Consider the following 130,321-nt stretch of genomic DNA (forward strand, 5'->3'; position numbering starts at 1 on the left):
CTGGGTTCTGTTCCTGGTTCTGCCACAGCTTTCCTGTGCCTCAGTTTCCCTATCACTATAAAGGGGATAATACTTCCCTACCTCATCGTCTGTGCAATCTGTTTGATATAGCACACTCAGATACTGCAGCAATGAGTGCCATAGAAAGTATAAATGAGTCCCTCCCCCTGCAAGCCCTGACCTGCCTGGATTTTCCCCTTTATGTAGCAGATTTAACAAGCTTAAACCCGGCTCAGTGGGAGATTTTTGCTTGAATGTATTGAAGTCTAAGCCCTGGGGAAAGATACCCTAGAGAGCAGGGAGCTCACTATGGACACCTGTTGGTGAACAGGGAGAAGTGCAGCCCAGAACCCCAGCTTGACAGAAGCTCCCTGAGGGATGGAGCTCTTTGCTGCCATCTGCTGCTGAGCAGGAGGAAAAGACTGAACGGGCTGGGCCTCATTTGCATTTCAGATGTGTGACAGTTTGGGGCATTTTGGTCAATATGCAGTTAAGTTTAGAGTTCAGGAATGATCAAACATCATTACCCTGTCAGGTAACAAAAGGGCAAGAGAACTGCACCAAATATGCCTGGGGTGTGGGGTCACCCTAACCATACCACACTCTGGTATAGTTGGGCAGCAGAGTGTGGAATTAAAAACAAATGAAAGAAAAAGAGTGTTTGTTTTTTTCTCAGGAGAGTGTATCCTTGGTGGTAGGGGTTCTGCTCTATATGCTACTGATTTCTCTGAAGATTTTGCAAAGTGATGCCTTTATGTAAGCCCCAGAAGCCAGCAGATTAGGGGAGGGTCTCCTGCCCAGTACTACAACTTGTAATCAGCTGGGTCAGATGGAAGAGCTCCCCACACCAGCCCAGGCAGCACTTCCCTTAGGGGCTGGAGATTGACTTGCCCAAACTCAAGACTTTGCTAACCCTGGATGATAAACAGTGAGTGGGGGTGCAGCAGAGGAGGGAGGTGGCTATTTCAGAAACAAATTGGTTTACTGGACACTCACTGATAGGATGAGGACTGAGTTTGACTAGTGTCAAGATAACTTCGTGGGGGGATCTGACTTATTTGTATGTACAGATATTATTTATTTATTATAGCTGGCTTACTCAAGTCTATTCTGTGTCCCCTTTTCTCTCAGTAACGTTCTTTGTTTTGTGGCCTTGGTGCGTGAGAGGGGCTGGCATTGCCTATCTAGGGTGCCCAGAGGGGTATTTAATTTTCCCAGGCTTCTGGGTAGGGGCTCAAGCCAGTGTCAATTATTCAGAAGGAACCCCATGATATCCAGCCTTGGCCCTGTTTCTTGATGCCAACACCTGGCTGATGGGATACATAAGAAAACTCCATTCTGCACCTAAAGGGAAATGCTTCGGGTGGATAAGCTGGCTCAGAAGCTGTGTCCCACAAAGGGATTAGTTTTGGTCCACTCCTATCTTGCCTCTGTTTGACTAAGGATGCGCTGGCTAACCAGGCCGTGGTTTGGGGCACTGGAAGTGCATTTGCTGTTAGGCCTCTTGCGGCTTGTGTTCACTAGGAAATAGATGCATTTTAAAAACTTGAGGCCAACTCATGTAAAAAATCCTAGTATAGATGAGGCAAGATGTAGTTTTAATGTGTGTAAGTGGGAGAATGGTCCCACTATTATGGGGAATCTTCCTGGCTTCTGTACATCGGTGGAATCAGATAATGAAAAGATCTGAGTCCTCACTCCAGCTACCTTTACCCACAGGCTTGCCTGACCTCAAGGACTCCCCTTCTGCTTTCCCATGCAGCAGAGTCCTCATAACCCTGACAAGGCTGGGCCCAAGATTCCTTAACACAGTCTTGTCATGGTCAATTAGGACAGGGACTAGAGCGGCCCCACTCCAGGGTACTCTCTCTGCACCGGCTGCTTCCCTGACCCACTGATCTCTACATTAAGTTCAAGCCAAATACAATTTATTAGACAGCAACTGTAAGAAAAATAAGGGAAAAAAGGAAGAGGGTTAAAGGAAACAAGTAGTCCTGCCCTGCGGGCTCGGGGGCACCACAACTGGCTGTCACTGGGGCATAAGGAAAGTTCACAGTCTGTTCCTCACACATCCCAGCCTCCCTTCCAGGCCCTGGTTGGACTGCGGTGACGCTGCATGTCAGACGCTGCTCTGGCGGGCACATGCCCTCAGGCTCTAGGTGTCAGGACCCTTCTCCCCAGCATCCGCCCTCCGAGTCCGGCCTGCAAGTTCTCTTGTCTGGTGACATCTCCTTGCGTCAGGCCCTCTGCTCAGGGCCCCCCTTGGTCTCCTCAGCTGCTCGCCGCACTCGGCTCCAGTGTTACTTGGGGGACGGCTGGCGCCCGCCATCCCAGCTCTAGCCCCACAGCTCCCTCCTTTAGCTCACCCCTGGCTCTAGGGTTGCCAACTTTCTAATAGCAGAAAACTGAACACCCCTGCCACGTCCCTTCTCCGAGGCCCTGCCCCTTCTCTGAAGCCCGGCCTCTGACCCCTTCCACCATTGCTCGCTCTCCCCCACCCTCACTCACTTTCACCAGGCTGGGGCAGGGGGTTGGGGTGCGGGAGGAGGATGAGGACTCCGGCTGGGGGTGCGGGCTCTGGGGTGGGGCCAGGGATGAGGGGTTTGGGGTGCAGGAGGGGGCTCAGGGCTGAGGCAGAGGGTTGAGGTGCGGGAGGAGGAGGAGGACTCCGGCTGGGGGTGCGGGCTCTGGGGTGGGGCCAGGGATGAGGGGTTTGGGGTGCAGGACGGGGCTCAGAGCTGGGGCAAGGAGTTGGGGTGCGGGAGGAGGATGAGGACTCCAGCTGGGGGTGTGGGCTGTGGGGTGGGGCCAGGGATGAGGGGTTTGGGGTGCAGGAGGGGGCTCAGGGCTCGGGCAGAGGGTTGGGGTGCGGGAAGAGGAGGACTCTGGCTGGGGGTGCGGGCTCTGGGGTGGGGCCAGCGATGAGGGGTTTGGGGTGCAGGACGGGACTCTGGGCTGGGGCAAGGGTGCGGGTGCGGGGTCCCGGTGGCACTTCCTGCAGCTCCCGGTAAGTGGCTGCCAGGTTCTTGCAGCCCCGAGGCCCATGGGTGGCCAGGGAGGCTCCGTGCGCTGCCTTCGTGCCCGCCGGCGCTGCCCCCACAGCCTGGCACTTTTCAGACACCTCAAGGCTCACGCCTGAACCATCAGATGCCCTCATTTGAAGACAGGCTGCCCGGCTCCCCCCCATCCCTTCCTGCCCCACATGTGCCCCAGAAACGCTCCCCCCCCCGCGCTCTCCCTTCTGCTGGGCTGGTGGCAGCCAGGGCTGGGCAGCAGGAACACGCAGGAAGCAGCCGGAGCCGGCAGATGGACAGTCGGCCCAGCAGCGGGGCCGGGGGGGTGCTTGTGGCCCGGCTGAGGGGAGAGAGGGGCCGGCTGGGAGAGTGAGGGAGGCAGAGGGAGCTGAGCAGGGGGCTGGGCGGGGCTGGGATTGGGGAGAATAGAGAACAAGAAGCTGGAGGGGAGAGCAGGGGGCTTTAGGGGTGGGGAGGTGCAGAGAGGAGGTGGGGAAGCAGGGGGTTTGGGGCTGGGGAGAGCGAGGAGGTTGCGGGGATCAGGGGGCTTTGAAGGGGAGGGTGGAGGTGCCTGAGGGCAGGAGTTGCTCAGGGCCAGTGGGTGCCTGGGGTGGACGGCTAATCCCGTTAGGATCCCTTGATGAGGGGGCAGGGCTATCTCATTGTGAACAGGGGGTTAAAAAGTCCGCTTGTGAAGTGACCAGGGGGGGCCAGCAAACAGGGGAGTTTTGCAAGGGAATTTCGAGCGGGAGCGGGAGACAGCTATTCCTAATAAACGTTGTCTAAATTTATGCCAATAACTGCTCCCCCCCCCCCGCCCCCCCGTAAAACACACACACACAAAGACCAAACAAACAAAAAACCAGCAAGAATAATACGAATTCTGGCAGAAGTCCAGCAGCAAAGTTGGGGTGTGTGTGTGTGGGGGGGGAATCCAGTTCATTGCACCCAATGCAGCGTGTATGATTACCTGCCCTATGAGGTTCAGTGCAAGCCGCTCCTGGCCCTCAGAAACCAGCTACAGGCTCTGGAGAGCAGAGGGGCTGAACTGGAGGAGGGAAGGGAGCCAGAGAGCAGGGGTGGAGGGTGGAGCTTCCCCTTGGGGTGGCTGGCCCCCTGCCGTGCCTCTTTCCGGCTGAGGACATGCCTCCGCTTGCCGTTCTCAGTGGAGGCCTGAGAGCTTGGCTCCTCTCTCCCATGGCCCTGGCTGGGGTGGGGGGTCGGGGCTGAGAGCTTGGTTGGGGCAGGAGGGGGGGCTGAGAGCTCGGCCCCAGCCAGAGTCAGGCTCTCAGCCTCGACCGGGACTGCGGCAGAGCTCTTGGCCCTGGCTGGAGCTCCGAGTCTGGAGCCCCTCCCCAGTTCTACCCCTTCCACCTGTGGCCCCAGCCATTGCCCCACCCCATTCCTTCCCTTCCCCTGCAGTGCCACCCCCATTCCACCCATGGCCCTGTCCCCGTTCTGCTCCTTCCCCTATGGCCCTGCCCCCATTCCGCCCCCACTCTGCCTCTTCTCCCCCAAGACCCCGTCCCCTGCTAGCTCCTTCACTTCCCCCAGCCCCCCGCTGCGGCCCCGAGACCGGACAAGCTGGAGCCTTGGCAGGGAGTGAGAGCTCCTCCACCCCCAGGGCTGTGGCAGGAGGAGATTTTTCTGGGGGCCCCAAATCTGCTGCTGCCTCCCCACCCCTGGCCACGCGAGGTTTACCAGCCTACATTACATGCTGCCAATGATTGTACATAGAGGAGACTTTCCAGGGTATACCACAGTGGTCCGACCCCCGGTCTGACAGCCTCTGTGCTGTTGAGGAGGATGAACGTTTTGGGGAAGGAGAACGTCACGCTGGAGCAGAGGGAAATGATCCCATAGTTTGGACCCTCCTTGCAGGTGATGACATGGTAGCCTCACACTGAGGATACTCTCTGTGAGAGGGGGCCCATGTTATTAGGAAGAGACAAGTAATAGTAATGGGGGCTTCAGTGATTAAAAATATGGATAGTTTGGTTTGTGATGACCAGGAGAACTACATCTGAACATATATAAAATAAGCTTTCAAATGATACATGATGTGGGTGTGTGTATGGTGGGTACATTAAACTCCAAAATGATTGCCCTTTTTGGAGAGTTGTTGCACACCTATTTTAGGAGGTGGGGCATTTCTCTCCTGTAGTCCTTTAAATTACATGTAGTGACTTGGGACATTACACACCCAGGACTACTATTACCAGTAAGGTTGTGAAAATAACTGGATGCATTTTCCAGTGATATGTCACCTGACATGGTGAGTCATGCACAGGGCCGTCGGCGCAGCTGAGCACCCAGAGCCCCCTCGGAAATACGGCCACATGTGCCAAATACTGCCAGGGTGCATTAGAGTCTTTACACTTCACAAGGGCCAAACTCCTAGTAACCGCAGCCTCCCAGCCATTGATTTCAATGCGCGCTGCAGGTGCGCCTCATCTCTCAGAATTTGGCCATTCCATGCAAGCCGGCTGCCTTTGCTTGGTGTTCAGATAGATTTGATGGGAATCGGTACAATGGGTGATTGAGTTAGGGGCTGTCTTGGGATCTAGCAACTGAGATCCGATGGGTCATGAGTGTGAGCCTCCTACTATCTAGCGGTCAGTAGCTCCGAAGAGCAGTTTGGATATTTTATTTGTAATTAAATGGAAAAGTGAGTTTGAGGCCTAGGATTTTGGTAAGGTCCGTTTGATAGAAACCTGTTTTATTTCAAGGATGTAATTTTTATGGAGAATGAAGAAAACGTATGAGACAGAAATGTAGTGATAGTCTTTCTAGCTAAACACAGCTTTTCATATTTCCGGTTCTTTCTGTCTATCTTGTAAGCATGTGGTTGAGAAATTGTATAGAATGACTACGTAGCCCTAATAAATGATGACACGGTATCATTTTTTCACATTGATAATGTTTAATTGAGCATCATGCGTATGTTTTAACAATTAACACAGGTTCTTTCCCAAAATGAGCTACACAGAAGTTTCTCCCAGAAGCTCCTCTCTTTCATTAAGGGATTGATGTGATCTGCAGTAGAGCTGCCTAGGTTCAATTATAACCTTACAAAGACACCAAATAATTGTACTACACAAAATTACTAGTCAGCACAAGCCTGTTGAAATAAGCAACCCATGTACCCCAAGCTGCAGGGCTAATGAACACATTTCATAAGTACAATCTAAAAGCTAGGATTACAGGGATGAAGAATCAGTTAGCGGAGCACCTCAGAAGGCCACAGATCCAGCTGATACAAGTTCAAGAGTCCAAGAGAACCCAAAACAGGGCAATAAACAGGATCTTTTATATTCCACCTTTTGTGACTTATTGGATATATAACTATATTGACCACCTTCCGTGACCATAATAAGATAAGATTGATACCTGCCTATTATCCATACGTGGCCTTTTGGGTTTTCATAACTACAACTTAATCATTAATATTAGTAAGCTACCTCATTCATTTCTTAATAATCTCGTAATAATTCCAATACATAAATGCAGTCCAACTTCCTAGTTACTGCACAGCAACCAGGTTGCTAACGCTCCCCAAAACTCCCTGCCGTGTACTGGCCCTTTCATGATCATTTGTTTAACTTCCCAGAATGAGAGGGCAGAATTTGTGTTCTGCGGTTCTCATTTAATCTAAAATTCCACCTTTAACATAACTACTGCCACAAGGCCTCACACCAATACATCAGGCCTGTAAGCATAGCAAGCTTAATAAACCGGTCAGTTATGTTCACCTACTTGCCCCAATGCACATTCCAAGCCAATAAGCAATATACACCCATCAATTTTATACGGCTATAACGTCATTCTGCCTATAGCAAAGCATAAAGTCACTCACAAGATGTGGCAGGGTCATAGGTCAACAAATAGACACACACACTTTCTGCTAACTGCAGCTATTACAAGTTTAGATAAACAAGACTCCCATACTTCAATGATGAAAAACTGGAATTTAATGTTAAAGTAAATGGTTCTTGCATACAAAATACTTCTCTATCCAGATATACAGAACAAGGAGCAATGGTCTCAAGTTGCAGTGGGGGAGGTCTAGGTTGGATATTAGGAAACACTATTTCACTAGGAGGGTGGTGAAGCGCTGGAATGGGTTCCCTAGGGAGGTGGTGGAATCTCCATCCGTAGAGGTTTTAAGGCCTGGCTTGCCAAAGCCCTGGCTGGGATGATTTAGTTGGGCTTTGAGCAGGGGATTGGACTAGATGACCTCCTGAGGTCTCTTCCAACCCTAATCTTCTATGATTCTATGATACCAGAATATTATAAAATTAAAAAAAACTGTTGACCATAATGTAACCGTACCCAGATTGTGCATTTAAAATCGAACATGGCAGTGTACATTAAATACGTCTGCACTTTAGTTAGCTCTCATGCTGTCTGGGCATGATGGAGCCCACCAAATGTGTTATGTGCCTCTACGATGTTCTGTCGTGAACCAAATCTGGCACGTTCTGAAGTAGGCTGCCAGTAAGGGACAGGTGTCTGATGCCATCCCACCATTGTGTTTTAGGTCTTCCAGGGTTTTTTTTTAATATCCTGCTTTTGTTGGGTTAAAGTCAAAGATAATTCTCACAGGGAAATTGGCATCAGATCATAACCTTTTATAAAAATGGTATTTACTAATGCCTTTCTTTGCTCTTCATCTGGCTATTTCTTGCTGAGCGAGTTAATCTTTCATAATATGCTCACAGCAGGGAATTTTTTTCTTTATACGCTAACACACAGGCAGGTGAATTGTATCACTGTAGTTGGGAAAGCTACAGGGCTCTGACGTTATAATGAGGCAACTTCACTACTGTACACTGATATGAATAGTCTTATATTTCTCTGAGTTCTATGAGAGATTAAATATAGTTTACCTTGGATGATTATCTTCCTAAATCAAAATACAAGAATAATATTTGAAAACACAGTTGTTTCATACACTTTCAAACTAGAACAATGAATTTGCTATCAGGTTTAGAATCTTTCATTCTGACTAACTTAGAACTCCTTTTCCAGCTCAGAGAGGACATCCTTTTTCGTAATTTGTTTCCACTGAGAAGGGATCTCCCCTCTGCCTTCAAATTTCCCACAGTGCCGTATCTCTAGCTCTGCCCTGAAATGACACACAAACCATTTCCAGTAAGACTGCACAGAGGTGTCAGGTGTGATGCTCCATTTGGAATAACGAGGTCCTGCATCCCGATAATTCTTGTATGGAATTTTACGGTCTTCACCCAGCACTAATGAGCAATTACTTGCGACAAGACTTGAACAAATGTCAGTAACTAGATGATTTGTTTTATGCCAGTGGATGCCAGCTGTAGCTTGAGGACGATGGAAAGAAAGACTGTGATCTCCATCATGGTTCAATATGGTATTTGTGCAAAGAGCTTTGCAAAAGGGACACGGCTCCCAGCACCCACAGAGCTGTTCAGCTAATATTTTGTGTGGTTTTTTTTTAAATGGCTCCCTGTCAATGACAGCAAAGTCTTTTTTCAGATTTTCTAGCACAGGATCCAATGCTTTACTCATTGCTTCCTTAAGAAATTCTATATCTGTCGTCTCCTGATGTTCAATGCTTTTCAGATCACTTCTGGGAAGGTCTAAGACATCTCCCAGTCTTCTGCAAAATTCATCTAACCATAAGGATACATTGCCACTTCTGTCTTTGACAACTTTAGTTGAGTCACGAATAGCTGCATGAACAAGAATCTGGAAACAATCAAGGGAAAAATTCAATAAATTCTTCAATCTTTGATCTTTCTTGTCTAAACAATAATCATCAACACACTTCTTGATAAAGTTCTCAAAAAAGTCCTTTGGGAAATGAATGTACTGCCTGTATTTCTCAAAGTTTTCTTCCTCTGCCAGGGATTTCAGAATATAGATTTCTAGTTTGAATCTACTGGCATTGAGGGCAGGATGGTTAGACTGCATCTCATTGGCTACATCAATGGCAGTCTTGTCATAGACTGCCTGGCGGAGAGCTTTAGAAAGCTTGGTGCATAAGAAATCAGCAAATGTTGTGATGGATGTGGCTCCTTGACAGGAAATCTGAAAACATTTAAAGAAATCTTCTCTCTTAGTTTCCAGATAGATGGTTGGATCATTTGCTTTTTTAAATGCTGTGTGCATGTTTTTAAATCTTTCTGCTGCCATTTTACACAGATACAAGGATAAATCTATCTTGTAGTCATCATTAAATATGTATTTTGAGTCATTGGGTGCAGATGATTCTGTACCTCGCCTTACTTCCCGCAATATTTCATAAATGTAACTTTGATTGTAATCCATTTTCTGCTGCTCTTTCTCGTCAATGTTTGCTTTGACAGCCTGAATGATGCCATCAGTAACTTGCTGAATGTTGCTTTTGTCGCATTCATCTAAACTGTGCCTGAAAAGGAACATTTTTTTCTTCATGCTGATATGTTTAGAAAAATCAACAGAAAACGTATTCTTTTTTGGGAAATCCTTAATTTTTACTAATAAATTAGTCTCTTTAAAATGCTCTAGAAGGATATTTTCTACATCAACATTAATATCAGACTCTTCAGCCTGTGGAGCATTTGAAGCCACTTCAGTCACCCACTCGATCCACAACGAGTTAAAGTTCGCTCTCAGTTCTGCTTCACCTAGTTCCTGGCCTTTTAAAGACAGAGCCAACTCTTTGCTTCTTTTCAGAAGCTCATTTTCATATTCTGACTTCTTTTCATCCAGTTTGCTTTGGTTCTTCTTTAGTTCAATAAGTTCTTCAGACTTCCTCTTAGTTTCAACAATGAGTGACTCTTTCAGATCTCTCAGTTTCAGTTCAGTACTTCCTTTCCACTGAATCAACATTTCAGAGTCTTTGTCTTCACTGAAATACTTTTCTAGGTCCTCCATTATGACACCATAATTTCCTTGAATTTGCTCTTCAAGGTTTCCTTTGGTGACCGAGTGCACTTCTCCATTCCTAATTCGATTCGTAAGTTTCATTTGCAAATCTAGTACGTGACTTCTCAACTGCCAGGTCCATTGGCTAAACTTTATTTCTAGCTTCTTGTACGTTGCAATCTCCAGTGTATTCTTGAAGCTGAAAATAAAATTTTCATTTAACAAAGCATTCCACAGATCACTAATGCGGACTTTTAAACCTGACAGCCTTAAAACACTGCCCTGAGATTCTTTTTTGGCACCCAAGAGAACCTTGCTTTTTAGTTCCTGCACATTTTGGCTGTAGCTGGGGTTTGGAGGTGCCATTGGTGGGTTCCCTTCCCAGAGGTGAGCAAAGTAATGAATGTGGGTGTTCACATCAAATCGGATAACATCACTAAAGCAAGTTACATCACAGAACTCTTGCTGAGCTGCTGTAACAGTCATTTCATCTAGTTTTTCCTGGAAGCGTCTTTGTCCTTCCATATTCTGTTCTTTTGCAGTTATTTCTCCAACATTCTGGTGCACAAACAAACAGCTTGGGGAGAGCTTTACTTGCTTCATTCTCAGAAATGCCTGGATAGCGATCTGCAGGATATCTTGCATTTCTGAAGGGTTTTCACCAAAAATATTTATCACAGTCATATTACCAATACCAATAACGAAGGTGGCTAGCTCATTATCATGATTAAATGACCGTTTATTAGCCATCTCCATAGCCCGGAGCCCTTCTGTATCAACGACTAGTATATAACTAAAGTTCAAATCCTGTTTGAGGTTCTCCTCAAGTTCCATCAGTTGCATGAATGCTCCTCTGGTGCATCTCCCTGAACTGACACTAAACTGAAGACCAAACATGGCATTTAGCAATGTTGACTTTCCAGTGCTCTGGGTGCCAAGCACTGAAAGAACAAACACTTTTTCATCTCCTAACTTCTCAATTAATTTGTCCAAAACTGCTCCAACCCATTTTAATGGCACGTATGACGCATCACCATCCATCAGCTCAATGGGATAACCTGAAACCATCAGGTCAGCTGCAATTTGAGGTAGTGCAAGAAAACATTCATCCTGTTGTTTCATTGAATCCAGAGCCTCATAAATCTGAGCTACCTCTCTCAAAATGTGTTCAAGGCCAATTGTAGAATCAATTATCGTATTTGAGAGTGTTTCTAATTTATTTAGCAAAGCATTTTTCGAGCCATCATATTCTCCTTTTTTCTTTATTTCCAGGATTTGAGACCACAATCTGTGGTATTTTTGGTGAAGTTCTGCAAGGCAATCAGAGGACAAGTCATCCATAAATACTTTCATCCACTGCAGGAAATATTTTTTGGTGGCTTCTGGATGTGACTGGAGAAATTCAAGCACTGACTTCATTAGATCATTGAGAGGGAATGCTCTTTTTAACTGATTGCTTCGTATTGCATGCTTTTCTGACTCAACTTGGCTCCGGTGCTGCTCAATGCTTCTGTTTCTTTTCTCCTGCAAGCGGGTAAGTTCCTTGTCCTTTTGACACCACTTGTGCCACAATTCTCCTTGCAGAGGCAACAGTTTTGACTTTATCTCATATAAATTAGTCTTGTTCAAGAGTGTCATCAGAAACTGTGCCATTGTCTTGGCTTTCGTGCACTCTTCTTCATCTTCATCAATGACGAAACCTTGCTGGCGAGCAATATTTGCACTGTTCTCAAGACTGCAAGTTATGTTTGAACCTGCTAGTAAATCCCTGATTGTTGTCATCAGTTCATCTATTAATTCTGCTTCATTTCTGTTTTTGATGGCTATTTTTATGTTCTGTCTGGATTTGCCAGCAACAATGTTCTCTTTTTCAGCAAAAAGACAGATCAAAGGTTTTTGAGATTTCCAGAGGTCATGTATAATTTTCACGTCTCTCTTATCATTTTGATCAACATCTGATATGAGAACCACATTAACAGAAGAAATTTCCTGTAAAAATTTGACCTGTTGTTCATGCTGCCTTGCATCTCCATGCAGATTAGTGAATGCGATGCAGTTGTCAAATCTGTCACCGTCTCTCCCACCTGGACAATACCAGAAGATTTCCACAACCCCTTTCATCAGGAGACAATCTTTGCTGCTGCCTTTACAATGACGGTGGAAAAAGATGTCATGTTTGTGATTACTCAGCAGAGCATTCAGGATCTGGGATTTTGAAGAAGAAGAAGAATGACCAATCCGTATGAAGGACACCATGGGCATAGCTGCCTGATAAATCAATTTTTTATAATTTTTAAACCTAGTCTCCCTTCCTGATTTCTCAGCACCCTTCCAGCTCTTTGTCACTTGGCTAAGGGACCAAAGAGGGAATTCTATTTGTGAAGTACAAGGATTTGGCACCAGAAGTGGGAGTGCAAACTGGCAGAAAGCGAGCTTTGTTGAAAGATATTGTCTCATGAAATCATCTGCACAATGAAAAATTGCCATCTGGATGTCCATTGGGTGTATGTGTGCCTGATCTGTAACAGATTCATTGGTTCCATGACTGATATCATTAAAAAAGTCATCAAATGTATCTGAGGATCCACTCTCATTTTCTAGGGTGGTCAGTGTATTTGTTGTTCCTTGTTTAGATTTTATGTCATCTTTGTAAATGAGGTATCTTACCCGATAGTCCACCATCAACAGCTTTTGCAAAAAGTAAAATGGCAGCTCACATTCTGTGCTGGGCTGGCTGTCATGTAAAGAGGTCTTGTAAATGACATGGAAGTCTGCTGTCCCCATTTTCCTTGGATAGCAACTTTCAAGTCCAAGTCTCTTCAGTAAATTGAGAAACTCTTGGTTTTCAATAGCTTCATACATTTTAACATTGCTGGATTTCACTTCAGGTTTTGATTTTGGTTGATTTGAAGGTTTTGTTCCTCGGCAGATGCCTTCTAATTCTTTTATTATACCCTGTTTCTTCAACTCATCATTTGTGGCTTCAAAGTCCCCATTTTTGAGGCAATTCAGGTCTGTTTCCAGTATGTCCCAATCACTGCATGCCCTGTGCTTTTTAAGGACATTTGACATTTCATTGGACAATGAGTTGCCCATTTGATGTTTCATAAAAGCTAAACGTCTGTTCTTTTCCTCTGGAGACATGTCTTTACATTCAAATGTTACAGTCAGACCCACCAACAGCAGGAAAGCCTGAGCTCTGGAAACATCCTGAGCCCTAAGCGTCAAATATTCCTCCTGTGCTGTTTGCATTTCCTGCAATATGAAGTTAATTTCTGGGCACCCGAGGAGATACTGAAAAGTGTGACTGTCCACCCGGTATCCTGCGCTGGCTGCAATGGAGTGGAATAACAGCTCGATATCTGTCTGCTCTCTCTCCCGTAGAGCCTGCAGAAAGGAAGACAAAGCTAAGCTCACATTTAAGGTGGCCTTTACCTTTGCTTCTTGCACTGCTGCTGCAGAGGACATATGGTCATAAGTAACTTCCTGTATGTAATTCTTCATTTCCTGTAGGACTTGAGTAAAATCAGCAAATTCAGAGAGAGAGGTATTTTTTTGCTGCTTTTTTTCTTCATGAAAGATCCACTGCATAATGGAAGAAGATTTGGGGAAATTCTTAACTGAATAGACATGAGGGTCCAGAAGGCAGCGCAGTAGAGATTTGGTGTATTCAGTATTTTGTGCAGGCAAATCTTTGCACAGCGAAACTGTATTTTCCAGGAAATCTTGAAGCACCTTATCCGACAGGCAAATGTTAATCCATGTACTGTAGTTCTTAGTTTTTGCAGTCAGCTTTTGTTTGAAATTGTTCAGTGTCACTAGCTGCTCTTCATCCCCAGTGACTTCCCAGGTCTTCATTTCCTCTAAGAATGATCTGGCCTCATCCACTGCACTGACTAATCCCTCTCCAAACAAAGTACCGACGCTTTGGTTAGTTAGGACTTCGTAGGCATCTCTGAGGCTGCTGCTGACTTGATGAACATCACTAAAATCTTGTCTGTGATTGGACAGGACTATCTCCCACACAGGAATTAGCTGAAAGCCTCGGTCAATGACACTCCAGGTTTTGTTACTAGTCATAAGCCCAGATTGCCATTGGGTGAGAGAACGTATCTCAGATGGGCCTCCTGTCTGGGTCACAAACAGCTGAATTTCTGTTTGGATTTGTTTTCTATCTGTGCCCTGAAATGAGGCTTCAGAACCTGATTTTGATGCAGTAACACCAGCGGCAACACTCCAACCAATGCCACTATAGCTGCCCCCAACAAAAGAGCTGAGAGCATCAGATGTTTGTTTCTTCACCTCGTCCAGCTGCTCTGCCCGGAATCCCTCAGAAGACGCTTTCCACCAGAATATCCCACCCAAGTGAAGCGGGCCCTGGTTTACATGAGACCCAAATCGGTTGAAGAAACTCCCGCCCCTGCTCTTCAGCATGTTGAGCTTGTCCGGCTCTGGGGTGTGACTCAAAAGCTGCTCGATCTCTTTTAACTCTTGCAGCGCTGCACTGGAAAGTCGAAGCTGAGCCTTGGGGAAGTAGCATGAGGCCAGTGGGATGTAGTTGTACTTGGTGGTGCAAATGTAGGTGTGTTCTGAGCGGGATCTGTGGGTTTGTTCGGACCCTGAAGAGCTGCTGTAATCTGTGCTGGTTTCAGCACTAAACCCCCAATATCCACCCTTGGCTGTGACGCTAATGCTGAAACCCAGCTTTTCCATGGTCCTGGTGAATGAGGACTCTGCTTCGGCAGATGAAAACTCCTTCTTCTCAAACAACGGCCCTTGCTGTGGACCAAAGAGCTCAAACCCTTCTGGGATGTCTATGAGCTGCTCTCGCTTCTCCACCATCTCTGCAAGCTTGTTGGTTTTGTAAATGCCCTGCAGGGCCAGCCCTCCTGATGCCCATCTCAAAAGGTCCTTGTCAGGGAGATTCTCACTCTGGGACACCGACTCCTCTGGGAGGTCTAATTGTTTGTGCACATCCTCTATCACTTCCTTCAAACGCTTCTCAGGTGGTGCCCAATACTCTGGGGCTATGTCCATAACTCCCTGCAGCTCCTCCTCTTTCTTTCTTACAGCTTCCTCATGGCGGCTTCTGCCTTTCTCCTGCATTTCTTTTAGCTCCTTCAGCACCGACTTAGCCTGCTCCTGCCTCTTCTTTAGCATCTCCAAGCGCTGCTCCTGCAGCTGTGTCATTGTTGCCTTGCTGTCTGTCTTAAGTAGTTCTTGGAGGGCCTGCTTTTCCCATGTGTGCTGTATGTCTAACTTTAGGAAGTCTTCATATCGCAGGTGTTTCAAGGCTTGGACAGAGGTAACTCCAAGTTGTTTGTGCAGTTTAGGCAGCCAGTACTCTGCACGCAGACCCACTGCTTCCAGTCTCTTGGCTAGTTCATCCTTGGCAGCATCTCCCTGCGCTGAATTCTTGGGTTTTTCCTTTCCCATAGACATGGCTGTGAAATGGAGTAGAAAAATAATATCACACTCCGATGAAGATAGCCCTGCCTCCCTCCCTCCCTCCCTCCGCCAGCTTCACTCCCGGCCTTATATAATATACGATGGGCTACACCAGTGGTATTCACAGTTATGTGATTCGGGAGCCACATTTGCAACCACCATTAACCAAAAGAGCCACATGACTTCTCTATGCCCTGCGGACCACCCCACCAAACACACACATACAATAATATTAAATATATAACCATAAATATAGCCAAACACACTAAAATTTTCAAATAGTTTTCGTTTTATTGAAAATGTAAGTTCAGCTAACTTATTTATTCCATGAGTGGTTCAGAATGCAGGAGGGGGCTCTAGGCTGGGGCAGAGGGTTGGGGTGTGGGAGGAGTGAGGGCTCCAACTGGGGGGGGCTCTTGGGGATGAGGGTTTTGGAGTGCGGGAGGGGGCTCCAGGCTGAGGCCAAGGGGTTTGGAGTGCGGGAGGGGGCTCAGGGCTGGGGCAGGAGGTTGGGGTGCAGGGTCTGGGCAGGAATTACAGTGCAGGATGGGGCTCAGGGCTGGGGCAGGGGCTTGGGATGCAGCGTGTTTACCTTGGGCAGCTCTCGTTTGGTGACGCAGCAGGGCTGAGACAGGCTCCCTGCCTGCTCTGGCCCCCCGCCACTCCTGGAAGCAGTTGGCGCATGGGGGGGGGGCAGGTGGCTCCACGCACTGCCCTTGCCTTCAAGCACCGCCCCCGCAGTTCCCATTGGCCGCAATTCCCAGCCGATGGGCTCTGCGGGGGCAGTGCCAACAAGCGAGGACAGTGCGCAGATGGAGCATCAGAGCTTCCCCTGATTGCCGTGCAGCTCCAGGCCAGCGGGAGGGTCGGGTGGGGAACTAGGGTGACCACATGTCCCAATTTTATAGGGACAGTCCCAATTTTTGGGTCTTTTTCTAATATAGGCTCCTATTACCCCCCACCCTCTGTCCCGATTTTTCACACTTGCTATCTAGTCACCCTAGGGGGAACAGCAACACGCCGATCCACCTCCCGCTCCCTGCCAGCTGGATTAATGCAGGGACTTTAGTGGCTGTAGTCCTGGGTTAAGGGGACCCTACGCAAAAAGATCTGGACTTTTGGCAGCCCGGAGAGCTTTTTGCTGGCCCCCCTTAGCCCAGGGCCCTGGCCTGCAGCCCTTAAAGCCCCTGCATTAATCCGGCCCTGCTCTCTCCAGGAGTGCCACGAATCAGCTGTTCGCGGTGCTCTCAGAGGGAGCCTTGAAGAGCCGCAGGCTATGCTTCAAATAGCCACATGTGGCTCGCAAGCCGCGGACTGAGTATCACTGAGCTACTCTGTGACACTTTGCCACAGCCAGGGTGGATAAAAAATTATGACTTAAAAATAAAATAAAATTAAGGATTTTTTTGTGTTTAATTTAAATATATTTTTCTTTTTAAAAATAAACCTACTTGAAATTATATTTGAAAGTATTACAATATATGTTAAGGCCTAAACTTACTGCAAGATATTAAACAGAGTTTTAAATTAAACTATGTTAAACAGTACGTTCTCTGCCTACGTTTTTAAAAAAGTCAGAGCACTCAATGGCTGCAAATCATTATCTAAGCACCTGGAACCAGAGTTTGTTGAAGGGCTAAAGCAACTTTTGACAGCGGTAACTTCTTCTGCAGGTGCAGAAAATCATAGAACCAGGTTCTGTTTCTGTCAAGGCTCAAAAGCAGGACCAAATCCTGCCTCTCGCCTCCTTGTCTCCTACCCCACTGCTGCCTTACTTCAGCAGGACACAGCCCTCAGGACCTCCCAGCAGGCACTGAATATCTTATAGGGTTGGGTCCGCAATTGTTAAGGATTACTTAAATCAGACTGGCACAAGCAAGCTCACCAGGTACACAAGTACAAACTGCTCCTAGGAGAAAATGGTTGCTTTAAAAGGACATGGGTATCTAGCTGCCCCAAGTATGGATGGTGCGAGGAGCCTTCCCTCCCCCCGTGCTCCTGCAGGAAGGAGCCAGTCACAACTGCAGTCCTTGCACTCACTTGAAAATAATGACTGCACAGGGAGCTAGCAATGCTCACAGCAGTAGGGGGTGGGGAGGGTAAGGGCCGTGGGCCCACCCCTGCCAGCAAGACTCCTGAGCCATGAAGGAGAGCCCACACTGAACTCTCTAACAGAGCAGAGGAGCTGGGTTCCCACTGCCCGGGGAGGCGCTCTGGGAGGTGTTTCACAATGCCTCCCAGGGTTCCTACCGAGGTGACTTTGCTGTGCTTCACCCTGCAGCTCCGGCCAGCGCAATCACCAGACACTCCTTGGAAGCTTGAAATCTGCTTTGTTAACCAGATTTTATTTCCAGTGCACAGGCGTTGTTCTCTGTTATAGGGCTGCTCATCAGCGCTGATCTACTGCCATCCAGGGCCAGATTCTACTACCTTTACAGACATTCATAGATTCCAAGGCCAGAAGGGACCAGTGTTTCCAACTCCCATGATTTTGTCATGAGTCTCATGATAATCATTGTTTTCCTTAAAGCCCCAGCTCTTGGAGTCAAGAGATATGTGATGATTTCAGCCGTCATTCTTAAAGAAAATAAAGTTTCTAGCCCTTGTGGCTGTGGAGAAAGCTCCAAAATGTGAACCCCATACGCCCTAAAGTCTCAAAAAGCAGAGAACAAGTAAAAACAACATCATATCTAGCTCATGATTTTAAACCCAATCTCATGATTTTTGGTGAGCCTGACTCATGATTTTTGAACATTTGGGGTTGGCAATACTGTTCTTTTAACATAATTTGTGTATGTGCCTGCATGTAATTTCCTAAATTTTTAAAAAAGGAAACTGAAAAACCAGAAGTTCCATCATGTGGCATCATATTGACAGCCACAAGGTGATCAGCAGGGTTGAAACTTTAGATCCACCGCACAGAATTCTGCCACTTGAGGTAACTGATAGCAGTAGCAGGTTGTTACCCAGTCTCCTTGCCCACCAAGTCCTAGTCTCACCCCTCCAGATTCCTGAACTTGGGCCTGTCGCCAACACCGGCCCCTTACATTGATCCGTCCCACTCTGGTCCTGCAGCTCCCGCCCCCCTTTCCCTCCTGATCTGACCTTAAACCCAGCCCCCACCCAACATTTATCCCCAACCTGCTTCTGAACCCAGCTCTCCCCATATGCCCCCCCCACAACGTCCTCTTGAACCTGGAGCCTCCCCCTATTTATCCCCTGACCTGATCCTAAACCCAGCCCCACCCCAAAAACATTTCATTCCCCAACCTGCTCCTGAACTTAGGGCCCCCATAGCTCTGCCAACCTTCCTCTGTACCTGCCCCCACAATTTGTCCCCCAGTCTGCTCCTGAACTAGGTGCCCCCCCATATTTGTCTCCCCTGAGCTTCTCCTTAACCTGGATCCCCCTCAGCCCTGCTGACCCACCCCGACCCGACCCCAGGCCTCCATCCTCAGCCTTGACAGCTGGCTTGTGGACACAAGACACTCCCCCCCACCCCCAAACCGTAGCTCTTTCAGCTGCTGCTTGTTCCCCGCATTTAGCCCTGCCAGTCCCGCACCAAGATCTCCGGCACCTCACCCTTAGCCCTTGCAGCCTGTCCCTGGTACCCCTTCCTGACAGTTTAATCTCCCCAGACTGCTCCTGAACCCACCCCCCGTCTGTTCCCGAACCCTGCCTGCCCCACACCCTACCCGCCTGCCCAGCATCTGCCCCCTTAACACCACCACTCCTGCTCCTGGGCCCAGGCCTGGCTTTGCTCCGCTGAGCTCATGTGAACACTGATTTCTACACTGAATTTGAACAGCTATTTTCTCACACCTGAACTGCAGAGGAAAGGCCCTGGGCTCCCTGCTTCGCCTCCCTGAACCCAGCAGAGAGCTCTGTGATGGATCAGCAAAGCAGAGGACTATAGCTCCCACCAGTGCCCTCCCCATGGCACATCCCCTTATTCCCGGCCAGGGAGGGGAAAGGTCCTAGACTGGGAATTGTCCAGGCTCTCTTTGGAAGCGACGGCTGAATGGTGAGCCAGAGACTGCAGAGAAGCCGAAGCAGTAGCCACATGGCAAGCAGGGAGCTGGAGAGAAGCTGAATTCAGAGTGGAAGCCCTAGGACTCATATACCGAGCCACGTGTGGGATGGGCTGTGTGTGCCGGACATCACAGCTGGGTGCAGGGCTCTGTGGGACTTATGGGACAACAGTAAAGTTGCCAATTTTCTAATTCCAAAAAACTGAACACCCTTGACCCACCCTCTCCCCGGCCCCTTCCCAGAGGCCCTGCCCCCTGTCCCGTCCCTTCCGGAGGCCCTGACCTTGTTCACTCCATCCCTTCTCCCTCCTTCGCTCACCCTCGCTCACTCGCTCATTTTCACTGCAAGGCCCAAACAGGCAACAGGAGAAGGCCAGGAGCTGCAACAGTCTGACTGTGGGAGATGCACACACCTGCCTACACAGAGACTCTTTTTCCATGTGTAACCCACACACCTCCTGGGTGTGGGGTTCTGTCCTGTTGGGGACACTGGGGCATGGCCACTAGGTAACTCGAGGAGATGGAAGACCACGAGTGTCGATGAAGCCCCCTCGCACTAGGCCCAGGTGTCCTTGGCCCCCCCCCTCCCGCCTGGAGGCACTCGCAGCAGCTCTGCGTACTAGGCCCAAGTGTCCTTGGCCCCCCCGCCTGGAGGCACACACAGCAGTTCTGCTGAGAATCTGCAACAATATGCTGCAGAGTCAGACTGCCTGAAACTAAGCAAGGCCACACAGGGCAGATATGGAAGAACAATGCTGAATAAAGCAGCTTTATGTATAGTTTAACAAATGATACAGAGAACCAGGGAACTAGCTGGGAACTGGATTGGCTGGCTATATGGATACTTGGGGCAGCTTGCTATTGGATAAGTATGCTGGGAAAAAGGATGTATAAAAGCCTGTGTAACTTCCTGCTCTGGGTACAGGATTTGAGATTCAAATCTCCCTGTACCTATTTGAAGCTTCAAATAAACTTTTCAGTTTCTCCACCCCGTTGTGATTATTGGGTGTAGCACACCGGGTAACGAACCAACTCAAGCTGTTGTTCAGCCTCTCGGCACTAGGTGCCGGCAACAGCTTTTGGTGTCCCTGGGTGGGCCAGAGGCTGCAATTTAGCCTTGCCCGGACCCCTCCCGGAGGTCGAGGATTGCGGCGAGAACCGACGCCCAGTGCGCACCGGTGAGTTCACCGGGGCCTCGGAGGAGACGCGATTTGATCGACCCCGGAGGGCACAACGGTGCAACGCACTCATATAGCGGAGAAGCAGTTGTGGACGGCGGTGAAGAACCGGTCCCTTACACATGGGGGAGGAGCAGCTGCAGGCCACGGTGAAGAACCGGTCCCTTGGATAAGGTAGGAACCGTTTGAAATCCGGATTGTATGCTCTGTTGGAACCTGGGGACGCCCAGAGTTACCCTCTAGGTATGGGACAGGGACAGAGCTCGGGGGTTAGGGCACGGTGTACGCCCCTAGAGTGCATTCTAGCAAACTGGAAGGTATTTGGTGCAGATCCGATGACTAAGAGCCAATTAAAGCGATTCTGTACAGTTGACTCGCCTCAATATCAACTCGAGGACCAGGAGTGGTGGCCACCAGGAGGGTCAATTAATTACAACACGATCCTCCAATTAGTTTTGTTTTGTCAGTGAATGGGTAAATGGAATGAATATATGTATGTGCATTTGTTTCTGACTTTATGTACTCGACCAGATATTTTACAGCACTGTAATCTGACTCCGACTGGTTCGGTAGCAGCTAATGTTAGTCCCCAGACCCCCACCCCCACTGTAATGGCAGAGCCGGTGTCCCCTTCGGCCCCTACACCCACACCTTGTAAGTCCCCCGAGCAGACCACAGGTGGGATCCAAATGATGAAAGGGATATGACCCGCCTTACCTCCTATAAGGAGTTGCTTTTGCATGGACTCCGTCACTCGGCTGTCCGACATAATAACTGGGCAAAGCCATATGAAGTAATGCAGGATTTAAAAGAAAGCCCAGGGGCCTTTCTACAGCATATTCGGGACACCATTCTACAGAACACTAATGCAGACCTCGATGATCAGGCAACTGAGTCAATTATTAAGGGAATTTTTACGAGCAGAGCAGCCCCTGATATTAAGAGAAAGTTACAAAAAAAGGAGGATTTAATGGGCATGACCATGGCACAAATCTTAGAGACTGCAAACCGAGCTTATAGTCTGAGAGACAGAGAAGGAGAGAAAGCAAGTGAGATTGATGGTAACAGCGGTATAGGCCAGCACTAAGAGAAGTGGCCGGGGAGGAAGGGGCCGTGGACGCGACCGTCCGGGCCCGCAGGAGAGACGACTGGGTCGCAACCAGTGTGCCCTGTGTTGACAGGAGGGACACTGAAAAAATGAGTGCCCAAAGAGGAAAGAAAAGGGGGGTTCCCCTATGATGGCAATGGCGGAGCAGGAATAGGGGTGTCAGGGGAGATGGACCACCCTATCCCCGGAACCCCGAGTAAAGATGCGGGTGGGAAGCTCAGAAATAGATTTTTTAGTGGACTCTGGAGCGGCCCGAACTGCCGTAAATCAGCCTCTTCAGTTGCCAATAGCAGATTCCCTTACTGTGGTGGAAGCCACAGGCAGGGACACCAAGTGCCCAGTGTATGCCCCAGCGGAATGCGCTTTGGGAAACAGGACTATATCCCACAAGCTGGTATACCTCCCTGAGTGTCCAACACCTCTGCTGGGACGGGATCTACTTTGTCGCCTCGGTGCCACCCTGCATTTTACTGAGGATGAAATAACCCTTACCTTACCCCCTGAGAATGCATGGATCATGACCCTTGCAGTTGAGCCCTCAGCCATGCAAGCCCCAGAATGGAGCCCGTGGGAAGACGAGGTGTACCCCCTCGTGTGGGCATCAGGGATTCCAGGAAAGGACACCCACCAGACTCCCATTACTATTCAGCTCATACCAGGGAAATGCCCAGTGCAAGTAAAACAGTATCCAATCAAGAGGGAAGCCAGAAAAGGTTTACAGGAAACTATAGATCGATTCCTAATATATGGTATTCTCTGGGAATGTCAGTCAGCCTGGAACACTCCCATTCTATCCGTACAGAAGCCTGATGGCACGTATCGGCTGGTACAGGACCTAAGGGCAGTCAATGAACGGGTTAAGACTCTGCACCCTCTTGTCCCTAACCCGTATACCTTATTGGTTTCTATAGGGGGACAGTATACCCATTTTTCAGTCCTTGATCTGAAAGATGCTTTCTTTACCATCCCAGTTGCCACCCCGTCACAGGAGATCTTCTCCTTCGAGTGGGAGGACGGAAAAAGGGTTAAAAGGCAACTTTGCTGGACAGTGTTGGCCCAGGGATTTAAAAACTCCCCCACCCTCTTTGGCCAGGCTCCGACCAGGGACCTAGAGGAGTGGGATAATGAGGAGGCTCTCCTTCTGCAGTATGTAGATGATTTGTTAATTGCCACTGTGGGCCAAACCCCCTGCCTTAAAGCCACCATGAGCCTCCTGAATTTTATTGGACTCCGGGGATATCGGGTAGCATGGAGGAAGGCTCAAATTGCCCTCCCAGAGGTACGGTACCTCGGGTTTCACATACGGCAAGGGGAGCGTCAGCTTTCAAGCAAAAGAAAGGAAGCTATCTGTCAAGTTCCTCCCCAAGTAACTGTAAGCGGCTCAGGGCATTTCTGGGTATGGCAGGCTTTTGCAGGATATGGATCCCAGAGTTTGAACTGTGGGCTAAACCCCTGTACGACTGTGTAAAAGAAGCAGATCATGACCCCTTCTGTTGGACCCCAGAGGCTGACAGGGCATTTAAAATCCTGAAAAGAAAATTGATGGAAGCCCCGGCTCTGGGCCTGCCGGATCTCTCTAAGCCGTTTCAGTTGTATGTACATGAATGAAGGGGGGTGGCCCTAGGAGTGCTCACACAGCTGTTAGGAGCATGGAGACGTCCCGTGGCTTATTTTTCTAAGCAACTGGATCAGGTTGCAAAGGGTTGGCCGGCATGTTTACGGGCGGTTGCAGCTACTGCCCTAGTGCTTGAGGAAGCCGAGAAGCTAACATTGGGAGGGGTTATGCAAATCTATACTCCCCATATGGTCCGAGCCGTATTGGATGCAAAGGGAGGGCTTTGGCTCACCCAGGCTCAGATTGCTGGGTACCAGGCTAAGCTGTTAGAGAACTCTGAAGTCACCTTACAGCCTTGCCCCTCCCTTAACCCAGCCACTCTCTTGCCAGAAACAGAGGAACAGAAACATGACTGTTTAGAGATCATAGATGCCCAGTACTCCAGCCGTCCGGATTTAAAGGATGTGCCCCTCCCAAATGCAAATTATGAGTGGTACACTGATGGTAGCAGTACTGTAATAGATGGACAAAGGAGGGCGGGCTATGCTGTTGTGACCCTTCATGACACCGTGGAAGCTGAAGGTTTGCCTGCTGGGACCTCTGCCCAGCTTGCCGAGCTAATAGCCCTGACCCGTGCACTTGAACTGTCAAAAGGAAAGCGGGTCAACATTTTTACTGATTCAAAGTATGCTTTTGGTGTGCTGCATGCTCATGCTGTCCTATGGAAGCAAAGGGGAATGCTGACAGCCCAAGGCTCCCCAGTCAAGTATGGGCCCCAAATCCTCCGGCTCCTAGAAGCCGTACAACTTCCCTCGAAAGTGGCGGTGGTACACTGTAAAGCCCATCAAAGGGAGGATCAAGATGTGGCCAGAGGTAATGCCCGGGCAGATAGAGAGGCTAAGCATGCTGCCACCCTGCCATCCCCTCAGACTGAGAACGCCCATATGCTGCCCTTATCCCATCAGTAGGGGAGCTTCCAACCCCTCAGTACTCTGGGGAGGAGAGACAGCTAACTGACAAACTTGGTCTCCGGGAAAAGGAGGGATGGCTCCCCAGAGGGGAAGGTCCTCTTACCAAAGGGCCTAATCCGGCCAGTGCTGCAGAAACTACGTCAAACCACTCATGCTGGCAGGGAAGCACTTATCCAGCTAATGGGAAAATACTTTATCACTTCCGGACTCCGACCCCTGGCTGCCCAGGTACAAGCGGACTGCTTAGTCTGCCAAAAGAATAACCCCCGACCGGGACATCCTGTGCCACCAGCTGCCCTAGAACCCACTCCGGGCCCTGGACAAGTGTGGCAAATAGACTTTACTGAGTTTCCCTGGGCCCAAGGGTTCAAATATCTCCTTGTCATAGTGGATCGGTTCAGCGGATGGCCAGAAGCCTTCCCATGCCATAACTGCACTGCCAGAACAGTGGCCCTCAAGTTTGTTAAGGAGATCATTCCTCGCTTTGGACTCCCCCTGTGGATGGAATCTGACAACGGGACACACTTCACGTCAAAAATCATTCAAAGCATCTCACATGCCTTACAGATCCCCTGAAAACTCCATACGCCCTGGAGACCGCAAGCCAGTGGGGTAGTGGAGCGTACCAATCAGACCCTTAAACGGCATCTCTCAAAAGTGTGTCAAGAAGCCTCACTGCGATGGCCTGATGCTTTGCCCCTCGTCCTACTCCGTATCCGCATTCTCCCAAAGGGTAGATTAGGGCTCAGTCCCTTTGAAATTATGTTTGGAAGGGCATGGCCTATGAATGGCACCCCGGTTCTGTCAGGGGAATGGGAGTTGGGTAATGGTTTTTTTGTCACAGCATATGTGTTCCCTGTCTGCTGTTCTCTTGTCTCTTCACAGGTATACCAAGGATTCCCAGCCTCTCCCCTTGGACTCTCCCGCCCACTCCTTACAGCCCGGTGACTCTGTGCTTGTTCGCACCTGGAAAGACGAGCCTCTCCAGAAAAAGTGGAAAGGACCCTATACTGTCCTGCTGATCTCCCATACAGCGGCAAAGATCGAGGGACACAAGAACTGGATCCATCACTCTCGTCTGAAGGCAGTACCCGCCCCCTCGTCAGCAGAACAGTGGACCGTCCAACCTGCTGACTCCTCATCTAGTGACAATCTCGGGCTAAAGCTACTGTTTAAAAGACACAAATAGCGGGCACCTTAATGCTAAAATGGGCCCACCCAGGTACTGGAAGCCCTGGGTTGGGAAGACTCTGGTGATAATTAATTGGGTAACATTGTTATTCTCTGTATTGGTATTTCCAAACTGTGCATATCAGGAGCATAACTCCTTTGTTTCGCTTGCGCACCTTGTTGCTACTTTAACAAATCAGACTGATTGCTGGGTATGTGCTCCAACTCCACTGTCCCCCCAAATGGGAATGCCCCTTGACATGCTGCCCCTGACCCTAGCAGAATTAGCCACCACCAAAGAGCAGGAAAGAACGGACTCGCCGTTCTGGAATAAGACCTCTTTACAGCAAGCCACCTATCAGGACCAGGAGTATTCAGTTGCAGTACTCACTGAGGGAGTGTTATGTTTTACCCGAAACCAATCTGATCACTATGGGCATCCTGTGGGAAAAAGCTCCTGTGTTATTACACAGTGGGCTGATGGGTACTGGATAAAGACCAACAGGGGAGGTCAACAGTGTGGGTGTTAATGGTTCCTCCCCTTTTAGGGAAACTCTTACAAATACTCTTACCACAAAAGAAAGGTTTGAAAATATAACTTGCCGTCCAGTTAATATCTCCAATGTAGCAAGCCAATGGTGGGTTTGTAGTGGTCCCTATGGCAAGTGTAATTTGAACGGCACAATTAGAAACGCCCCCACTTGTACCCAATCAGGAGGATGGGATGCCCCCCTAGGGGCATATAAACTGTTTGAAAAAGCAGCCTTAAGTATCCCAGGAATCCCCTTAAGAAACAGTCCTTACTGGGCCCTACAGGGTCACTATTTTGTATGTGGCCAAAAGGCTTACAAGGTGCTGCCAGCCAACTGGACAGGTAGCTGTTATATAGCTCATGGAGTTCCTCATCTGTCAATAACTGCCACACTGCCCAAAGGAAAGATTAAAAATGCCCAAGACACCTCTGTTGAGTCACGAAAAAAGACCCTGCGGCGACTGACTACGGCATTGGAGGGCAATATAAAAAATCCCCTCACAACCAAGAAGCTTGTAGGGTGCTCTGTACTGGGAATAGCGCCACTGGTTTCCGGACCAGCCATGGCATGCATAGGCTGCTATACTGTAAGGCTGCAAATGGTACTTGAGAAAGTTGCCTTAAAGTTAAAGGACTCGGTTAGTGATTTAGGGTCAGCAGTAAAAACATTAAATAAAGAGGTACAGCAGCTCAGAACGTTTTCCCTCCTAAACAGGCTGGCTTTGGACTATCTCTTGGCATCCCAAGGAGGGGTTTGTGCCCTCGTCGGGCCCCGATGTTGTGTATAGGTAAATGATAGCAGTTATGAGATCTATGAAAAGGTGGTACAGGCTGAGGCCCATGCCCAAGCTGGAGGACAGGTTGCCTATACTGCCCCAGAGAACAATTGGTTGCAAACCTTGTTTTCAGGCTGGGGTTTGTCATCTTGGCTTGGTGGTTTATTTAGCCTGCTATTGAAAGTTCTCTTTCCTGTATTGCTTGTATTACTGGTATTATGCTGTGCAGTATCATGTGTTAGGGCCCTTTTGCAAAAGTTAATAAGTCATTCTCTTCAGGGCTATCGCAAAGTGCTTATGCAAAGTCCTATTGTAAAGAAATAAGTAGCCCAAGTGAGAAAACTCAGAGCCAAGGTTGTTGAGTGTTCTCAAAGGGGGGAGTTGTTGGGGACACTGGGGCATGGCCACTAGGTAACTCGAGGAGATGGAAGACCACGAGTGTCGATGAAGCCCCCTCGCACTAGGCCCAGGTGTCCTTGGCCCCCCCCCTCCCGCCTGGAGGCACTCGCAGCAGCTCTGCGTACTAGGCCCAAGTGTCCTTGGCCCCCGCGCCTGGAGGCACACACAGCAGTTCTGCTGAGAATCTGCAACAATATGCTGCAGAGTCAGACTGCCTGAAACTAAGCAAGGCCAAACAGGGCAGATATGGAAGAACAATGCTGAATAAAGCAGCTTTATGTATAGTTTAACAAATGATACAGAGAACCAGGGAACTAGCTGGGAACTGGATTGGCTGGCTATATGGATACTTGGGGCAGCTTGCTATTGGATAGGTATGCTGGGAAAAAGGATGTATAAAAGCCTGTGTAACTTCCTGCTCTGGGTACAGGATTTGAGATTCAAATCTCCCTGTACCTATTTGAAGCTTCAAATAAACTTTTCTGCTTCTCCACCCCGTTGTGATTCTTGGGTGTAGCACACCGGGTAACGAACCAACTCAAGCTGTTGTTCAGCCTCTCGGCCCTGGGTGCCGGCAACAGTCCCATCTAGTGGCACTGAGACCACTTAGAGAGAGAGAGAAGGAGAGCAAAGGAGTCTGCTCTACAGCCTCAGATAACAGCCTTTGAACTCGTGCAGTAGAGGCTCATGCACTAAGCTCCAGAGGTCCCAGGTTTGATGCCACCCCCCGCGGTCTGTTGGTGTCACACATACACTTTCTCGGGGCCCTAGGAGGCAGGTGGCGCAGGAGTCACCTGAGGGCCCTGAGATGGGCAGTCTTGTGTCAGGGCTGGCCTTAGGGAAAATGGCACCCTGGGCGAGCTTGCATTTTGGTGCCCCTGGCCCCCATGGGCGTGGCGTGCCCTCACCCCAATTGCCTCCCCACCCTCCCTTCACCCCTAACCCCTGCACTGTGCCCCCTTTGTCCCTAACCCCTGGCCCCTCCTGCACGCTAACTCCTACATTGTTCCCTCTTCACCCCAAATCCCTACACTCCCCTCCTGTGCCCCTAATCCCTGCACCCCCTTCACTCCCACCCCTGCACCTCCCTCCTGCACCCTTAACCCCTGCGCTGTGCCCTCTTCACCCCAACCCCTACCCCCCTCCTGTGCCCCTAACCTCTGCATCCCCTTCACTCCCACCCCTGCACCCTTAACTCCTGCGCTGTGCCCTCTTCACCCCAACCCCTACCCCCCTCCTGTGCCCCTAACCTCGGCATCCCCTTCCTGAACCCGCATGGGGAAACTGACCTGGGTGCAGTGATGGAGCGGTTGGCACTGCTGCTCCCCTGACCCCCTAAGGGGCTGTGAGGCGGGGGGAGGGGGCAAGGAGTGAGGTCATGGCTCCCTACATCCAGGTCATTTTCCCTGCTTGGGCTGCATCAGGAGAGCAGCAGCTCCGGACACTGACTTCTCAACTCTGTCTCTTTAAGGAAGCGCTCAGGGTTGGTCAGGGGCCTGAGGGCTCGTTCAGACACAAGCAGCTGCAGTGCCAGCAGCTCCTTGCCCAGCACAGATTCCTCCTGTCCTGTCACCCCAGCTCAGGGGAAATCAGGCACACGGGCAGGGGGAAGGGGACAACCTGACATCAGCCTCCCCCGACCCCCTGCACAGCAGACAGGAGGATGCTCCCAGTCTGAATGGCGGGGGACGGGACAGGAGCAGTGGTGGCCGCACACAGCAGTGGAGTGGGGCGGGGAGGGGCACCCCTGCTCCTGAGAAGTCACCGGGCTCAGCTGCTTGTCCAGCTGCCCCCTGAATCGGGTCCCTCTCCCACCCACAGGGCCGGCCCGGGTCTTATTCTCCTCCCCTCCCCTCCAGCAGCCCCATTCCCAGCACTCAGAGACGAGGATACATACCTCAAACTCCTGGGTGCTGGCGATGGGGCAACAGACCCTGGGGTTGCTGCAGGGGCATGTAGCCAATGATTTTAGTTATTATTCACTTATTGTGTGATGTTATGATTATGTGATATCCTATATATTCATTGTATGGTAATTAGAATTAATTTGTAGGATTATAAAAGTATAAGATAGGTCCTTTAAATACTGAACTATGTACTAGAGATGAGTAAGACAAGCTGACACGCAAGAACCTGCAGGTTCAAGCCTGCAAGACTTTAGGGTAGCTGTTTTAGGCCTTGGAGACAAGAAATGATGACATGAGTGACCGGAAAATAACCCGATACCCTAAGATTATGGTGAAAAAAGGTACCAAGTGATAATACTGCGCAAAATTACCCAAAAGATTAATATTAGATGATAAAAATACCATAAAGGCACATCTGTCTCAGGCATGTGTCTTAATCGTGGGATACAGGTTGTGCGTTAATGCTAATGAGAATAAAGGGAACTTACCCAGCCTATAGAAAACTGGGGTCCCTTACGTTTCTCGGGGACACATTCCAATAAGAGAAAAAAGGGTGGACACTTTTAGGGACACGTGCAGAATGTAGGTGTAGACAGAATTATAGTATAAAAAGGGGATGCCCAGAATGGGAAACCTGAGCTCCCTCTGGGAGACTCCAGCAGGAACCATCCCTCTACTGATGATCAAACTATGAGAGACCCATCAGACCCTAACACTATTGTCAAGGACAGGAGTATAACTATATTTGTAACTTGTGCATAGAATTTCTATATGCTTGGGTAATCATAACTTTACTTGTAACTTTAATAAAACATAAAATAGATTAGGCCTTGTATTGGTGAATGTCGATGTGGTCACTACCTTTGGTCCTTATGTGTTCCTAGAGACTCTAAATTTGAAGCAAGTAATGGAAGTGACTTTCACTCTGCTTGAAACTGTAGCCACCAGAGCTGAACCCAGAGTGACGTAACACCACATTACAAAATTTAATTTAAATAAAATAAAAGGATACAAGCATGTGCCGCAGCTTGAGCCCAGCCACAGGAGGAGAAGAGGGCCAGGCAGCAGTGGGAGAAGCGCGTGCCACGACCCCTCAAAAGCCACCTTCTCAGCGCTCACAAGTGGTGCTAGTTCGTCCCCTGCCCTAACCCGGTGGGCAAATGGGAGCTGCGCCTCTGGGCGTGGGGTGGGGGCAGCACGCGGAGTCCCCTGGCCAACCCTAAGCCTAGAAGCCGGGCATAGAATCATAGGACTCGAAGGGACCTCGAGAGGCCATCAAGTCCAGTCCCCTGCACTCATGGCAGGACCAAGCACCATTTAGAACATCCCTGACAGGTGTCTGTCTAACCTGCTCTTTAAAATCTCCAATGATGGTGATTCTACAACCTCCCTAGGCAATTTATTCCAGTGTTTAACCACCCTGACAGTTAGGAAGTTTTTCCTAATGTCCAACCTAAACCGCCCTTGCTGCAGTTTAAGCCCATTGCTTCTTGTCCTCTCCTCAGAGGTTAAGGAGAACAATTTTTCTCCCTCCTCTTTGTAACAACCTTGAAAATAGTTATCATGTCCCCTCTCAGCGTTCTCTTTTTCAGACTAAACAAATCCAGTTCTTTCAATCTTCCCTCATAGGTCCTGTTTTCTAGCCCTTTCATCATTTTTGTTGCTCCTCTCTGGACTTTCTCCAATTTGTCCACATCTTTCCTGAAATGTGGCACCCAGAACTGGACACAATATGCTGGTTGAGGCCTAATCAGCGCAGAGTAGAGCGGGAAGAATTACTTCTCGTGTCTTGCTTTCAGCACTCCTATTTATCCTATTTACCTCTGACTGATTCTCCAGTTTATCCAGATCATTTTGAATTTTCTTCCTCTCCTCCAAAGCACTTGCAACCCCTCCCAGGTTGGTATCATCCGCAAACTTTATAACTGTACTCTCTCTGCAATGATCTAAATAATTGATGAAGATATTGAACAGAACTGGACCCAGAACTGATCCCTGCAGAACCCCACTCATTATGCCCTTCCAGCATGACTGTGAACCATTGATAACTACTCTCTGGTAATGGTTATCCAACCAGTTATGCACCCACCTATCAAAAAAGAACTACATAAATTCATGGAGCCTAGGTCCATCAATGGCTATTAGCCAGGATGGGCAGTGATGGTGTCCCTAGCCTTTGGCATACATGTTTGCCAGAGGCTGGGAATGAGCGATAGGGGATGGATCACTTGATGATTTGTTCTGTTCATTCCCTCTGGGGCACCTGGCACTGGCCACTGTCAGAAGACAGGATACTGGGCTAGATGGACGTTTGGTCTGACCAGTATGGCCGTTCTTATGTTCTTATGTTCACCTTACAGTAGCTCCATCTAGGTTGTATTTCCCTAGTTTGTTTATGAGAAGGTCATGCGAGACTGTATCAAAAGCCTTACTAAAGTCAAGATATACCACATCTACCGCTTCCCCCCTATCTACAAGGCTTGTTACTCTGGCAAAGAAAACTATCAGGTTGGTTTGACATGATTTGTTCTTGACAAGTCCATGCTGACTGTTACTTATCACCTTATTATCTTCTAGATGTTTGCAAACATCTAGAAGATACATGCCAGCTGCTTCTTGGGAGCTGCATGGCGTGGAGGCTAGCAGGGAGCCTGCCAGTCCTGCTGCGTGGCACCACCAACTGGACAGTCAATGGTCCAATCAGTGGTGCTGACCGGAGCCTCCAGGATCCCATTTCAACTGGGTGTTCCAGTCCAAAACCAGACACCTGGTCACCCTAGGTAGCAGCAACGGGTGGGCAGGGATCCTGTGGAGAGGGGCCCCAGTAAGACACACTGACTGAGCCTGGCCTGGAAGCCAGCTGGAAGAGATTTTACAGAGATGCCAGCCTCAGGCATGGCTCTCCCTATCTCAGAACTGTGGGGCTGTTCCTTCGGCCCTGGGTTACCCGGCGGCATTTCCAGAGCTGTGGGGAGACGCTGAGGCAGCCCAAGAGGGTGAACACCGGAGGTGGAGGGTAAGTGGTGCTGAGGGCCTGAGCCTGCCCCGCTGGCAGGGGAGAATCTCACTGGGTGGGACCCATCCCCCCTGTAGCTGCAGCCTTTTTCCAAGCAGGGAACTACCTGCAAACGGACTTTGAGTTTTACAACTTCACTGGCAGCTGCAGATTATCAGGGACACGTTGTCCTATGAAACCAGTTGAGGACACAGGCACTGTTCCATTTGCTAAAGGCTCCTAATTTTGTTTCCTATGTTGCTGTTGGGCCAAATGCAACTTGGGGTAAATGGACGTGTCTGCGGCAGGCTCAGTGAAGGTATAAATGGTGGTCAAGGTTACAGGTTGGGTGGCTACTGGTCAAAAACCAGGTGTAAATGGTATGGTAGTAGTGCAACTTGCATTGATCTGGCATCCAGTGTATGGGACAATGCATCCAAATTCACTGCTGCTGTAACAGCACTGACACCAAAGGACTACTAGGATCTTAGTGATGCCTTTGGCCCTCAAAATCCAAGACAAAGGCCAGCAATAGATGTGAGACCCATTCAAAGAACCCTCCTGCATGCCTGTGGGGAGCCTCACTCCAACCAGTGAGAGGATAGTAATAAAAAGGTTTTACATTGTACTAGGAAAAATCCTGGTTCCATGGAAACCAATGGCAAAGACCCCACCTCAGGTGTAGCTTTATGAAATGCCAATAAAGAAACCTCAATAACAAGTCCACATTTGAACAGAGGGTTTGGATCCCAGAGAGCTGGAAGAAGTGTCTCCCTGAACTGGACCAGGCGTTCTGGGTAAGCTGAGTGGAAAAGATCTCAGAGAGAATCCCAACTCTAACTAAATCCCACCCAAAGAATTAAAAAAATAAAAAAAATAATATGGCACTAAGGGCATTTTGCAAATCTTCACTGCGCTTGTAGTTTCTGCCCCGTTCCCACAGGGCTGGTCTATTTAAATGGTTAGTTCTTCAGGGCAGGGACTGTCTTGTACTCTCTTTTGTTCAGTGGCTGGCACACTAGGTACCTGTTCTCAGCTGGCCCTCAGGCACGGCCATGTCATCAAAATAAATAGATTGAGAGGTGTGAGACCATCTAGACACTTTGACAAGGCTCTTGTTTTTTTTGTGAGGGGAGCTGCTGTGTCAAGAGATGTTCATCTGCAGCACTGCCCAACTGCTTTCGTGGGGGAAAGGGATTTGGGAACGTGCTCGGTCCTGTACTGCCAGGCCCAAGAGTGAAAAAGTCATGAGTGAGCAGCCAAAAACTCATGTGATGGGTCCAATAATCACGACTGTTTAAAAAGATCAGCTAGTGGGGTTTTCCTTGGTTTGATTTTGTTTGTCTGTCTTCTGACTTCTGAACTTCTCCTGTCCACTCCCCAAGTATGTGAGACAATTTGTCCTGAGAACTGCTGTAAATTTAAAGCAATTTGTCCCCTGCCGAAGAAGGTGCTGCTAGCAGACCCGCCTGAGATCGGGGCCCCGTTGTGGTAGGAGCTGTACAAACGTAGTAAGAGAGCATCCCTACCCTACCCTGAAGAGCTACAGTCAGTGCAAAGAATAGCGATGGGTTTGTGACGTGGGAGCTGGAACTGGGACCGACCAAACTCATTATGTAGAGGGGCTATCAAACATCCATTAAGTGGAAGCCCTTTATAATTCCTGCTGAGCTGCACTCGATTCAAACTGGTCACCTACGGTCAAAAGGCTCTATAGTAATACCGTAAGGTATCCACTCCTCCGTAAGCATCAATGTGACACCTGTGAGAATGGGGCTTGCTTTCTGGAAGAGTTTAGTAAATGAAGTTCGGACCATGTTGACACCCACAAGCAGGGTTTTCTCCCACTCTCTGAACAAGGCAGCAAAATCTTCCACATGTTGAAAAGTATCAGAGGGGTAGCCATGTTAGTCTGTATCCACAAAAACAACGAGGAGTCTGGTGGCACCTTAAAGACTAACAGATTTATTTGGGCATAAGCTTTCGTGGGCAAAAAACCCACTTCGTCAGATGCATGGAGTAGAAATTACAGATACAGGCATAAATATACTGGCACATTACAGGAGGAGAACCAGTGATGACAAGGTCAATTCAGTCAGGGTGGACGTGGTCAACTCCCAATAATTGAGGAGGAGGTGTCAATACCAAGAGAGGGAAAATTGCTTTTGTAATGAGCCAGCCACTCCCAGTCCCTATTCAAGCCCAAATTAATGGTGTTAAATTTGCAAATGAATTGTAGCTCTGCAGTTTCTCTTTGAAGTCAGTTTTTGAAGTTTTTTCATTGAAGGATAGTGTGGTAAATGGGGGGGGGAGCACCTTTTTATGAACACCCAACCAGTCAGTTAGCTATAAAAATCCTTCTTCGTAATTAATTTTCCGTGGGAATACACATTTCTTCCATATTGCAAACTTTGCCCCTTTTTTGCCATACAATCATGTTAGCCAGATCAGTTTTCACGTGAAGCGGCACTGTTTGCTTGTGCTGACAGAGTTTCTATAAACCCCCTATTAAGGGGGCTTATATGGCTCCAGAGGTGCATTGTCTTTTTGATTTTGCATTCTTCCCCTGCAGCTCTGTTAGCCGCTGCTTCATTACTGAAAAAGGACCCAGGGGTCTTTTCTGACTATATTGGTTCTGGCCGCCGGTACCACAGCCCACCGTCACATTCTCTAGTCCTTATTTAAAAAGATGTTGAAATTTATAGAAACATTCAGATACCCAAAGCGTGAAATACTAAATAACCCTTAGATACCTGACGCTAACAGCGTGTGAGCCGGTGTCATATTCTAGCAGCTAGCCCACATACAGAAGTTTATGACTTTGCTACTACTTCCAGGTTGTGACGGCATAGTTCCCCCCTGCTGGTTACCACTATCACTGAAGTAGAAGTGGTTTTTAATGTGAATCTGAAGACTGTCAGTTCAAACTCTCCTAATCATAGAAATGTCAGGCTGGAAGGGACCTCAATTGCTCAGCCAATTGGTTTCTCCCCTTCCAACCCCCCATTCTTCAGTTGTTCCCCCCTTCCATCATTCCCTCCCCGACACTGGCTTCCAGTCACAGTCTCCTCATCCGGTCTCATTCTGCCCCCTTTCCTGTGGATCCTTGTTCCAGTCTCCTACCACCCCAGCTCACATCCCAACCTCATTGCCCAGCTATTACTAGTTCACTGTCCACATCCTGGCTCCTCTTCAGATCTGTCTCCATTCCTCCTCTGGTTCCCTATCCCGCTCCTCTTGCCCAGCTGGTCCCAGTCCCTCCTACTCCCCCAGCTCTCAGTCCCCGTCTCCCAGCCCATTTAGTCCTAGTCTATTCCACAACCGGAGTTTCATTCTCCTTGGCTATCCAGTCCCAGTCTCCCCATTCCACCCAACTCCCAGTCCCCGGTTCTCTGCAGCCTTCAGTCCCAGTCCCCATCACTCAAGCTCATTTTCTCAACCTACTCCCCCCACATCCCTGTTCCAGTTTTTGTCTTGTCTACATTTGATTCAGGCCACTTTCTCCTCCAACCTGCCTTTGCACCAGCTGGGGAGCCTTGAGACCCCAGGAGAAAGAGGCCCCTTGCACTCAGTTTCTGTGCCCAGCCCTGGCCCAACCTGGAGGATCCAGGAGCAGCAATTTCAGGAAAACTCCTGCTTGGTCCCTGCAGCCCCAGGCTGGGTCATGCTTAGTGCAGATGGTATCTGGGGATAATTTAACTGCAAAGCTCCAGCCAGTCTCTACTGAGAACTAAGATTTTTCAAAGGCTTCTGACTTGACCAAATTTGGGAGAAATTTCACAGGGGTGGCAAGAAGTTCATCACTGACGCCAGGCTGGACCCCCTGACACATTTCAAGTTCTTGCTCCCAAGCCTGGGGCCACTAGAGCTTTTCAAGGAAAAGGCTGGACAGTGTTTTAACAAGGGCAATACAAAGTATTTTCCCCAAACCTGTTCTTGGCAATGGTGAAATGCTTTAGCTGAAACTTTCCAAACCTGAACCCAGCACTGACACCTGCGTGGAAAGTTTCAGCCCAAACTGTGAAAGTTTAGCAAAGTGAAAAGCAACTGACAACAGGGCTCTTTCAATGGAACTGTTAGGCACTTTAGCTATAGGCATCCCACCTGTGCTATCTGTAAGACTAGATTGTATTGTCTAATCTCCTTAGTCCTACCAGCAGGCTCTTGAGTATGGTCTCCCCTTCCCCTTGGAATCTGCCTGCCTCTTCTAACACCAGAGTCTTCCCTCCATTAGCATCCTGACTTACAACCTGCTGCTGGACCCAAACGTCCCCTCTTTGCCCTGCCTGATCCCATTGAGGGTCTGGGCCTTGCCATCTAAAGAAGACATTTTTTATAATGTTTTGTAACAGGGAAACCCAATTGATTGGCAATGGAAATATTCTATTGCTTGTTGCTTCTTTTCATGCTGCTCCCTAGGCACTGAGCAACCTCCCAATCCTGGTCAGAGAATATAAATGTAAACTTTCTACAACAATTCATCTAACAGGAGAAGGATAATAAACTGTCAATTCAACCCTCAAAGTGCTGTAACTTCCCTGACAAAGAAGACTGAAGGAAATGTCAGACACGAGACAAAATGTAGCCATGTGGAGTTTTTAAAAATGGCCCTAGCAAAGCTCAAATGATATTCCCTCCCAAGCTGTTAATAAAATTAACAATTGCATTTAAAAATGATGTTTTAACCCAAAAGACACATAATGTCAGGCCTAATAATGAGCCGTGATCATTATTTATTATTGTTCTAGTACCTAGGAGCCCAGGGCCAGAACCCATGGTGCTGGGTGCTGTACAAATAACTCTGTACAGCACCCAGGGCGGGTTAAGGATTAATGGTCATTTTTTGCTACCATTCTTCACAGTAAAGTTTTCCCCTTCAGCCCTGGTTGAAGAATGATGATGTACTGCAGATAGTTCCATGGCAAACTGACCCCTTTCAAAATGGCCGCCATCTCTTATTCTCAGTGGGAGGGAAGCCAAGCAGTTCTCAGGGAACATAGTCGTGCTGACAGCATATGTGGCCAGGTCACCATCTTCCTGAGAACAGTTTGGCATTCAGACTCATTCACTCTCAGACTCTTTGGTTTCATGTTTAATTTTCACATCGGAAATTTTAATCTGGGAATTTCCTTGTTTTTTAAAAATCATGTAACAATTCAACAGAAAGAACATTACAGCGATGTTTTAATGATCCCCAAAGAAGCATTACAGATCCAGAAAATTCAGAGGTAAGGTTAAACTTAAAAGAAATCCAAACAGGTGACGGTATGGAAATGCTCAGTTACCACACGCACAGGCTCCCTCTCGAGCGAAGGTACAGAGTACCGAGCAAGTAATTTAGGTTTAAATATTTTACAGACTTATTGTAATTATCCCCAAACCTAATATACTAAACATGCATAATTAAAGTACAACTAAAAAGAAACCCAAACTTATTGCGGTAAGGACATGCACAGTGAGGGCACCCAAATAATGTCCCTTCTGTCCTTTAGTGACACCATGAAATAAATGTGTGGCTGCAGTTCAGGTATTTCCATGTGTGTGGGCCCAGACGAGATAAAAGTAAAGACTTTTTTTTTCATTATTTTTCTCTCCATGTGTCCCTACAAGGCAAACATAAGGTGATTTGGGCATTTCCATAACCCAATTTGTTTGGATTTCTTTTGGATTTTCCTGGGTTTATAATGGGGATAATTATAACATCCCTGTACTGTACACTCAACCTTAAATCCCCTTTAATGGAGTCCTGTGGCACTTTAGAGACTAACAAATTTATTTGGGCATAAGCTTTCGTGGGCTGGAACCAACTTCGTCAGATGTGGATTCCAGGATTCATGGTAATGTTGGCCATTTTTCATAACTGAAAATTTATCTGTTGGCAGAGGCTGAAGCATAAAAGAGTCTTGGAGAAAGTCATGAAGAACTGACCGCTTTCTATCAAAGCCCTGAGACGAAGTATAGCAACAAGCACTAAAAGCTTAGCCCAAGCTACTTCATGATAAACCTGGTCCCAGGGCTTTCCCAGCCATACATCCTGTTCCCCTCCACTCCCTGCTCACTGGGTCTCAGAGCCCAGACTGCAGCTCAAGTGGGAATGTCTACTCTGCTATTTTTAGTCCCATGTGCAAGCCAGGGCAAAATGGCTGCCATCTCTCGTTGTCCTCAGTGGAACTGAGGTTACTGGCTGCACAGATTTAAGATGCCCTCTTTCAAAATGATCAACACCATCCATTGTTTCCAAGGGTCGTGAAGCCAAGTTGCCCTCAGGAAAGATGGTAGCTTCCTGTGCTGTGAAGAGGAATGAGGCTCAGGTGAATGGCAGCAGTGGCTTTCCTTGTTTAGGAAAGCCTGCGGCCTCAGTCTAATTAAGAACTGGTGGCCGACGTTTTGAAAGAGGGCAGTTCTTTGTGGAATGAAGATTATTCCCCAGCCCCTGCTGAAGGAGAAAATGTCACTTATGAAATATAATAGCAAAAAATGACCATGAATCTAAAATAAAATCTTCAGCGATAACATACATAATATTTCAGTAAGTTTTAACTACATGGGAAGTTTAAAGAATCAGTATTATTTGGTTACTGAGAACATTAGGGACAAATGTGTCTGCCACACGGTGGTAACGTCTTTAAAGGACTTTAAAATTTACTTTAATTGAAATTAATTGTTTTACTTGCATATGCTCATAAAAGTCATTCTATGCTCAGAGTCAACGCTATGAGTTTGGGGCATATATGATGTATTTTTTCATACATTAAAAAAGGATGAATCCCTGCTTTAAGTGCAAAACTCACTTCAATTCTGGAGTTGCAACTGATGCCCCCAGAAGAAACAGGAGTTCTCAACTCCCCGTGTGCCTAACTATTGTCAGTTAAAATTCAGGATCATTTGGAATCGCAAAGAAGGGGGAAAACTCTTTATGCATTTAATTTTAATAGAGCAAAAGTGGCTGTCAAGGTTCCTTCCCCACCCTGAACTCTAGGGGACAGATGTGGGGACCTGCATGAAAACCTCCTAAGCTTACTTTTACCAGCTTAGGTTAAAACTTCCCCCAAGGTACAAACTATTTTACCTTTTGCCTTTGGACCTTCGCTGCCACCACCAAACGTCTAATTGGGTTTATTTTTGAGAAAGCGTTGTTTGGAAACATCTTTCCCCCCAAAATCCTCACCAAAACCTTGCACCCCCCTTCCTGGGAAGGTTTGATAAAAATCCTCACCAATTTGCATAGGTGACCACAGACCCAAACCCTTGGATCTTAGAACAATGAAAAAGCATTCAGTTTCCTTACAAGAAGGCTTTTAATAGAAGGAAAAAAGAATCACCTCTGTAAAATCAGGATGGTAAATACCTTACAGGGTAATTAGATTCAAAACATAGAGAATCCCTCTCAGCAAAACCTTAAGTTACAAAAAAGACACAAAGACAGGAATATCCATTCTATTCAGCACAGCTTATTTTCTCAGCCATTTAAAGAAATCATAATCTAACGCATATCTAGCTAGATTACTTACTAAATTCTAAAACTCCATTCCTATTCTGTCCCTGGCAAAAGCATCATACAGACAGACACAGACAGACCCTTTGTTTTTTCCCTCCCCCCAGCTTTTGAAACTATCTTGTCTCCTCATTGGTCATTTTGGTCAGGTGCCAGCGAGGTTATCCTAGCTTCTTAACCCTTTACAGGTGAAAGGGTTTTTCCTCTGGCCAGGAGGGATTTTAAAGGTGTTTACCCTTCCCTTTATATTTATGACAGTGGCCTATTTCTGAGATGTTATCAAAGTGTGTGCGACATTTGGAGGGGACTGTGGGGACTGTGACTGTTTTGTTACAGGATCCCATCGAATGGGAATCCTGTAGGAAAATAGTAAAATTTTAAGAAGGAGAATTTTAAAATGTTTCCTCTGCACCCATTTGTCAATGTTTTTCTAAAAGTATTACATGGAAAATTAATTTGGTCTATGAAGAGTCACAGGGCCAAGTTTGGAGACAGAATTCAATCATTTAAGTGTGAACCAGACAGATTTTCATGCAAATCTCAACACAGCCCTAACCGTGGAGACACTACTGATGTCCCCATCGCTGTCATTTGTATTTCAGTGGTCGGGGCAGCTGGTCCTTAGGGAACAATGGGGCTAAGTCCCACCAATATCAGCTCAGGGGTACAGTGTGGTTGGGGTACCCCCTGCTGCCACTGGGGAGCGCCTGGTGGACTCTGGAGCTGTTCCAGCCTCTGGAGCAGCGGCGTCCAATAGAAATTCGATGCTAGCCACACTTGTGGTTTTGAATTTTTCTTATTAGCCACATTATAAAAAAGCCACATTAAGCCACATTATAAAAAAATCACATGCATTAGCCACAATTCAATAGCCTATTAGCCACATGTGGCTAGTGGTGAACGTGCTGGACACCGCTGCTCTGGAGGCTGTAGGACACATCTGTGAATGAAGAACCAGGCACAGAAAAAGGAATTCAAGCTTCTGTAGGGCTATTTCGGATCACAGACCCACTCCTCCCCGGTTCCTGCTTTCCCAGAGCCAGCACAAGTAGGGGGTTTCTGAGCTTGGTGGTGGTGGGTGTCAAGTGGGCAGAGGAAGAGTTCTGCACTTGGGGGAGGGTTTTCTGTGCCTGGAGGGTGGGGGGGTTGTAGTTTGTCTGGAGGAGTTGGGTGTGAGATGGCTCAGAGCTGAGGGGTGGGTGTGAGCTGTGGGGAGATTGGGTAGCCAAAGGGGGACTCTCAGCCTGTGCTAGAGACATGTGAGCGTGTGTGACAAGACAGAGGGAATGATGGAGTTTGGGTGGTTCTGAGGTAGGCAGGAGGTGGCTGAGTGGTCAGGGTTTAGTGCCGAGGGGATGGAGTCATGTGAACGAGGCTGTGGGTGAATAGCTGGTGGTGCAGGAGGAGAGGGAGGAAGAGACGGTAGGAGGAGATGGGATGGTAGAGAGACATTGGAGAGGGAGAGGCTGGGATCAGGGGAACACAGGGAAAGGGTCCCAGAGGGTTAAATTATTACTGTTGTTATCCCCTGCCCTTTACAGTGACATGTCCCAGGTTTCCTTTCTGAAAAGGAAGGCAGAATGGAGAGCATGGGAGACGCACCCTCTCCACTGCTGCTTCCCACCAACCTCCCTGAATCGCCATCAGAACGGCTCCCTTCCACACCCCAGCCACAGTGTCCCAGTTCGTCACTTTGAAAAGGGGGCCAAACTGCAAGGGGGGAGGCAATGGCAGCCTGCAGCCCCACCAGTCATTCTGGGCACCAGTTGCGCTGCCAACAGTGCCCACGATGTGCCAAGTGCTCGCCACACACGTACAAAGACACTGTCTCTGCCCCACTTCCAGTTTAAGGAGACAAGTAATCGACAAAGTGTGTTGGGGGCCGGGGGGGAACAAAACACGACCACCAGAAAATATAAACTGTGTTTTTGCTATCAACTATCCCAAGTGCCCCTCAACCTAGCCCAGAGTAGCCTCTTGTGGGTGTTGTGGCCTGGGTGAGTCTTGAGGAGGGCACTGAAGGAGGAGAGGGCCGTAGGGTGAGGCAGGGCATGCCGTGTGGAAGGGGCAGCGTGGAGAAACAGGTGTTAGAGAACTGGACAGATGGGGGATGGAGTTTGCCGTTGCTGGCACAGTGGAGGGGAGGGGCAATGCGATAAGAGCCAGGAGCAGATAGGAAGGGAGAGCAGAGTGTGAAGGATTTAGACAGCAAAGGGTTTGTATCAGCTCAGACACAAGGGAGAGAAGGCAGAGTTCCTCTTACAATTTTGTGAGCAGGTCTGCAAAATGATTTTTGTCCTCATCCCCCACTGCAGCTTAGCAGACTCCTGTCCGGGATTATCAGACTGCTGTATCCTGAGCTGGCCTGAGGGTTTTGGGAAGATCAGTCATATGGTGGAACACAGCTCATTTCCCACAGAAAGTGAGTACAGGGGGTGTTTGTGTGTGGGATCTCTAGGGCCCCGTTGCCTGCCACTGAAGCGGAGTCCAGCTACGAGTTCCTTGCAGCCCCAGTGATTGCTCTGCATTGGTTTATTTGCTTTATGTTTTCAAGGCTCTTTGCAGGGATCTGCTTTTTGATTTTTAAAATGAAACTGAGATTCTCCTTTACATTTGTGGCTCCTCCAGAGCCGGGCGGCTCACGACACCAGGGGCCCAAAGAAAACTTTGTAGGAAAAGCACATGGGGGACCCCCCTGAAGACACCCAGAGGGAACAGATCTGCCCTCCTCCCCTAAGAAATCCCTACAGCCAGGGTTGGGGGTGGGGTCTTTGTGACAGTGGATCATTTCAAACCTCACAGGGAGAGGAAGGGGACCCATACAGTCTGATAAGCTTACAAGCTCTGGATGCTTATCCAAGCTGCAGAAATAACTGTTATCAAATTTTGACACGGTCTCCCCCAGTATTCTTGTCAGCAAGTTAGGGAAGTATGGGCTGGATGAATGGACTATAAGGTGGTTAGAAAGCTGGCTAGATTGTCGGGCTCAACGGGTAGCGATCAATGGCTCCATGTCAGGTTGGCAGCCGGTATCTAGCGGAGTGCCCCAAGGGTCGGTCCTGGGGCCGGTTTTGTTCAATATCTTCATGAATGATCTGGAGGATGGTGTGGACTGCACCCTCAGCAAGTTTGCGGATGACACTAAACTGGGAGGAGTGGTAGATACGCTGGAGGGGAGGGATAGGATACAGAAGGACCTAGACAAATTGGAGGACTGGGCCAAAAGAAATCTGATGCGTTCAATAAGGATAAGTGCAGGGTCCTGCACTTAGGACAGAAGAATCCCATGCACCGCTACAGACTAGGGACCGAATGGCTCGGCAGCAGTTCTGCAGAAAAGGACCTAGGGGTTACAGTGGACGAGAAGCTGGATATGAGTCAACAGTGTGCCCTTGTTGCCAAGAAGGCCAATGGCATTTTGGGGTGTATAAGTAGGGGCACTGCCAGCAGATCGAGGGATGTGATCGTTCCCCTCTATTCGACACTGGTGAGGCCTCATCTGGAGTACTGTGTCCAGTTTTGGGCCCCACACTACAAGAAGGATGTGGAAAAATTGGAGAGAGTCCAGCGAAGGGCAACAAAAATGATTAGGGGTCTGGAACACATGACTTATGAGGACAGGCTGAGGGATCTGGGATTGTTTAGTCTACAGAAGAGAAGAATGAGGGGGGATTTGATAGCTGCTTTCAACTACCTGAAAGGGGGTTCCAAAGAGGGTGGATCTAGACTATTCTCAGTGATAGCAGATGACAGGACAAGGAGTAATGGTCTCAAGTTGCAGTGGGGGAGATTTAGGTTGGATATTAGGAAAAACTTTTTCACTAGGAGGGTGGTGAAACACTGGAATGCATTACCTAGGGAGGTGGTAGAATCTCCTTCCTTAGAGGTTTTTAAGGTCAGGCTTGACAAAGCCCTGGCTGGGATGATTTAGTTGGGAACTGGTCCTGCTCTGGGCAGGGGGTTGGACTAGATGAGCTCCTGAGGTCCCTTCCAACTCTGATATTCTATGATTCTATGAAATCCTGATTCATATAAAAACAACCTAAAATCCACTAGATTTTGTACAGCCCCCGCAGTGGCTGAATAACCCACAAACACCTGGTTTTGTTGTAGGATTGTCCCTGGGAAATCATGGGCCCCTGCTCACTTTTGGCTACTGTCCTGTGCCTGATCCCAGGTCCAACTCCAGTCCTGCCTGCTCAGGAATGTGGGCTCCCCATTCCCCATTGAACCCACCAGCCAGTTCAGATACTAGGGGCCCCCCACCATGACCATCCTGAACCCACAGCCTGTTCCTGAGCCCAGGTGTCCCCCTTTGCCCGACCAGATCACCTCTGAACTCTCATCTTCCCATTGGCCCTCCTGGTCAGCTGTTGAACCCAGGTCACTGCTCTCTTTTACACAGTACATGTGGGTGATTTTAATAGTTTTCTTCTCTAATTTCACTCAGGCCGCCCATTATCAGCAAAGCAACAGGAAAGTGGATAACACTGCGGCAAGCATTGCCTGATGTGGGGAAAGCCCCAGCACCCCAGAACCATTCGTGCAATGGGGCAGTGGAGGCAAGTTATATCGGCTCCTGGTGCCCAGGCTCCAGCAATATTCAGTGCCTGGGGGCCCGGCTCCACTAATGCTCGGGGCCAGGCCTTCCCCCCCCGGCCCCGCCTGCCGCCCCCACGTGCCTCCCCCCATGTGGCCACCGGCCTCCCCTTGCTGCCCCCGCACACACCTCCCCGGAGCAGAGCATCCCTGCCTCTCCCCTGCAGCTCCATGCTGCCTCCCTGCATCAACTCCCGTCACAGGTGCCCTAGTGCCCCCCATCCAGACTGCCTCTGCCCCTGCCCTTCCCCCTCAGACCCTTCCCTTTTCCGGCGGGACCCTCCACCAGCACAGTCCCTGCCCCCCTGCCCGCAGTCACCTCTCCTGCCCCACGCTGGGCAAGGGGCAGCCCAATCCCCCACCTCCAGTGAGGGGTAGAAGCAAGCAGGGGAGGAGGTGCACATGTGATGGCAGCCCCCCCCCCCCCCCCGTCCTCTGGCACCCACCACGGGGGAGGCGAGGGAGATTCCTGGACCTGAGAGGGGCCCTAGCAGCAAGTGCAGTGACAGTGGTGGGGGCGAGTGTGCTGCAGGGGGGAAGAGGGGGGCCCCTACCCCAGAGCTTGCTGCTGCCAGCAGGGAGAGGGCTGCGGGGAGTCCTCCTCTCTGGCTCCAGTCCCGGGGCAACCTGCCTGCACCCCACACTCATCCCCAGCCCTGCCCCACCCCAGAGCCCAGACCCCCAGCCAGAGCTTTCACCTCCCCGCACCCTAACTCTCTGCCCCAACCCCTCATCTCCAGCCCCAGACAAAGCTCTCATCCCCCCACACCCCTACGCTCACCCTGAGCCCCTCCCACACCCCAAAGCCTTCATCCCCAGCCCTAGACAGAGCCCTCATCCCCCCGCATCCTAACTCTCTGCCCCAACCCTGAGCCCCCTCCTGCATCATGAACCCCTCATCCCCAGCCCCACCCCACAGCCCTCACCCCACACCCCAACCCTCTGCCCTAGCCCTGAATCCCCTCCCATGCCCCAAACCCCTCATCCCTAGCCACACCCCAAACCCATCCCCTGCCTCACCCCACAACCCTCACCCCTGCACCTCCTCCCATCCCCAAACTACCTCCCAGAACCTGCACCCCCTCCCTCTGCACCTCCCATCCCCAAACTGCCTCCCATAGCCTGCACCCTGCACTCCTCCTGCACCCCAATCCCGTGCCCCAGTCCAGGTCCTGCACCCCAGACCTCCTCCCCCACCCAAGCTCCCTCCTAGAGCCTTGCACAGGTGGGGGGCGGAGTTTGGGGAGGGGCAGGTTCTGGGCAATACCAAAATTTCTACAAACCTACCACCCCTGCAGTAGGGAAAAACAAAGGTGGGCAAAAAACAGATTGCAAAACACACAGAGATCAATCAGAACCCTCGGCGCTGTTGAAAATCCCCCTACGCATCTATCTGCATCTTTAAGCATCTGTCCCCAGGACAGATCTGTCCCCAGGAGCTTAGCAGCACTCAGAAAAGATCTGGACAATTATCTGGATGATGAGAACTTCCAGCGTTACAATAGCAGGGATTTTAAAAACAAAAGTTTGGAAGGGACAAGACCCTCCTATGTCAAGGCATGAGCCAACCTCTAACTGCCTTGCTGGGGATTAGGAAGAAATTTACGCTAGAGGCAGGGGTGGCAGGTTTGACTGGCCACTGTCAGAGACAGGTTTCAGAGTAACAGCCGTGTTAGTCTGTATTCGTAAAAAGAAAAGCTATGCATCCGATGAAGTGAGCTGTAGCTCACGAAAGCTCATGCTCAAATAAATTGGTTAGTCTCTAAGGTGCCACAAGTACTCCTTTTCTTTTGTCAGAGACAGGAGACTGAACGGGGTGGGTCGTTGTTCTCATCTAAACCCTGCCTGGGGGCCCACATCTTGCAGGGTGCCCACAATATGTGAGAATTCCTATGTCCCTAAAAGCCAGCCCTGTACCTTATGTCGCCAGCGTTCTCCAGCTCTCTGCTTTGCTCTGCAGTTCCTCCGATTTTTCCTCTGTCTCAAGCCAGTGATTCTGCAAGGCTATTTATACAGCACAGTTTCAGTTTCAGTTTCAGTTTTGGTAGCTTTCCAATAACTTCCCCTGATTTCCTGTAAATCACAGAGTTTTTAGAAAGAGTGAAAAAAGTCACTTGTTGGCTAAGCAAAGTTCTGACCGGAGCGAGCAAAGTGAAACCTGGCAGGGTCTGGGACACACTCTCAGCCCTGGTCTACACTACAAGTTTAGTTAGAATTTAGCCACGTTATTTCGATTTAAGCCTGCACCCGTCCTCACAACGAAGTCGTTTCTGTCGACGTAAAGGGCTCTTAACATCGATTCCGGTACTCCTTCCCGACGAGGGGATTAGCGCTGAAATCGACATCGCTGGGTCGAATTTGAGTTAGCGAGGACGCAATTCGACGGTATTGGCCTCCGGGAGCTATCCCACAGTGCTCCATTGTGACTGCTCTGGACAGCACTCTCAACTCAGATGCACTGGCCAGGTACACAGGAAGAGCCCCGGGAACTTTTGAATTTCAATTTCCTGTTTAGCCAGCGTGGCGAGCTCCCCTGCACAGGTGACCACGCAGAGCCCAGCAGCACAGGAGACCATGCAGTCCCAGAATCGCAGACGAGCTCCAGCATGGACCCAACGGGAGGTGCTGGATTTGATCGCTGTATGGGGAGAGGAATTCGTGCTGGCAGAACTGCGGTCTAAAAGACGAAATGCCAATACGTATGGCAAAGTCTCCAAGGCCGGGATGGACAGAGGGTACAACAGGGACCTGCAGCAGTGCCGTGTGAAAATTAAAGAGCTCAGGCAAGCCTACCAAAAAAACAAAGAGGCAAACGGTTGCTCTGGGTCAGAGCCCCAGATATGCCGGCTCTATGCGGAGCCTAATGCAATTCTAGCAGGGGCTGCCACCACTACCCAACCCACGTCCGTGGACACCAACACTGGAGGACTCTCAGTGCACGGGGATGGGAAATTTGGGGACAAGTGTAAGCAGAGTCAGGATGAGCTCCACCCTGACATTTGGGGGTGAGGTGTGGCAAGTTGTGGAAAAGAACTTCAGGGGCCGATCTCATTTGCATAGGCACACCCACACCGCCTAGCGTGAGCCCATAGCTGCCCAAATGGTCACTTTGGCTGCTGTGGGATTCCCAGTGACTCTGTTATTGGGGCAGGAAGAATAAATTGTTATTACCCTGATTATGGGAATCAAGGACAGTGGAACTGTACTTGGCCTTTTGTTATGATGGAGGGACTCGCCATCAACTAAGCAGCACTCACTAGGCAAGGGACATGGGTTCCAAAACTCTGTGAATTGAGAGAGGCTGGGGATAGGTATTAATACTTGGTGGCCCGGCCCCGGCCCCGGCCCCGGCCCCGGCCCCGGCCCCCCGAGGGCCTTGCGTGCTAATTGTACTTTCTCCACTGTGGAATACCAGAGCTAATTTTGATTCCATTAGGAGTCTAGTTACAGGCTGATGAGCTGAATTCACTTTGGGCTAATGGTGCACCAGCACTGAGGCTCCCCTACTACAAGCTGAAATCACAAAGGAGCTAAACTTACTAAGAGCTGAAATCTTTGAGTGTTGTGTTAAGTAGTGGGGGAGCCTGAAGATATATTGCGGAGCAGTTTGCGGGACGGTGAGCAGAGCAGAGCGGCTGGGGGGAGCAGAGCAGTTTGTTGGATGCCTAGAGCAGCCCATGGGGCGGCTGGCAGAGCGGAGCCCCGTGGAGAGGTGGGGCCATCAGCTTTGGACCACGTAAGGTGTCCCTTAAAACCGCCCCCCCCCATCTCCACCCAGGTTGGGAGGCAAAACTCTGCAGATAAACTTTTGAACTCTGGGGCTGCCCTGACCTGACAGAGACTTTGGGTCGTTGGACTTTTGGGACTTTGGGTGATTTTGGGTTGCTGGACTCAAGAACTAAAGGGAAAGGACATGCCCCAATTTGCTTGGGGTGTGTTTTTTGCTCATGGGTTGTGTTATGAATCCTGTTGGTGCTGTTTCCCCAGCATAATGCCACATTGTTTCTCTCTGTTATTAAAAGGCTTTTTGTTACACTCAGACTATGTGTTTGCGAGAGGGGAAGTATTGCCTCTTGGAGGCGCCCAGCGGGACTGGTATATATTTGTCCCAGGTCACTGGGTGGGGGCTCGAGCCGGTTTTGCATTGTGTTATTGGAATGGAACCCCTAGATCCTGAACCCGGCCCTTGTTGCTGCCAACTCTGACAGGCAGAAGGGTTACACAAGGAAGATGAGAAGGACAAGGATAGCGCTGCGCGGGGAAGCGGAGAGACCGTTCTCCTCAACAGCCAGGATCTGTTTATAACCCTGGAGCCAGTGCCCTCCCAACCCTCCCCAGGCCATATCCCAGACCGTGATGCCGGCGAAGGCACCTCTGGTGAGTGTACCTTTGTATATATCATACGTGGTTTAAAAGCAAGCGTTTGTTAAAAATTTATTTGCCCGGAGGACTTGGGATGCATTCGCAGCCAGTACAGCTACTGGAAAAGTCTGTTGACATGTCTGGGGATGGAGCGGATATCCTCCAGGGACATCTCCATGAAACTCTCCTGGAGGTACTCTGAAAGCCTTTGCAGAAGGTTTCTGGGGAGAGCAGCCTTATTGCGTCCTCCATGGTAGGACACTTCACCACGCCAGGCCAGCAGCAAGTACTCTGGTATCATTTCATAACAAAGCCTGGCAGCATATGGTCCCAGTTTTTGCTGGCATTCAAGCAACATCCGTTCTTTCTCTCTCTGTGTTATCCTCAGGAGAGTGATATCATTCATAGTGAGTGACCTGCTTGAAATACGGGAATTTAATTAAGGTCCCCTTAATTCAGAGGTGGCCCTTCCTAAAGTGCTGCTTGCCTGTGGCTGAAAAGAAATCCTCCCCACATTTAGGCAAGTGTTTGGGGGGGAGGGGGCGTTGGCACTGAGCTGTTCCCTGGGATTTTCCCTGATACCAGCCATGTGGTGGGGAGGGGGGTGATGAAACGATCATCCTAGAGAATGGGAAGCGTTCTGGGGAGGGACGGCGGCGCTGAGCTGCTCGCTGGGATTTTCCCTGATACCAACCAAGCGGTGGGGGACGGGGGGTGGTGGTCAAGCTGAGCTGTTTGCGCTTGTCTATCCAAAAGGATGCGGGGGGTTAGCTGGGTTTCTGCTGCACGTTAATCCAATAACCACAGCACCTCCTTTTAAATGGCCAGCTCAACGGGCTTTGCTTGCTTTGGGAAAGGAGGGCGCTGCTGTTATGGAGGTTGAAGGGCTGACCATGGCTGCCTGCAAGCCGAAATCTGTTGACCGGCCCAGCGTGTGGGATCTCTCACACCACACCTGCAGGCGCTGGCACTCAATATAAGATGCAAAATGCGACCTTGTACCGAAAGCACATGTGCTATGTTCTGTGAACAGTTTTGTTCACCGTGAAAGAGTCTACGCGTTGTTCTGTAAAATGTATCTTTTTAAATAGTACTCTCCCTTTCTTTCCTCCCACAGCTGCCAATGTTTCAACCCCGACCCAGAGGCTCGCACAGATAAGGCAGCAAAAAAACCACACACGCGATGAAATGTTCACTGGGCTCATGCAGTCCTCCCGCACTGAAAGAGCTCAGCAAAATGCGTGGAGATAATCAATATCTCAGTCCAGGCAAGCGGCAAACGAATGGGAGGACAGGAGGGATGAGCATGAGCAGAGGAGGGACGACTGAGATGATAGGTGGCGGGAGCAAGATGAGAGGCGGTGGGAGCGCGGCGAGAGGAGGCAGGAGGCAATGCTGAGGCTACTGGGGGATCAAACGGACATGTTCCGGCATCTGGTGGAGCTGCAGGAAAGGCAGCAGGAGCACAGACAGCCACTGCAGCCCCTGTGTAACCAACCTCCCTCCTCCCCAAGCTCAATAGCCTCCTGACCCAGACGCCCAAGAACGCGGGGTGTGGGGCTCCAGGCACCCAACCACTCCACCCCAGAGGACTGCCCGACCAACGGAAGGCTGGCATTCAAAAAGCTTTGAAGTCCAGTGTGGCCTTGTCCTTCCCCCCTCCAGTCATCCATCAGCCCACCCAGTGCTTCCCTAATCCCCCACCCCTCCCGGGCTACCTTGGCAGTTATTCCCCTATTTGTGTCATCATCAATTAATAAAGAATGCATGATTTTAAAACAACTTTGACTTTATTGCCTCTGCAATCAGTGCTCGAAGTGGGGAGGGCGGTAGGCTTAAATTGAATTGGAGTGGACCAAGGAGGCGGGTTTTCATCAAGGGAAAGCAAACAGAACTGTCATACTTTTCCCTGGCCAGTCATGAAACTGGTTTTCAAGGCTTCTCTGATGTGCACCACGCCCTCCTGTGCTCTGTTACTCGCCCTGGTGTCTGGCTGCGCGTAACCAGCTGCCAGGCGATTTGCCTCAACCTCCCACCCCGCCATAAATGTCTCCCCCTTACTCTCACAGAGATTGTGGAGCACACGGCAAGCAGCAATAACAATGGGAATATTGGTTTCGCTGAGATCGGAGCGAGTCAGTAAACTTCACCAGCGCGCCTTTAAACATCCAGATGCACATTCTACCACCATTCTGCACATTCAGCCTATAGTTGAACAGCTCCTGACTACTGTCCAGGCTGCCTGCGTATGGCTTCATGAGCCAGGGCATTAAGGGGTAGGCTGGGTCCCCAAGGATAACTATAGGCATTTCTACATCCCCAGCAGTAATTTTCTGGTCTGGAAAGTAAGTCCCTTCCTGCAGGTGTTTAAACAGACCTGAGTTCCTGAAGATGCGAGCGTTATGAACCTTTCCCGGCCATCCCACGTTGATGTTGGTGAAACGTCCCTTGTGATCCACCAGTGCTTGCAGCACCATTGAAAAGTATCCCTTTCGGTTTATGTACTGGCTGCCCTGGTGCTCCGGTCCCAAGATAGGGATATGCATTCCGTCTATCACCCCTTCACACTTAGGGAACCCCATTGCAGCAAAGCCATCTACAATGACCTGCACATTTCCCAGAGTCACTACCCTTGATAGCAGCTGCTCAATGATTGTATTGGCTACTTGCATCACAGCTGCCACTACAGTGGATTTACCCACTCCAAATTGATTCCCGACTGACCAATAGCTGTCTGGCGATGCAAGCTTCCAGAGGGCTATCACCACTCGCTTCTGAACTGTGAGGGCTGCTCTCATCTTGGTATCCTTGCGCTTCAGGGCAGGGGAAAGCAAGTCACAAAGTTCCATGAATGTGCTCTTACGCATGCAAAAGTTTCGCAACCACTGGGAATCATCCCAGACCTGCAACACAATGTGGTCCCACCAGTCTGTGCTTGTTTCCCGGGCCCAGAATCGGCGGTCCATGGCATGAGCCCGCCCCATTGCCACCAGGACATCCAAAGTGCCGGGGCCCGTGCCTTGAGAGAAGTCTGTGTCCATGTCCTCATCACTCTCGTCACCGCGCTGACGTCGCCTCCTCGCCTGCATTTGCAGGTTCTGGTTCTGCACAAACTGCACGATAATGCGCGAGGTGGTTAAAATGTCTTAACGGCTGCGGTGAGATGAACGGGCTCCAGGCTTGCCGTGCTATGGCATCCGCTCGGGCAATCCGGGGAAAAGGGTTCCTGGTGGCCAGGGAAATTCATGAGGCTGTGTGCTCACACATAGTGGAACAGCAGGGAGCCAGAAGGTGCGTTGGGTTTGTGCTGAGGTACAGTATAGTGACGCTGTGGTACTGTTAGACAAGCTCCATATTGCATTGTGACATATTTACGTTGTGAGATACCTGGGTGGGTTTCAGACAGCTGGAGGAGGACCCACAAGGATAACTCATTTGGCCCTGGTTTTGTGCTGTGGAGACTGTTAATGCACTTTAATTGAATCACTGAGCAATATTTAATCATTTTAAAAAGAAAAATAAACAAACATGGGCACCATGTTTGAATCAGAGATTGCAAAGTCACTGTGACTACACCCTGGGTGATACAAGCAAAATGAAACATGCGAAAAGTGAAAACCAGACTATACACCATACTGCATTGCACTGCTCCTAGTTATGTTAGTGAAGAAATGCATATTGCCAGAGTGGACAGGCTGTGATGGACCTTATAGAAAACTGTGACTTAATTTAGGTAACAAGGGGCACCATTTCAGATTTTGGTAGGGGAGGCAACTTTAACCGTGATACCAAGGACTACTTAGGCACCTGAAAACTCCAGGTTTTTGGCAGATAACTTAGCAATTATCTGACAGGAGCACGGTATCTAATTCCTATATAAAAGAAAGGAAAATTAAGTAAAATTTTAGACCCACTCAGCTCTAATACTAACATGTTCTGCCATTGTGGCAAGTCATTTAAGGGACCCTGGTTAGGTTTAAAACTTTAATATATATTCTTACTTTGTTAACTCTGTGGAGAAAGAGAGACCCCATCAGGACTGCTGGGTTCTAGCTCTGCTCTGGGAGAGGAGTGGGGTCTAGTGGGTTACAGTGGGGGCAGATACATTTGGGTTATATATAAGAACATCAGAATGGCCATATTGGATAAGACCAATGGTCCATTTAGCCCAGTATCCTGTCTTCCAACAGTGGCCAATGCCAGGTGCTTCAGAGGGAGTAAACCTCACTGTTTACCCCCTTTTCCAGTTCCTTTGTGAATATGTTGAACTCTACTAGTCCCAGTACAGACTCCTGGGGGACACCACTATTTACCTCTCTTCATTGTGAAAACTGACCGTTTATTCCTACCCTTTGTTTCCTTATCTTTTAACTGGAGTGCCTGGCAATGCTTTCAGGATCATCTACTGATCCTTAATTTAATTACAAGCCTTTGGTTAGCTTAATCCCCTTGCCTCTGTTTACAAACAAACTCCCTGCCCCAAGGGTGGAAGCTGGGAGCAGTGCAGAAGTCATCACAGATCACACTCAAGCTGTGTTGCAGTTAAGAGCTCCGTCTGGGTCTAGGGTATGCACTGGGAGCAGATCTCCGGTATGAAACCCGGGGATGGGGGGAGGAACCCCTCCCAGCCTCCCCAGATGGCACCCCTGGAGCCCACAGTGGACTCGCCTGTTTTAAAGAAAAGCAGGCAACATCTCTTAAAATATTTTGAACATGCATGTATTTGCTGATCTCTTATAGGTATGCATCATTGCATTCATGAGGTAATGGTAGGTAGCACTGTGTTTGCAGAAAAAATTGTTTATTCCTTATAAATGACATAATGTATTGCAGTAAAATCTTAATACAGAATTAACAGTTAGAAAAAGAAAAGCTATTTGAGATCATTTTTAAAGCATCACACTCTGCACTAAGATGAGTGGCCTGTGAATGAGGGCTGACACCTGGACTCTTGCATTTCCTCCTCTTCTCCCTTGAGGCTGATCAGGTCTTGTTTTCTTTGACTGTTGGCCAGGCTGATTTGGTCCAGGTCCAAAGTTAAAGTTGCTTCTCAGTTTGCTTTTCAGGTATAGCACAGTAGGGCATGAACTCTCTGAAATCATTGTGCAAAAGTCTGTCTCTTGGGGTATTGTTCTTTTCTTCTTCTTCTTCTCTTCTCTTCTCATCTTTCTCTCTCTCTCTCTCATATAACCATTTTAACTTGGATGAGACAACTAGGTCTAAATTTTCAGACCTGGTCTCAATGTGCATGTGACATTACCCAGGGTACAATCTGGACTGTTGAACAGCTGTGTCCCCTTAGTTCTCCAACCTGGGGTGCTTTTTACACTGCTTCACTGTGAGAATAACCTCTCCTGTCTGTTCACACTGTAGCCCATAAGATCAGTTTGCCAGCCTGCTATATTACATAATGTTTTCTTCATTGGGTTGATTCATACTATTTTGTTATCATATCTTACTATTGCTGAATCATACTTTCAGGGGTTGTTTATAAATTCCAGTATATATTACTCATAAGAGTTATCCATGGTTATCCATAATAGTTGGCTGTAATGCAAGGAACCTGGAGGCCTGTATTCTATATGATTAGCTCGAGCAAGTTAATATGGGTATTTGTAACCTTTGGCATAGATAAATGGCCTACTGGTTTCCCCTCTTGACTTTGGGGAACTGAATGCAGAACCGAACAAAGAACTGAATATGTTTATCATATGTCTTGAACAGACGAGTAACCTCAGGGTACACCACAGAACATGGAAGTCACAAGTGAGGCCAAAGGTAACCGTTTCAGGAGTGAGATAATCAATATTAATACATATGAATATGTGTCATAATATGCTAGCCTATAGAGTAAGTGTACCTGAAGATCTATTAGGGTGAGGAAATAAGATTTGGGCATGGTAGGTTGGGCCTGGATAAAGCAGTACCAGGACCTATAAAAGGGGTCAACAACCGTGCAAGAGGGTCATTCATTCGCCCTGCTTTTCCTATCTTTTATCAAGCTATTAGCTCAGCTTTGCAATACAGCCTAGCTACTGAACACTCGAATGAAATCCCTACCAACTGGGGAAGCCTGGACCATCAAATTCGTCGGGCATGCCAGGCGCAAGGCTGGTCCTCCGTCTCCTACTACCAGGCCTTCGGGGAAGGGTGTGAGCATGTTAGGCCAAGTAGTTCTCTATAATAGAGATGTTACCATCAGGAGTCACAGAGTTGTGTTATTGCTTTGTAACTCTGTGTTTCATAGCATTTGTTGTTCTTTCATTCATTTTAATAAAGACCTTATCAATTTGGTATTGTCCTCAGTTTAAGTGTCCTTGCCACGTAACCCGAGAGTCCTTTACTGCTGTTGAACTCTCTGTGTTCTTGCAATTGTTGCTACCAAAGACGACCCACTGCCTTTGAATTAATTTTCAGGAATGGCTTCTCCAAGTGGAACAAAGCATGATGGAACTGGTGATTTCTTTTATGAAGAAGGAAGTTTCTTTTGGAAAGTTTCACGGCAACTTCTCCCTTGAGCCCTACAAAAAATACTGTTGGGTTTTTTTTTAAGTAAAATATGACAAACCCTCCAACACACTTCACTTTATTTTTGATAGAAAAAGTTCCTTCTTAAAGCTATTCAAGCAATATTCATTGCAAATATTTTTCAGTATCCTTTTCAAAACATAAATTTCTCACATCCGATTGATTCTTCCATCAAAGATGGTCAGCATTAACAACATCTCATCAAATACTTTGTCCTTGTTTAAGTCATTCCAATCAGTCGGGATTGCCCCCTTGCCTTCAAATTTTCCATTATGGATTTTTTCTAAGTCAGATCTGAAATGACTGACAAACCATTTCCAATAAGACAGTTGTGAGGTACCTGGTTTGATGTCCCAATTTGCATAGTCAGGTCCTACTTCTCGATAATTTTTGCACAGAATTGTTTTTCCATCAAGCACTATCTTGCAGTCACTTGCTACAAGGCTGGTACAAATGTCAGTGACCAGATGATTTGTTCCTTCCCACTGGATGCCAGCCAGGGCCTGAGGACGATGACAAGAAGTGCTGTGATCTCCATCATGACCAGGAATTGTGTTCGTGCAGACAGCCTTGCAAAAGGGACATTGCTTCAAACACCCACTGAGCTGCTCAAATAGGAGTTGATGGGGTTTTGTGACAAACGGATCCGTATCAATCTCGGAGACTGTTTGTTTCAGCTGTTCTAAGGCAGGGATCAGTGACTTACTCACCTCTTCCTTAAGAAATTGTATGTCTTTTGTCTCTTGATGTTCAATGCTTGTCAGATTGCTTCTGGGAAGGTACATGTCATCTCCAAGCCTGGTACAAAATTCATCCAACCATGAGGCTACGTTGCCATGTTTATCTTTAACAACTTTAGTTGATTCATCAATTGCCAAAAGAACAAGAGTCTGGAGAGAATCAAGATTTAAATTTAAGAAATTTTTTAATTTTGGATTTTTTTTGTCTAAACAATACCTATCAACTTCTCGTCTGATAAAATCCTCCATATAGTAACTTGGGTTATAAATAAACTCCTGGTATTTTTCAAAATTTTCCTGCTTTAAAAGACAATCCAGCATGAACAATTCCAGTCTGGTTCGATTGCCATTGAAGGCTGGATAGTGAGACCTCATCTCATTTGCTATGTCAATGGCAGTCTTGTCATAGACTGCATGGCAGATAGCAGATTTAAGATTGCTGCACAAAATATCAGCAAAAGTTGTGATGGATGCTGCTCCTTGGCAGGCAATTTTAAAAGAGCTAAAGAATTCCTCTCTCTTACTTTCAAGATACCGGACTGGATCATCTGATTTCTGGAATGCTTTGAATGTCTCTCTCAACTTTCTTGTGGCCATTTGGCATAAATATAGAGATACATCCACTTTGTATGAGGGTGTTAATGTAAAATTGTCATCCTCTGAATCAGATTCCAACTTTCTGCTTATTAACTCCACTATTTCATGAAAGTAACTGGAACTGTAATTCATTATCTCTCTCGCTTTGTTCTCAATGTATTCATAGATATGCTGCTCTAGGTGTGCTGTCCTTGTCTTTAAATTCTCAACATCACATTCTTTAGTAGTCTTCTTCCGCAGCATATGCCATTGTCTCTTCATTGAGAGGTGCTCAGAAGGGTTCAGAGGAAAAACAGTCCATTCAGAGGATGTTATAATCCTGTTGCTTATATTGTGTTCTAATCTAAAATGATTGAAAAGGAAAATCTGCATATCAGCATTAAAATTGGGCTCCTCAACACGAGGGGCAGCAGAGGACACCTCAGTAACCCATTCATTCCACATTCTGATAAAGCTATCTCTAAGTTCCCTGTCACTCAATTCCTTATCTCTGACATGTCGGGCCAACTCCTTGCTTTTTCTAAGCAAGTCTTCTTTATAAGTTGATTTCCTTTGGTCAAAACTACTTTGACAATTCTTTCGATTGATAAGTTCTTGACCCTTTTGACACAGTTTGTCAATCAGTTCTTGTCTGAAAAAGTTCATTTTTGTTTTAATATTTTTTTCCCATTGAATCAGTATGTTACAGTCCTTGTCTTCCCTAAAATACCTTTCAAGGTCCTTTTCAGTGGCATCATATTTTTCTCGAACTCTTTTTTCAAGATCTACTCTATCTATTTTGGAGATTTTCCCATTCTGAATTTGGATGTTCAGCTTGTTCTGCAGATTAAGCACGAAACGTCTCAGTTCCCAGGTCCATTTGTTATAGTTGTTTTCCAGTCTGCTGTATACAACAATCTCCTGTGTATTTTTAAAGCTGAATACAAAATTCTCATTTAACAAAGCCTCCCACAGGTCCTGAGTGCGTGTTTTTAATTCTGACAGTTTTAGAAAGCTATGTTCAGATTTTTCTTTGGCAGCCATGAGAATTTCCCTCTTTAATTCCTGCACTCTTTGGCTGTAACTGGGGTTTGGAGCTGCCATCGGTGGGTCTCCTTCCCAGAGATGAGGAAAGTAATGAATGTGGGTGTTCACATCAAATTGGATAACGTCATTAAAGCAGGTAACATCATTGGACTCTTGCTGGGCTGCAGTAACTGCCATTTCATCTAATTTTTCCTGAAGGCGTCTTCGTCCTTCCATATTCTTTTCATTTGCAGTTATGTCTCCAACATTTTGATGCACAAACAAACAGCTTGGGGAGAGATTTACTTGTTTCATCCTCAGAAATGCCTGGACAGCGATCTGTAGGATATCTTGCATTTCAGAAGGGTTCTCTCCAAAAATATTGATCAAAGTTGTGTTGCCAAGACCAATGACAAAAGTGGCTAGCTCGTTATCATGGCTGAGTGCTGATCTGTTTTCTAGCTGTATTGCCCGCAGCCCTTCAGTGTCAATAACCACCATAAAGTCAAACTTCAGCTCTTTTCTGAGCTCATCATCCACCTTAACTAGTTGCATAAATGCTCCCCTTGTGCACCTCCCTGCACTGACATTAAACTGAAGTCCAAACATGGCATTTAGCAGTGTTGATTTTCCAGTGCTCTGGATGCCAAGTACAGAAAGAACAAACACCTTTTGGTCTCCTAATTTCTCAATTAACTTGTCAAAGATGGCTCCAACCCACTTCAATGGCACATAAGAAGTATCACCATCCAGCAGCTCGATAGGATACCCTTCAACCATCAAATCAGCTACAATTTTTGGTAGTTCATGATAGCATTTATTCTGTTCAGGGTGTGCATCCAAAGCTTCATAAATCTGACCCACCTCTCTCAAAAGATGCTCGAGACCAAAAGTCGATTCATTTATTTTATGTGATAATTTTTCTAATTGTTTTTGCAAGTCATTATTTCCTCCTCTTTGGTTTTGTGACCATAAATCATGGTATTTTTGGTGAAGCTCTGGAAGCTGATCAGCAGGCAGATCAGCTATAAATATTTTCAGCCACTGTAAAAAGTACATTTTGGTTTTGTGGGAAGGTAAAGTCAGAGCTGAAAGCACTGACGTCATTAGCTCATTCAGGGGGAACGCTCTCTGTAACTGATCCTGTCGCAGTGCATGCTTTTCTGATTTTATTTGGCTTAGGTATTGTTCAATGCCCATGTTCTCATTGTCCTGCAAACGGGTACGTTCTCTATCCTTTTTACACCACTTGTGCCACAACTCTCCTTGGAGAGGTAATAATTTGTCCTTAATATCTAAAATATTTGTCTGTTTCAGAAAACCCATTACTTTTTGTGCCAGTTCTTTGCCTTCCATGCACTCTCTTTTGTCTTCGTCAATAAGGAATCCATGCTTTTGAGCAATGTCTGCACATTTACCAAGACTACAAGAAATATTTGAAGTTTCTACAGCACATTTAATTGCAGTGGTCAGTTCCTCCATTAATTTTGCCTCATTCTGGTTCTTAACAGCTATTTTTACTCGCTTTTCATACTTATTAACTGTTATTCTCTCTTTGTCAATACAGAGAAAGATGATAGGTTTGGGGGATTTTAGAAGGTCTTGTAAAAGCTTTGTGCCCGTTTCATTCCGATCAGTATCTGACAAAAGCACTACATTGACAGAAGCTATTTTCTGTAAAAATTTGATTTGTTGCTTATGTTCTCTTGCATCTCCGTGAAGATTAGTGAAGGCAATGCAATTGTCAAAACTATCATCATCTCTACCTGGACAATACCAGGCGATTTCTACAACACCTTCCATCAAGAGGCAGTTTTTACTACTGTTTCTACAGTGACGATGGAAAAAAATATTATGCTTTTGCTTACTCAACAGTGTATTTAAGAGCTGAGATTTAGAAAAAGAAGATGCACCAAATCTTATGAAGGACACCACTGGTAGATCTGCTTGATAAATCAATTTATCTGTACATTTCCTAATCCCAGTCCTGTTTTGAAATTTCTTGTGACTCTGCCATTTCTTGTTAACTTGGGCAAAGGACAAAAGAGGGAATTCTATTTGTAAAGTGCAGGGATTTGGCACCAAAAGTGGAAGTGCAAATTGACATAAAGAAAGCTTTGTTGAAATATATTGCCTCATGAAATCATCTGCACAGTGAAAAATTGCCATCTGTATGTCCATAGGATGCACCTGACCCTCATTACTTTCAGCAGATTCATTAGATTCCTGCTCATCATCATTAAAAATGTCATCTACATTATCTGTGGGTTCATTCACACCATCGCTGGTGGTCAGTGTATTGGCTATACCTTGTTTTGTTTTACTGTCATCGTTGCAAATCAAATATCTTACCCTATAGTCCATCATCAAGAGCTTATCCAAAAAATAAAATGGCAGCTCACTTTCATTGCGGGGGTGCCTGGCATGTAAAGATGTTTCGTGAATTTTCTGGAAGTCTGCCATCCCCATTGTATTTGGATAGTAATTTTCAAGTTTAAGTCGCTGAATTAATTTTCGAAACCCTGAGTTTTGGGGAAATCCATATGTCTTAGTGTCTCTGGATTGCACTTCTTTGGATGTTGACATTGATGAATTTACCTGCTTGATTTCTTGAAAAACATTTCCTAGATCTTTCTTTATATACTCTTTCAGCTGATCATCATTTGTGGCTTCAAAATTTCCATTTACAAGGGAATTCAAGTCTCTTTCCAGTGCCTTCCAGTCAGTGAGTGCCCTGTGCTTTGTAAGGACAAAAGTAACTTTCTGTGACAGCGAGTTGCCCATGTGATCTTTAATAAAAGTCAAACATTTCTTCTTCTCTTCAGGGGCCATAACTTTATATTTAGCTGCTACTGTCAGACCTGTCAACAACAGGAAAGCCTGAGCTCTGGAAACATCCTGACCCCTAAGAGTCCAATATCTCTCATGTGCCCTTTGCATTTCCTTTAACATGAAGTTAATTTCTGAGCACCCGAGGAGATTCTGAAAAGTGTGACTGTCCACACGGTATCCTGCGCTGGCTGCGACTGAGAGTAATAACAGCTGAGTCTCTGTCTCAGCTCTCTGTCTCAGAGCCTGCAGTAATGAATGGAAGGATAAACTGAGAATCAGAGTAGCTTTTCTTTGTGCTTCATGCTCTGCTGCTGGAGAATTCATCGAGGCAGTGGTAGCTTCCCTGATGTCACTTTCCATTTGTTGTAAAACTTTAATGAAATCTGTAAGATCTGAGCTGCAGATCTGTCCTGCTTGTTCTTCTGCTGACTGGAAAATCCATTGCATAATGAAAGAAGATTTGGGGAAGTTCTTAACTGAATAGATAGAAGGACCCAGAAGGCAGTGCAGCAAAGATTTGATGTACTTCTCATTTGGGGCAGATAAATCTTTGCACCGTGAAACTGTTTTTTCCAGGAAATCTTGAAGCACCTTGTCTGATAGGCAAATGTTGATCCATACATTAGGGTTTCTTGTTTTTTCATTCAGCTTCTGTTTGAAGTTCATCAGTGTCACCAGCTGTTTTTCATCCCCAGTGACTTCCCAGGACTTCATGTCCTCTAAGAACGATCTGGCCTCATCCATTGCACTGGCTAACTCCTCCCCAACCAATGTACTTGCACTTCGCTTTGTTAGGGCTTCATAGGCCCTTGTGAGGCTGCTCCTCATTTGAGAAACATCTTTAAAATCTTGTCTGTGATTGGACAGGATTATGTCCCACACTGGAATCAGCTGAGAGCCTCTGTCAATAACAGACCAGGTTTTGTTACTGGCCAGTAGCCCAGATTTCCATGCTGTGAATGAATCCACTCCAGGTGGGCCGCCTGTCTGGGTCACAAACAGCTGAATCTCTGTTTGCATTGGTTTTCTATCTGTGCCCTGAAATGAGGCTTCAGAACCTGATTTTGATGCAGTAACACCAGCGGCAACGCTCCAACCAAAGCCACTATAGCTGCCCCCAACATAATTGCTGAGTTCATCAGATGTTCGTTTCTTCACCTCGTCCAGCTGCTCTGCCTGGAATCCCTCAGAAGACGCTTTCCACCAGAATATCCCACCCAACTGAAGGGGGCCCTGGTTTACATGAGACCCGAATCGGCTGAAGAATCTCCCGCCCCTGCTCTTCAGCATGTTGAGCTTGTCCGGCTCTGGGGTGTGACTCAAAAGCTGCTCGATCTCTTTTAACTCTTGCAGCGCTGCACTGGAAAGTCGAAGCCAAGCCTTGGGGAAGTGGCATGAGGCCAGTGGGACGTAGCGGTACTTGGTGGTACAAATGTAGGTGTGTTCAGAGCGGGACCTGTGGTTTTTTTTGGATTCTTCAGATTTCCCATAATCTGAGCTGGTTTCAGCACTAAACCCCCCAAACCCACCTTCGGCTGCGGTGCTAATGTTGAAGCCCAGATTTTCCATGGCCTTTGTGAATGTGGATTCTGCTTCGGCAGATGAAAACTCCTTCTTCTCAAACAACGGCCCTTGCTGTGGACCAAGGAGCTCGAACCCTTCTGGGATGTCTATGAGCTGCTCTCGCTTCTCCACCATCTCTGCAAGCTTGTTGGTTTTGTAAATGCCCTGCAGGGCCAGCCCTCCTGATGCCCATCTCAAAAGGTCCTTGTCAGGGAGATTCTCACTCTGGGACACCGTCTCCTCCAGGAGGTCTAATTGTTTGTGTACATTCTCTATCACTTCCTTCAAAGGCTTCTCAGATGGTGCCCAGTACTGTGGGGCTATGTCCATAGCTATCCGCAGCTCCTCCTCTTTCTTTCTCACAGCTTCCTCAGGGCGGCTCCTGCCTTTCTCCTGCATTTCTTTTAGCTCCTTCAGCGCCGACTTAGCCTGCTCCTGCCTCTTCTTTAGCATCTCCAAGCGCTGCTCCTGCAGCTGTGTCATTGTTGCCTTGCTGTCTGTCTTAAGTAGCTCTTGGAGGGCCTGCTTTTCCCATGTGTGCTGTATGTCTAACTTTAGGAAGTCTTCATATCGCAGGTGTTTCAAGGCTTGGATAGAGGTAACTCCAAGTTGTTTGTGCAGTTTAGGCAGCCAGTACTCTGCACTCAGACCCACTGCTTCCAGTCTCTTGGCTAGTTCATCCTTGGCAGCATCTCCCTGTGCTGAATTCTTGGGTTTTTCCTTTCCCGTAGACATGGCTGTGAAATGGAGTAGAAAAATAATATCACACTCCGATGAAGATGGCCCTCCCTCCCTCCCTCCCTCCGCCAGCTTCACTCCCGGCCTTATATAATATACAATGGGCTACACCAGTGGTATTCACAGTTATGTGATTCGGGAGCCACATTTGCAACCACCATTAACCAAAAGAGCCACATGACTTCTGTATGCCCTGCGCACCACCCCACCAAACGCACGCATACAATAATATTAAATATATAACTATAAATATAACCAAATTTTCAAATAAAACAAAAACTAAGTTCAGCTAGCATATTTATTCCATGAGGGGTTCAGAATGCAGGAGGGGGCTCTAGGCTGGGGCAGAGGGTTGGGGTGTGGGAGGAGTGAGGGCTCCAACTGGGGGGGGCTCTTGGGGATGAGGGTTTTGGAGTGCGGGAGGGGGCTCCAGGCTGAGGCCAAGGGGTTTGGAGTGTGGGAGGGGGCTCAGGGCTGGGGCAGGAGGTTGGGGTGCAGGGTCTGGGCAGGAGTTAGGGTGCAAGATGGGGCTCAGGGCTGGGGCAGGGGCTTGGGATGCAGCGTGCTTGCCTTGGGCAGCTCTCGTTTGGTGGCGCAGCAGGGCTGAGACAGGCTCCCTGCCTGCTCTGGCCCCCCGCCACTCCTGGAAGCAGTCAGTGCATGGGGGGGGGGGCAGGTGGCTCCACGCGCTGCCCTTGCCTGCAGGCACCACCCCCGCAGTTCCCATTGGCTGCAATTCCCAGCCGATGGGCTCTGCGGGGGCAGTGCCAACAAGCGAGGACAGTGCGCAGATGGAGCATCAGAGCTTCCCCTGATTGTCGTGCAGCTCCAGGCCAGCGGGGGGGTGGGGGGAGGAATTAGGGTGACCAGATGTCCCAATTTTATAGGGACAGTCCCAATTTTTGGGTCTTTTTCTAATATAGGCTCCTATTACCCCCCACCCCATCCCAATTTTTCACACTTGCTGTCTAGTCACCCTAGGAGAAACAGCAGCACGCGGATCCACCTCCAGCGCCCTGCCAGCTGGATTAATGCAGGGACTTTAGTGGCTGTAGTCCTGGGTTAAGGGGGCCCCCGCAAAAAGATCTGGACTTTTGGCAGCCCGGAGAGCTTTTTGCTGGCCCCCCTTAGCCCAGGGCCCTGGCCTGCAGCCCCTAAAGCCCCTGCATTAATCCGGCCCTGCTCCCTCCAGGAGTGCCACGAATCAGCTGTTCGCGGTGCTCTCGGAGGGAGCCTTGAAGAGCCGCAGGCTATGCTTCAAATAGCCACATGTGGCTCGCAAGCCGCGGACTGAGTATCACTGAGCTGCTCTGTGACACTTTGCCACAGCCAGGGTGGATAAAAAATTATGACTTAAAAATAAAATAAAATTAAGGATTTTTTTGTTTAAATATATTTTTCTTTTTAAAAATAAACCAACTTGAAATTATATTTGAAAGTATTACAATATATGTTAAGGCCTAAACTTACTGCAAGATATTAAACAGAGTTTTAAATTAAATTATGTTAAACAGTACGTTCTCTGCCTACGTTTTTAAAAAAGTCAGAGCACTCAATGGCTGCAAGTCATTATCTGAGCACCTGGAACCAGAGTTTGTTGAAGGGCTAAGGCAGCTTTTGACAGCGGTAGCTTCTTCTGCAGGTGCAGAAAATCATAGAACCAGGTTCTGTTTCTGTCAAGGCTCAAAAGCAGGACCAAATCCTGCCTCTCGCCTCCTTGTCTCCTACCCCACTGCTGCCTTACTTCAGCAGGACACAGCCCTCAGGACCTCCCAGCAGGCACTGAATATCTTATAGGGTTGGGTCCACAACTGTTAAGGATTACTTAAATCAGACTGGCACAAGCAAGCTCACCAGTACAAACTGCTCCTAGGAGAAAATGGTTGCTTTAAAATGACATGGGTATCTAGCTGCCCCAAGTATGGATGGTGCGAGGAGCCTTCCCTCCCCGCGTGCTCGTGCAGGAAGGAGCCAGTCACAACTGCAGTCCTTGCACTCACTTGAAAATAATGACTGCACAGGGAGCTAGCGATGCTCACAGCAGTAGGGGGTGGGGAGGGTAAGGGCCGTGGGCCCACCCCTGCCAGCAAGACTCCTCAACCATGAAGGAGAGCCCACACTGAACTCTCTAACAGAGCAGAGGAGCTGGGTTCCCACTGCCCGGGGAGGCGCTCTGGGAGGTGTTTCACAATGCCTCCCAGGGTTCCTACCGAGGTGACTTTGCTGTGCTTCACCCTCCAGCTCCGGCCAGCGCAATCACCAGACACTCCTTGGAAGCTTGAAATCTGCTTTGTTAACCAGATTTTATTTCCAGTGCACAGGCGTTGTTCTCTGTTATAGGGCTGCTCATCAGCGCTGATCTACTGCCATCCAGGGCCAGATTTCCTAAATTTTTAAAAAAGGAAACTGAAAAACCAGAAGTTGCATCATGTGGCATCATACTGACAACCACAAGATGATCAGCAGGGTTGAAACTTTAGATCCACTGCACAGAATTCTGCCACTTGAGGTAAGTCTAAGCGAACCGGGTCAAACCTGGAGTTGCAGCTAGCAAGAGATGTTAAGAGTAACAAGAAGGGTTTCTTCAGGTATGTTGGCAACAAGAAGAAAGCCAAGGAAAGTGTGGGCCCCTTACTGAATGAGGGAGGAACCTAGTGACAGAGGATGTGGAAAAAGCTAATGTACTCAATGCTTTTTTTGCCTCTGTCTTCACAAACAAGGTTAGCTTCCAGACTGCTGGACTGGGCAGCACAGCATGGGGAGGAGGTGACCAGCCCTCTGTGGAGAAAGAAGTGGTTCGGGACTATTTAGAAAAGCTGGACAAGCACAAGTCCATGGGGCCGATGTGCTGCATCCGAGAGCGCTAAAGGAGTTGGCAGATGTGATTGCAGAGCCATTGGCCATTATCTTTGAAAACTCACGGCGAACGGGAGAGGTCCTGGATGATTGGGAAAAGGCAAATATAGTGCCCATGTTTAAAAAAGGGAAGAAGGAGAATCCAGGGAACTACAGACCGGTCAACCTCACCTCAGTTCCTCGAAAAATCATGGAGCAGGTCCTCAAGGAATCAATCCTGAACCTCTTAGAGGAGAGGAAAGTGACCAGGAACAGTCAGCATGGATTCACCAAGGGCAAGTCATGCCTGACTAATCTAATTACCTTCTATGACGAGATAACTGGTTCTGTGGATGAGGGGAAAGCAGTGGATGTGTTGTTCCTTGACTTTAGCAAAGCTTTTGACACGGTCTCCCACAGTATTCTTGCCAGCAAGTTAAAGAAGTATGGGCAGGATGAATGGACTATAAAGTGGATAGAAAGGTGGCTAGATTGTCAGGCTCAACAGGTAGTGATCAATGGCTCCATGTCTAGTTGGCAGCCGGTATCAAGTGGAGTGCCCCAAGGGTTGGTCCTCAGGCCGGTTTTGTTCAATATCTTCATAAATGATCTGGAGGAGGGTGTGGATTGCACCCTTCGCAAGTTTGCAGATGACACCAAACTGGGAGGAGGGGTAGATACGTTGGAGGGTAGGGATAGGATACAGAGGGCCCTAGACAAATTAGAGGATTGGGCCAAAAGAAATCTGATGAGGTTCAACAAGGACAAGTGCAGAGTCCTGCACTTAGGACGGAAGAATCCAATGCACCGCTACAGACTAGGGACCGAATGGCTAGGCAGCAGTTCTGCAGAAAAGGACCTAGGGGTTATTGTTGACTCATATCCAGCTTCTCGTCCACTGTGTGCCCTTGTTGCCAAGAAAGCCAATGGCATTTTGGGATGTATAAGTAGGGGCATTGCCAGCAGATCGAGGGACGTGATCGTTCCCCTCTATTCAACATTGGTGAGACTTCATCTGGAGTACTGTGTCCAGTTTTGGGTCCCACACTACAGGAAGGATGTGGAAAAATTGGAAAGAGTCCATCGGAGGGCAACAAAAAGGATTAGGGGACTGGAACACATGAGTTATGAGGAGAGGCTGAGGGAGCTGGGATTGTTTAGTCTGCAGAAGAGAAGAATGAGGGGGGATTTGATAGCTGCTTTCAACTACCTGAAAGGGGGTTCCAAAGAGGATGGATCTAGACTGTTCTCAGTGGTAGCAGATGACAGAACAAGGTCTCAAGTTGCAGTGGGGGAGGTTTAGGTTGGATATTAGGAAAAACTTTTTCACTAGGAGGGTGGTGAAACACTGGAATGCGTTACCTAGGGAGGTGGTGGAATCTCCTTCCTTAGAGGTTTTTAAGGCCCGGCTTGACAAAGCCCTGGCTGGGATGATTCAGTTGGGATTGGTCCTACTTTGAGCAGGGGGTGGGACTAGATGACCTCCTGAGGTCCCTTCCAACCCTGATCTTCTATGATTCTAATCAACACTCTCAACTGATCCCCTTATATGTCCCTGTACTCACCGGGATGGGTTAAGCAGCACTTTCAAGCTCTCACCCTTACGTGCCCCTGGTCTCAATAGACTGGGCTGAGCAGCACTTTCAGCTGCCGTCCCCTTATCATAGAATCATATTTGGGGTCGGGAAGGAATTTTCCTCCAGGGCAGATTGGAAGAGGCCCTGGAGGTTTTTTGCCTTCCTCTGTAGCATGGGGCACGGGTCACTTGCTGTAGGGTTCTCTGCTCCTTGAAGTCTTTAAACCACGATTTGAGGACTTCAATAGCTCAGACATAGGTGAGAGGTTTTTCGCAGGAGTGGGTGGGTGAGATTCTGTGGCCTGTATTGAGCAGGAGGTCAGACGAGATGATCATAATGGTCCCTTCTGACCTTAGTATCTATGAATCTATGAACTGAGTAACTGATAGCAGTAGCAGGTTGTTACCCAGTCTCCTTGCCCACCAAGTCCTAGTCTCACCCCTCCAGATTCCTGAACTTGGGCCTGTCGCCAACACCGGCCCCTTACATTGATCCGTCCCACTCTGGTCCTGCAGCTCCCGCCCCCCTTTCCCTCCTGATCTGACCTTAAACCCAGCCCCCACCCAACATTTATCCCCCAACCTGCTTCTGAACCCAGCTCTCCCCATATGCCCCCCCCACAACGTCCTCTTGAACCTGGAGCCTCCCCCTGTTTATCCCCTGACCTGATCCTAAACCCAGCCCCACCCCAAAAACATTTCATTCCCCAACCTGCTCCTGAATTTAGGGCCCCCACAGCTCTGCCAACCTTCCTCTGTACCTGCCCCCACAATTTGTCCCCCAGTCTGCTCCTGAACTAGGTGCCCCCCCATATTTGTCTCCCTTGAGCTGCTCCTTAACCTGGATCCCCCTCAGCCCTGCTGACCCACCCCGTCCCGACCCCAGGCCTCCATCCTCAGCCTTGACAGCTGGCTTGTGGACACAAGACACTCCCCCCCACCCCCAAACCGTAGCTCTTTCAGCTGCTGCTTGTTCCCCGCATTTAGCCCTGCCAGTCCCGCACCAAGATCTGACACCTCACCCTTAGCCCTTGCAACCTGTCCCTGGTACCCCTTCCTGGCAGTTTAATCTCCCCAGACTGCTCCTGAACCCACCCCCCGTCTGTTCCCGAACCCTGCCTGCCCCACACCCTACCCGCCTGCCCAGCATCTGCCCCCTTAACACCACCACTCCTGCTCCTGGGCCCAGGCCTGGCTTTGCTCCGCTGAGCTCATGTGAGCACTGATTTCTACACTGAATTTGAAAAGCTATTTTCTCACACCTGAACTGCAGAGGAAAGGCCCCGGGCTCCCTGCTTCGCCTCCCTGAACCCAGCAGAGAGCTCTGTGATGGATCAGCAAAGCAGAGGACAACAGCTCCCATCAGTGCCCTCCCCACGGCACATCCCCTTATTCCCGGCCAGGGAGGGGAAAGGTCCTAGACTGGGAATTGTCCAGGCTCTCTTTGGAAGCGACGGCTGAATGGTGAGCCAGAGACTGCAGAGAAGCCGAAGCAGCAGCCACATGGCAAGCAGGGAGCTGGAGAGAAGCTGAATTCAGAGTGGAAGCCCTAGGACTCATATACCGAGCCACGTGTGGGATGGGCTGTGTGTGCCGGACGTCACAGCTGGGTGCAGGGCTCTGTGGGACTTATGGGACAACCGTAAAGTTGCCAATTTTCTAATTCCAGAAAACTGAACACCCTTGACCCACCCTGTCCCCTGCCCCTTCCCAGAGGCCCTGAATCATAGAATCATAGAATCCTAGAATATCAGGGTTGGAAAGGACCTCAGGAGGTCATCTAGTCCAACCCCCTGCTCAAAGCAGGACCGATCCCCAATTAAATCATCCCAGCCAGGGCTTTGTCAAACCTGACCATAAAAACTTCTAAGGAAGGAGATTCCACCACCTCCCTAGGTAACGCATTCCAGTGTTTCACCACCCCACTGCAAAATCTCCTAAATCCCTAAATCTCCCCCACTGCAACTTGAGACCATTACTCCTCATTCTGTCCTCTGCTACCACTGAGAACAGTCTAGATCCATCCTCTTTGGAACCCCCTTTCAGGTAGTTGAAAGCAGCTATCAAATCCCCCCTCATTCTTCTCTTCCCCAGTTCCCTCAGCCTCTCCTCGTAAGTCATGTGTTCCAGACCCCTAATCATTTTTGTTGCCCTCCGCTGGACTCTTTCCAATTTTTCACATCCTTCTTGTAGTGTGGGGCCCAAACTGGACACAGTACTCCAGATGAGGCCTCACCAGTGTCGAATAGAGGGGAACGATCACGTCCCTCGATCTGCTGGCAATGCCCCTACTTATACATCCCAAAATGCCATTGGCCTTCTTGGCAACAAGGGCACACTGTTGACTCATATCCAACTTCTCGTCCACTGTAACCCCTAGGTCCTTTTCTGCAGAACTGCTGCCTAGCCATTCGGTCCCTAGTCTGTAGCGGTGCATTGGATTCTTCCGTCCTAAGTGCAGGACTCTGCACTTGTCCTTGTTGAACCTCATCAGATTTCTTTTGGACCAATCCTCCAATTTGTCTAGGTCACTCTGTATCCTATCCCTACCCTCCAGCGTATCTACCTCTCCTCCCAGTTTCGTGTCATCTGCAAACTTGCTGAGGGTACAATCCACACTGTCAAAGTTCCTTCCCCACTCTGAACTGTAGGGTACAGATGTGGGGACCTGCATGAAAACCTCCTAAGCTTACTTTTACCAGCTTAGGTTAAAACTTCCACAAGGTACAAAATTATTTTACCCTTGGATTTCCACTGCCACCACCAAACTTTATTTGGGTTTACTGGGAAATGTAGTTTGGACACGTCTTTCCCCCAAAAATCCTCCCAACCCTTGCACCCCACTTCCTGGGGAAGGTTTGGTAAAAATCCTCACCAATTTGCATAGGTGACCACAGACCCAAACCCTTGGATCTTAGAACAATGAAAAAGCATTCAGTTTTCCTACAAGAAGACTTTTAATAGAAGTAAAGGAATCACCTCTGTAAAATCAGGATGGTAAATACCTTACAGGGTAATTAGATTCAAAACATAGAGAATCCCTCTCGGCAAAACCTTAAGTTACAAAAAAGACACACAGACAGGAATAGTCATTCTATTCAGCACAGCTCTTTTCTCAGCCATTTAAAGAAATCATAATCTAACACATACCTAGCTAGATTACTTACTAAAAGTTCTAAGACTCCATTCCTGTTCTGTCCCCGGAAAAGCAGCGTACAGACAGACACAGACCCTTTGTTTCTCTCCCTCCTCCCAGCTTTTGAAAGTATCTTGTCTCCTCATTGGTCATTTTGGTCACGTGCCAGCGAGGTTACCTTTAGCTTCTTAACCCTTTACAGGTGAGAGGATTTTTCCTCTGGCCAGGAGGGATTTTAAAGGGGTTTACCCTTCCCTTTATATTTATGACACCCCAAAACCCTCACCCCTGCACCCCCTCCCATCCCCAAACTACCTCCCAGAACCTGCACCCCCTCCCTCTGCACCTCCCATCCCCAAACTCCCTCCCAGAGCCTGCACCCTGCACTCCTCCTGCACCCCAATCCCCTGCCCCAGCCCAGGTCCTGCACCCCAGACCTCCTCCCCCACCCAAACTCCCTCCCAGAGCCTTGCACAGGTGGGGGGTGGTGTTTGGGGAGGGGCAGGTTCTGGGCAATACCAAAATTTCTACAAACCTGCCACCCCTGCAGTAGGGAAAAACAAAGGTGGGCAAAAAACAGATTGCAAAACACACAGAGATCAATCAGAACCCTCGGCGCTGTTGAAAATCCCCCTATGCATCTATCTGCATCTTTAAGCATCTAAATACCTTTGAAAATCTGTCCCCAGGAGCTTAGCAGCACTCAGAAAAGATCTGGACAATTATCTGGATGATGAGAACTTCCAGCGTTACAATAGCAGGGGTTTTAAAAACAAAAGTTTGGAAGGGACAAGACCCTCCTATGTCAAGGCATGAGCCAACCTCTAACTGCCTTGCTGGGGATTAGGAAGAAATTTACGCTAGAGGCAGGGGTGGCAGGTTTGTAGAAATTTTGGTGGTGCCCAGAACCTGCCCCTGCCCAAACTCTGCTGCCCCAAACTGTGCCCCCCACCAGCCCGAGGCTCTGGGAGGGAGTTTGGGTGAGGGAGGAGGTCTGGGGTGCAGGCCTTGGGCTGGGCTGGGGATTGGGGTGCAGGAGGGGTGCAGGGTGCAGGCTATGGGAGGCAGTCTGGGGATGGTAGGGGGTGCAGAGGGAGGGATTGCAGGGGTGAGGGCTATGGGGTGAGTCTGAGGATGGGGGGTTTGGGGTGTGGGAGGGGCTCAGGGTGAGAGTAGAGGTGTGGGGGGTGAGGACTCTATCTGGGGCCGGGGGGTATGGGGTGTTGGAGAGTCTCAGGGCTAGGGCAGAGGGTTAGGATGCGGGGGGATGAGGGCTCTGCCTGGGACTGAGGATGAGGGGATTGAGGTGTGAGAGGGGGCTCAGGGCTGGGGCAGAGAGTTAGGGTGCGGGGGGGTGAGGGCTCTAGCTGGGGGTGTGGGCTCTGGGGTGGGGCAGGGCTGGGGATGAGGAGTTTGGGGTGCAGGCAGGCTGCCCCGGGACTGGAGCCAGAGAGGAGGACTCCCCCCAGCCCTCTTCCCCCCCGGCAGCACACTCGCCCCCACCACTGTCACTGCCCGTGCTCCTAGGGCCCCTCTCAGGTCCAGGAATCTCCCTCGCCTCCCCCGTGGTGGGGGCGGGGGGGCTGCCATCACACGCGCACCTCCTCCCCTACTGCTGCCCCTCACTGTAGCCTCACTGGGGGTGGGGGGCGGGGCTGTCCCTTGCCCAGCGTGGGGCAGGAGCGGTGACAGCAGGCGGGGGCCCCGCTGTGCTGGTGGAGGGTCCTGCCAGAAAAGGGAAGAGTCTGAGGGAAAAGAGCAGGGGCAGGGGCAGTCTGCCCTGGCAGCAGCTGATGGGCGGCACTAGGACCCTGCGGCAGCAGTTGATGCAGGGAGCCAGCATGGAGCTGCAGGGGAGAGGCAGGGACACTCTGCCCCCGGGGCCCGGGGAGGTGTGTGGGGGCAGCAAGGGAAGGCCGGGGGGCAGCAGGTGGGGAGACCCGGCCTCAAACACTGCTGGAGCTTGGCCCCCAACATTGCTGGAGCCAGGAGCCCATATAACTCACTGCCGCTGGCTAGAGGTTATCCCATAATTAATTGCTCACTTCTTGCACCTTCCTCTGGAGCATGGACTGGCCACTGTCAGAGACAGGAGACTGAACGGGGTGGGTCGTTGTTCTCATCTAAACCCTGCCTGGGGGCCCACATCTTGCAGGGTGCCCACAATATGTGAGAATTCCTATGTCCCTAAAGGCCAGCCCTGTACCTTATGTCGCCAGCGTTCTCCAGCTCTCTGCTTTGCTCTGCACTTCCTCCGATTTTTCCTCTGTCTCAAGCCGGTGACTCTGCAAGGTTAGTTATACAGCACAGTTTCAGTTTCCGTTTTGGTAGCTTGCCAATAACTTCCCCTGGTTTCCTGTAAATCACAAAGTTTTTAGAAAGGGTGAAAAAAGTCACTTGTTGGCTAAGCAAAGTTCTGACCGGAGCGAGCAAAGTGAGACCTGGCAGGGTCTGGGACACACTCTCAGCCCTGGTCTACACTACGAGTTTAGTTAGAATTTAGCCATGTTATTTCGATTTAAGCCTGCACCCGTCCTCACGACGAAGTCGTTTCTGTCGACATAAAGGGCTCTTAACATCGATTCCGGTACTCCTCCCCGGCGAGGGGATTAGCGCTGAAATCGACATCGCTGGGTCGAATTTGGGTTAGCGAGGACGCAATCCGACGGTATTGGCCTCCGGGAGCTATCCCACAGTGCTCCATTGTGACTCTCTGGACAGCACTTTCAACTCAGATGCACTGGCCAGGTACACAGGAAGAGCCCCGGGAACTTTTGAATTTCAATTTCCTGTTTAGCCAGCGTGGCGAGCTCCCCTGCACAGGTGACCACGCAGAGCCCAGCAGCACAGGAGACCATGCAGTCCCAGAATCGCAGACGAGCTCCAGCATGGACCGAACGGGAGGTGCTGGATTTGATTGCTGTATGGGGAGAGGAATTCGTGCTGGCAGAACTGCCGCCTAAAAGATGAAATGCCAGTACAGCTACTGGAAAACTCTGTTAACGTGTCTGGGGATGGAGCGGAAATCCTCCAGGGACATCTCCATGAAGCTCTCCTGGAGGTACTCTGAAAGCCTTTGCAGAAGGTTTCCGGGGAGAGCAGCCTTATTGCGTCCTCCATGGTAGGACACTTCACCACGCCAGGCCAGCAGCAAGTAGAATAATAAAATCATAGAATCATAGATTTGGAAGGGACCTCTGGAGGTCATCTAGTCCAACCCCCTGCCCAGAGCAGGACCAATCCCAATTAAATCATCCCAGCCAGGGCTTTGTCAAGCCTGACCTTAAAAACTTCTAAGGAAGGGGATTCCACCACCTCCCTAGGGAACCCATTCCAGTGTTTCACCACCCTCCTAGTGAAAAAGTTTTTCCTAATATCCAACCTAAATCTCCCCCACTGCAACTTGAGACCATTACTCCTTGTCCTGTCATCTGCTATCACTGAGAATAGTTTAGATCCATCCTCTTTGGATCCACCTTTCAGGTAGTTGAAAGCGGCTATCAAATCCCCCCTCATTCTTCTCTTCCGTAGACTAAACAATCCCAGATCCCTCAGCCTGTCCTCATAAGTCATGTGTTCCAGACCCCTAATCATTTTTGTTGCCCTTCGCTGGACTCTCTCCAATTTCTCCACATCCTTCTTGTAGTGTGGGGCCCAAAACTGGACACACTACTCCAGATGAGGCCTCACCAATGTCGAATAGAGGGGAACGATCACGTCCCTCGATCTGCTGGCAATGCCCCTACTTATCCACCCCAAAATGCCATTGGCCTTCTTGGCAACAAGGGCACACTGTTGACTCATATCCAGCTTCTCGTCCACTGTCACCCCTAGGTCCTTCTCTGCAGAACTGCTGCCTAGCCATTCGGTCCCTAGTCTGTCATGGTGCATGGGATTCTTCCGTCATAAGTGCAGGACTCTGCACTTGTCCTTGTTGAACCTCATCAGATTTTTTTTGGCCCAATCCTCCAATTTGTCTAGTACTCTGGTATCATTTCATAACAAAGCCTGGCAGCATATGGTCCCGGTTTTTGCTGGCATTCAAGCAACATCCGTTCTTTCTCTCTCTGTGTTATCCTCAGGAGAGTGATATCATTCATAGTGACCTGCTTGAAATACAGGAATTTAATTAAGGTCCCCTTAATTCAGAGGTGGCCCTTCCTAAAGTGCTGCTTGCCTGTGGCTGAAAAGAAATCCTCCCCGCATTTAGGCAAGTGTTTGGGGGGGAGGGGGTGTTGGCACTGAGCTGTTCCCTGGGATTTTCCCTGATACCAGCCATGTGGTGGGGAGGGGGGTGATGAAACGATCATCCTAGAGAATGGGAAGCGTTCTGGGGATGGACGGTGGCGCTGAGCTGCTCGCTGGGATCTTTCCTGATACCAGCCACGCGGTGGGGGACGGGGGGTGGTGGTCAAGCTGAGCTGTTTGCGCTTGTCTGTCCAAAAGGATGCGGGGGGTTAGCTGGGTTTCTGCTGCACGTTAATCCAAAAACCACAGCACCTCCTTTTAAATGGCCAGCTCAACGGGCTTTGCTTGCTTTGGGAAAGGAGGGCGCTGCTGTTATGGAGGTTGAAGGGCTGACCATGGCTGCCTGCAAGCCGAAATCTGTTGACCGGCCCAGCGTGTGGGATCTCTCACACCACACCTGCAGGCGCTGGCACTCAATATAAGATGCAAAATGCGACCTTGTACCGAAAGCACATGTGCTATGTTCTGTGAACAGTTTTGTTCACCGTGAAAGAGTCTACGCGTTGTTCTGTAAAATGTATCTTTTTAAATAGTACTCTCCCTTTCTTTCCTCCCACAGCTGCCAATGTTTCAACCCCGACCCAGAGGCTCGCACAGATAAGGCAGCAAAAAAACCGCACACGCGATGAAATGTTCACTGGGCTCATGCAGTCCTCCCGCACTGAAAGAGCTCAGCAAAATGCGTGGAGATAATCAATATCTCAGTCCAGGCAAGCGGCAAACGAACGGGAGGACAGGAGGGACGAGCGCGAGCAGAGGAGGGACGACTGAGATGATAGGTGGCGGGAGCAAGATGAGAGGCGGTGGGAGCGCGGCGAGAGGAGGCAGGAGGCAATGCTGCGGCTACTGGGGGATCAAACGGACATGTTCCGGCATCTGGTGGAGCTGCAGGAAAGGCAGCAGGAGCACAGACAGCCACTGCAGCCCCTGTGTAACCAACCTCCCTCCTCCCCAAGCTCAATAGTGTTAAGGAAAAGTTAGCACATGTGACTCCATTTTGGTTTGGGGCCCACCATTGTTTAAATGCCAGCACATCATACACCAGGAGGAGTAATTCTTAGATACTGAATCCCTGTGAAAATCCTTTTTTTTTGTCTCCAGCCTGCCTTGACTCCCAGTATCTGGTTTTTGTTAGTTTTTAACTTTTTGTTTTTTGGCCTTGATGTGAGGCCTCTCATCCTAATAATAAAGGTTACTGATGCCCGGCTTTAGGACCACGCTGTGTAATTAACATACTGGTTTAGCACGAGGAATGCACCAAGCAGGGATAGGTGGTAAATAAGACAAGGGTTTGTTTATTGGCTAAGGTTTTCGATGCACGAAGGCAACATGCTTTGTATAATTTGTATTTAGGGTCCCCTCCTGGCTAGCAGGGGGGCACCACGCTCGAGCGTAATAAACTTGGTGTCTTTTGGGAACTTTGCAGTTGTGGACTTTGTTTATGTGCCTCAGCCTAAATTCAAACTGTGCGTGACCTATCAGGTATAATTCGCAGCATTTGTGTGCGTGTCCTACCAGGTGTAATTCGTAACAGTTCTGGCGACCACGAAGGGACTCTAGGCTCGCCCCAACAAGCGAGACTACACTCCTCCTCTCGGACAGCTCCAGCCAGAACAGGGTGAGTTCATCTTTGAGAACTCCGAGGAGGGGGGGGGTGTGAGCCGTCACTTAGGCAATAAGGTGGCACATTTTGTGTCCTTTTGGTAGCCCATTATGGGTTCTGGGCAGAGTGTAAGTAAGGGAATCCCTTTGGCTGAAATTCTCGAGAATTGGGAGAATATTTCTGGTACCCATAAATTAAATTAAAAAAAAAACTGTAATCTTGTGCAAGGTTAAGTGGCCAGCACTAACAACTCAAACACCTTTTGACTGGCCACCGGATGGTTCCTTTGCTGGGGAAAAATTAACAGCACTTAGGAAAAGGCTGAAAAACAAAACTCCAGCCCAAATAAATTATTAGTATGTATGGAACAACTAGGCTTATGCGCATGCGAAAGGACGTCCTCTTTCCTCCTCCTTTTCTTATTTATCTCAGGGGTCTCCAGCCCTGCTCTGTGCTATGCCTGCTTCTGCCCCTCCTCCGGCTTACCCTCGGCTTTCTGACTTATGCCCGTCACCTCCTTGCTTGCCAATTAGCCGTGCTTTCTGTCCAGGTGACAAGCCTCATGGGGGGAGGACTCGCGTAGCCCTTGTAAGTAAAAATATTTAAGAAAAAAGATCAAAAGGGCTGGGGGCTAGTTAAGAAGCCCACCCTCCTTGTTAATTTGGTATTAAAACAAAGCTGGTGCTCATGGAAGGGACAATTCAAAAAAAAAAAAAAAAACAGGATCGGGCCCAAGCGGGCAGGCAACAAATAAAAAAATTGAAAAACAGGTTAAAAACTTAAAGGTCATAATAAAAATAAATAAATAAATAATTACAGGAATGAAAAACATAAATCCCGGAATAATACTTAAAATAATAAAATCTAAGTTAATTAGGTATCGTTTTAAAAAATAAGCAAATAATTTTTTTTAAAAAAGTAAAAAGTTAACTCTGTAATTGCTAAAAAAAAGTAAGCAATTAAACTTTGTAAAATACTAAAAATAAAAATTCTTAGTTTCTTTGCAGCCATTTTAAAAAAATGGGCCCTTTTCCAAAAAAATGCAATTATACAGTGCTACTTAATTAATATCTTATTAGGCTCCAACGGACTACAATAGGTGGTGTCTTCCTTTTCAGGTCGCTGTATGTTTAACAGCAAAAGTTAAAAGTAAAAGGCAATCAAAAGTCTGGTAAAGTTTATTGTGCCCTTTTTAAAATAAAAATCTTTAACCTGTAAATCCAAAAGCAAGCCAAAAAGCATCTGTTTTAATGTAAATTACCTAACTAATAAGGTAAAGGCCACTAAAACCTGGGCTGCCTATAAAACAAATACAAAAAAATATGGGTAATTCCTCTGTTTTGCCTGCAATTAACAAAGGTATTTATATAAAAAAAAATATTTTAAGCAATGACTAACTGCCCAAAAGGGGTAAATCTGTAGTTTTTTTTGTCTTTCAAAAAATCAAAAAAAACTAATGCCAGCTAAAAAGCAATTCAACATCTCATAAATTTACTGGCACAATAGGCATTCTGTTCTGTGTTCTGTGTGTCCTGTCTTGTGGTGTTTGTCTTGTGGCCAAAATTGCTGTGTTTAATTTTTCATAAAATAATTTAATTTAAAACTAAATAAAAAAATTAAATCAAAATGCAAATACTTGTTTTATTCAATTTAAAATACAAAATATTTAAATAATATCAAAAAATGTAATATACTAAAGTTTAATACATTTGCTTAAATAAAAAAAAATTTCATTGGCCAAATCTTTTAATTAAAAAAAATTGTTATTAAAATTTGCACACCAACAGTCTTTAAATGCAAGAACATAAAAGGTTAACCCACTCCCCATATTATACACGAGATCCGTCTGGCTACCTCACATTTCTAGCCAAAAGGCTAAAAAAAACCAAAAACTATTGAACACCAAAAGTTGTACCAAGTGGACTCCTCAAAAGTGGGTGTGCTTGTCCTGGCTTGTTGCTCCAAAGCTCTGTAATAAAGTTATTTTCCTAAAAAAATGTATATGGCATACATTAAACAATAAAACAAAAATGCTGTATAATAGGCAATGTACATGTGTTCCTTTTTAAAGAAAAATATATAAATAAAAAGTAAAAATTTCCTTTGCAGGTTAATAAAAGCCAAAAACAAAAAAACAAAAAAACCAAGCTAATTCAACGCTGCAGCTGGCAGGCTCGGTCCAAAGATAAGACACTGGCCTGCCCAAGGACACTACTCACAGCTAGGATTTGGCTAACAGCCAAGAAAGAGGGGGGGCTTGAATGTGCCCAAGCAGCTGTGAGATCTGCAACACACTGCCAGACATTAATGAAATGTGTTAGGTCTCTGTATTTACAGGTAAAAGAAGTCCTGCTTCAAGAATCCTGAGCAAACCTGCCATTTGTTAAAACCAGGTGACTGGGTCTACATAAAGGTCCATCAACAAAAGACTACTCTGGCCCCATGCTGAAAAGGCCCTTATTAAGTCCTGCTAACTACCAACACTGCTGTGAAGTGCCAAGGACTGACTGCCTGGACCCATGCTTCTTACTGCAAAAAAACCCCTCCACCTCGAGATGACTTCACTTCGATTACTGATCAGCCTGTCCCTCCTTCTGGGTTGTTTTTTTTTTTCTTCCTTTTAAACAGCAAAAAAAAAAAAACAAGGTGAAGTGCTAGTAACCTCTCCCTTGTCCACTGACAAAGCTAACCTGCATTCAGTATTTGCTAAAAAAACCAAAGCACTACAGGGTGACGTGCTAGTAACCTCTCCCCTGTATAATGCAAAACCATAACTATTCCCAAAAAAAAAACCCCAAAAAAACAAAAAACGCCTGCTCTGCTAAAACCACCAAAATCCAAGAATTCCTAACTGCAAAAAACACTAAAAATTGGCCTTAATGGCAAAAACAAAGCATTGTACATTGGCAAAAAAAAAATTGCAAAATGCATTCTTAAAAATGTAAAATAAAATAGTGGAGTGGGTTTATTCCAAAGGCTAAAACCTGTGCTTATAGGCAAGTATAAATACCAAAAACGCCTTACAGCTACAAACATTACTCCCACCATCTGCCACCACTCCTTTGCAGGTAAAGGTTCCTGGATCCATCATAGCTAAATTAAGTTGGCGCTGGGACCCCCACCTGACCCTGACAAGCCATTAAACAAGCCACTTCACGAATGAACACCACGACCAACCCATGGACTAAGCTTTCTAGCTACTGGGACCTTCACAGCCCACCAGGACTTTTTGTGTTCCTGTTTATTGGACTTACATTGGGGGGAGTGTTTTTTATATAGTATAAAAAGGATGCCGACATTGGTATGGGTTGCCTGGGGGGTTCCTCTCCCTATTCCCAAGTCCAGTACAAGAATGGGAGGGCAATAGCTTCTTAAATTTAACCTGCGCTATCAAACAAAATGTAAATCAAATGCAGTGTTAAATTTGTATTCATACCCCCACACATTTAGGTCAGGGGGTCCCGTTGGTAGGGGTACCTATCCCCCTTAATCAAACACTCCAAACTAAGCTATGGGCAAACACTACATTTAACTAAAATATTACAATCCAAATATGGTCTATTAATATGGTGGCCCAAAGTAATTATGCTTTATGTGTGTCACAACATAAAAGCATAAAAAATACAGTTTTTGTAGGGAATTTTGTAGGGTGCAAGGACACCACCCAAATCAGCTCTGGTGCGGGAGGCCCCTCTACCTACTCCAGGACCCCGTGGCCAGTCCCCGAGGGGTCTGGCTGGTGTTGGTTATGCAATCACACAGCCTATAAGGTTCTCCCAGCAGGATGGTGTGGTACATGTACCTTAGGGGCTACAGTACCCGCCGTGACAGTACACCAGAACCTGACCCGGGGAGAGAGCCGCAATCTGGTATGGAGGGACCGACGAAGTATTCCTTTAAACCCCCTTTCTCAACGGCCCAAAGGCTTTCACTCCTTTGTGCGTTGGTTTCTGCCATGGTTGAAAGTAAGCAAGCTGGAAAAAGCTATAGTTAATATTTCAGCTGCTTTGGAACTAATGGCAAATGCTACTGCAGATGCTCTATTTGCCCTTCAAATTGAAGTCACCCGCTATCCCAAACTACATTGCAAAACCGCCTAGCCCTGGATTATCCCCTTGCAAATCAGGGCGGGGTTTGTGCTCTGGTCAACTCAAGCTGTTGTGTATTTGTAAATCAGCACCATAGGGTGGAAACTGATCCTCAAGCAACAGGCAGCCCTATTCCACCACATCAGCCTCGACACTACCACCGCCGGATTCCAGGAGGTCATCCCAGACCTGCAACATGATGTGGTCCCACCAGTCTGTGCTTGTTTCCCAGGCCCAGAATCGGCGGTCCATGGCAAGAGCCCGCCCCATTGCCACCAGGACATCCAAAGTGCCGGGGCCCGTGCCTTGAGAGAAGTCTGTGTCCATGTCCTCATCACTCTCGTCACCGCGCTGCCATCGCCTCCTCGCCTGCGTTTGCAGGTTCTGGTTCTGCACAAACTGCACGATCATGCGCGAGGTGGTTAAAATGTCTTAACGGCTGCGGTGAGATGAACGGGCTCCAGGCTTGCCGTGCTATGGCATCTGCTCGGGCAATCCGGGGAAAAGGGTGCGAATGATTGTCTGTCGTAGCTTTCACGGAGGGAGGGGCGGCTGACGACATGTACCCAAAACCACCCGCGACAAATTTCTTGCCCCATCAGGCACTGGGAGCTCAACCCAGAATTCCAATGGCCGGCGGAGACTGTGGGAACTGTGGGATAGCTACCCACAGTGCACCGCTCTGCGAGTCGACGCTAGCCTCCGAACTGTGGACGCACACCGTCAAATTTAAGCCCGTAGTGGGGACGCACGAAGGGACTGTACAAAATCTGTTTTGAGAAATCGACTTCTAAATAATCGACCAAATTTCATACTGTAGACATGCGCACAGATCGACCTCCTGACGCCAGAGCGGTCTCCTTCCATCCAAACAAAATTTTGGCCCGTCCCTCAGACAGCTTGTGATGTCTAGCCATCAGCTGAATCTCAACTTGGCTAAAACACAACTCTCTCTTGTGACAATAGGAGACTGCTTTGCATTTGGTTCTTCTCGTGGTGTGGCATTTTGAGAGTCTGTTCCAACATCCATTAGTCACGTAGGATTGCCAGGTGTCTGTTTTTTTACCAGAACATCCAGTCGAAAAGGGACCCTGGTGGCTCTGGTCAGGACCACCGGCCAGGCCATTAGAAGTCTGGTCGGCAGTGCTGCAGGTCTAAGGCAGCAGGCTAGTCCCTACCTGTCCTGGCACCAGGCTGTGCCCCGGAAGTAGCTGCCAGGTCGAGCTCTTAGGCGAGAGGGTCACGGGGGTCCATGTGCTGACCCCGCCCTGAGCCCCGGCTCCGCACTCCCATTGGCTGGGAACTATGGATAATGGGAGCTGGGGGGGCGGTGCCTGTGGGTGCGAGCAGCGCACGGAGCCCCGTGGTCCCCACACCATGCCTAGGAGCTGGACCTGGAAGCTGCTTCCGGGTTGCAGCGCGGAGCCAGGACATGCAGGGAGTCTGCCTTAGCCCCACTGTGCCGCTGACCAGGAGCCCCCCGAGGTAAGCCTGCACCCCAACCCTGAGCCCCAACCCCCTGCCACAGCCCTGAGCCCCCCCAAAAGCAGAGCCCCGTCCTGTACCCCAAACTGCTCATCCCCACTTATCACCCATGTCACTGAACACATGGCAAAGAAATCTTAAAGGAGAGAGGAGCAAAGAGGGTTTTAAAATTTTAGAAAAAATCAGGTTATTTTGAAATAAATGAAAGAAAAGCAAAAGGGTTATTAAATAAAATGGGTAAAAATAAAGGTAGGTTAATGAAGAAAGAGGAAAATTCAAGATTCTTTTGTTAGGCTGAGAGAGAGAAATTAAAGAAAAGGAAAATTAATGAAAATAAAGATGTCTTTGTTAGGTAAGTTTAGTGAGCACATGATAGAGAGATTTTAAAGGAGAGAGAAGAGAGGGAGCACATGGTAGAGACAGGAACAAGGAGGGTTTTAAAATTTTAGAAATAAATAAGGGTTCTTTTGAAATAAAGTTTGAAAAATAAGCAGCAAGAGAGCCTGTGTCACTGAACACACAGTCGTGAGAGGAGCAATGAGGATTTTAAAAAGTTTATTTAGACAAAAAGAAGGGTTAATCTGAAATAAAAATAGAGAGAAATTAAAGAAAGAGGATTTTAAAGAAATTAAAAAATAGAAATAAGATTGTTTCAAAGGTTTATTAAAGAAAAGAGTAAAAAAATAAAGAATCTTTTGTTAGTCTGGGGGAGAAATTAAAGAGGGTTATTTTGAAATAAATTAAAGAAAAGCAAAAGAGTTATTAAATAAAAGAGGAAATATAAAGGTAGGTTAATAAATAAAGAGAGGAAAATTAAAGCATAGAAAGAGAAATTAAAAAGGGTTATTTTGAATTAAAGATTTCTTTGTTAGGTTGACAGAAACTTTAATAAGCACATGACAAAGAGAGGAGAAAAGACAGCATATGGCAGAGAAAGCGAGAGAGAGGAGCAGATTACCGAGCAGCTGCCTGCAGTGAAATGCTACCAATTCCAGGGGCTGTGAGCCCTGGGGGCACGCCAGCACCCCCGCCCATAGCTGTCCCCCACCCCTGCTTATCAGCTGCCGCCTCCACCCAACAGCTGACAGGGGGCAGCACCACTGCCAAACAGCTTTTGGTGGCTTGGGGAGGGGTTTGGGGGGTGTGGAGAGCAGCGGCTAGGCAGGGGCCTCAGGGAGAGGGCGGGGTGGGGTGTCAGGGCAAAGTGGGGGTTGAGCACCTCTGGGGAAAAGGAAAAGCCGGGGCCTGTACACGCCGGACCAATCAAAAACTCTTCTACAGCTACATCCTAGAATGTGTCGTCCTGTACCCGTCATACCGTACCAAGAGTTTAAAACAAGAGCTCCCTCCCTCCCTCCCTTCTAACTGTCTGAAGATGTAAGAGAAACACTGACCCTGAAGAAACAAACCCTTTTCTTAATTCTTTTGCTAAGAGTGAAAAAACAGCACTGGTCATTTTTGAATGAGCTGTAACATAACAAGCCCTTTGGAAAGGTTGTTTTGTAGGCAGTGAGAGCTATTCGGGGCAGCAAGGTTTTTGTTTTGTTTTTTAATGCTGGTGAAAGAGTTAATGCTTTTTTTAAACCAGAGATAAGGAGTCTGTTTTTCCCCACCACACCCACTGTTTTCTTTCCTAACTTTTTAAACGCTGTTAAAGTTTTAACAAATGCCCCAATCTTTAAAGTTTTGCCTAAAGGTTTTAGTATTTATACATAACATGAACACCACTGAATGTATATCCCCTCATTTACAATAAAAGTTATGTCAAACTGATGTAAGCAGAGTCAGGATGAGCTCCACCCTGACATCTGGTGGTGAGGTGTGGCAAGTGGTGGAAAAGAACTTCAGGGGCCGATCTCATTTGCATAGGCACACCCACCCCGCCTAGAATTAGGCCATAGCTGCCCAAATGGTCACTTTGGCTGCTGTGGGATCCCCAGTGTCTCTGTTATTGGGGCAGGAAGAATAAATTGTTATTACCCTGATTATGGGAATCAAGGACAGTGGAACTGTACTTGGCCTTTTGTTATGATGGAGGGACTCGCCATCAACTTAGTAGCACTCGCTAGGCAAGGGACATGGGTTCCAAAACTCTGTGAATTGAGAGAGGTAGGGGACAGGTATTAATACTTGGTGTGGTGTGGTGTGGTGTGGTGTGGTGTGGTGTGGTGTGGTGTGGTGTGGTGTGGTGTGGTGTGGTGTGGTGTGGTGTGGTGTGGTGTGGTGTGGTGTGGTGTGGTGTGGTGTGGTGTGGTGTGGTGTGGTGTGGTGTGGTGTGGTGTGGTGTGGTGTGGTCCTTACATGCTAATTGCGCTTCTTCCTCTCTCCACTGTGGAATATCAGAGCTAATTTTGATTCTATTAGGAGTCTAGTTACAGGCTGCTGAGCTGAATTCACCTTGGGCTAATGGTGCACCAGCACTGAGGCTCCCCTACTACAAGCTGAAATCACAAAAGAGCTGAAATCACTGAGTGTTGTGTTAAGTAGTGGGGGAGTCTGAAGATATATGGTGGAGCAGTTTGCGGGATGGCGAGCGGAGCGGCTGGTGGAGCAGAGCAGAGGAGAGCGGAGCGGCTGGGGGGAGCAGAGCAGTTTGTTGGATGCCTAGAGCAGCCCATGGGGCGACTGGCAGAGTGGAGCCCCATGGAGAGGTGGGGCCATCAGCTTTGGACCACGTAAGGTGTCCCTTAACCCCCCACCCCCTCAATCTCCACCCAGGTTGGGAGATAAAACTCTGCAGATAAACTTTTGAATTCTGCGTCTGCCCTGACGAGGGACAGAGACTTTTGGGACTTTGGGTGATTTCGGGTTGCTGGACTCAAGAATTAAAGGGAAAGGACATGCCCCAATTTGCTTGGGGTGGGTTTTTTGCTCATGGGTTGTGTTATGAATCCTGTTGGTGGTGTTTCCCCAACATAATGCCACATTGTTTCTCTCTGTTATTAAAAGGCTTTTTGTTACACTCAGACTCTGTGCTTGCGAGAGGGGAAGTATTGCCTCCTGGAGGCGCCCAGCGGAGGTGGTATATATTTGTCCCAGGTCACTGGGTGGGGTCTCGAGACGGTTTTGCATTGTGTTATTGGAATGGAACCCCTAGATCCTGAACCCGGCCCTTGTTGCTGCCAACTCTGACAGGCGGAAGGGTTACGCTTACTTATTTCATTTACTGGAAATTAAATTTAGCTGTCCTTTTTATGTAAGCTTTGTAAAGGGAAGAATGTCATATCCCCAGCATTTAAAATAAAAGTTTAAAAGGACTGAATAACTGCATGATAGGAATAAAGCTTTATTAGCAGGTTTTGTACTGGCCGACACGAAGAAAGCAGCTTCTACAAAAAAAAAGAGAGAGGCTACTTGTTTAAATTTAAAAGGAAAACCTTATATTTTACAGCAAGAGCCCCCCACCCCCTGCTGTCTGAAGATGTAAAATAAACATTGACCCTAAAGAAACAAACCTTTTTCTTAATTATTTTGCTAACATTGAAATAAAGATGTATCTTTTAACAAAGGGTGTTCTACCCTCATAAAAAAATACACCAGCTTTCTTTTTAAAGTTTTGCCTAAAGGCATTAGATTTATACAAAACACACACAAAAGAAAACTAGCTAATGTAAAAGAGTTAGCACTTCTTTTTTTTCCCGCCAGAGATAAGGAGGCTGGTTTCCCTCACCACACACACTCTTTTCTTTCCTAATTTTTTTTAAATCTAAACCAAGGACAAACAAACTTTTAAAACATTAATTAAAGGGAAGAGGCATGTAGATTTCTTTATTTAATTTTGTAGCAGGAGTGAAAGTACACTGAAAGACACTTGTGTAAGTTATATTAAACTTCCTTGTTTCATTTACCGGAAATTGACTTTAGCTGTAAGCTTTGTAAAGGGAGAATGTCATATCCCCAGCATTCAGAATAAACATTTAAAAGGCTTGAATAACTGCATGATCGGAATAAAGCTTTATTAGCAGGTTTTTATACTGGACGGCACTAAGAAAGCAGCTTATACCAAAAAAAGGCTACTTTTTTAAAATTTAAAAGGAAAACCATATATTTTACAACAAGAGCTCCCCCCCCCATTGTCTGAAGATGTCAGATAAACACCCTATCCTTTTAAAAACAGTGTTTTACAGTGCCAAAACAACAATTGAGTATACTATGAAAACTGTCAATTGAGGGGAGTTTACATACGTGTTTCAGTAAATCACTTAGCATGCAGTGAGGCCTATTTGAAGCAGCATGTCTTTTTAAAAGCTGTTAACATTTGCAGCGAAAGCACAGGCTTAAAATTAAATAAAGTGATTAAGAGCGATACTATCACAAATTTTTAAAATACTGGAAGCATGTTTTGACATTTGAAAAAGATGCTAACTTTACTCAAATTCCATAAGCAAACAATTATCATCTCTGCAACACAAAGATTTTAGTCCAAATGACTTACCTAATAAGATCAACCTCTGTTTACAGGAATGTAAACTGTGAAGAAATAAGTTCCTGGTGTTACGAATTACACTCGTAGGTCACGTAAAAGTTCGCTCTGAGGCTGAGGCGCATTAACCAGACAAGTAAATTGCAGAGTATTTCTCAATGAGACAAGTTTAATAACGCTTAAGCGTGGTACCCCCTCGCTAGCCGGGGGGGGGGGGGGGACGACACATGAAAATGCTGATTTCCCCTTTCTATATACACTGACTCATCACGACCCGTCCTCGTGCCCGATCCTTTACATCCAGTCATGTTACAGATAGTTATCTTCCACTAATGGTGTGTCGCCTTCGTGCTCATGTTCAGTTCCTGCTTAGTGCATACCACAATCACAGGATGTATCTACAATAACATGTTTTTCTCCACTGCCTAAAAAGGTCAAATTATGACCACAACAGCCTTGTTACAAAGTTCACCTTACATACAGACTATTATGCATCAAGTATCGAATCACATGCTGAGACCTGTTAACTTTTCCTTAACACTGGGGAATAGGAATATTTACAAAACCCTCATGTAAAGAAGGGTTTTACAAAAGTCAGACAAAACATAAAGACATTATAGCTTTCTAAACAGTTAGAGGGGGTCTTTAAAATATAGTGTGTGTTTGTTTGTTTTTTGAAAGTTTTGCCTAAATGAATTGCCCAGAATGCGAAAAGATAACCAAACAAAAAACGCTGTACCTGAAAACTGTAAAGAAAGCTTTAAACATCCAGGGTATAGTTAAACCCCTCCCCACACGTGATGGGTTTTACAATAGAAAAGAATTAAAAAGACAAAAGCCACAGAGAACAGGACATGGGGATAAGAGAACTGTCCTGAGTTTTAGGGGAATATTGATAACTGATTGAAATCTCTTTTAGTGAAACAGTTTTGTAGGCAGCCATTCTTTGTTAGTTGTTATGCTTTAGCACGGGCAAGCGTTTGCCATTCAGAAACACTTTCTCACTTTATGAGGTATTATCTCCCCCCATCCAATGGACTATCAGAAGTAATGAAGAAGATTAACAAAACCATTGCGGGATTATATACTTGGAGATGCTATGCAGCAGTGCCTGCTAAGCAGCGATTACAGTTTTGTTTATTATTACCTTGTCTAGGGACCCTAGAATTTTTTGTTTGTTTTTATTTTATAACACTTTTATACAAACTGTAACCCTAGATGTTTTACAGCATTAAATAATATGAACTTGTAGATGAGAGACCTGAGACATTGCTGAAATCAGAAGTGTCATGATCACTAAAGTCCTAATGCAGCGGGCCTGGGGGGAAATGAAAAAGTACAGTTGAAGCGGAAGATGGTATGATTTCAGAGGGGTTCTGGGGCTACTTTGCAATGGCCCAGATGCCCCAACAGCCTGTATCCCTCATGAACAAGTAGCCGGGGGCCCTTGTTAGTGGAACAGGCCATCCATATACCTCTTGTTGTTGTTGATAACCCATAACCTAACTACAAGTATACTGTGGGTGCAACCGTCTTCACTTTTGACAGCCACCCACTGCCATCCCGACCCCCCCGCTGAGCTCCATAAAAACATGCTTCACACCATCATTTTCAACTGACATTTTATTTAAAACATGCATCTTTATTTTATTTCTAAAACACACCCTGCTTTGTTCCCAAACCACGCTCTAACTTTTAGGGTTTTTTCTCAGCAGGATTTTGTAACTTGTTGAACGAAGAAGACATTCAGCATTTCTCTGTTGGTTTGATTATTTCATCTAATGCTCTATCTTGGTCCTCTGCCTCTGTCACCTTGTCCACCAGCTCTGCCCTTGGAGCTAAATGTTCCTGCGTTAAACAGAGGCACTGTAGTGCATATCCTAATGTGGTGAGGATATTTAAAACACTCTCCATACACAAATTACCACTAATTTTCTTTAATTTTACAGTTCACCTCATCTACAGACCAGTTTGCACAGTCGTGACTCCTCTGACCGGGGGCATCTATGGCGCACTCAGGGCAATCTTCAATTTGCTTCTCTCTCAGGCAGTGCTTGAAGATTCTGTGCACCGCAACTCGTACAATTGCACGCATCCCGGTTTTATGGTTATGAATTTGCACAGGCTCAATACCATATTGCTTCCTCAATGTTAGATAGCACAGGTCTGTAGAATAAGCATCCCCCTCTCTTTCGGCATCCTGTGGAGCATCTGCTTTTGGATATACTTCATGTGAACAAAAAGAAAAGGAGTACTAGTGGCACCATAGAGACTAACCAATTTATATGAGCATGAGCTTTCGTGAGCTACATGCTCAAATAAATTGGTTAGTCTCTAAGGTGCCACAAGTCCTCCTTTTCTTTTTGCAAATACAGACTAACACGGCTGCTACTCTGAAACCGTTCATGTGAACACTGTTCAACTTCTTTTCAATCTTGACAGTGAGGGGCCATGTTCCAGTCCCATCTGTCAAAATACTGACCACCGAAGTGTTATATATCCTCAGCTTCATCTCTCTACTTACCAAGGTAAGCTTGATATTGCTTCCAAAATGTGTTGTAAATTATGATAACTGTTATATTTGTGCTGACCTGTATATAATATGTTATGGATAAGTGATGGAGAACATTATTTTTGTTATATGGAGGTACAAGATAAAAATTCTCTGAAAACTCCCAAAGATCTAATTTCACCTTATTATCGGGCGCAAGGCCATTTTGACATCTACGTGTACGTAGCGTGCGGGAGCTGCATTGTGTTATGGCAGCAAGAGGCTTCCACTGCGTCCCCAATAGCAGTAGCCGATGTGACAGGCGCATTAAAAAGAACCACTAGCATAAGAGCCGACTGGATGTACGCTTTCAAAGCTACCTGAGGCGTCGACGTGGATCTACACTGACCTGGATTTAACACCTGTTCTGAGGCTATAAAGGTTCCAAACTCCCAGATGTGTGTGAGCCTAAAATAAAATCAGATCTTCCGTCCCAATCAGTTGTGAGAGTGTTAACAGTAAGTGTCACCTTGTACATGCCAAGTGGAAACTAAAGCAGTAAAGGTTAAACTCCACACCCCTTCCTGTACCTACATAGGTAATATGACTTGTTACAATAGAAACAAAGATACCTGTGAGTCAGGAAATGTTAACTCATTTTGTTCAAATGACAATAGCAGATGTCTTGTGTTTTGCTACAGTACCACCAAGGTGAATGTTAGTCCAGAGGACTCAGGCATTTGGAAAATAAGAGGCCTATTTGGGGCTCATAGAAGGCAATCTGTCACAATAATACCAAAGCCTCTTTTAGGTTATGTGGGCCCGGTAGTTGTAAAAGAAAATGCAGAACGTATGGTGTTAGTAGGGCCTACATACTCACTGAAGCGAGTTTCCCTGTCACTGCAGTTAAACATCAGTAAAACAGAAAGTAGGTGCATGCCCTTCATAGGACCTCTGTTAGAAGGATGGCAAGCGTGGATTAAATCCATCCTCGCTGAGGGTGCAAAGGCCAAAAGAGATCTAACTGCATCCATACTTGGAGGAGCTGGTAGAGGTCTAGGTGTTTTAAACACCATTCATACGGATATATTGCCAGAAAAGTTAAGTGGCATGGGACATGATGTGTCCACACTAAAGTCAGCCTTTAACGGACTCATTTAAGCAATTTAGCAATCTAGAGTATGAAATTGTAAAAACCTGTAACCGTCTCTTAGTGGGTCGTAACTGAGAATGCCAAATTCAGGACAAATTGCTGAGAAATAGGGCAAACAACACAAAGCTGGTGGCTATTCTTTTATACGATATACCTGTGACGGGTTGGGTCACAGAGACCCCCTTGGGAACGGCCACCTGATGTGCTGTGGCTATTTCTGAGCCCATTTTCCCTGCCAGCTTGGGACTTCAGAATCTGCCTGTTTGAGCCAGACATGCTAGCCTGCTGCAAACACAGACCCAGGTCTGAACCACGTCCCCCAAAAGCTGCAGACTTAACTGAAAACGGCTTAGAAAATGTTCCTGTCTCCAACACCCAGATACCCAGCTCCCAATGGGATCCAAACCCCAAATAAATCCCTTTTACTCTGTATAAAGCTTATACAGGGTAAACTCATAAACTGTTCGCCCTCTATAACACTGATAGAGAGAGATGCACAGCTGTTTGCTCCCCCAGGTATTAATTATGTGTTCTGGGTCAATTAATAAGCAAAAAGTGATTTTATTAAATATAAAAAGTAGGATTTAAGTGGTTCCAAGTAATAACAGACAGAATGAAGTAAGTTACAATAAAATAAAACATGCAAGTCTAAGCCTAATACAGTAGGAAACTAAATGCAGGTAAATCTCACCTTCAGAGATGTTCCAATAAGCTTCTTTTACAGACTAGACTTCCTCCTAGTCTGGGTCGAGCAATCACTCTCACCCATGCAATTACTGTCCTTTGTTCCAGTTTCTTTCAGGCATCTCTTTGGGGTGGAGAGACTACCTTCTGAGACAGCTAAAGACAAAATGGAGGGGTTTCCAGGGCCTTTTATATTCTCTCTCTTGTGCAACATCACAGCCACAAGACGGGGTCTCTAGCCACCTGGGCAAGTCACATGTCTATGAATGATTCAGCTTTTTGCAGGCCAACGCCATTGTTTACATGTTTGAACGTTCCCAGGAAAGCTCAGGTGTGGATTGGCATCTCCCAAAGTCCATTGTTAGTTAAGTACTCCCAATTACTTGAATAACCCCTTCACACTATGTTGACCAAATCTGTCTTATGTGCTTCCTACAGCAAACACTTTAAATACAAGCACAGAGCCAATGCTCATAACTTCAGATATAAAAATGATACATGCATACAAATAAGATGAATATATTCAGTAGATCATAACCTTTGCAAAGATATGTTACATGGCATATCTAGCATAAAACATATTCCAGTTATATCATATTTACACTCATAAGCATATTTCTATAAAGCATTATGGGGTGCAACGTCACAATACCAAACCAGCCACAAAAGTAAACTCCTGTTTCACCAGACTGAATAACAAGAAAACATAAAGGCAGTTTCCTCAGGCATTCCAGTTCTTATATCACGACCAAAAACACTGGATTCAGAGATGAGTCATTCTTTACAACTGGTCTCATCAAATAATAGGTTCTTCTAATCCCAAAGGACCAGCCACATGCCCAGGTCAATATATAACTTAGATCTTACCCAAAAATCACACTGGTGCCAATCCTTTAGTATCTAAAATCTAAAGGTTTATTCATAAAAAGAGAAAAAGAAAGGTGAGAGTTAAAATTGGTTAAAGGAAGCAAGTACATCCAGTAATGGCAAAGTTCCTGGTTTAGGTTTGTAGCAGCGATGGAATAAACTGATGTCTTAAGTAAAGTCTCTGGAGTACATCCACAGCTTGGATGGGTCCTTCAGTCCATTGTTCAGAGCTTCAGTTTATAGCAAAATTCCTCCAGAGGTAAGAAGCAGGATTGAAGACAAAGTGGAGGTGTTTCCAGGGCCTTTTATAGCTTTTGCCATGTGGAGGGCATCCCATTGTTCTTACTGTGGAAAATTACAGCAACAAGATGGAGTTTGGAGTCACATGGACGAGTCTCATGTTCATGCCCAATTTCCGTCGGTCATTGGAGGAAACCATTACCTACACTCCAGATAGCATGTTTACATGACAGTCCACTCAGTGTAGATGGGCGTCTCCCATGCTCCATTGTCAACCAAGTGTTTCTTGATGAGCCACTTAATTCACACAGTCCCTGCAAGATGTGCTGGGTGTTACCTTAGAATCATAGAATATCAGGGTTGGAAGGGACCTCAGGAGGTCATCTAATCCAACACCCAGCTCAAAGCAGGACCAATCCCCAACTAAATCATCCCAGCCAGGGCTTTGTCAAGCCTGACCTTAAAAACCTCTAAGGAAGGAGATTCCACCACCTCCCTAGGTAACCCATTCCAGTGCTTCACCACCCTCCTAGTGAAAAAGTTTTTCCTAATATCCAACCTAAACCTCCCCCACTGCAACTTGAGACCATTACTCCTTGTTCTGTCATCAGCTACCACTGAGAACAGCCAAGCTCCATTCTCTTTGGAACCCTCTTTCAGGTAGTTGAAAGCAGCTATCAAATCCCCCCTCATTCTTCTCTTCCGCAGACTAAATAATCCCAGTCCCCTCAGCCTCTCCTCATAAATCATGTGCTCTAGCCCCCTAATCATTTTTGTTGCCCTCCGCTGGACTCTTTCCAATTTTTCTAAATCCTTCTTGTAGTGTGGGGCCCAAAACTGGACACAGTACTCTAGATGAGGCCTCACCAATGCCGAATAGAGGGGAATGATCACGTCCCTCGATTTGCTGGCAATGCTCCTACTTATACAGCCCAAAATGCTGTTAGCCTTCTTGGCAACAAGGGCACACTGTTGACTCATATCCAGCTTCTCGTCCACTGTAACCCCTAGGTCCTTTTCTGTAGAACTGCTGCCTAGCCATTCAGTCCCTAGTCTTTAGCAGTGCATGGGATTCTTCCGTCCTAAGTGCAGGACTCTGCACTTGTCCTTGTTGAACCTCATCAGATTTCTTTTGGCCCACTCCTCTAATTTGTCTAGGGCCCTCTGTATCCTATCCCTACTCTCCAGTGTATCTACCACTCCTCCCAGTTTAGTGTCATCTACAAACTTGCTGAGGGTGCAATCCACACCATCCTCCAGATCATTTATGAAGATATTGAACACAACCGGCCCCAGGACCTTCCCTTAGGGCACTCCATTTGATACCGGCTCCCAGCTAGACATGGAGCCATTGATCACTACCTGTTGAGCCCGACGATCTAGCCAGCTTTCTATCCACCTTATCGTCCATTCATCCAGCCCATACTTCTTTAACTTGCTGGCAAGAATACTGGGGGAGACCGTATCAAAAGCTTTGCTAAAGTCAAGGATTAGCACATCCACTGCTTTCCCCTCATCCACAGAGCCAGTTATCTCATCATAGAAGGCAATTAGGTTAGTTAGGCATGACTTGCCCTTGGTGAATCCATGCTGACTGTTCCTGATCACTTGCCTCTCAATTTCCTCAAAATTGATTCCTTGAGGACCTGCTCCATGTTTTTTCCAGGGACTGAGGTGAGGCTGACTGGCCTGTAGTTCCCAGGATCATCCTTCTTCCCTTTTTAAAGATGGGCACTACACTGGCCTTTTTCCAGCCATCCGGGACCTCACCTGATCGCCACGAGTTTTCAAAGATAATGGCCAATGGCTCTGCAATCACATCCGCCAACTCCTTTAGCACCCTCGGATGCATTAGATCCGGCCCCATGGACTTGTGCTTGTCCAGCTTTTCTAAATAGTCCTTAACCTGTTCTTTCACCACAGAGAGCTGGTCACCTCCTCCCCATACTGTGCTGCCCAGTGCAGTAGTCTGGGAGCTGACCTTGTTTGTGAAGACAGAGGCAAAAAAAGCATTGAGTACATTAGCTTTTTCCACATCCTCTGTCACTAACTTGCCTCCCTCATTCAGGAAGGGGCCCACACTTTCCTTGACCACCTTCTTGTTGCTAACATACCTGTAGAAACCCTTCTTGTTACTCTTAACATCTCTTGCTAACTGCAACTCCAAGTGTGCTTTGGCTTTCCTGATTTCACTCCTGCATGCCTGAGCAATATTTTTATACTCATCCCTGGTTATTTGTCCAATCTTCCACTTCTTGTAAGCTTCTTTTTTGTGTTTAAGATCAGCAAGGATTTCACTGTTAAGCCAAGCTGGTCGCCTGCCATATTTACTATTCTTTCTACACATTGGGATGGTTTGTTCCTGCAACCTCAATAAGGATTCTTTAAAATACAGCCAGCTCTCCTGGACGCCTTTCCCCCTCATGTTATTCTCCCAGGGGATCCTGCCCATCAGTTCCCTGAGGGAGTCAAAGTCTGCTTTTCTGAAGTCCAGGGTCCGTATTCTGCTGCTCTCCTTTCTTCCCTGTGTCAGGATCCTGAACTCGACCATCTCATGGTCACTGCCTCCCAGGTTCCCATCCACTTTTGCTTCCCCTACTAATTCTTCCCTGTTTGTGAGCAGCAGGCGAAGAAGAACTCTGCCCCTAGTTGCTTCTGTGACGTTGCACCCTATACAATTTTATGAAAATATGCTAATGAGCATGAATATAATGTAACTGGAATATGCTTCATGCAAAAGGTCTCTTGTAAGGTATCATTACAAAGCTTATAATCTACTGAGTGTGGTCATCCTATCTGTATAAATGTATCATTCTTGGATCTGAAACTAGAAATATGAAATATAGCTCTGAGGGCCTATTGTAATTATGCAAAATGTGGGCCATTAATGGTGATTTGGAATCTTGATGGCTCCCATTAACCAGGACAATTGACTGTAGATGGCTCTGTTTCACTTGTAAGTCTTCCTGTATACGTGTGTGCTGGCAAGTGGGTAATGAAGTCTTACAGTGACATGTGATCATGTCACCTGAACTGGAATCCATCTTTATCCTGGTGCTTTTCCATTGAGAAGGAGGGATGGGAACCCAGAGAGGGACAAAGGATTCCCACCTTATGCAAAAGATATATAAGTGGGTGGAACAGAACAAAGGAGGCTGCAATCATGAGAAATCCCCTAGCTACCACCTGAGCTGGAACAAGGGCTATACCAGGGGAAAGGATTGTGCCCAGACTAGGAAGGAGTCCAGTCTGTGACAGAAGCTTATTGAAACATCTCAGGGTGAGATTTTATCTGTATTCGGTTTTCTTACTGTATTAGGCACAGACTTGCAGGTTTTATTTTATTTTACTTGGTAATTCACTTTGTTCTGTCTGCTATTACTTGGAACCACTTAAATCCTACTTTCTGTATTTAATAAAATCACTTTTTACTTATTAATTAACCCAGAGTATGTATTAATACCTGGGGCCGGGGGGCAAACAGCTGTGCATATCTCTATCAGTGTTATAGAGGGCGAACAATTTATGAGTTTACACTGTATAAGCTTTATACAGGGTAAAGCAGATTTATTTGGGGTTTGGACCCCATTGGGAGTTGGGCAACTGAGTGTTAAAGACAGGAACACTTCTTAAGCTGCTTTCAATTAAGCCTACAGTTGTTAGGGGACGTGGTTCAGACCTGGGTCTGGGTTTGCAGCAGGCTAGTGGGTCTGACTCAAACCAGGCAGAGCACTGAAGTCCCAAGCTGGGAGGGCAGGGAAAGCAGGGACAGAAGTAGTCTTGGCACATCAGTTGGCAGCCCCAAGGGGGTTTCTGTGATCCAACCCATCACAGGTTCCTCCAGCACTTGCACCAGGAAATTGTCCCCTACACTTTCCAAAAACTTTCCAAAAAGTTTCCCAGGGGATGTTTCATAAAACCTAAACGTCTGTTCTTTTCCTCTGGAGACACGTCTTTACATTCAAATGTTACTGTCAGACCCGTCAACAGCAGGAAAGGCTGAGCTCTGGAAACATCCTGATCCCTGTGCTAGTTGCCTCTCAGGAAGAAAGTCCTTTATCTGGCCTGCTCCTTCTGTCTGGCGGTTGGTGAAGATACAAAGAGCTGAGCTGGGATGCTGAGAGAGGTCCACATGAGGGCTAGGATGAGATTTTTTTTGTTTCAAAGTCTCTTTTTAACCCCCTCTAACCCCCCCAAGAGTTCATCCCCTCATTATTTTGTCCATCAATTAGTCCTAATAGCTGCTATACCATTTGGGAGTCATTAATTTCCAGTTTCATATTATCTTGTTTACCACACATAATCTCAGTATAGTCCTTGTACCATATCAGTTGGCCTTTTTTATTTTTTGGGACTAATCCAGTTTCCCTCTGGTTTTCTTGCACTTATTGATAACATTCATTATTGAAAACAACTTTACCTACTTTTTATGATTAATTTTCAAGCAGGCAAAAAGTTATAGTTTAATGTATCATCTTATGAACCGTCACATGCCTTTTACATTTGAGATTACAATTGGGGTAGTTTTAGGCCCAATAATCACAACAGGCCCCACTCTAATAATACCATAAAATTACTTTATTATCAAAATTTGCATCTTTCAGGTTCTGTAGGATTTAATTTGCTTTATTTTCCATGAGGACAGCCCAGCCGTGTTCCTGGACGTCAGAAAGAGGCTCTCAATGCTGTTGAAGAAGAGCTAAGTGAATTATTCCACCAGCTCCAATGGAAATAATCACTCTTCCACTGTCTATAGTGCAGCCTTTTTTTAATTTAAATTGAATGTAGTGATTTGGTATCATGCTCCAATGGGTTCAGCTCCTGTTGCTCCAATTTCAAGCTCAACAGAGTGAAAAATCACCAAATTTTTCTCAAATGTGGAGTCTCCAGGAACACACGAAGACCAAGGATAGTGACCACGAACACAATCATAAGTACAAAGTCTTATCTGTACTGCAAATTTAACTGAAGCAATAATCAAAATTACAATTACCCATTGTGATGGACTCGGACCAGAAGGATATAAGAGAGTGGTGGGAGGCAGGTATATCAGCCTCAGGATGAGCAGGTCCCTGCTCCCGGGATAGCCAAACAAAGGCTACTCCCGGTCAGTTAAGGCACCTGATGCCAATTAACCAGTTAAAGCCATTAGGCTAATGGAGACAGCTGGAACCAATCAAGATCTCACTCATACTGCTTAAAAGCTCTTCTTCCAGTTCCCTCAAGGGAGCCCCGGTGAAAGGAGCTAGAGAAGAGGAAGCGTTGCTGAAGCCTGAGGTAAGGGTGAAGCTAGAAAAAGGGGACCATGGGGAAGTGGCCCAAGGAATCAAAGCAGCTCCAGTGGTGAAGGGGAAGCCGCCAACCACTGCTATCATTAGGGTCCCTGGGCTGGAACCCGGAGTAGAGGGTGGGCCCGGGTTCCCCCCCCCATGCTCTACAGAGACCCCCTTGAGAGGGGAAGCAGGCCTCGGTCCAGGCAGGAGGCCGAATTGCGCCTACTAGCTCAAAGGAGCAACAGAGGCTGTGGGGTATCCCCCCTTCCCACCTCCCATACTGGCCTGTGATGAAAGTAGCTCGGGAGGTGTGACCCTTGCCGCTACACTGAGAAAGGGAGGTCACATTGAGGGCCTTAGCAAGCTTCGGAGGCCACTGAATCTGCCCGGAAGCGCATGACCCACCAATGCAGGCTCGGAGCTTTATCACACCATTTCTATACAAATCATACAGAAACCCATGCAATAACTACTTCTATAGACATACTCACATCCTCAAAGATATTCTAGGGTCTGATGGATCTCTCAACAGACGATCATTGATAGAGGGATGGTTCCTGCTGAGGTTTCCCTTGGGGTCTGCCCACTTTTACCCAACCAAGGAATCTCTTTTATATTGTAGTTCTGACCACACCTAACACCTTATGCATATGCATGAAGGTTTCAGCCCTCTTTTCCTTATCTGTACTTCCACACCCCATGAATATTGGGGTGCCCCATTTTTCAAAGGCTGTTTCTTAGTTCTCCTTATTCTCATTAGCATCTTCGCATAACATGTGTCTATGGCAACTTGTGGTCAGGACAGGACTTTCCATGATGTTACCATCAGGGGTCTTGTGGTCTTGGACAATACATTGCTGTCAGTTGCAATCTGTTTTTCCGTAACATGACCTATTGGCACATCTTTTACAGTAATCTTGTGACCTTACTGGCATGGAGTTACCTGTAGGTCACCCACTCCTGCCAAGCATTCCTAAGCCTATGGCCTAGTCTGGCTAAGCTAAAATCTTACAGGCCTCAGTCTGTTGGCCTTCCATACCAGCCAGGCTTCACCTATATATCTAATACACACACAACACTCCTAAATACTGGTTAATCTTACACGTCTATAACCCTACAATTTAAATCTACTAGCATATACATTAATTATAGAAAAAATAGCATATAAATGATCCATTACACTAAATAACACAATAATAAATGGCTGATAAAATAAACTAATTGGCTACAATAACAAAGTCTGGTACATTAATGTCCCCTTTTTATATAGGGGATGCTATACTAATGTTACAGCTGTTTCAGCTCAGAGATTACGGTCTTCTTTTCAATCTGGCCCCACTCTGGAGGGATTGCTCCTTTGCCCTCAAATTTTGCACAATAATCTTGTTCCAGTATTGACCTGAAATGGGACACGAACCATTTCCAGTAAGACTGTGCTGAGTTGTCTGCTGTGATGCTCCAGTTGGCATAAGCAGGTCCTGCTTGTCTATAATTTTTATACGGAATTTGATTCTTTTCACAAAGCACCATGAAGTAGTCACTTGCCACAAGACTAGAGCAGATCTCAATGACAAGCTGGTCTGTTCCATACCACTGGGTACCATTCAGGGCCTGAGGACGATGGAAATGAACACTGTGGTCTCCGTCATGACCAGGTATTGTGTTTATGCAAAGAGCCTTGCAAAAGGGACACTGTTCCCAGCACCCACAGAGCTGTTCGAATAGTATTTTATGAGGCTTCAGTTTAAGTGGCTCCATATCAACCACAGCAAATTCCTGTTTCAGGTTTTCTAGGACCGGGGGAAAAGATTTACTCATTGCCTCTTTCAGAAACTCTATGTCCTTTATTTCCTGATGTTCAATGCTTTTCAGATCACTTCTGGGAAGGTCTAAGTAATCTCCAAGTCTGCTGCAAAATTCATCCAGCCACAAGGATACGTTGCCATATTTATCTTTGACAACTCTAGTCGAGTCATGAATAGCTGAAAGAACAAGAGTCTGGAAAGAATCAAGGGAAATATTTAAGAAATTCTTCAGTCTTGGATTTTTCTTGTCTAAACAATAATCATCAACACATTTCTTGATAAAACTCTTTAAGAAGTCCCTTGGGAAATGAATGTATTGTCTGTACTTCTCAAAGTTTTCCTCTTCTGCCAGGGATATCAGAATGCTGGTTTCCAGTTTGGATCTATTGCCATTGAAGGCTGAATAGTTAGACCTCATCTCATTGACTATGTCAATGGCAGTCTTGTCATAGACTGCCTGGCGGAGAGCTGCAGAAAGCTTGGTGCATAAGAAATCAGCAAATGTTGTGATGGAGGTTGCTCCTTGGCAGGAAATTTGAAAACATTTAAAGAAATTGTCTCTTTTATTTCCGAGGTAGACGGTTGGATCATTTGCATTCTTAAATGCTCTGTGCATGTCTGCAAACCGTTCTGCTGCCATTTTGCACAGATACAGGGATAACTCTATTTTGTACTCATTATTAAATGTGTATTTTGAGTTTTTGGCTGCAGAGTCCACCTCTCTTCTTATTTCATTCAATATTTCGTGAATGTAACTTTGATTATAATCCATTCTCTGCTGCTCCTTCATATCAATGTTCATCTTAACAAGCTCTATGATGTGAACTGTAACCTGCTCTATGTTCTTTATATCACAATTATCCAAAGTCTTATGGAAGATGCCTAGTGTTTTCTTCAGGACAATATGCTTGGAAATATCGACAGAAAAACTATTTTTGCAGGAGGAACTTTTAATTTTCTCTGCTATATTGGGTTCCTGTTTAAAATGCTGCAGAAGAATGTTTTCTACATCCATGCTAATGTCAGGTTCCTCAGCAGAAGGGGCATCTGAAGATACTTCATAGACCCATCGTTTCCAAAGGCCGTCAAAGTTTTCTTCCAATGCTGCTTCACTTAGTTCCTCGCCTTTTAATCTCAGAGCCAACTCTTTGCTTCTTTTGAATAGCTCATTTTCATATTCTGACTTCTTTTCAACAAGTTTGCTTTGGTTCTTCTTCAGTTTGATAAGTTCTTCAGACTTCCTCTTAGTTTCATCAATCAGTGACTCTTTCAGATCATTCAGTTTATTTTCAGTACTTGCTTTCCACTGAATTAATATTTCACTGTTTTGATCCTCAGTGAAGAATCTTTCTGTGTCATTCATGATGGCATGATATTTGTCTTTAACTTCTTCTTCAAGGTCTCTCCTGGTGACATGCTGAATTTCTCTCTTCTTAATTCGATTGTTCAGTTTTGTTTGCAGCTCTAGCATGTGACTTCTCAGCTGCCAGGTCCATTGGTTAAACATTGTTTCTAACCGGTTGTATGCTGCAATCTCCAGCGTGTTCTTGAAGCTGAAAACAAAGTTCTCATTTAATAAAGCCTTCCACAAATCACCAATTCGGACTCTTAACTCTGACAGCCTTAAAACACTGCCCTTGGATTCCTTTGTGGCAGCCATGAGAATCTTGCTCTTTAGTTCCTGCACATTTTGGCTGTAGCTGGGATTCGGAGGTGCCATTGGTGGGTCTCCTTCCCAGAGGTGAGCGAAGTAATGAATGTGGGTGTTCACATCAAATCGGATAACGTCACTAAAGCGGTTTACATCACAGAACTCTTGCTGGGCTGCAGTAATTGTCATTTCATCTAACTTTTGTTGGAGGCGTCTTTGTCCTTCCATATTCTGTTCTTTTGCAGTTATTTCTCCAACGTTTTGGTGCACAAACAAACAGCTTGGGGAGAGCTTTACTTGCTTCATCCTCAGAAATGCCTGGACAGCGATCTGCAGGACATCTTGCATTTCTGAAGGGTTTTCACCAAAAATATTGATCAGAGTCATGTTGCCAAGACCAATGACAAAGGTGGCTAGCTCGTTATCATGATTGAGTGTTGATTTACTGGTTAGTTCCATGGCCCGAAGCCCTTCAGTATCAACGACTAGTATATAATCAATGTGCAGACTTCGTTGGAGATTCTCATCCACTTTAATTAGCTGCATGAATGCTCCCCTGGTGCATCTCCCTGCACTGACACTAAACTGAAGACCAAACATGGCATTTAGCAATGTTGACTTCCCAGTGCTCTGGATGCCAAGCACTGAAAGGACAAACACCTTTTTGTCTCCTAACTTCTCAGTCAACTTGTCAAAAACTGCTCTCACCCATTTCAGTGGCACGTATGAAGCATCACCATCCATCAGCTCAATGGGATACCCTGAAGCCATCAGGTCAGCTGCAATTTGTGGAAGTTCAAGAAAATGTTGATCTTCTTGAGGCAAAGTACCAAGAGCTTCATAAATCTGAGCAACCTCTCTCAAAATATGTTCAAGGCCAATCGTAGAAGCAGTTATCTCAGCTGAGACAGTTTCCAAGTTACTTTTCAATACATTTTCTGAGTCACCATTTTCTCCTGGGTCTGTTTCTTCCAGCAGTTGTGACCACAAGACATGGTATTTTTGGCGAAGTTCTGCAAGGCGGTCAGAGCTCAAGTCATCCATAAATACTTTCAACCACTGCAGGAAATATTTTTTGGTGGTCTCTGAATGGGACTGGAGAATTTCCAGGACCGACCTCATTAAATCATTGAGGGAGGATGCTCTCCTTATCTGATCATGTCGTATAGCACGTTTCTCTGATTCAATTTGGCTCCGGTGCTGTTCAATGCTTCTCTTCCTTTTATCTTGTACGCGGGTAAGTTCCTTATCTTTCTTACACCACTTGTGCCATAATTCTCCTTGAAGAGGCAATAGCTTCTCCTTCATGCCCAGTAAGTTATTCTCCTTGAAGAGGGCCATCACTGTCTGTGCCATTAACTTGGCTTGCTTACACTCTTCTTTGTCTTCATCAATGAGAAAACCATGCTGGTGAGCAATTTCTACACAGGTTTCAAGACTACAAGTGGGATTCGAACCAGCCAATAAATCTTTGATTGTTGTTGACAGTTCATCAATTAATTCTGCTTCATTTCTGTTCTTCATGCCTATTTTTATGTTTAGATTGGATTTACCTGCCGCAATGTTTTCTTTTTCAGTAAAAAGACATACAAAAGGCTTTGGAGATTTCAGGAAATCACTTACAATTTGCTTGCCTATTTTGTTCTCATCAGAAGTTGTAAAGAGAACCACATTTATAGAAGCTATCTCCTGTAAAAATCTGACTTGTTGCTCATGCTCTCTTGCATCCCCATGAAGATTAGTGAATGCGATGCAACTGTCAAATCTGTCATCATCCTTTCCACCTGGGCAGTACCAGGAGATTTCCACAACACCGTTCATCAGGAGACAATCTTTGCTGCTGCCTCTACAATCACGATGGAAAAAAATGTTATGCTTGTGCTTACTCAGCAGAGCATTCAGGATCTTAGACTTTGAAGAATGAGGTGAATTACCAATCCGTGTGAAGGACACCACAGGTGTATCTGCTTGATAAATCAGTTTATTTTTATAATTTTTAATGCTAGTCTCCTCTCCTGATTTCTCAACATGTTGCCAGCTCTTTTTAACTTGTGTAAGGGACCAAAGAGGGAATTCTATTTGTGAAGTACAAGGATTTGGCACCAGAAGTGGGAGTGCAAACTGGCAGAAAGCGAGCTTTGTTGAAAGATATTGTCTCATGAAATCATCTGCACAATTAAAAATTGCCATCTGGATGTCCATTGGGTGCACGTGTGTCTGCCTTGGTGTAACAGACTCATTAGTTCCCTCATCGTCATTTAAAAAGTCCTCGTAGATATCTGAGGTTTCATCTGAGGGTTCGTTCACCTCGCTTGACGTGTTCAAGGCACTTGTTCTTTCTTGTTTTGTTTTACAGTCATCTTTGCAAACCAGATACCGTACCCGATAGTCCAGCATCAACAGCTTTTGCAAAAAATGAAATGGCAGTTCACTCTCAGCGCTGGGCTGGCTGTCATGTAAAGAGGTCTTGTCAATCACGTGGAAATCTGCCATCCCCATTTTCCTTGGATAGTAGTTTTCAAGTCCAAGTCGTTTGATCAAATTGAGAAAGTCTTGAGTTTTGAATCCTTCAGACATTTTACCATCATTTGGTGGCGCTTGGGGCTGTGGCTTTGGTAGGGTTATCTGCTTAGCCCTTTGACAGACATTCCTTAGTTCTTTTTTTATATCCTGTTTGTGCAGATTGCTACTGGAAGGTTCATATTCTCCTTTTACAAGGGTATTTAGGTCTCTTTCCAGGGCATTCCAGTCATCACATGCATTAGGCTTCATAAAGACATTAGCTACTTCACCTGACAACAAGTGTCCCAGGTGACACTTCATAAAAGTAAAACGTTTGTTCTTCTCCTCTGGAGACACGTCTTTGAATTCAGCTGCTGTCACTGTCAGACCTGTCAATAAGAGGAAAGCCTGAGCTCTGGAAACATCCTGATCCCTAAGCGTCAAATATCCCTCATGTGCCTTTTGCATTTCCTTTAACATGAAGTTAATTTCTGGGCCCCCGAGGAGATACTGAAAAGTGTGACTGTCCACCCGGTATCCTGCGCTGGCTGCAATGGAGAGCAATAACAGCTCTACGTCTATCTGCTCTCGGCCCTGTAGAGCCTTCTGCAAGGAACCCAAAGCTAAGCTCACATCCAAGCTGGCCTTTACTTTTGCTTCCTCCACTGCTGCTGGAGAGGAGTTAGGCCCATAGGTAACGGCCTGTATGTAATTCTTCATTTCCTGTAGGACTTGAATGAAATCAGCAAATTCAGAAACACGGATAGATTTTTGCTGCTTTTCTTCAGCATGAAAGATCCACTGCATAATGGAGGAAGATTTGGGGAAGTTCTTAACTGAATAGACATGAGGGTCCAGAAGGCAGCGCAGCAGAGATCTGATGTATTCAGTATTTTGTGCAGGTAAATCTTTGCACAGTGAAACTGTGTTTTCCAGGAAATCCTGAAGCACCTTATCCGACAGGCAAACTTCAATCCAGGTCCTGCTGTGTTTTGTTTTTTCATGTAGCTTCTGTTTAAAATTGAGCAGAGTCACCAGCTGTTCTTCATCCCCAGTGACTTCCCAGGTCTTCATTTCCTCTAAAAACAATTTGGCCTCATCCACTGCACTGACTAACTCCTCCCCAACCAATGGACTTGCACTTAGCTTTGTTAGGGCTTCATAGGCCCTTGTGAGGCTGCTGCTCATTTGATAAACATCTTTAAAGTCTTCTCTGTGATTGGACAGGATTACCTCCCACACTGGAATCAGCTGAGAGCCTCTGTCAATGACACTCCAGGTTTTGTTACTAGTCATAAGCCCAGATTTCCATGCTGTGAGTGAATCCACTCCAGGTGGGCCTCCTGTCTTGGTCACAAACAGCTGAATCTCTGTTTGGATTTGTTTTCTATCTGTGCCCTGAAATGAGGCTTCAGAACCTGATTTTGATGCAGTAACACCAGCGGCAATGCTCCAACCAAAGCCACTATAGCTGCCCCCAACATAATTGCTGAGTTCATTAGATGTTCGTTTCTTCACCTCGTCCAGCTGCTCTGCCCGGAATCCCTCAGAAGATGCTTTCCACCAGAATATCCCACCCAAGTGAAGGGGACCCTGGTTTACATGAGACCCGAATCGGTTGAAGAATCTCCCGCCCCTGCTCTTCAGCATGTTGAGCTTGTCCGGTTCTGGGGTGTGACTCAAAAGCTGCTCGATCTCTTTTAACTCTTGCAGCGCTGCACTGGAAAGTCGAAGCTGAGCCTTGGGGAAGTAGCATGAGGCCAGTGGGATGTAGCTGTACTTGGTGGTGCAAATGTAGGTGTGTTCAGAATGGGACTTGTGGGTTCCTTGAGATTCTGAACAGCTGCGATAATCTGAGCTGGTTTCAGCACTAAACCCCCCAAACCCACCTTTGGCTGTGACGCTAATGCTGAAGCCCAGATTTTCCATGGTCCTGGTGAATGAGGACTCTGCTTCGGCAGATGAAAACTCCTTTTTCTCAAACAACGGCCCTTGCTGTGGACCAAAGAGCTTGAACCCTTCTGGGATGTCTATGAGCTGCTCTCGCTTCTCCACCATCTCTGCAAGCTTGTTGGTTTCGTAAATGCCCTGCAGGGCCAGCCCTCCTGATGCCCATCTCAAAAGGTCCTTGTCAGGGAGATTCTCACTCTGGGACACCGACTCCTCCAGGAGGTCTAATTGTTTGTGCACATTCTCTATCACTTCCTTCAAAGGCTTCTCAGATGGTGCCCAGTACTGTGGGGATATGTCCATAACTTGCCGCAGCTCCTCCTCTTTCTTTCTTACAGCTTCCTCAGGGCGGCTCCTGCCTTTCTCCTGCATTTCTTTTAGCTCCTTCAGCGCCGACTTAGCCTGCTCCTGCCTCTTCTTTAGCATCTCCAAGCGCTGCTCCTGCAGCTGTGTCATTGTTGCCTTGCTGTCTGTCTTAAGTAGTTCTTGGAGGGCCTGCTTTTCCCATGTGTGCTGTATGTCTAACTTTAGGAAGTCTTCATATCGCAGGTGTTTCAAGGCTTGGATAGAGGTAACTCCAAGTTGTTTGTGCAGTTTAGGCAGCCAGTACTCTGCACTCAGACCCACTGATTCCAGTCTCTTGGCTAGTTCATCCTTTGCAGGATCTCCCTGAGCTGAATTCTTGGGTTTTTCTTTTCCCGTAGACATGGCTGTGAAATGGAATAGAAAAATAATATCACACTTCCATGAAGCTGTCTCTCCTTCCCTACCTCCGCCTGCTCCATTCCCAGCCTTATGCAATATATAATGGGCTACAATGTGGTGCTTAGCCACAGCCAGGGTGGATAAGAAATTATGAGTTTTAAAAAATAAAATAAAATTAAGGATTTTTGTGTTTGATTTAAATATATATTTTTCTTTTTAAAATAAATCTATTTGAAATTATATTTGAAATTATCAAAATATATTTTAAGGCCTAAACTTACTATAATGTATTAAAATCATTTAAATTAAACACAATTAATATTAAGCAGTACGTTTGTTGGCTAATTTTTAAAGAAAGGTCAAACCACTGAATGGCTGGAAATCATTATCTAAGCACCCGGAACCAGAGTTTGCCGAAGGACTAAACCAGCTTTTGACAGCAGTAGCTTCTTCTGCAGGTGCAGTGAACATTTTCTTCATCTCAGTTTATTCAACTAGGTCAGTTCATTCAAAGTTAAGAAACTAACTGGGAATTGATGAAGCAGGAACTCTTGTTTTCCTCTTCCAATCTATGAATAAAAACTAAGTGTGAGAGAATGAGATCTACTAGTTCTAAAACCCTGAAGACTGGGATGAACAGAAACAATCTTTCAATTTACTATCCACAGATAATGCTTCCTTTAATAAATCTGTCAGTTTTAAATATGAAATATGTTTTAATAAATGTTTTTCTTCAGCACATTTAATATAGTTTTATTTAACTAATAAGAACAAAACTTTAAATGCACTTTTTGCACATTTTCACATGAATTCCAATTTCCATTAAAATAGAGCTTGACACAAATCATAAGTAAAAAATTAAACAATTTCAGAAATAAGAAATTCATCATTCACCATTTTCCTAATATAATAAAGAAATGTAAAAATTAAGAATCCAAATAAATGTATCTTAGGCTACGTAATTATTTAAATAAATTTGTATAGATATAGTGTATCCTTCTGGTTAGCAAAAAGTACCACCAAATTTAGTGTGAAGGCTCTAATTCATTGCAAATCAACATGTTTTTCGTAGTTAGCAACCACTGAGACTCAACATTTCTTTACATAAGTATCTAAAGGTACAAATGCAAAGCAAGATTAAAATTATTTAAATCAATAATTCCTGCTTGCTGATTTAAATCAGGATTAAAATCAGTTATTTAAATGGCTTTGATTTAAATCAGTGCACCCTGGCTACAGCGCTGGGTAGGGTGTGATGTGGTGCTGTTGAGGTGCTCTGGGAGGGGTTGTGTCAGGGGTAGGAAAACATAGTATGTGATCATGTAATTAAAGGCTGTACCATTAAGGCTGTATGGGCAACCTTATTTCTGGCATTTCCTACCTTCTGAGTGCTTAACTTTGCAACCGTAGTAATGTTCTTCTAACATAGGTTGTGTGTGTGCATGCAAGTCATTTCCTAAGTTTTTTTTAAAAAGTTTTTCAACGGCAATTCCATCATCTGGCATCATATTGACGACCACATGGGTCATCAGCAGGGTCAGAACCTTTAGATCCGCCGCACAGACCTCTGCCACTTGAGATAACTGAGTAACTGATAGCAGTAGCAGGTTGTTACCCAGTCTCCTTGCCCACCAAGTCCTAGTCTCACCTCTCCAGATTCCTGAACTTGGGCCTGTCGCCTAAACATTTATCCCTCCCACTCTGCTCCTGCAGCTGCCCCCCCCTTTCCCTCCTGATCTGATCCTAAACCCAGCCCCCACCCAACATTTATCCCCCAACCTGCTTCTGAACCCCACCCTCACCTTTAGCCCCACTAAGCTGCTTCCAAACCTGCTCCCTCCCCCTTAGCCCTGCTGACCAGCCCCTACCCCAGGCCTCTATCCTAAGCCTTGACAGCTGGCTCGTGGACACAAGACCCACCCCCCATACCCTAGCTCTTTCAGCTGCTGCTTGTTCCCACCATTTAGCCCTTCCAGCCTGCACCAGGATCTCCGGCACCTCACCCTTAGCCCTGGAACCCCGGAACCCTTTCCTGACACTTTAATCTCCCCAGACTGCTCCTGACCCCACCCCCCATCTGTTCCTGAATCCTGCCTGCCCCCAAAACCCTACCCGCCTGCCCAGCTCCTGCCCCCTTAACACCACCAGTCCTGCTCCTGGGCCCATGCCTGGCTTTGCTCTGCTGAGCTCATGTAAGCACTGATTTCTACACTGAATCCCTGAGGGGAGGATCCATTAATAGAGAATCTCTATGTCCTAGTGAAGATGAAAGGATGGAAAATGATAAAATACAGGCAGAGTCTGATCAGAAACAGTAAAATGAAAAAGAGTCCCATTCAATTACATGGTGTAGCGGCAGACAGCTAAAAGGAGACAAGTTTTTAAAGTGCTTATATACCAATGCTAGAAGTCTAAGTAATAAAATGGGTGAACTAGAGAGCCTCGTATTCAATGAGGATATTGATATAATAAGCATCACAGAAACTTGGTGGAATGAGGATAATCAATGGGGCACAGTAATACCAGGGTACAAAATATATCGGAAGGACAGAACAGGTCGTGCTGGTGGGGGAGTGGCACTATATGTGAAAGAAAGCGTAGAATCAAATGATGTAAAAATCACAAATGAATCAAACTTTACCATGGAATCTCTATGGATAGAAATTCAGTGCTCTAATAATAAGACTATAGCAGTGGGGATATATTACCAACCACCTGACCAGGATGGTGATAGTGACTGTGAAATGCTCAGGGAGATTAGAGAGGCTATTAAAATAAAAAACTCAATAATAATAATCATAGGGGATTTCAATTATCCCCATGTTGAGTGGGTACATGTCACCTCAGGACGGGATGCAGAGATAAAGTTTCTTGATACCTTAAATGACTGCTTCTTGGAGCAGCTGGTCCTGGAACCCACCAGAGGATTTAGTCCTAAGTGGAGCACAGGATCTGGTCCAAGAAGTGAATATAGCTGGACCGCTTGGTAATAGTGACCATAATATAATTAAATTTAATATCCCTGTGGCAGGAAAAACACCACAGCAGCCCAGCACTGCAGCATTTAATTTCAGAAAGGGGAACTACGCAAAAATGAGGTTAGTTAAATAGAAATTAAAGGTACAGCGCCAAAAGTGAAATCTCTGCAAGCTGCGTGGAAACTTTTTAAAGACACCATAATAGAAGCTCAACATAAATGTATACCCCAAATTAAAAAACACAGTAAGAGAACCGAAAAAGAGCCACTCTGGCTAAACAACAAAGTAAAAGAAGCAGTGAGAGGCAAAAAGGCATCCTTTAAAAAGTGTTAGTTAAATCCTAGTGAGGAAAATAGAAAGGAGCATAAACACTGGCAAATGAAATGTAAAAATACAATCAGGAAGGCCAAAAAAGAATTTGAGGAACAGTTAGCTAAAGACTCAAAAAATAATAGCAAAATTTTTTTTAATTACATCAGAAGCAGGAAGCCTGCTACACAACCAGTGGGGCCACTGGACGATCGAGGTGCGAAAGGAGCACTCAAGGACGATAAGGCCATTGCGGAGAAACTAAATGAATTCGTTGCATTGGTCTTCATGGCTGAGAATGTGAGGGAGATTCCCAAACCTGAGCCAGTCTTTTTAGGGGACAGATCTGAAGAACTGTCCCAGATTGAGGTATCATTACAGGAGGTTCTGGAACAAGTCGGTAAACTAAAGAGCAATAAGTCACCAGGACCAGATGAGATTCGCCCAAGAGTTCTGAAGGAACTCAAATGTAAAATTGCAGAACTACTAACTGTGGTCTCTAACCTATCATTTAAATCAGCTTCTGTACCAGATGACTGGAGGATAGTTAATGTGACGCCAATTTTTAAAAAGGGCTCCAGCGGTGATCCCAGCAATTACAGGCCTGTAACCCTGACTTCAGTACTGGGCAAACTGTTTGAAACTATAATAAAGAACAATATTGTCAGATGCATAGATGAACATAATTTGTTGAGGAAGAGCCAACATAGTTTTAGTAAAGGGAAATCGTGCCTCACCAATCTACTAGAATTCTTTGAGGGGGTCAACAAGCATATGGACCAAGGGGATCCAGTGGATACAGTGTACTTAAATGTTCAGAAAGCCTTTGACAAGGTCCCTCACCAAAGGCTCTTACGCAAAGTAAGCTGCCATGGGATAAGAGGGAAGGTGCTCTCATGGATTGGTTAAAAGATAGGAAACAAAGGGTAGGTATAAATGGTCAGTTTCAGAATGGAGAGAGGTAAATAGTGGTGTCCCCCAGGGGTCTTTGTTCTGGGACCAGTCCTATTCAACATGTTCATAAATGATCTCAAAAAAGGGCTAAACAGTGAGGTGGCAAAATTTGCAGATGATACAAAATAACTAAAGATAGTTAAGTCCCAGGCAGACTGTGAAGAGCTACAAAAGGATCTCTCAAAGCTGGGCAACTGGGCAACAAAATGGCAGATGAAATTTAATGTTGATAAATGCAAAATAATGCACATTGGAAATCCCAGCTATACGTATTAAATGATGGGGTCTAAATGAGCTGTTACCACTCAAGAAAGAGATCTTGGAGTCATTGTGGATAGTTCTCTGAAAACATCCACTCAATGTGCAGCGGCAGTCAAAAAAGCTAACAGAATGCTGGGAATAATTAAGAAAGCGATAGATAATAGGATAGAAAATATCATGTTGTCTCTATATAAATCCATGGTACGCCCACGCCTTGAATACTCTGTGCAGATGTGGTCGCCCCATCTCAAAAAAGATATATTGGAATTGGAAAAGGTTCAGAAAAGGGCAACAAAAATGATTAGGTGTCTGGAACGGCTTCCGTATGAGGAGAGATTAATAAGACTGGGACTTTTCAGCTTGGAAAAGAGACAGTTAACTGGAGATATGATTGAGGTCTCTAAAATCATGACTCGTATAGAGAAAGTAGATAAGCAAGTGTTGTTTACTACTTCTCATAACACAAGAACTAGGGGTCACCCAATGAAATTAATAGGCAGCAGGTTTAAAACAAACAAAAGGCAGTATTTCTTCACACAACGCACAGTCAACCTGTGGAACTCCTTGCCAGTGGATGTTTTGTAGGCCAAGACCATAACATGGTTCAAGAAAGAACTAGATAAATTCATGGAGGATAGGTCCATCAATGGCTATTAGCCAGGATAGGCAGGGATGGTGTCCCAAGCCTGTTTGCCAGAAGCTGGGAATGGGCGACAGGGGATGGATCACTTGATGATTCCCTTGTTACGAATTACACCTGGTAGGACACGCACACAAATGCTGCGAATTATACCTGATAGGTCACGCACAGTTCGAATCTAGGCTGAGGCACAGAAACAAAGTCCACAATTGCAGAGTTCCTAAAAGACACTAAGTTTATTACGCTCAAGCGTGGTGCCCCCCTGCTAGCCAGGGGGGGACCCTAAATACAGATTATACAAAGGTTATATACTTTTTAGCAAAGCATGTTGCCCTCGTGCATCGGAAACCTTAGCCAATAAACAAACCCTTTTCTTATCTACCACCTATCCCTGCTTGGTGCATTCCTCGTGCTATACCAGTATGTTAATTACACAGTATGGTCCTAAAGCCATGCATCAGTAACCTTTATTATCAGGATGGGAGGCCTCACATCAAGGCCAAGAGACAGGGAGTTAGAGACTGACAAAAACCAGATACTGGGAGTCAAGGCAGGCTGGAGACAAGGAGGAGGATTTTCACAGGGATTCAGTATCTAAGGATCACTCCTCCTGGTGTATGATGTGCTGGCATTTAAACGGTGTCACATGTGCTAACTTTTCCTTAACACCCTGTTCTGTTCATTCCCTCTGGGGCACCTGGCACTGGCCACTGTCAGAAGACAGGGTACTGGGCTAGATGGACCTTTGGTCTGACCCACTAGGGCTGTTCTTATGAACAGCTATTTTCTCACACCTAAACTGCAGCAGAAAGGTCCCGGGCTCCCTGCTTTGCCTGCCTGAACCCAGCAGAGAATTCTGTGATGGATCAGCAAAGCAGGGGACTACAACTCCCGCCAGCGCCCTCCCCACGGCACATCCCCTTCTTGCTGGCCAGGGAAGGGGAAGGTCCTGGACCATGAATTGACCAGGCTCTCTTTGGAAGCGACGGCTGCATGACAAGCCAGAGGCTGCAGAGAAGCCGAAGCAGCAGCCACATGGCAAGCAGGGAGCTGGAGAGAAGTTGAATTCAGAGGGGAATCCTCAGGACCCATATGCCGAGCCGTGTGTGGGACAGGCTGTGTGTGTTGGTCATCACAGCTGGGTGCAGGGCTCCATGGGACTTATGGGGCAGCAGCTGTGGGTGGGCAGAGAGCCTGTGCAGAGGGGCCCCAGTGAGAGACACTGACTGAACCTGGCCTGGAAGCCTGCAAGCTCCTACTTGCTGGACAGGAGGCTGGAAAGGAGAAGGCCCCCCCAGGCACTATGCCTAAGGAGCCCTGACTTTCTGGACGGCCCCAGGGACCCAAACAGGAACCGCTGGAACTGGAACTGTTGAAGGCTCTGTATCTAGGGTACCTGCAACCTTCCCCTTTCCTGCCAGCCCCGGTAAAACACCCTTTCTCTGAGCCATGTGTCTGAGTGGCTCCTGGGACCCACCAGGGCTAGCGCCTACGTGGCCTAGCTGCGTATGGTGCTTACCGCTGAGTCGCGGTACGCCAGGCATGGTACTGGCCCCTCAGGGTTTGGGGTACTGAGCAGTCCCAATAAATACTGTACGTTAGAAAAAGGGCCAGGGACAAACGAGACTCCCAAAGGGACAGACAAGACTCAGTCGGAAACACCCCCTCCTCCCTCAGGGAAAATCACCAGCATTCAAGGACTGCACCTTCCTTCTCCAACCCCTCACAGCTCCCTGCTCTGCCGGCACACCCGGCTCTTTCTCCTTACACAAAATGACTTTTTCTCTCACTCGGCCAATTGCTTCCTGGGCACACAGTTGCTATCTCAGCTGGCTCCTGCTTTTATAGAAACCACTCCCACTGTCCACTGAGCTTCCATGTGCAACGTTAACTGTTTCCCACAGCCCAGCATGCCATTCAGCCCAAACATACGGACGCTGGACATTTCGGCAGGGGTGAGGGTGGAGGAAGGGGCTACAGTACGCTCCTAAGCCCCGTCCGCACATGAAGCCAAAAACGAGATGCCACGTGCTGTAGACTGTGGAAACCTGCATAATAGGATCATCCCTTTTCGTTCTGACCTGCTTTGATCAGAAGAACTAGTGAACGATGCAGACATCTATGTTGCTGTCATTAGGTCTCAGAGTTAACATTCCACTGATGAATGGGGCAGTTCATGCCTGCCAGAGATACAGTTTCAAGCTGTCTCCAGCCTCGGGGAGATACCGCTGCATTGGTTACACTGGGTCACATTTTAAAATGTTTTTTTTCCAGCCATGTAAGTTAGAGCAGCGTCGCTCAACCTGTGGTCTGCGGACCCCTGGGGATAGGCAGACAGTGTCTAAGCCCTGGTCTACACTAGGAGTTGAGGTTGAATTTAGCAGTGTTAAATCGATTTAACCCTGCACCCGTCCACACGACAAAGCCCTTTTTTTCGACTTAAAGGGCTCTTCAAATTGATTTCCTTACTCCACCCCCGACAAGGGGATTAGCGCTGAAATCACCTTGCCGGGTCGAATTTGGGGTACTGTGGATGCAATTAGACGGTATTGGCCTCCGGGAACTATCCCAGAGTGCTCCATTGTGACCGCTCTGGACAGCACTCTCAACTCAGATGCACTGGCCAGGTAGACAGGAAAAGGCCCGCGAACTTTTGAATTTCAATTTCCTGTTTGGCCAGCTACAGGTGAGTGCAGAGCTCACCAGCAGAGGTGACCATGCAGAGCTCGTCAACAGAGGTGACTATGATGGAGTCCCAGAATCGCAAAAGAGCTCCAGCATGGACCGAATAGGAGGTATGGGATCTGATCGCTGTTTGGGGAGAGGAATCCGTGCTATCAGAACTACGTTCCAGTTTTCGAAATGCCAAAACATTTGTCAAAATCTCCCAGGGCATGAAGGACAGAGGCCATAACAGGGACCTGAAGCAATGCCACGTGAAACTTGAGGAGCTGAGGCAAGCCTACCAGAAAACCAGAGAGGCGAACGGCCGCTCCAGGTCAGAGCCCCAAACATGCCGCTTCTATGATGAGCTGCATGCCATTTTAGGGGGTTCAGCCACCACTACCCCAGCTGTGTTGTTTGACTCCTTCAATGGAGATGGAGGCAACACGGAAGCAGGTTTTGGGGACGAGGAAGATGAGGAGGAGGAGGAGGTTGTAGATAGCTCACAGCAAGCAAGCGGAGAAACAGGTTTTCCCGACAGCCAGGAACTGTTTCTCACCCTGGACCTGGAGCCAGTACCCCCCGAACCCACCCAAGGCTGCCTCCCGGACCGCCAGATGGAGAAAGGACCTCTGGTGAGCGTACCTTTTAAAATAGTATACATGGTTTAAAAGCGAGCATGTTTAATGATTAATTTGCCCTGGCATTCACGGCTCTCCTGGATGTACTCCAAAAGCCTTTGCAAAAAGTTTCTGGGGAGGGCAGCCTTATTCCATCCACCATGGTAGGACACTTTACCACTCCAGGCCAGTAGCACGTACTCGGGAATCATTGTAGAACAAAGCATTGCAGTGTATGTTTGCTGGCGTTCAAACATCCGTTCTTTATCTCTGTGTTATAAAGTCCCTTCCTGCAGCTTTTGAAACAGACCACAGTTCCTGAAGATGCGAGTGTCATGTACCTTTCCCGGCCATCCCACGTTGATGTTCGTGAAACGTCCCCTGTGATCCACCAGAGCTTGCAGCACTATTGAAAAGTACCCCTTGCGGTTTATGTACTCGGCGGCTTGGTGCTCCGGTGCCAAGATAGGGGTATGGGTTCCATCTATGGCCACACCACAGTTAGGGAATCCCATTGCAGCAAAGCCATCCACTATGACCTGCACATTTCCCAGGGTCACTACCCTTGATATCAGCAGATCTTTGATTGCGTTGGCTATTTGCAACCCAGCAGCCCCCACGGTAGATTTGCCCACTCCAAATTGATTCCTGACTGACCGGCAGCTGTCTGGCATTGCCAGTTTCCACAGGGTTATTGCTACTCACTTCTCAACTGTGAGGGCTGCTCTCATCTTGGTATTTATGCACTTCAGGGCAGGGGAAAGCAAGTCACAAAGTTCCATAAAAGTGCCCTTACACATGCGAAAGTTTCGCAGCCACTGGGAATCGTCCCAGGCCTGCAACACTATGCGGTCCCACCAGTCTGTGCTTGTTTCTCGGGCCCAGAATTGGCGTTCCATGGCATGAGCCTGCCCCATTAGCACCATGATGCCCGCATTGCCAGGGCCCATGCTTTCAGAGAAATCTGTGTCCATGTCCTCATCACTCTTGTCACCGCGCTGATGTCGCCTACTTGCCCGGTTTCGCTTTGCCAGGTTCTGGTGCTGCATATACTGCTGGATAATGCGCGTGGTGTTTAATGTGCTCCTAACTGCCAAAGTGATCTGAGCGGGCTCCATGCTTGCCATGGTATGGCGTCTGCACAGAAAAAAGGCGCGGAACGATTGTCTGCCGTTGCTCTGACGGAGGGAGGGGCGACTGATGACATGGCTTACGGGGTTGGCTTACAGGGAATTAAAATCAAGAAAGGGGGTGGCTTTACATCAAGGAGAAACAAAAACAACTGTCACACAGAATGGCCCCCTTAAGGATTGAACTCAAACCCCTGGGTTTAGCAGGCCAATGCTCAACCCACTAAGCTATCCCTCCCTCTGGTATTTCAGGTAGGACTGAATCTCCATTAAAGTTTTCAAGGTGCCCCGACAGACTTCACCAAAACAACTGTCGGCCGTTGATTTCACAGAGGGAGGGAGAGACAGGGGAGCAAATGAATACAAAACAAATCTGGTCTATTTCTTGCTTTGATCCACTCCATCTAATCTTTTACATCTTTGGCTGGCAGCAGATGGTGCAGAAGGACTGCATGCCATCCACATCTCCTGCCTGCTCACTATAAGATGGTACAATAGGACTGCCTGCAGGACTAAAGAGAATGACCTGGTCGAGTCACTCCTACGTTAGTCCCTGCACCCGTGTCTGCCCAGGCGCTCCTGACCGACCTTACCGAGGTGGCCAGGAGCACCTCGGACACGATGACGATGGTTTTCAGGCCTATTGCACCGTCTGCTGCCACAAGGCAATGGGTTGCTGCTGCTGTGTAGCAATGCAGTACCACGTCTGCCAGCACCCAGGAGACATACGGTGACGGTTACCTGAGCGGGCTCCATGCTTGCCGTGGCATGGCGTCTGCACAGGTAACTCAGGAAAAAAGGCGTGAAACAATTGTCTGCCCTTGCTTTCATGGAGGGAGGGAGGGAGGGGGGCCTGAGGACATGTACCCAGAACCACCCACGACAATGTTTTTTGCCCCATCAGGCATTGGGATCTCAACCCAGAATTCCAATGGGCGGCGGAGACTGCAGGAACTATGGGATAGCTACCCACAGTGCAACACTCCAGAAGTCAACGCTAGCCTTGGTACTGTGGAAGCACTCCACCGAGTTAATATACTTAGAGCATTGTGTGTGGGGGGACACACAATCGACTATATAAAAACGATTTCTAAAAAACCGACTTCTATAAATTTGACCTAATTTCTTAGTGTAGACATACCCTAAGGAGTCCGCGAAAGACTTAGACCGAAAACTGACTGAACAGAATTCAACTCTATATACAGACAATAGATGTCCAGAGGGGTCCACGCCTCCATTTGACATTTTTTAGGGGTCTGCAAATGAAAAAAGATTGCGAAGCACAGAGTGAGAGGCAGAATTTTGCTTTAAATTAAAACTTTGATTCTGGAGCACGAGATGTAGAAAACCCCCGGCTATGTGTTGGGGGCGGAGCAAAAGCTGCATCTGCCTGTTCGCGTCGGGCACGTGCTGAGTTTTGAATGCATCACTGTGCAACCCAAATCTCCTCTCCACGGGGCGCCCTTTGAATGGCAAACGGATTTTCTGGTCCAAAGCCAAAGGAGGGAGGGTTGCCCTAAGAGGAGAGAAGAGCCAACGCTGAACCACGCTTTACCATGTGCACTTTGCCTGGCAAAGACGAGAGCAAACGCTTATTCCGTTAAAAGATGCTACTCTCCCCGCTCACCACAGGGCGACCGGTGCATTAATTAGCGGGCTGGAGGATGGAGGTGCCAGCCTCAGGCCTGGCTCTCCCCACCCCAGAACCGTGGGGCTGTTCCTTCGGCCCTGGGTTATCCGGCGGCATTTCCAGAGCTGTGGGGAGACGCTGAGGCAGCCCCAGAGGGTGAACACCGGAGGTGGAGGGTAAGTGGTGCCGAGGGCCTGAGCCTGCCCCGCTGGCAGGGGAGAATCTCACTGGGCCGGACCCATCCCTCCTGTAGCTGCAGCCTTTGTCCGAGCAGGGAACTACCTGCAAACGGACTTGGAGAGTTACAAGTTCACTGGCAGCCGCCGATTATCGGGGACACGTTGTCCTATGAAACCAGGGGCGGCGGGTTTGTGCCATTTTTGGTGGTGCCCAGAACGTGTCCAAGTCCCCCCCCTTACACTCCTCACACGCACCTGCCTATGGCTCTGGGAGGGGGTTTGGGGTGAGGTCTCTGGGACAGAGTTTAGGTGCTGGGTGCAGGCTCTGGGCTGGGGCAGGGGGTTGGGGTGCAGGAGGTGATGTGGGGAGCAGGAGAGAGTTTGGGTGCTGGGTGCGGGTTCTGGGCTGGGATTTGGGGTGCAGGAGGGGTTGTGGGAGGGGGTGCGGGATGCTGGGTGTGGGAGGGGGCTGGGGTGCTGGGTGCAGGCTCTGGGCTGGGACAGAAGGTTGGGGTGTGGGACGGGGTGCTGGTCATGGGGCTGGGGACAAGGAGTTTGGGGTGCAGCAGGCAGGCTGCCCTGGGGCTGGGGTGGGGGGCCAGAGAGGAGGACTCCCCCCAGCCCTCTCCCTGCCGGCAGCAGCGAGCTCTGGGGGAGTGGGGGGCTCTCCCCAGCCCCCCCAGCATGACACTTACCCAAGTCCCCTCAGGCTGCTGCTCAGCAGGTCCAGCCAGGATAAGCCCCCCGGGGAGTTGACTCGGAGTCGCCTGCCGAGGGTGGGGGCTGCCATGTGCCTCCTACCCCCTCCCTCCACAGTTGCCGCAGCCTGCCCCCGGCACCGATCCCTTGTAGCTGGCGAGGGAGCTGCAGGGGGCAGCCGCCCACTGCCCAGGTCAGGCACATGGGGGCAGCAGGTGGGGCCAGGGGAGAGACCCGGCCCCAGACTTTGGTGGAGCCGGGCCCCACAGGCCCTGAATTTGCTGGAGCCCGGCACCACAGGCCCATATAACTCACTGCCCCTGGGTGCAGCCAGCTGGGGACACAGGCACTTTTCCATTTGCTAAAGCTCCTAATTTTGTTTCCTATGTAGCTGTTGGGCCCAATGCAGCCTGGGGTAAATGGACGTGGCTGGGCCAGGCTCAGCAAGGCTATGAATGGGGGGGAAGGTGAAAGGTTGGGTGGCTGCTGGTCAGAAACCAGGTGAAAATGGTATGGAATTAGTGCAATTTGCATTGATCTGGCATCCAGTGCATGCGCACAAGGCATCCACGTCCACTCCTGGTGTAACTGCACCGACACCAATAGGCTACTAGGATCTTAGCGATGCCTTTGGCCCTCAAAATGCGAGACAAACACTGACAACAGGTCTGAGACCCATTCAATAAACCCTCCTGTGTCCCTGGGGGAACCTCGCTCCAGCCACCGAGAGGCCAGTAATACAAAGACTCTACATTGTACTGGGCAAAATCCTGGTTCCATGGAAACCAGGGGCAAAGACCCCACCCAGCTGCCCCTGAAGCCAGGGCCCCACCTTTATCCCCAACCTGCCTGCGGACCCACAGCTCCCATATGAACTCCCCACAACCTGCTCCTGAACCTGGGGCCCCATATTGATCCCACTTGACCTGCCTGAACTGGGACCCCTCCTTTAACCCCCCCCACCCTGCTCCTGAATCTGCCCCCCGTGTTTATCTCCTCACCTGCTCCTGAGGCCTCCCCACCCTGCTCCAGGCCTACGTCTTGCCCCTTACCCCACTAACCTGCTCGCAGCTCTGCTCCCACCCCCCAGCTCTGCCAGCCGGCTGCTGGATGCCTTTTCTGCCGGTCAGCCCACGATCTCAGGCAGGAGCGGTGAGGTGTATGGGCCCGTGGTTCCGGGCTCCAGCAAATTCAGCTCCCCCAGAGCTCGCTGTTGCCAGCGGGGAGAGGGCTGGGGGGAGTCCTCCTCTCTGGCCCCCCCACCCCAGCCCTGGGGCAGCCTGCCTGCTGCACCCAAAAGTCCTCATCCCTAGCCCAGCCCCAAGCCCCGTACCCCCTGCTGCACCCCAACCCTCTGTCCCAGCCCAGAGCCCGCACCCAACACCCAAACCCCCTCCCGCACCCAGCACCCCCAAAACCCCTGCCATACCCCCAACTCCCTGTCCCAGCCCTGAGCCTGTACCCAAAACCTCCTCCCAGAGCCCACACCCCGCACCCACTCCTGCACCCCAACCCCCTGCCCCAGCCTGCACCCCAAACCTCCTCCTGCACCCAAACTTCCTCCCAGAGCCTGCAGTCCTCACCCCCCTGCACCAGCCCAGAGCCTGCACCCCTCTCACACCCAAACTTCCTCCCAGAGCCTGCACCCCAAACCCCCTCCTGCACCCCAACTTCCTCCCAGAGCCTGCACCCCAAACCCTCTCCTGCACCCAAACTTCCTCCCAGAGCCTGCAGCCCGCACCCCCTCCTGCACCAGCCCAGAGCCAGCACCCCTCTCACACCCAAACTTCCTGCCAAAGCCTGCACCCCAAATCCCCTCCCGCACCCAAACTCCCTGCCAGAGCCTTAGGCAGGGTGGGGGGGACTTGGATCCGTTCTGGGCATCACCAAAAATGATACAGACCTGCCTCCCGTGATCTCAGGGCCATCCCCCCCAGCCCGGCCCTGGCACCTTTCCCCAACACTTCACTCCTCCCACCCAGTCTGCTCCTGAGCCCTGACCGCCCCTCACCCTCCCAGCCTGCCCCAGCATCCGTCCTGCTCCCAGGACCTGCTCCTGGGCCCATGCCTGCCTGTGCTCCGCTGAGCTCCTGTGAGCACCGATTTCTTCATTGACTCTGACTAGCCTTGTTCTCAGGCCTAAACTGCAGCAGAAAGGCCACGGGACCCCTCCCCAGCCCCATTAACCCAGCAGAGAATACATGAGAGAAAGAGCAGGGGGCAAACAAGAACCCCATAGGCACAGGCATGAGAACCTTCCCCCTCCCTCCCCATCCCCAGGGGAAAATACCTGCATTAGAAGACTGCACCCTCTTTCTCCAGGGCTTTGCATCTGCCTCCTCCCTCCCGCTGGCTTTCCACAGTGCAGCTTGTTCACTTTCACTTTCTCTCTGCCTGTACTTGCTTCCCCCACATGCAGTTGCTTCTAACTTCAGCTGGTTCTGATTTCCTAGAAACTGCACCCATTCTTCATGTAAGCAGAATCAGAATGAGCTCTACCCTGACATCTGGTGGTGAGGTGTGGCAAGTTGTGGAAAAGAATTTCAGGGGCCGATCTCATTTGCATAGGCACACCCACCCCGCCTAGAATGAGGCCATAGCTGCCCAAATGGTCACTTTGGCTGCTGTGGGATCCCCAGTGTCTCTGTTATTGGGGCAGGAAGAATAAATTGTTATTACCCTGATTATGGGAATCAAGGACAGTGGAACTGTACTTGGCCCTTTGTTATGATGGAGGGACTCGCCATGAACTAAGGAGCACTCGCTAGGCAAGGGACATGGGTTCCAAAACTCTGTGAATTGAGAGAGGCTGGGGATAGGTATTAATATGTGGTGGTATGGGCCTCTCAGTGAGGGCTTTGCATGCTAATTGCACTTCTGCCTCTCTCCACTGTGGAATATCAGAGCTAATTTTGATTCCCTTAGGAGTCTAGTTACAGGCTGCTGAGCTGAATTCACCTTGGGCTAATGGTGCACCAGCACTGAGGCTCCCCTACTACAAGCTGAAATCACTGAGTGTTGTGTTAAGTAGTGGGGGAGCCGTTGTAGCATGTGGAGCGGCTGGCGGAGCAGTTTGTGGGACAGCGAATGGAGCGGCTGGTGGAGCAGAGCAGTTTGTCGGATGTCTAGAGCAGCTCAGGCCATCAGCTTTGGACCACGTAAGGTGCCCCTTAATCCCGCCCCCCCCATCACCACCCAGGTTGGGAGGTAAAACTCTGCAGATAAACTTTTGAACTCTGGGGCTGCCCTGATCAGGGACAGAGACTTTGGGTCGTTGGACTTTTGGGACTTTGGGTGATTTTGGGTTGCTGGACTCAAGAACTAAAGGGAAAGGACATGCCCCAATTTGCTTGGGGTGGGTTTTTTGCTCATGGGTTGTGTTATGAATGCGGTTGGTGGTGTTTCCCCAACATAATGCCACATTGTTTCTCTCTGTTATTAAAAGGCTTTTTGCTACACTCAGACTCTGTGCTTGCGAGAGGGGAAGTATTGCCTCTTGGAGGCGTCCAGCGGGGGTGGTATATATTTGTCCCAGGTCACTGGGTGGGGGCTCAAGCCGGTTTTGCATTGTGTTATTGGAATGGAACCCCTAGATATTGAACCCGGCCCTTGTTGCGGCCAACTCTGACAGGCAGAAGGGTTACATTTTAAACTGCACCCATTCTCCATAAGGGCTGAGATTTCCTGTAGGGAGTCAGCTGGTTTCTGCAAGCCTGCATGCAACTCAATTCAAACACATAGACACTTTAGTGCTGGAGATTTTGGTAGGGGGTTAGCTTAAGTGGGGCTACGGTTCGCTCCTAAACCCCATCCACACAGAATGCCAAAATGAGATGCCGCTTGCTGAAGACTGTAGAGACCTTCATAATAGGTTCATCCCGTTTCTTTCTAACCTGCTTTGTTCAGCAGAAATAGTCAACAACATAGACATTTACAACATTGTCATTAGGTTTCAGAGTCAACATTTCATTCAGATAAATGTGGCAGTTCATGTCTGAGGGAGATACAGTTTCAAGCTGTCTGAAAGCTCCGGGAGACATCCTGCACTGCTTACATTGGGCCACTTTTAAAGGGGGTGGATTTTATTTTGGGAGGTGGGTTGTTTTTTGTTGTTGTTTTTTTCTGGGGAGGGGGGCGGGGAGGTTGCAACCGTGTGAGTTAGAGACTTAATTTTGTTTTGAATTGGAACTTTAGATTCTAGAGCACAAGCTGCAGCCAGTATAGGAAAATCCAGGATATACGTAGGGAGCAGAGTTAAACCCGCACCTGCATATTTATGCTTGGCACATTCTGACATTGCAGCATCTCACTGTGCAATCTACATCGTCTGTGAACATGGACGGAAGAGCGTCTCTCCAATACAAAGGCAGTGGCGGGAGGCCTTACCTTAGCACGAGAGAAGAGCCGGCTCTGAACCAAACTTTCCCACCTTCAGTTTGTCTGGCAAAGACTCGAGTCAGAGCAAAAGATGATTCTGCTAACAATGCCATTCTCCCCTCTCACCGCAGAGGGTCAGCTTTACCCTGGGCATTAATTAGCCGGCTGGCATTGATAGAGATGCTCCTTCAGCCACGGCTCTCCCCCTCCCAGAGCCAGCCATTGGTTACCACCCTGACGGGGTTCCTAGAGCGGCTGGCGGCTGCTCACGCAGCGCAGGAGGAAGACAGACGGACGGACATGGAGAGCTCGCGGGGTCCAGGCCTTGAGCCTGCCCACAGCCAGGGCTGAATTTCATGCAGACGGAACCTCTGACCTCACGGCTGCAGCCATTTCGCTATCCAGGAATTATCTGCAAACAGACCTTCACTTTGACGAGTTTATTGGCAGCAGTGGACTATCAGGGACACGTGATTCCATCTTCTCCCCAGCCCCTCCCCACCTACACTTCCCTTCTTTGTATCGACTGCTTCCAAACCTGCCCTCCAGGACAGAGGGAACATGACACCCGCTGGGGCTGCAGGTGCTTTTCCACGTTTTTTATTTGCTAAAGCTCCTAAATTTGCTTCCAGTGTAGCTCCTGGGCCAAATGCAGCCTGGGGTAAATGGACGTGTCTGGGCCAGACTCAGCAAGGATATAAATGGGGGGAAGGTTACAGGTTGGGTGGCTGCTGGTCAGAAACCAGGTGTAAATGGTGCAACTTAGTGCAACTTCCATTGATCTGGCATCCAGTGGAGGTGCACAAGGCTCCACATCCACTCCTGGTGTAACTCCACTGACACCAATGGGATACTAGGAGCTTAGTGATGCCTTTGGCCCTCAAAATCCAAGACAAAGGCCAACAATAGGTCTGAGATCCATTCAAAGAACCCTCCTGTGTCCCTGGGGGAACCTCGCTCCAGCCGCTGAGAGGACAGGAATACAAAGACTGTACGGTAAAAGCTTTGTTATCTGGTGTATTGGGGGGATGGGGGGTGCTGGTAAGTAAAACATTCCAGTTAACTAAGAGGGAGGGAGTTTGGGTGTGGGAGAGGGCTCAGGGCTGGGATTTGGGGTGCAGAAGGGGGTGCGAGGCATGGGCTCTGGGAGGGTGTCTGGGTGCGGGAGAGGGCTCAGGACAGGGGATTGGGGCACGGGAGGGGGTGCAGGGAGCTGGATCCAGGCAGTGCTCACCTTGGGTGGGTCCCCGCAAGCAGCAACATGTCTCCGCTGCTCCTAGGTGGAGGCGCGGCTAGGTGGCTCTGCACGCTGCCTCCACCCACAGGCACCGCCCACGCAGCTTCCATTGGCCACACTTCCCGGCCAATGGGAGCTGCGGAGCCAGGGCGCAGGGCGGGGCAAGGTGGGGGCAGCACACAGAGCTGCCTGCCGCGCCTTTGCCTAGGAGCAGCAGGGACATATCGCCGCTTCAGGGGAGCCATGTGGAGCCAGGTAGGGAGCCTGTCGGCCCCACGCCAACCGGACTATAAACCGGACTTTCAGTGAAGATCAGAAATGCCAGTTTATAGAGCTTTCCGGTTGGAAAGGTGCTGGATAACACAGCTTTTACTGTACACTGTACTGGGCAAAATCCTGGTTCCATTGAAACCAAAAGCTGTCACTGAACTCAGGGGAGGCAGGGTTTGTCTCTGCAGTGAAGTGTTCCACTCATCACCTGGTTCCAGCCAAAGACTCCCAGTTACCGCCAAAGTGGCTGCTTCACACAGCTATTAAACCTGGTTCAGTTCCCTTCGGAATGCCTCAAAGCGGGCCTTCGGCAGCGCTTTGTAGGAGTCTGAGCCCAGCCGGTGGCACGGCCACGGTTCATTATCATGACATGTACTGTCCCCAGAATGGGTCGTACGTGAGCCACGGGGCACCCAGTCACACATTGGTTATTGATCCTTTTACTAGTAGTGTTTGTCTAAGAAAGGGAATGAACTCGCTGTCTGTAAAACAATACAGGAGGGAGCAGATGGTGGAAATGATACGAATGGGTGATAATAATGACCTCTTCCAAAGCGATTTCCCCACTGATTGTATGACTGTCTCTGTTATATATAGTGTATGTGTATACATACACTGAAATTAGTGGCAGCTATCAGGTACTGATCACTTGAAATCAGGCAATTTATTTAGGTGCCTTAATCTGGATTTATGCACCTAACTTTAGGCCCCAAAGTTTGAAAATCTGGGCTTTTATTTTTTTGCTTGGCAGCAGAGCTCTCTACTGATGCAGGGATGGGCTCCTGCCTGCTCCCAGGGGTAACTGTATTATTTATGAGTGGAGTTTTTAATCACGCTGAGGTGCCTGGATGCTCCAGTGATGAAAATTATGGATGGGTTTAGATAAGTAAATAAATACAGGCCGGGATCAGTACGGACGGTTCCTTAGTCTGCACAGAATAAGAATAAAATAATTCCACATCAGCGGGATGCATTCAGCCAATGCTCAGCAATTAAGTGATGCTTAACCAAGTGCTGAACAGGAGTCGAGTCCAGAGCTGATGGGAAAGGGGGAGAGATTCTGATCTGTGACCTCAGTGCAAGGCCCTGTCCACATAACAGCTGTTAACCAAGCGTGTAACTATTTCATGGACTGATTGGCTCAAAACATGGTTTGTGTCTACACAACCAACACCTGGTAAAAACATGGTTAGTAGCTATGGCAGCTAACAGCGTTTCACACCTGCCTATGTGACCACCCTATAACTCGGCTGCGACACTGTGATTATGATGCGGACCGGGCCCCCTCCCCACCCCGCACCAATCTGGCGAGTCTGTTTTAATTCCCAGTTCTCTGTGAGCTGGGCTATCCCAGAATGCATTGCTCCATGGGCTACTGGTGCTGCCCTCTCTGCATATCCTTCAGCCACTCTGTTCTCCATTGAGGCGCTATGGAGAGCTGCCCAGATTTTCCCAGCATGCATTGATACGAACAAGGTTAGGCAGCATGTTAAGTGTGGATGCAATGACAAAAAAGATGGGTGTGACCAATAACAGAATCACACAGCCAACAGTAACTAACTGGCTACTCCCCTAGCTGGTTACAAAATCACAGTTAATAGGTTCAGTATAGACTGGATCTAAATCTGAAGCAACTCCACTAAAGTCAATGGAGTTAATCCAGAATTACTCCAGTGTAACTGAAAGCAAAATTTGGCCAGGGTCCTGCCAAATAAATATTAAAAGAAGAAAGGGGGGAGAGGGAGAGGGGATCAAACAAAGGTGAAGTGAGTTACAAAGATGCCAGAAATCACCTTCCTCAAAACAGGGATCATGTACTCCCTGATCCCAGCCTTCCAGAGAAGGGCTGAGCTGGTGAATTGCAGCAGGTAGGTTAAATTCAGGGGATCCCAAGGCCCTGGTTTTATTGGGAAGCCAGAGCAAAGAGACAGACTTGTCTCACACCTTACTCTGAAAGTGGCCAGGTTTGGGCTCAGGAATAGCTGCTGGGATTGAATTTCGGAGGGGCAAGCCCTGACCCTGAGAATGCCCTGCCCTCTCCTCCCACAAACATCATCCCTAGGGCAGAGAGCCAAAGCCCGTATTCTGAGCACACATGCTGTGGCAGGGGATAGGGAGAGAGCTGAGCTAACTGGGGCCTAGACAACTTGCGGTCTGGTTTTCACTTCTGGATCCCTTTCACTTCAGGTGGAGCTGCGGCTGCTCAGCACTTGGGAAGTAATTAGAGCTCTATCATTAGTAATTTCATTTGGAAGTGAGCTGGCAGGCAGAGTAGAGCACAGAGCACAGGTGTCATATGCTCTGGGCTGTCTGTCCTACTCAGAAGGCCATATTGCCCACTAGCTGAAGCTTGAAAGTGGCCTTGGGCATTACCCTAGGGAAAGCACATTGCAGTGATCTAGACTAGAGGTCACAACGGTCCAGATGATCACGGTCAGGTCTGAATCTGAGAGGAACAGCCAGCAAAAAATGAAGAACGCCTCTGGCCATTGCCACTGTGTGGGAGTCCAGAACAGAGAAAAACCTCGGAGAAACCCAAGACCTCAGACTACTTTGACAATAGATAGGGCAGGGCCCTCAGCCGAGGGAGCAGACACAGGCTTTGGCAGTTCCACAAACTGCTTCCTCTTGCCAAGCAGCATTGCTTCCCTTTTATCTGAGCCGATGCCAGCATGTTTCCAGCCAGGTCCGCTTCTCTGCCGGACATTGACAAGGCAGGGAATTGGTCCCAGCCCAGACCCCGGGGAAGGAGCCGTAGAGCTGCATGTCCACCGAATAAGCACTGCAATATTTTGTTTCATTTTCAGCCTTTTCCCAAAAATGTCTAATTGCCTTTTAGAGAGACAAGGTGGGTGAGGTGTTGTCTTCTATTGGGCCAACTTCGGATGGTGAACGAGACAAGCTTTCGAGTTCTTCTTCAGGCAGTTGCCTTTTGTTAATGAGGTTCACGGGCCATTTACCAAGGTAAGAAGATGCTACAAGAAAATGGGAAAACGTTATGTAATGAGTGGTGATCATGTACCCAGGTGTAAATCAGGAGTAAGTCCACTGAAGTAAATGAAGTTACACTGATGTAAAACAGCATGAGCGGGAGGAGAATCAGGCTCCTTTGGACAGGTATAAATCCGGAGTAACTCCGCTGAGTTTGATTTACACAGTCGATCTGAGTTGACTGTACCCCACTGTATTGTCCCAGGAAAGGGACAAAGCCCAGAGGAGGAGGGGCTGGAGGGAGTTTCAGTTTGGGGCTGGCTGGGACATGGAGTGAAGTGCAGATGTGGTTGTCTGGCTCACTGCCCCCCAAAATGGACCCAGCTGAGGGGTCCTGTTCTCTGCACCTGCAAACTCTGTTTTAGACCATGTTCCTGTCGTCTAATAAACCTCTGTTTTACTGGCTGGCTGAGAGTCACGTCTGACTGCAGAGTTGGGGTGCAGGACCCTCTGGCTTCCCCAGGACCCCGCCTGGGCGGACTCGCTGGGGGAAGTGCACGGAGGGGCAGAGGATGCTGAATGCTCCGAGGTCAGACCCAGGAAGGTGGAAGTTGTGTGAGCTGTGTGTCCTGAAGACAGGCTGCTCACAGAAAGGAGACTTCCCCAGAGTCCTGCCTGGCTTCGTGGGGAACAGTTCTAGAGCATCGCCCAGGGACTCCGTGACAGGGGTGTGTTGTGTGTGGTCTCTATGGGGAAGCTAAGCTGAAGATGTGTTGTACGTTTCGTCATGGAAGTGCTGAAGTCCATGGTTGTTCTGATGTAACCTGAAGGCAAGCTCCCCAGTTGTGGCCTACCTGCTGGGAAAACTCACTTTCCATTTCTCAGAAGTGCATCGCCTGTTGAATCGTTGGCCTCTCCTGTGACTGTAAACAGTAACAATGATGGAATTTGTGCTGTGGACATTAATAAAGGGGTGGTACCCAGGAGACCTGGTAAGAGACTGGTTTTCACTTTCCTGGCCCCAGTCACCTGACAGACTAGAGGCCAGCTCAGGTCACAGCCAGGTCAGTTCACTTGTGTATCAGTATAGATCAAAAAGAAAAGGAGGACTTGTGGCACCTTAGAGACTAACCAATTTATTTGAGCATGAGCTTTCGTGAGCTACAGCTCACTTCATCGGATGCATACTGTGGAAATCGCAGAAGACATTATATACACAGATGTCTTCTGCGATTTCCACAGTATGCATCCGATGAAGTGAGCTGTAGCTCACGAAAGCTCATGCTCAAATAAATTGGTTAGTCTCTAAGGTGCCACAAGTCCTCCTTTTCTTTTTGCGAACACAGACTAACACGGCTGTTACTCTGAAACCTGTCAGTATAGATCAAAGCGATTGTTAAATGTATGAGTGCATTTGGCATTTAAACCGTATTAGCATAGATCAAAGCAATTGTTATATGTCTAAGTGTGTATTCATATGTTTAAACTTCATGAAAACTAGTGGAATGTTATTTGTATTGTTTTCAGTAACGGTTCCTGCTGTAATCTAACAGCAAACATTGACATTATGTACACCCCTGTATCTAAAAGGCCCCTCAAACGACAAAGAAGCCTTGTGAAATGCAAATGAAGAACTTTAGTGGTCAGGTTGTATGGTGATAGGTTGTCAAAAGACTCCAAATTCCTTCCTCACTCTCCCTCTCCAAAGGAAAAGCTCACGTGGGTAGAGACCCTGTCAACTTGTTTCCTGTCAGAAGAAGCTTTAAATGTGGATACCAGGAAAGATCTTTTATCTCTGGACTGTTTTGGACTCTGACAGGGAAGTGTACCAGATGCAAAGTGGAGACCCCCAGAGAGTATCTGGGTTCCCTGAAAAGATTTTTGGAAAACTGGCAGTTTATTACATCTCGGCCACCATTTGGAATTACAAACTGTGATGCACCTATTAATATATTTCACCTGCTTTAACCTCTCAATAACTCTCATTTATTTTTCTTTTTTTTAACTAATAAACTTTTAGTTAGTGTATTAGAGAATTGGCTGCCACTGTTGTCTTTCATGTAAAATCTGATTAGTAGCAATTAATCTGGGGTAAATGACTAGTCTCTTAGGACTAGCAGCAACCTGATGTGGTGTGATTTTTGGTTTGAGTTACCTTTTATTACACAGTCCAGTTTGTCTGGATGGCAAGGTAGGCTGGAGAGTCTGAGAAGACTGTCTGTGATTCCATGGTGAGACTGTTACAGTGATCCAGGAGTTCATATTTGTCATGGGCGTGAAATCTAAGCATAGTACACACCACCAGTTTGGGGTGTCTGCCCTGTTTTCTGACAGTGGAATCTGAGAGAGGCATTCACAGTTGTGAGCCACTCCATGGAGCATGACACATAATTTGTTAGTCTCTAAGGTGCCACAAGTACTCCTTTTCTTTTTGCAAACAGTTAATACCTTTGTCATGTGGCAGGGGTCAGCATCCAATGGCTGTAGTTACAGACACCTACACTCTGAGCATTGGAGTGAGACATCCCAATATAACCCACTAGCCAGCCACCAGATGAGAAAAAGTTTTAATCATTATCAAGCCGGATTTGATTTGCACCGGTGACTCATAAGTGATAAACCCTATTATCTCATTAGTCTTCCTCTTAGCCCCTAGGACTTGCTATCTGATACAGCCTTTGAGAATGCCTGGTGCAACCACCCTGTTACCAAAGGTAACGATCACTGTCTATTTTTGAGCAATGTAGAACTGTGAGTGATGGATAGCAGCAGTTTACCGTGTTAGATCCTTTGAACTGAAGACTGCTTTACATTGACCAACAACCCCGACAGGTCATTTCACCAGCAGGAATCACCAGAGCACACGGACACACCCTTGTTTCCTTGGCCAAGCTGTCTGCAGCAGGGATTGTGGGGCGATGGTGTACTGCCCCTACACCAGTCAGCAATTCCTCTACAGAAGGAAAGGAGTACTTGCGGCACCTTAGAGACTAACAAATTTATTAGAGCATAAGCTTTCGTGAGCTACAGTTAGTCTCTAAGGTGCCACAAGTACTCCTTTTCTTTTTACAGATAGAGACTAACATGGCTGCTACTCTGAAACCTGTCATTTTACAGAAGGGGAATCCTTAGCTGGGTTTATGACTGCTTGGTGCGGGCCATAGTGGCTCTGACATCAAAGCACACAGAGGGAGTGTAAAGCGCAGCATGCATCAGAGCCTCCTGCAAAGGCCTGGAGACCTGGCTCTCCCCAGCCTTACAACGAGTGGGGATTTTGTTACTATCGTGGAGCTGCTGGACCCAGTCCCACATCCAGGCTTTCCAGCCTCAGATGCAGTAAAGTGGCGTTGTCACCGATACCATGTCATTTTACAACCCCCGATTTACAAACGGCTACTTCCCCTCAAGGATTTATCTGTAAGGTCTCTAGGTCCAGCTGGCTCAAGCCGGCGGCCACGGCACCTCTGTGGCTGCAGCCTACGCGGACAGACCATCATAGAATCATAGAATATCAGGGTGGGAAGGGACCTCAGGAGGTCATCTAGTCCAACCCCCTGCTCAAAGCAGGACCAATCCCCAGTTAAGTGCTGGAGGAATTGGCGGCTGTGATTGCAGAGCCATTGGCCATTATCTTTGAAAACTCGTGGCGAATGGGGGAAGCCCCGGACGACTGGAAAAAGGGAAGAAGGAGGATCCTGGGAACTACTCAAGTGGAACTACCTTTCTTCCCTTTTTTAAAGATTGGCACTACATTAGCCTTTTTCCAGCAGCTCCACGGTAGTAACAAAATGTGTTACCTAGGGAGGTGGTAGAATCTCCTTCCTTAGAAGTTTTTAAGGTCAGGCTTGACAAAGCCCTGGCTGGGATGATTTAATTGGGGATTGGTCCTGCTTTGAGCAGGGGGTTGGACTAGATGACCTCCTGAGGTCCCTTCCAACCCTGATATTCTATGATTCTCGGATGCAACTCGTCCGGCCCCATGGACTTGTGCACGTCCAGCTTTTCTAAATAGTCCCTAACCACCTCTTTCTCCACTGAGGGCTGGCCATCTACTCCCCATGCTGTGATGCCCAGTGCAGCAGTCTGGGAGCTGACCTTGTTCGTGAAGACAGAGGCAAAAAAAGCATTGAGTACATTAGCTTTTTCCACATCCTCTGTCATTAGGTTGCCTCCCTCATTCAGTAAGGGGCCCACACTTTCCTTGGCTTTCTTCTTGTTGCCAACATACCTGAAGAAACCCTTCTTGTTACTCTTGACATCTCTTGCTAGCTGCAGCTCCAGGTGTGATTTGGCCCT

At 47.6% G+C, this 130,321-nt stretch overlaps 3 protein-coding genes across 8 annotated transcripts; all 3 read right to left on the minus strand.

Annotated features, from left to right (window-relative positions):
* Positions 1-5,924: 5,924 nt before the first annotated feature.
* On the minus strand, positions 5,925-46,125 carry LOC102940965 (interferon-induced very large GTPase 1-like). 2 transcript variants are annotated; one of them, XM_037893734.2, is made up of 2 exons: positions 45,984-46,125; positions 5,925-15,346 (listed from the first exon to the last, which is right to left on the minus strand). In XM_037893734.2, the coding sequence occupies exon 2, from the start codon at positions 15,342-15,344 to the stop codon at positions 8,028-8,030; it is 7,317 nt and encodes a 2,438-aa protein (XP_037749662.1). In that variant the 5' UTR covers positions 15,345-15,346; positions 45,984-46,125; the 3' UTR covers positions 5,925-8,027. The 2 variants fall into 2 exon arrangements, with proteins under 2 accessions (XP_037749662.1, XP_043397950.1); XM_043542015.1 differs by lacking the exon at positions 45,984-46,125 and adding an exon at positions 17,601-17,738.
* Positions 46,126-53,212: 7,087 nt separating this feature from the next.
* On the minus strand, positions 53,213-89,794 carry LOC102942228 (interferon-induced very large GTPase 1). Of its 5 annotated transcripts, none has more exons than XM_037893740.2 (4): positions 85,838-89,794; positions 72,185-72,263; positions 64,642-64,816; positions 53,213-62,430 (listed from the first exon to the last, which is right to left on the minus strand). In XM_037893740.2, exon 4 carries the CDS (start codon positions 62,426-62,428, stop codon positions 55,106-55,108), a length of 7,323 nt encoding a protein of 2,440 aa, XP_037749668.1. In that variant the 5' UTR covers positions 62,429-62,430; positions 64,642-64,816; positions 72,185-72,263; positions 85,838-89,794; the 3' UTR covers positions 53,213-55,105. The 5 variants fall into 5 exon arrangements, with proteins under 5 accessions (XP_037749668.1, XP_037749667.1, XP_037749666.1 ...); XM_037893739.2 differs by having other exon boundaries at positions 72,185-72,334; XM_037893738.2 differs by lacking the exon at positions 64,642-64,816 and having other exon boundaries at positions 85,838-89,793.
* Positions 89,795-95,820: 6,026 nt separating this feature from the next.
* LOC102947575 (interferon-induced very large GTPase 1) lies at positions 95,821-119,688 on the minus strand. Its single transcript, XM_037893736.2, has 2 exons — positions 119,501-119,688; positions 95,821-105,151 (listed from the first exon to the last, which is right to left on the minus strand). The coding sequence occupies exon 2, from the start codon at positions 105,147-105,149 to the stop codon at positions 97,821-97,823; it is 7,329 nt and encodes a 2,442-aa protein (XP_037749664.1). The 5' UTR covers positions 105,150-105,151; positions 119,501-119,688; the 3' UTR covers positions 95,821-97,820.
* Between the last annotated feature and the right edge of the window lie 10,633 nt (positions 119,689-130,321).

This window comes from Chelonia mydas, chromosome 3 (assembly GCF_015237465.2).
Source record: "Chelonia mydas isolate rCheMyd1 chromosome 3, rCheMyd1.pri.v2, whole genome shotgun sequence".
NCBI classification, from domain to species: domain Eukaryota; kingdom Metazoa; phylum Chordata; order Testudines; family Cheloniidae; genus Chelonia; species Chelonia mydas.

Coding starts and splice junctions, on each gene's coding strand:
- LOC102947575 (XM_037893736.2), bottom strand. CDS start 105,149: ATGTCTACGGGAAAAGAAAAACCCAAGAATTCAGCTCAGGGAGATCCT.
- LOC102940965 (XM_037893734.2), bottom strand. CDS start 15,344: ATGTCTATGGGAAAGGAAAAACCCAAGAATTCAGCGCAGGGAGATGCT.
- LOC102942228 (XM_043542013.1), bottom strand. CDS start 62,428: ATGTCTACGGGAAAGGAAAAACCCAAGAATTCAGCACAGGGAGATGCT.